Source organism: Artemia sp. Qi Xiang Cuo, chromosome 13, assembly GCF_049724085.1.
Source record: "Artemia sp. Qi Xiang Cuo chromosome 13, ASM4972408v1, whole genome shotgun sequence".
Taxonomy (NCBI): Eukaryota; Metazoa; Arthropoda; class Branchiopoda; order Anostraca; family Artemiidae; genus Artemia; species Artemia sp. Qi Xiang Cuo.
Genome location: NC_142806.1, coordinates 71,995,487 through 72,139,665, shown reverse-complemented (window position 1 = coordinate 72,139,665; position 144,179 = coordinate 71,995,487). Strand labels below are relative to the sequence as shown.

Below are 144,179 nucleotides of genomic sequence, written 5' to 3'. Positions count from 1 at the left end.
CACTGTCGAAGGCTATAGGCTCAGGTTTTATACTGCTCTTATTTTATAAATTTTGCCCGGCCAGTCAATTGTGGTACACGTAAAGTTTCTGTGCAAGCTGTCAAATGACTTCACAAATGGCATTAGGGCGGATCAGAAAACTACTCCAATATTTAAACAATCTAAGCAGAAAATATTTTGACATAAACTTTGTCTTAAAGAAAATTCGGTACTTGTCAGTTAGCTGGTACACACGCGAGAAGTCAAGTTTGGTTAATGCTAATGAAATAAAATAAAATATGATGAAAATATAATAGTTTGGAAACAAATTTGGGCTATATATTTCCACATTAAAGGGGTGGGGGTAAAGCATAGCATATATTAAATACGTAACCTAACGTAGATACCTTTTCCCCCTAAACCCCCCCCCAAAAAAAAAATAATATTGTAAACGCAATGACAAACCACGCTTTGCGATCCAATTCTCTATTGACTGATACCCGTTTGACTAGTTTCCTTTAGCATATATCTTGCGTGTGTACCAGCTAATTGACAAGTACCGAAAATTCTAATCACTTGCCTGTTTTTGTAAGTCCAACATTATCAAAACAGTTCCTCTTGAATACGGCTGTTTCAACACATACTTTATCAAGTTGGTTTGCGGAGCCTGAAATATAACAAATAAGTTTCAAAATGCAGTGCGTTATTCATTCTTTTAAAACAGAGAAAAACAAAATCCGAACACTAAAATGTATAAAAGTGCCTCCTCGTGGAGATATTTTTCCTCTCTAAGATCATGCTTCTGTGGATGGCATGCCCCTCTCGCTCGCATGTCCTTCGAAGCGCATTCTCCACCCTTTCCGGACAACTGGTGCTTTCTGGTGTCCACTGGAGAAGCATCTTGGGCCATCTGGATGTTGGCATGCAAATTACATGCCCTAGATACAGCCATCTTTATTGTATCAAACACATAAGATACGTCTGTCTGATATATACATTGGAAATTTCCATACTGACTCGTATTTCTGTTTTCTGTTCTATTATTGTTTTCTGTTGTAGGTCTTTTTTACAAGAATTGATTATTTTCAACCCTCGCCCCCTTGTACATTGAAAAGTATGGCTCTAAACCCAATTGCATAACAAATTAAGTAGTATTAACTATTATATTTCTTGACATTTTCACAGATCTTCTTCTTACAAGATTTTTATTCAAAGACATCTTCATGAATGTCTTTTTGCTATACTACTGAATAAGAAGGTAAACAAAACTTTTCCACATAGTACTGCAAAGAAAAAAAAACCAGAAAATTTAAACAGAAAGTTAGACAGAAAGTTCTAACAGAAGGTTAAAAATACTATGACTGAAAAGTTTTTGTTCTTTTTAGTTGCTAAAAATTTTATGAAAAAGAACCAAACAATTTTCCCGCTCTTTTTACTCGCTAAAAATTTCATAAGAGAAACAATCAGATTTTGTGTTCCTTTTACTGTCAAAGAATTTCATACAAAAAAAAACAATTATGTTTAGCTTTCTTTTTAATGACTGAAAATTTCATACAAAAGAACCAATCACCTTTTACGCTATTTATACTGGCTAAAATTTCATAAAAAAGAGCTTATTAGGTTTTGGGTTCGTTTTACTTGCTAAGACTCCATGCAAAAGAAACAATCAGGTTCTGTGTTCTTTTACCTGGCTAAGAATTTGACATAGTAAAAAAGACAAATACAAAAGTCTTTCTGACATACGGTTAACAAATGATGTGATTGACTAAAAAAAAGGGTCGATAGACGTCGCAGAAAAAAAGCAATAAAATAAAAGTCCATTTTTCTTAATACGGAAGTATGGGACAGTATTTTTCACTTTGGAACAATTTTTTATGTTTGTTGGAAAGTTCATTCATGACCTCTGAAAGAAATCTGACAAACTGGAAGGAAACTTCGCAAACGAATAATTTTGTCGCTCTAATTAAGTGTTTTTGCCGTGAATTTATCAGGTGAAAAAATGAGCAGGGTTTTTTTTTATATTTGCTTATGTGATTTAGATTAAAGAATTAATGTAGATATTTTATAATCTGTGGATGAACTAAAACGGCTTCTAAGAAAATCATTTAGTAACTGATGTCAATTATTTTATTTATTGGTATTAATCTTTATTTTTAGAAAAAAAAAATATTATATGTAGACTTAATCCTTCTGACACCTGAGAGGTTCTAGTAACTTTGGTCTTAACTTCAACCATTCAGCTACTATTTTTAAGGAATTTTGGCACATTATGCATTCACTGTGGACAACCTTTTGTGCCAGAAGTGTATGTGGCCTAATTAAACATTGAACATCGTAAAAAGAAAAGAAAAAAAAAGAGACCAAACTTACAGTATATTCTTTATCGTAAGGCAAATTCCCTTTCAGGCAGAATTTCATTGTTCCATGCTCCATTTTCCAAGCGTACTGACCAACTTGTAAAGAATGATCTATTATTGGTAAAAGGCTTGGTCGACCAATTACAGATAGCATTTGGGCCAAAGGACGGAAACTATCAATACTATTCATCAGAGCAGGAGCTAAAGACTAAAAGAAAACAAATAATGCAGTAAAAGCAATAATTTGGTGAGAGCAAAGAAAAAAAGCTGTTTTCCTACATTGGTAATTTGAACAGATTGGCACTTGAATGAGGTTTTGACCAGCCTACCCATCCCATACCCTATTCATGACCATATCCATCCCAAAACGTAGCGTAAAGAGCATAGCCAAATAAAGTCAATCAATACGAAGGCTCAATGAACATGGAATATTGCTAACAAATATCAGCCATCAGACACTCAAAAAAGGAACAAAAGACGCCTGAAATCAAACATATTCTTCCATGGTGAAATTTAAAAAAAAAAAAAAAAAATCCAATATTCCCATATACCATTTATTCATAAATAAATCCGACCTTGAAAATAGAAATCAATACAATTTAATAAAGTTCAACCAGACCACAGTGGCTAGACACAACGAGGAACAAAACTAGATAAGTAAACTATGGCTTTTCACAGCTAATTCGTAGGGACATCTCCAACCATTACAAAACCAGCTCAGCACTAAGTCACCTAAGCTGAAAGCATGGCAACACTCATACATTTGATCATGTTTAAAGCTTTGATTTTTGGTAACTGCGACGAAATTTGAATAGATTTTATCTATTACAATCTCACTCTAATCTATCTCTACAATGCCCGACATTTCTCTACCGTCACCAGACAGCTACTAGCCTTAGGCATCAAGATCACATACGAAGGCCATCTCATCTGCTCTTACATAGAATGGGCTTGAACCATTTCGATCAAGACTATTGATCTTTCTAAACCGCCAGGGGCACCAATTCACGAAAATGTGCTGAGGTAAGGATATTTTACATTCTTTTTAAAAAAGATGAAAGAAAATATTCTTCAAAATTCAAGGGGGGGGGACTCATGCCACTCGCTCAGAGGACGACCTTCCAAGAGCTGGCAAGAAAAGTTTTCCAACCACCTCTTCCCAGTACTGCTGAGGACTACAAGAAATAAGGAGTCAAACCGAAAATGATGTCATGAGGAGGACATCCGAGGAGAAGCCCTGAGTTGGCCAACCCGAATGAAAGGGAATTCAGTAGAAAGCAAGTACAAATTAAGGAGACTAGTGCTGCAAAATAGTTACATACAGTTTATATATGGTTAATTACAAGCCCATTGGAAGTACTCTATCTCTAATACCTTCAAATTAATTTTCCGTCCTTCAAAATAAAAGTTCTAGAAGTCGTTTTATGTGAAATATTTAAAAACGCTTCAACCGTCTCAAATCTGCCCTTCTTAATGTAGACCTGACCATAAAAAGTCAAATGGGGTCAGGTTAAATTATCAAGGCAGATGGACTAACACCGGGATGTCATATTAAACTGCGTCTTGGCAAGCAATTCAGTGTAAGCCGGCCTGTTCTCCTGATTAAGGTTCTGTTCCCCCGACTTTCAGACTCAAAGTTCAGATCTTTTCTTGATGATGTTAGGTCTGATCCTTTTTTTCACGGTATTCGGTAGGAATGTCCAGATATCAGAAATCATCAATCATTTAACATTAAGGAACCCAGTGAGGGATCATAGCCCAACTGATACCGAAAACCAATAATTATCACTGGTTTGAGTTTTGATTCTCTTATTTTAGCAACGTATGATATAATCGTTGCACCAGCCGAAAAAATTCGGTTGTAACAGCTACCCATCGTCATAGATTGGTATTAGATTTATTTGTTTATTTATTTTCAACCAATCAAACAGTACACACAGTACAGAAAGACAGAGTACAAATCCAACAAATAACAAAGATTCAAACAAATAATAAAGATTACGTGCTTAAACACTGATCAACGGCCATATACATCCACTTCAAACATCGTTGTCTAAGAAGGGGGGTGCAACTGTTGAAAACTGATTTCACGGTTAAGTTTCGAAATAAGTATTGACCAAGCTATTTCTGAGTCGGTTATTTTATATTTGTAGATTAATGCTGAATTTCAAGTGAAGTAAATATTTTGTGAGCTTGCAATGCACTGAACGGAGTTTACTTTTATCTGTCTGTGTGAAAATATTCCCAATTTGTACCAAAATTAACTTGCGGCACATTATTATAATTGTTATTATTATTATTATTAACCGGCTAAGTATCATAGTTGGTGGTGGTATGAATGTTTCCACAAAAGAAGAAAATAAAAATTACCCAATGTGGCCAATTCTTGTTTTCAGGATACATTTTCTCAATTTCGTTTACAACAAAATATGCTGGCAAAAGACACTCTTTCCTATCGCAGATTTTCTCCATGACTTTTTGCAAAGCTGAGACTTGTAAATGCAGACCAGGATCGTAAGCGTTAGGAAGCAGATGCGCTTTCTCTAGGCACACCTGAAAAAAAGATTTTATTGAAAAACTAGCATTACAAAAAAATCTCTACACAGACACACTCCCATTGGTTCCAAAAAAAAGCTGAATAAAATCTTTTCCTTCAACGTATTATGTCCAGACAACGTACAAGTTAAGAAGTTTAGGAAATACCAACAATTTCCACAGAAAGGCACACCCCCAAAATCTGAAAAGACTGAATCTGAAAAAAAAAACTTTCAAGATTTTGTTTTTATTATCCAATCGATAACCATTTAGCAGGCATGTAGCCACATGGAACTTGAAAAAACAACAAAATACCATAAAATAAAAATGTGTTCAACAAGACAAATAGACACAGAAAAAAGAAAAGAATAGGATAATTAAAACTGTCGCCAAAAAGCACTTTTTTAACTCTAGGCGTTACGAATTTAGGCATAAATGTTAAGAGGCAGGTGGGCCTTCTCTTGGCACACCTGAAAAAAAAGATAATGATTAAGGGCATTCAATCCTAGTGATGCACTATTTTAAGCAAAATCAGACTCTGAAACGGTTTGTGGGGTCCACCAGGAGACCGCAAATCTATGTCTATTCACTACTGTCTTAACTTCAATATTATCAAAAGCGGATCAGCTTAGAAAAATCTACTCTCTGCTTCTGATGTGGAAAGGGTTGGTATTTCCTAAATTTCTTAAATTGGACTTCGTCTAGACACTCCAAGTTGAATGAACGAAAGATTTTATTCAGCATTTTAAAGGATGGCTGGCACTGTATTTGTGCGGAGATTATTTTTTTTTAGGGGGGCGGGGGGATGAGGTCAAGTAAGTTAAACGTCTTCTTTCTTTCGTCCTTATTTTAATTGAGCTGTTTTTGTTAATTTTGTTCTTAGTCCTGTACAGGCTACAGCCTTTGGGCATTGTTGTTGATCTATGTTTTTTTTTTTTTTTTAATAAACCCAATTAATTAAAGAGATTAAACCCGTGGAGAGTATTTTACTATCTAATCTATGAAATACACCAGAACACCATAAAAGAAAAACACCAAATAGCACAAAGAATAAAACAAAGAAGAAACAGGCAAAATTCACTAAAAGGAGGTAAATAAAAGAGAAAAGAGCCTGGGGGAGAAGGGAAAAAAATATAAAATACTCAGTATCTTTGTTTTACTGCAACCTGACCAAACAAGTGGGCACATCTGCTTTTGATGATTTCCGAGGTCAAGAGCTTATTCAAAGTCGATATTAGTGCTAAATAAATAATAGAATATATTCATTGCTTGACTCCTCATAACTCTTGAGTTGATCTAAACGCTAGTGTTATGTCAGTAAAGTGCAATGTGTCTCCAAGTCTTAAGATGGTCAGAGAAAATTGGAAAGGAATTTTCTATCACCTTTTCAAGGATCAGAAGTGACTGCAATACAACTCAACCCCCATTACTGTCATTTTTGCCACCCCCCCCCCCCGGGCATCCCTGTTGCATCCGTGACGATACATCAAATTTTCCGATAGCAATTTCACTCAAAACAGTAGATAAGCTTAAAGAAGATACTTTTAGGGCGGATTTCATCCATGCGGCCTTAGATGAAAGGGCTGGAAATTGGCCAATGGCCATTCTTACCGAATATATTTTATTAGGAAAAGAATAGACATGGTGCACCTTGGTAAAACAGGAATAATGCGTAGAATTCAAATCTCAATGCTCAGAGGTTCAAACTGGGCCTGAGAACACCCCAGTCCCCTACCCCCACCACCCAAGTTACGGCACATAATAACATTTACTCCTCCTCTAAGAATTTCCGTGGAACTGTAGCTCAAATAGCGAAAGTTTTACTTTGAACGTGAAATAATTAATAGTCTACATCCAAATAAGTTTAGATCAATAAAATTTGATTGCCATCTTAAAACTTGCAACATCGAAAACCCATTTTTGAACATGGTAACATATTCAATGGATTGGAACACGTATCTTTCACAAATCGTGCAAAGCTTACCTTCCAATATTAATAATGATCCTATTTTATCAAATATTTAGCCTCTAACACCTCTCCTGACCAGGTTGAAAGGAAAACATAAAACCTAAAAAAAAATATCACTTGTCCATCAGATGTCAGTATTTTCTGCATAAAAATTTTCCAAAAAAAAAAAAATTTCTGCGTCATCGTCTAATATTCTTAATTTAATAAAAGAAGCTTAAATTAAATAAAAAGAAGCTGGCGAATGCCCATCAATCTTGAAACTAGGTTTAATAAAAACCTTCTAAAAAAGGGGGGATAACAACGACTTTGACGAAATTCGTCTTATCACTTTAATATCTCTGTTTTCAGCAATTTACAAGTCCTTTTTAAGGAATTGGTTCCAAGAAATTATTAAAAGACTGGCCGCTGCTACTACAAGAGACTGCAGCACCAAAATATTTGAAGGTAACGCAGCTGCGCAAGGACTTCCTCTACCCCAATCTGTACCAAGCTACACTCTTTACACCCTCTAGTTAAGTTTGGATTTCTTTTAAATCCTATCTTTGATCTCTTCCCACCCCAGCTGAGGGCATCACTTGGCCCCAGATGGGTGGCCAAAAAGTAAATGGCAGCATAGGAAATGCCTGCCAGATGACAGCATACCATCTTTTACCTATAAAACGAGATTTAGCCATCCTCATTTTTCTTTCATTATAAACTAAAAGTTGGATCTAACCACAGTTTCCGAACGACTTATTTTTTGACACACGTTTTGATATCATTTGACAAATGGTATTCACGCCAAGTCCAATTACAAAGTATCTTAAAACTGAATTCGATGAGGAATCTTACCTTCATTATTTCTCGAACTCCTTTATAATCTACATCAGAAATGATTTTATAGATTAGCTGGAAGGTTCCATTCCAATAGAACTCGTTGTGAGGCGACAATTTCTCATTTGCGAGAAGGATGTCGAACACTTTTCTATAAGAAAAAGCAAAATACATTCTATGCATCAACCTTACTTCGAGTATACTTGCTCCCCTGGCACTACACACTCACCGAAGCACAAACAGGAAAAATTTAAACAATGCACAAAGAAGTTTAAGAATAGTATACAGACAAGGTAGGCTCCCTTGCCACTTTCTCTGCAAAGTTTGATAGCCACTCTAGCTGGGAGGAGAAATGCTTTGTGTCGAGGGTTAGTGATTAAGGCCATTTCTTATTCTCGGGTTTTCGATATTCTTCTTCTTTCTCAAATTCCCATCTACACTAAAAATCACCATAAATACGTGGAGAAAAGTTCTATTCTTTGCCCTGTAGTTACTACCCATGGCAATGATAGGAAATTTCTTATACCCTGTTATAAAGTGGTACAACACAAACAGGTAGTATCAAAAAGACTGTTGTCTCTCTTTTTCTTTAATTAATTTCCCTTGGTGATGGCAATAAATTATTGTTGTTAAATGATTTTGCCTGAATATTAGACTCAGGAATGCACGATAGGACAGTATTTTATGGGTGTTATTCTTAGTCTTTCTATTCATTCGACTCGAACACAAATTCAGCCCTTTGAGCATGTGATTACTCATTCTGAAATAAACAATTGATACATACATCATAAGATCAAAAATATACATTAAAAGTACTGACTAGCTATTCAGCTATGCAAGAGCTGAAACCCTGCCTATATAAAATGGCAACAGTAATCAGTGTATCATGGTAATCATCACCCTCTTAAGTAACAGAACTTAAAGTATAACACTTTATTCCACCACCACCCTCTTAAGCTAAGGTAATTAATATAAATAGGCAGCCTTAGAAATAAAATACTAAAAAAGCAAGCTTCTAACACTTAATTAATGTCAATACCTTCTTAATAAGGTTTAATTAAATATGATGCGATTTTATTTGACCAGGAGCATTTACATTTGACGAGAACTAGACGCTGCTCCAACTCACGGATGCATCCATAATTTCACCAACAGAAGCTTTCCGTGCGGCAGCAGCACGGTCACATGCAACAGCTTTGACATGTTTCATTAGAGCCAGTCACTATCACAGAACCGACAAAGGAGCCGGAAGCCTCCATGCGGCTCTCCATTGTTCCCAACCATTGACCAGCAATCTTTCTTTGGGCCACCAGGTTGACATTTTCAACTTTCAATCGGTTGTGCTTTAGTATTGGACTTTGAGATGCATCGATGGTCTTCACGCCTTAGACAATGGCCCAGCCAAAAGAGCTGTCATCTCTTTAAAATTTCCGAGAATGGGTACTGTTGTTTACAGTGCTCACGAATCTCCTTATTGGATATTCGTTCATGGCGCTGGACGCGTAGTATGCAACGGAAACAATCGTGATGAAAGACATACAGTTTTCTGCATTTTTAAGCTTTGACACCCCATTTTTCATACCTGTATAGGAGAGTATTTTTGGCAATCGTCTCCTAGACTCTAATTTTCGTAGTGAGGCTTATGCGTCAATACTTCCATAGTAATTTAGCGAGCTGAGCAAAGGTGGCGGAGGCTATTCGAATATGCCTTCCTATTTCTTGGTCAGATTCCCCCTCCAATCCCACAAAGGATCCAAGGTAGACGAATTCTACAAGGAGCGTTTAGTCACCAGCAATACTTTTCTGGCAATTGGCAAGTATATGTCAGCCTGAATTGTTATCTAACATTTACTTAATTTTTACACCTCCTTAACAGGGTTACATTACATAAGATATGATTTTTATTTGACTAGGAACATGTAGTTACCCGCTTTGGCAATTGTGTTCTTTACTTTGGAAACTGCTAGATTCCCCTTAAAGTAAAGACAGCCACCTTCAAACTACATCAAATTCGAATCGGATCCCCCAAACGGAGCCTTTCTGGTAGGCCACACAAGCAAAGACCTTAGAACGCAGGATTTCCAGCACTCCTTTTTTAGGAAATCTTCATGAAAACTTCTTCACGCCTTCTCTTGCAAGTTTTTTTTCATGTGCAACAGGCCATAATAATGGCTGTGGGTATTGGAAGTGGAAAATTGCATAAACAATTTTCCTGCTTCTCTCTTATAATTACATCTCTAGGCTGCAAACAAAAACGTTTTTTCTTTGTTTTTTCTTAGTGTTGACAGCAGATTTCTATTTATAATAAATTCTCTATTGAGCAGAGAAAAAGGACACATGAAAAATTCGGAAATGTAATATTTCTATTTTGTAAGAAAAACCTGCAATGTAAATTAACAAATTTTACTAAAATAGTTGCAATGTGGGCTCTTTAGAGGTCTAGATCCAGAGGATTTTGCTTCTCTTCTCTCTCTCTCTTGGTTCTGTTCAACAACCACACTATTTCGTAGAAAAAACTATGACCTCTCTGATACTCACAATTGCTGGTGTATTTTGGATGTGTTATGAAATAGGTGAGATAGGGAAGGCTGAATTCATCAAATGAGTAAAACTGACACATTCTACATTAAGCATATAAATAAAAACGTTGCATTTCAAAAACGTAATTTATGTTTTTTTTTTCTATGAGAAGCAATGGCAAACACTATCAACTAGACACCTGAAACAGGAACAAATTAAAAGCATTACCTCGCTGGAACAATTCCTGATCTAATCAGCTCCTCAAGCAATAGAAAAAGCTTCCTTGCTCTTGTGTGCACAACTTGTGTTGATATGGCATGAGCTAGCTGTTTTAAACCTAAGTCAACAAATTCTGGTGGATTTCTTTGTATTGCAGCACCTAGATCACTCTGGAGAGACTCCCATCTGGCTGCATCTTCTTCTTGGTTTAAAATTAAAAATGGACTAAATCCTTCTTCAACAGTATTTATTTTCTGGAATATAAAAAGCATATTTAAGCTTATTTTATGCTGAAAATTGGCTCATCTCTTTATTACACTGAGTTTCAGATACAGTTGTCTACCAGTGTCCCTGATGTAGATATTGGTGTGTATTTGGGGTTCAGATCTGCTTCTTAGGCATACCCAATTGTGGGCTACCAGATTGAAGTTACAGATTATTTGGACAGGTAGGCTAGCATGGTTACAGACAGAGGTGGTTATCATCTTAAGATGTTTAGCAACTTGAGCAGAAAATAGCACTTGAAATGTAAGTGATACCAACAAAACCTCTAAATTTGACAGAACAGTTTTTCAGACAGATGTGATTCATTTACAAAATTGTGCAATTTTTTCTACCCTTAAGAGATAAAGACAGCAACAGACATCAAAAATAAAGATTTTACTACTTCAACATGCATAGAGTATTCTCCAAATGTTGTTGGGCCTTCAAACCATAGATGAAGCATTCAATATGCTGTCAGATGCTCCTTCAATGCTTCTATTCTTTTATGGTTGTTTTAAGAGCATTGAAGTACATTTGGAGAAAAGGGTGAATTTCTATTGAATGTCAGTTTTGTATTTTAAAAATATCTTGAATTTGATCTTTGAAGGATTTCCAATAAGTATTATGTTTGCAATTTGAAGACACTCTGCAAAGCTGCAGATCCCCCATTGCATCAAGCAAGAAGGACAAAGGTTCTTCTTAGTCTATGCTGTTCCAGTGTGCAACATTCTCTTCAAAGCCACTGTCCACTCCCAGACCCTAGAATCCTTCAAGAAAGGAGTTGGTCAATACTGGGCCAATGCTGAATGGAGGCAAAACTTAGAATGTTGATCATAACCTTGACACACGGCAAGTTTCTCTTCATGAGGCTCAACACCACCTTATCTTGCTGGACCTGTGATTTAAATTAATATCATATATGATCATGAACTCGATATGGTACAGAGACTGGTGATTTTGACTAAGAGTCAGCTTCTCTTTGACTATAAGTTATATATCATCAAGGTGCTATCCAGGATTCTACATATATTGTTTTTTTCATTTTGTTTAGCTTGGACCTATTTTATAGAATCTTTGAAGCCTTACAAATATGAAGCATATGGAGGTTAAAGGTCTTGAGAGCATCTTTATAAGCATATTGAGTTCTTGGTCCTTTTAGCAGTAGATTATACCCCAATAGATTATTCACCTAGCACAAAACCTTTGAAGACCTTTCATTTTGGGTCTCCAATTGCCTTCAAATGACTCATAGACTATTTGAATTGCCCTTATTCCATGACTATCTACCTTAGTTCTTCCCTAGGGTGGATGGATGATAGACTATCTATAAACAAGTGAAATGACATCATTTTTATACAGTTCTGAAAAAGGCTTCTTCCAGCATTGCCTCTCACTCATACTATCTGTCTTAGCCTTTTCTCCAATTAGCCATGGCTCTCAACCTTTTCATCACAGTTCAACAAGTTGATTTTAATTTTGTCAATCCTTTGAGAATTCAGTTTTCAGGAGGGGGAGAAGCTTGAAGATGCAAATTAAAAACGAAGTCCCAAATTTTAATTTGGGCTATAGGTCCATTTCCCAAAAATTATCATTCACAGAGTATACCAATCCAGAGGCAGTAAGAAGCCTCATTTCAGTACTTTTTTATAAACATTATAAGCATATTTTACCATTGTTGCACATCAGTTGAGGTTACACCAATATTGAATTTTTTATAGTCCCTGCTGTCAGGCTGTTTTTGAAGATCTCATTCTCTTGTACATGATTGATTTGGTAGAAACCAAGATTGGGGTTTCTTTTAAACTCAGTAATTCATTGGGCTAGGTGAACCAAACTTTCAAAAATGGAAATAGAGCCCAAACTAACAAATGAATATACTTTTTCAAGTTTTGGCCTCTTCCTTTTCTTTCTTTCAAAACATTTCTTTTCTAAGTTGACTTGAGAGTCTTTTTTTAAGACTAAAGTGGTAACAGTGATGTAAAGGACCTTTTCTGACTCAAACCCTATAATAACAAAATTCTTATTTGAATAAATTCAAAAAGTTTCTATTCATTGGACTTTCACAGATGAGTTTATTTTAACTGCCCCCCCTCCCTCCTAATGCCTGATTTTTTTTCAAATTGGAATTATGAGCAAACTGATAGTGAAAAGCAAATACAAAATTATACAAACTAGCATTTGCAAAGCTGTTCCCATCAGTTGAGCTGGTTTTATTAAAGTTAGGGGTAGCCTAGGAATGATTTCCTTAGTCTTATATACCTTATAAATTATGCAGGGCTGGAGTTTTGATGGAAACTCCTAAATATACCCTCAACTGGGGCAGCAGCAAAATCCAATTTGAAAAAAAAACAGCAGAGTTTAGTATGCAACCTAGGACTAGCCTATGTTTGGCCCCATAAGCAAAGATTGGGACGCAGGGATGCAATTGTACTGCCTAAAATTATCATATTAGAGACACCCTTGTTCAATTACTATCTTATTCTAGGCTATGTCATGTCTTCTAGTCTTAGGCTATGTAGTTTTTTTAAGCTTTAGAAGTAAAGATTGGAGCTCAAAAACACCAGCAACACTAGAGGATTATGGCTTCTCTGAAGGAAACATGTTAATCACATAAAAGCAGCACAATTAGATTCCTTATTTTATGCCATTTCTAAACATTATGGTTGATTTCTAATAATACACCCTACTCCTGCTAATGGTCCCATATATAGAAGATGTAACTAACATATTTCTCTGTTGTTTTTTTTTTTTTTTTTTTATTTGTCAATGCTTTGTTTTTTCTTAATGAGGTTTCTTGGCCTGTCAAAACCATTAGAGCTAAGCTATTTCTGGTTGAAATAGCCTTTCCCAATCTGTTGGACATTGTATTTTACCTATATTTAATAAGGTAAAATTCTAGTTTAGCTACTTTTCACTATCTTGGAAAGGGGTTAGGTTAGGAAAAGGAAACTTTCAGTAATGAATCCAGGGCCAAAAACATACTCTGGGAAGCAGGGCTTGCCCTAGACGTTTTTGTTAAGGTAAGCAAACTATTCTTTGGTGCTCTTCCCCCCCCCCCCTGGTAGACCAAAATATAATTACACACCCTTAAAGTAAGGTATGCACGGTTTTCTAGTAAAAAGTGTAACAATAAAAATAAATTAAATTTTATTGTGTTGTATAATTCTAACTTATAAATTAAAATGGAATATTTCAATAAACAACAAGATGATTTACTAAAAATGATTCACAATTTATTGGTTGAACATATTACTTATACAACAATTCATCATACAACTTTTTATAATGAAAAAAAATTCTTTCTAGCTTTCATATTTGAAAACTCATTGAGCAGCCTGTCTGTATTGAATAAACTTAGTTTGTCATTTTCAATAGCCATGGATGCAAGCCCACTCAGTCAATATTGACTCAATCTAGATCTTAAGTAAGTTTTTATTAACTTTAACTTGGAGAAATTCCTTTTGCTACTGGCAACTGATACTGGAAGTGTTAATAGATTCTCAGTGCAATAAAAACGTTTGGAAATGTGTCCATATAACCATATTTTGTTATATACAACAACGCTTGAGCTGGGGGACTCTTAGAGGACAGCACTTTTGTGAAAATTTGCAACTCCTCAAACAACTTGTTGCTGTTCACATTGCAGTCTTCTCCTTCACTCAAAACAATTTGAAGATGTTTACAGATTATATTCAATTCCTCTTTATCTGCAAAATCCAGCAAGCTTTGAATGTCATAGAGAAATTTGAAACTTTCACTATGGTTTTCCATTAGCTCAAATCTCTCTTTTAGTGAGGATATTCCAGCGTCTAGCACAACAAAGAAGAAAATGACCTTAAATGAATGTTCTACAGAATTTACAGCTTCATCTTCCCCCTCATAAGAAAATTGTTTTTTTATTTTCCTTTGGTAGCCTGTTGTTTCTTTTTCAAACTCAGGAACAATACCACTTTTTTCTGCAAGTTCCTTAGCATCAATGATCACATTGTTTACTCCTATATCAGATCTCATCTTGTTTAGAAATAATTACATACTTTTTATTAGATTTTTATTAGATGTTACTAAACAACACTGAAACTTGAAGCTTTGTAGTTTTTCAGCAAGTCTTAAGGCGGGGTTCCTACCAAATGAATTGAGTTTCTGATTTTGAGAAGCTTCATGTACTTCTTCAATATGGTACCTCAAAGGCAACAAGGCCTCAATTCTACTCTCCCACTTTGTGTTGCAGTGGTTTTACTGCAAGATTTGAAACATTATTAAGTAAAATACTAAATCTGTGAATAGAACTTGAATAAAAATTCTTGAATTGTGCTGAAACAGTCTAGCATACAGCAACATTACAAGAGAGAAGAGCATTGTTAATTTCAAGGTTCAGTGAGTGGCTTCCACATGGTATGTAAAAAGCCCAAGGATTTGAACCTCAGGTCCTTTTCTGAACTCCAACATGCTTTCCTTTCATTGTAGAACCCTTACCATACCCCTGGTCTCTTATGTTATTTAAGGGAATGCCTCAGGTTTGCAACTCTTTTAGTAATACTTCTGTGAGGCCTTCACCAGAAGAATTGACAATAGGAAGAAAGCCTAAAAAATGTTCCCTAATGAACACATCCTCATCTGCTTCAATTTTGAAAAATCTTACCATCAATATCATTTGCTCTGTGTGACTGACATCAGGAGTGCAATCTAATAACATAGAGTACTATGTTGCATGCTGCAGCTGCTCTAAAATGTGGTCTTAGATCTTTTTTGAAAGAAAATAAACAAATTTATTCTGTACATTTTTGCTCAAGTAGTGAATATTTGTTTATTTTGAAGAAATCCTTCTGACATGTCTGGGCATGTCATCAAACTTTGCAATGTGTTCTACAAGCTTTAAGAAGTTCCCATAATTACACTGGAAAAGAGCATAATTTTTCCCTTGAAATGCAAGCCTTTGAACTCCTAAAAACTGAATTATACATAATAAATGTTTGAGAACTTGGTTCCAATGTTTAGTTTCAGCACAAATAATTTTTTCCTTCTCTTCATCAATAGTTATGTTCAAATGTAAGCATAGGGATAATTCTTACCAAAACTGACAATTTTTTATATGAGCTGGGGACTTCTTGTGCTTGTTCAAAATCTTGGCCATGTTTTGCCAATCAGAATAACCTTGGCCACCAGCAAGAGAGGAGTAAAACAAAATACTGAATTTTTCAATGGTGAGTACAATAGTCAAATTCTGTGGAATTTTTCTCCATTGCTAAGCTTCCTTGAAAAATATGATCAGAAAAACTTTCCACCTTTAACATCTGGAGGAAAAACTTTGCCTTCCATTTACCCTAAACACTCCATCATATTCACTCAAACTAAAATGTTTCTTCTCAAACACAAGGACTGTTTAAGTGGCTTCTAAACTTATTATTTTTAACATTGGCATATTTTGTGACACATTGTACACAGCCTTTTTTTCAGAAAGGAAATAATATGTACAATGTGTGTATGTATTGATGTATAAACATGTATATAAAGGCATGAGGCATATTTAAGTGTTAAATTAACTGTCAAAAACTCATTTAAGTTGATAAGTATAAAATGGCATTATAGGTTAAAGACTGGTCTGGGTCCAGGCAGATTTTGCAATGTCAGACTGTCACAGTGAATTCCCTCCCACTTTCAGAGAAATCAAAACTAAACAATTTCATTGTGACCTCTTGTGCTTATGTAACTATTTCACATTTAAAGAGTCTCAATCAAACCATAGAGTAAAGAATTCTTTCCTCTATGATTAAACACTTTTAATACAAGTCTTGTATGATTAAACTATTTTCTTACAGTTAAATTACAATAAAAGCCTGGTCTACAAGAAAATGTATCTATACATGAAAATGTATACATAAAATGTATCTATGTATCTATATATATATATATATATATATATATCAATTCAGGGTATATATTTGCACATTAGGGGGGTGGGTGAAAGTTTAAACTTACCTCTCATTTGCATAAGAAATAAAATTTCCCCCCCCCCCCCTAATTTGCAAATATAGGTAAATTTTTTGTTGATCATATTATTGACCTATGAATAAAGTAAACATACCACATGATGCCTTTTTTTATGCTCTTTCCAAATATAATAATCAGTTTTGTTGGAAATAAATTTGACCCCTGCACCTATATATACCAAATATAATAGGCCTAATCAGTTTTGTTGGAAATGAATTTTACCCCCCACCCCTATATATACCAATTCAGGGCATATATTTGCACATTATGGGGGGGGGGGTTAAAATTACCTCTCATTTACATCAGAAATAAAATTTACCCCCTACCCCCCTAATGTGCAAATATATACCCTGAATTGGTATATAGGCTATAGGGATGGGGGGTAGAATTCATTGCTGACAAAAATGATCATTATATTTGGAAAGAGCATAAAAAAAGGCATCAAGAGGTATGTTTACTTTATTTTAGTCAATAGGGCCTAATATGAATAATGAAAAATTTACCTTTTAGGCTATTTTGTTTTACATCCTAGGGATACATCTGGGACCAAGAAAGGGGGTGGTGTATTGTCAAAAAAAGTGACCAGCACAACTGGAAAGAGTGTAAAATAAGGAATATGGTGACATTCTTGTAATTTTATTTTGTTTCTTTCAGAGCAGCCCTGACTTTCTAGTGCAACTAAAACACCTTCCCAGGGCATAATTTAGGGTAAATATTTACCAAATCATATTATTGACTTACAAATAAAGTGAATATACCATTTGACGCCACTAGATTTGTTTTTGAAAGTTTCTTTCTCTTATTTCCCCTCTCCTAGACTTTAAATGTTTAGTTTAGAAGAGATGATGCATGCAAAGTTATATTGCTTAATCTTATTGGTAATAGTATATTGTCTAAAAAGAGCACTGATTGAAGAATTAGGCTAAGCAGCATATTTCTTCATTTTATCTAGGCTAATTTCTGTCCTAGCCTATACCATAAATTAACAGCTTGATCTCCATCCTTGCATTCTTGATTTGACATATTCTACTGAAGAGGGCTTAATCTTAGAGGCTTTTAATTTTTAAATAAGGCATTACTGTCAAATCAGAGACAAGATTTGTGACTTCATTCTCTGTCATCTTTCACTTTTGAATTGTTTTGCTTTTTAAAGCGGGTTGCTGATCAGTGATGCCAAATGCCTGACTTTAGATTGTGCACCAAAGGAAGCGAAAATGCGCCATCGGCGCATTTTGGCTATGTATTTTTTGGGTGGAGTTCAAAATTCAGGGTAAATTAGATCTTGCAGGGATGAGTGCAAAAAAAAAAAAATCAGAGACAATATTACCAGATAGTGTAAATTTTTCTTTTCAGAATACTAAAACTCAAAATTGATAGGATTCAGTCTTCATTGACAGATTCCGGCACCATATTCCGAAATCTGAAACAGTGAAGCATTTTTGACTGATTACATGCGCTTTTGTGAGCGAAATTTTCTGTTCTCAGTCTCTAGCTTGACAAGAAAGATATTTTCCTTAGTTCTCTGGTATGTCAGAGAATTAAATAAAAAAGGGAATTAAAGAAGATCTAACAAAAAAATACTTGCAAATATCTAAAGTGGTATTTTACATTACTTTCTGGCTAATATGCTGAATTATTCCCTATCAACAATAGAAATTGTGATTAAAAAACTAAAAAAAGAAACAGGTAGTCAGTATACTGGTCTTGTAATATAGATAGTTATACAGAAAACGTGGAAGTTAAAGGCGCATTTGCTAAAGATAACTAATAGATAGGATTTTATATTGTAGAACTAAAGAGAAGCATGATCCTTGAAGGTCAAATCTCTCCAAAATGTCATTTAGGTAAGTGACATCAAAGTTTACTTCTTTATACAATGTTTTTATGACATTCCGATTCTAAGCTGCAAAAAGACATAAATTCTCAAACTTAGTTATGAGAACAAAATGTTTCGTAGCTTTCAAAATATAAATTAGAACGACCAAGTCAAAGGTAAGAAAATAGACCGGCCATTGTCAATGCGATAATCTATAAAATTATAGGTTAACGATACTGTCCTGAGATTTTTGTCACGAAACCAAATCCAAAGACATACATATGGAACAAAACTGTACCTGACAAGGTCCTTCAACAGTTCCGATGGTAATTTTATTTGTGTTTTCCTTATAATGAACTTCGAATTAGTTTTGTACATTTTTTAATCATATATTGTATTTATCTTCGACTAGTATTCAAGATCATTTTCAAAGTTAAACAGCAAACCCTCCTTCTATATCACCCAAACTTTCCTCAAGAGTTTCTTCTTTATTTCATTGTCATTGGATGGTTTTTTGATGCCATACATGTCAATGGTAAATCTATTCAGCATAGCGGGTTTAGAATCAAAGACCCTGCAGTACTTCCCTGGCAATTTAGCCTAAGTTGGATGGTCACAGTAGAGTTAAGCATTTTAGGGTGCATGCTGTTTCGAATTTTGTATTTGACAAGATTCATAAGAGAAAACACTCTCTCGACGAAAGGGTTGCTGATGGGTAAGCTTAAGATAGAAAGAGCTGCTTGAGCTATGTCGAACAAAGGTCAGCTTTTCCCACTCTTTTCTGTATTTTTTTTTTATCGAAATTTGACCACTTTCCTATTTGGTTTTTCACGCTAAGGATAATGCATGCTTTAATAATTTAAAATTTAGGTCGTCATGGAGCCTATTTTTTTGACATGTGCAAAATCGGCGCAATGCGTTAATTTGAAAAATTCAATGCGCAATCAACTCAAAAAAGCGCCCAAATGGCGCAACTGCGCGCCACCTGGCAACTATGCAGCTGATACGCCGTAAAGGACTGGGCACACGTAGCTGATTTCAGGAACTGATTTCCAAATCAGCGCCGATTTTAAAGGAACTCGCCGTCGATTTGAGGTTGAAAAATTTTCAACAGATTTACAAAATCAGCGCTGATTTTCAACATGATCATCACCAAAAAAATAGGGATACAAACAAATAGTCAACCAGAGGTATCTGTGGTGAAAGACCCGACAACTGAGCTTGAGAATTAAACTGAGAACTAAGCTAAGATTAATCAAGTAACTATTAATAGACTCCAGTTGACTATTTGTGTCCATGATTTTTGTTTTGAAAATTTTGCGCAATAAATTTTTCTTTCAACCAAATTTTTCTTACCGCTATCGTTTGTCCACTGATGCTGAAATCAGTTCCCGAAATCAGCTACGTGTGCCTAGCCCTTAGAACCGGAATGGATAATTCAGTGTTGCTGCCAAAGATTTTTAAGACCTGTAAAAAAGTGCAAACAACCTGTGAAATTCATAAAAAAAAACTGTGACCAGGGCCGTGGCCAGGATCTTATTCAGGGGGGGGGGAGGGGTTACAAAAACTTTGGAAAGTATTAAAAAAGTTTGTGTGTATTTTTTAGGGTTTTACGAGTTGGACAAAATTTTAAAGGGAACTAAACACTTTAAACTCCTCCCTTGGACACAGCCTCGATAGTGATTAGTTCAGAACCTATTACTGATCAAAAGTTAATTTTTTATGAATATAGGAAATTTTGGAATCGGCATGAGACGCCAATTCTTTGATTTATTGATTATTTTAAAATTTTCTTTCTTTAGAGTTTTGGTTAAAATTAGGTTAAATCTCTCCATACAATTAGACTCATATAGTGAACTGTTTGATTTTGCTATGCAGATGAGTAGATATTACTGATAATTAGGAGGGGCTACAAAACTTATTTTTCAGTGTCTACAGGGGACTGATTTGCCGCCCTTCAGTGGTTTCTATGAAAATACATAAACACTTTTTTCAATAAAAACACCCTACTTGAAAAAAGCTTTTTTCGGAGCCTAACATGGCAAAGGATCTAATGAGGACATTCTCCTCTCCTCGTTTATCTAATTGATTCCAACATATAGCCTTTATTAGAAACAACAGTTGACAGATTTGACTTGAGATTATATCTCAGCGTTATTACAGATGGGGGGGGGGGAGGGCTATTAAATAATTAAACTGGATGGGTTTCAGTAAGTCCAATAACAGATAAACTTGGAGAAAACTATTTTTTTTAATTTAAGGCAGTAATAACCTTATTAGTATAGTTTTTGCATCCAAGAAGATATAACAAACCTACTATCACGTAAATAGTAACTCAGTGCCCTTCTTATAACATTTTATTTTAAAATAAAACTTCAAATAATCTTTACCTATGTTTTGTATATCTTTGAAGTTATATATCTTCCTATCTTTAGTAAATTCCTTCTTCTTAGTTAATGTATGACTGAACAAAAATCAAAATTCCGCAAGATGTTTTGTTTTCTCGGTATAGCAAATGAAGATTTGGTAAACGAAAATAACCTTCTTATCTGAACAAAATGATGCAAAATGTATGTGTTTTCTTACAACTGAAAACTTTTTTGCTTTTTTATAATTGAAGATGCATTGGATTTTTAACCAAACCCAATGTCGGGTAGGCTAATTCTCATATAAACTAAGCCGAAAAAAGTTTGCTTTCCAAAGGAAAGCATGTTGCTATCCAGCAATTTGTGGATCTCTTAAAATATTTTTTTTAGGACTGAAGCATCAATATTTGTTTTCTTCTACAATGCTTGATCGGACAAAATGCCAAAAGTCCACTTTTCAGACCTAAAATTGTAACCCATGGTGAAAAATTGTCATAAAAGCACTAAATGTCTCTTTGTTGGAATCCCTGGAACTTTATATCCACAACTTGTGACTTTCTACCATTTAATGGCAAAAACTTGTGAACCTGTGGCCATGCAAATAACCTAAGAAAATTCACAGGAAACCTGTGATGGTGGCAACACTGCCACTTAAAGGGTCAGACACATATAACTCTTTTCAGTGCCGATTTCAGCAGCTTAGCGGGCAAACGATGCTCTTTACGCGAAATTTTCAAAACTAAACATAATAGACTTCAATCGTCAACTGCCGTTTATTTATAGTTAAATGATTGCTCTGAACTTGGTTTCTTTTGATTTTTCTACTGAATAGATGGAGACGATTAAGGATTAAAACAGCTCAGAAAGAACGTTTTGTTTTCTCCTTCTTTTTTTGATGATCGCGATGAATTTCAGTGCTGTTTTGTTAATCGGTACTGAAAAGTAAAAGAAAAATTAAGTTCGAATCACTGCCATTTTACTTGCGATTCAGTACCATTTTGGCAAATCGATGCCGAAAAAAGTTACGTTTGCTCAGCACAGGCGTAGTTGGTATGATGAATGATAATGTCAGAAAAGAGCCGAAGATCATTGGTAGGACATTAAAAGCTCAAGTACCCTCCCGAGTGAAAAGTCGACGAGGAACTGTTCATCAAAAGACTGTAGACTCTCTTTGTTTTGGCCTAAGGAACATTCAAAAGCAAGGAACTTTAAATTTTATCTCATCATTTTTTTTTAAGCCACCAAACGACCATTCCACAAAAACCTTGATTGGGCCGTTGCATTTTCGAACGAGCCATAATCTGTACAAAAATAACCTAGGAAATGCTTAGAAAATTCCAACTGGTATTATATTTTAATTAAATTGAATTCTATTCAAAGAACTTTTTCATTTTTTGTACCTTGATGGGATACGTCTAACGGCAAGTTATTTGGGTGTATCCGGCTTAGTTCCCCATTTCCTAGGAATCTTGCTTTCCTCGCTTGTAAAGTCAAATACCGACACTGCTTAATAAAATTGACTAAAGTCGAATATTTATTACACTTTCTCCGGCAAGGTTGGTTAAATGGTGTCAGGGCCGTACCGAGTCAATAAACACTTCAACAAGATGGGGTTAGATTCGTCTATTTAAATGCACTTGTTTTATGCTCATTTTCAAACAGTTCGTGGTAACGAACTGTAAGTAAGGAGCGACCCGGCTCAATGGTAACCGAAACTCTAGAAAACGGGTTTTTGATACCAATAGATATATCAAAAGAATCAGATTTCAATGCTGATTTCAAATATATAACTCTCATCAAGTTTAGTGCTACCCATCAAAAGTTACGAGCCTGAAAAAATTTGCCTGATTTTCAAAAAATGGGAGAAACACCCCTTAAAAGTTATAGAATCTTTATGAAAATCATACCATCATATCAAGCTTATCAGAAAACCTTCCTGTAGAGGTTTTAAGCTCCTATATGCAAAAATATGGAATTTTACAATTTTTGCCAGAGGAAAGATCACGGATGCGTGTTTATTTGTTTTTTTGTTGTTTTTTTTTTCCCAGATCATATCGACCCGGTGCTCCAAGACTATCTTGGATGGGCTCATTGGAACGGAGATTAAAATTTCTAGTGCCCTTTTTAAGTGACCAAAAAAAATGGAGGGCAACTAGGCCCCCTCCCACGCTTATTTTTTTCCCAAAGTCACCCGATCAAAATTTTGAGATAGCCATTTTGCTCAACATGGTCAAAAATATAATAAATATGTCTTTTAGGATGACTTAATCCCCCAAAGTACCCAGAGGGAGGGCTAAAAGTTATGAACTTTACCCAATGTTAACATATAGTATTGGTTATTCGGAAGTATACAGAAGTTTTCAGGAGGTTTTTTTTTCTGGTAGTGGGAGGGAAGGGTGGGTCGGGGGTTATGTTGGAGGATCTGTTAGTGAAGGAAGTTTTCATGGGGGAAGGGAAATTGCCATGAAGGGGGCGCCGGACTTGCCAGCATTATTTATTGGTTATTGGGAAGTATACAACCATTTTCAGGAAGGATTTTTTCTGGAGGGGAGGGCTAGAGGAGGGGGTTACTCTGGAGAATATTTCCGTAGAGGATGTTTCTTTGGGGTAAGGGACATTTCTATGAAGGGGGCGCCGGATTTCCAAGCATTATTTAAAAAACGATCAGAAATTAAATAAAAACAAAACAAGTTTTTTCAACTGAAATGTAAGAAGGAATATTAGAACTTAAAACGAACAGAAATTATAACGTATGTGAGGGGGTTCTCCCCCAAGTCAATACCTAGCTCTTTACGCTACAGTTTTTTTTAATGCTTTCAAAAGAGCTACCTATTCTAATTAAACGGCCTTTGTGATTCAGGGTTTTTTTCATAAAAATTTTTTTAACTTTTAACTTAAAGAGCGTGTTATTGACGAAGGGGAGAACTCCCTAATATACGTAATAACATATACTTAATAAAAAAAACAATAAAAAAACAAGCGATACGACTCAATACGACTCAATAGTAATCGAAACTTTTAAAAACGGAATTTTAATGTCAATAAATGTTTCAAAAGAATGTGTTCATAATGCTGATTCTAAATGTATAAATTTTATTAAGTTTAGTATTACTCATCAAATGCTACGAGCCTGAGAAAATATACTCGATTTTTTAAAGAGGGGGAAAACATCCCCTACAAGTGAAAGAATTTTTAATGAAACTCACACCGTCAGATTCAGAGTATCAGAAAACCCTATTACATAGGTTTCAAGCTCATATCTGCAAAAATCTGCAACTTTGTATTTTTTGCCAGAAGAAACATAGACGAATATAGAAGTTAGTTACGTAAGTTAATTTGTAAAGACATCCATTTAGCAAAAGAAAAGTAAAATTTTTATGCAAATAAAAGCTGCATTAACTAAAAAACGATCAGAAATTAAATAAAAAAAACAAGTTTTTTAAACTGAAAGTAAGGAGCGACATTAAAACTTAAAACGAACAGAAATTATCCCGTATATGAAAAGGACTGTCCCCTCCTCACCGCCGCGCTCTTTACGCTAAAGATTGTCTCTGTCTCACAGCTCTGTTTCTTAAAAAAATTAAAAAAATGTATCGTAAATAGCGAGGCGGTATGGAGGGGGCAGTTCCTTTCATATACAGAATAATTTCTGTTCGTTTTAAGTTTTAATGTCACTCCTTACTTTCAGTTTAAAAAACTTGTTTTTTTTTTATTTAATAACATCAAATGCTCAACTTAGTCTGAAGAGAGCAAATAAAGAAGTGAAAATTGGCATTTCACCAACAATACAAATTAACAAAGGCTCTTAAATAGTGTTCAACATTGTAGTTTAAACTGTGTATTGTAATGACACTCATTGTACTTTTGGCAATTTTTTTTTGAAATAAGATTCTGGTTTTGATTTCAGCACTCGTCCCTCATAATTTATCATATACCAGCGAGAATCTTAGATTACCAATAGGAAAGCTACTCTACTGGACTGCCATATAAAAGTACCTCTAAGAAAAACTGCTTCCTATACTTCTCTTATGTCCAGTGTCCTGGAGAATGGATTCCATGGAAAATTTTTGTCTGATCTCCTTCTTCTGTTTTCCATTTTCGATCAATATTCATATTAATCACAAGGTCTGTTAGAACCCGGTTTTTTTCAATCAGACTACAAAAAAGTTGGATGCTCAATGCAGTTGATTTTAGAAGACAGGAGAAAGGTTCCTTTATCAAAAAGTACTCTGGTATCCCTGAAATTCGTAAAAAAGGAAAACTTTATTCCCTTTTGTCTTTAAGCAGTCGTCTGGATAACCTAGAAAAATTACCAAATTAAAAATTTCTTTCTTGCAAATTAATTAGCCAAAAAACTAAAGTGCTGAAGATGAAGTGTCAGCTCATATGCTGTGGGATGAAAAGTGTCAATCAGATCATCCAAAAATATTTCATAAGAATACATAAATTTGAAATTGGCAAATTAGCTTAACACCTTAAGACACTAGGAGTAATTATATCAGCCTGGATCAAGGCCGTACCCCCGGGGGGGGGGGGGGGGGAGGGGGGTTTGACCCCCCCCCCCGAAATGTTTGTCTGACTCGTAAAAACATAAAAAATGGATATAAACAAATTTTGTGTGCGCTTTTCGAGTCTTTTTGTGTAAAGCCCCCCCCACCCGAAAAACTTTTTTTGAGAAAAACCCCCTTCGAAAAAAAATCCTAGGTATGGCCTCGGCCTGGATTGTTCTTGCATGATCATTAAGTCAATCAATCAATCGTTTATTACCCACAACTACAAGACAACAAGTAGTACAAGTGGAGTATAAACATAATAATAAAAAAGAAAAACAAGAAAGAACTCAACAAGCACTAGCAATTAAGTTAAACTAAAAAAAGAACTGTAAAAGACCGTTGTCAGGGCCAATATTACAAAATGCATCTGCAGAAAGCTTTTTGTGTAGGTCACCGAGCTTTTTAGTTACATCCGTAACATGGAAATTTTTAGCTAGATACCGATTTCTAGTCCATGGAGGCAGAGAAAGAAAAAATTTGCAAAATCTAAAATATGTAACTTTAATCTTTTTTAAATCCTTTAGCTTAAGAACAGAATGAAAACCCAAAAAATAAAGCACAGAATGATCAGAATAGGTCGAAAATAAGCACCCAAAAACTCTTCTGTCATGTTTTTTTTGGTTTGCTAGAATTTTTGATTTATTAACCATATGTTTAGATGCAGAATCAGTAACAATCTGTTTTTAAAAAAGAGATAGATAATTAGACGCAATAATATCAAGTTACCGACAGAAAGGAACAGAAAGTACAGAAAATTCATTTCAAATCAGAGGAGTAGACGAAGACAGATTATAAGATTCACACTTGTCAAGATTCAGGGATAGACCAATATTTAGGAAAGACTGAGAAACTAAGGAAACCATCGCAGAAAGAGCAGACTTAGTACGACTAATCAGCAGAATGTCATCAGCACAGGCAATGTAAGAAATATCAGTAGAATCAGAAAAATAAGTGCCTGAGATCTTTTCCAGAACAGAAGAAATACAAACTTTGAAAAGAGGTGGTGATAAAACATCTCCCTGCCTAACACCACGAAGCACTTTAATAGTTGTTTCTGGAGAAGATTTCAGGCGGAGATAAGAACTAGAATACCAAAACCGTAAAAGGTAAATAACTGAAAAATTAACACCAGAAGAATCCAAAGAAAAGAAAAGCTGGTTATGAACAACAGAATCAAAAGCCGTTGAAAGATCAAGTGTACAGAGATATACGCATTTACCCTTAGAAGAATTGGAAAGTAGAATAGAAGAAAGGACATGATGAGTATGTTGGCACCCCACACCAGTTCTGAACCCAAGTTGATTTTCACCAAAGAAAGAAATATTTCGAGTTAAATTAGGTAAAAGAATATACTCGAAGACCTTGCTAATATTGCAAGAAACAGAAACTGGACGGTAAGAAGAGCAATCTGTTGGCGGTTTACCTCTTTTTAAAATTGAAGTAACGCTGCCACACAAAAAGCTTTCCGGGAGACAGAAGATACCAAGCAAATTTGAAACAAAAGCGCAAGATCTGACACAAGTTCAGCACATTGGGGAGTTAGATGCATTTTAGAGATACCATCAGCATCTATAGATTTCGACTTAAGATGATTCAAAGCGTTCAAAACTTCACAACGCGATATAGGCAAAACAAAGCGCTGACTTAAAAATCTAGGGAAAATTTTAACAAACGCTTCACCAAACTTTCTATGAACAGAATAATTCAAAACGGAGAAAATCTTCGAATAATATGCATGCCAAGAACTTGGTGGAACAGCATTACTACTTACATCAGAATCGTCTGTTTTACTTGAATTATTTACATTCCTCCAATCTTTAGGTGAAGATGGAAAATCAAGCCCTCGGTATCGGACACTTTTTAGATACTTCTTAAATTCTAATTTAGTTTTCTGTTTAATAAGAAAAACATTACCAGACCTAGGCCGACCACAATCTGTCCAAATTTTTAGCCAAAATTTAGCATTATTTTTACAGGCCTTAAGGTTAGGGTCAAGTGACCAAAGAGGCTTTTGAGTATTCTTTCGGATTCGCTTTACTGGGACAGAAATTTTTTCAGCTTCTTTCATAGCAGAGAGGATAGAATGATAATATCGGTCTATTTCATATTTAGCATAAATAAAATTCTGACTACACTGCAAAACCCGATAAGGAACATAAATCGTACTTAGAAGTGAAGCCAATGTTATAAGAAACAGAAAAATTCGCATCATTCCAATCAGGCTTATAAAACCATTTAGAACGTACACCACGACTCTTATACATACTCCCAGAAAAAACAACAGACCTTGATAAACAAAAAAAAACAGGAAGGTAATCTCGTTCATTCTCATCACAATGAACCGTAACGGGCAAGCAGACAAGAACTACAGAACAAATTGCGTTGAAAATATGTGATTTACCACCAGAATGGTGACTATCCATTTAATAATGGGACTTGCAAGCAATTTGATATGCTGGGAGAGAATCAAAAAGCTGACCATTCCTTACATTATCAGAAACAAGATCGGTATTAAAATCACCAGCAACAACAAAATGCAACCCGTTATCCAATATCTTTTGAATTGAAGTTTTAAGTCCATTACAAGCACAAGAGAAATTCTGAAGTGAACGAATGGAACGATCATTATATGGCAGATACACATTAATTTACAATATTATCAAGGCGCACCGCAAGAAAAGTGTCATCTGATTGGAAAAGCACAGGACTCGCACCAGAAATATTTTTCTTAAAAACACAAGCTAAGCCGCCAGAAGGGCGGCCACGCGTAATTTTAGCTGGACGGGCAAAAACAACGTGATCACTGCTTCGTCTTAGAAAATTTTCGCTAAAGGCGGTCAGTAAATGTTCTTGGAGACAAACAACGTCGTAATTAACATACAGATCATCAATAAAAAAAAGTCCTTGCCTCTCGTTCCATTCATATTAAATGAGACTATACTTATGTCCGGATTCATTTCTGAGAATAGACCTTATCAATGATCTTCTTAATCACAGGGCATCGTAGGCTGTAAGAAGGATGAGATCCTCCACAATTGGCACATTTCGGAGATTCCGTACAACGATCGCTGTTCGTAGATAAATGCGGCTCAACACAACGAGCGCACTTAGGAGTGCTACCAGTACATACACTTTCCAAGTGCCCAGGGGAACGACACTTGAAGCAACACTTTGGCAATGGCTTGAACTCATAAACACGGAAGTTTTCATATCTAATCTTCACACCGTTTCGCAGAAATGATCCTTTAGTAATCGCGTCTGCAAATTCAAGCTTAGCCGATTTTCTTGTTCCAAATCGACTCGACCCGCTTATACCGAACTGGTTCCGTAGCATTTCAAGGTTAACATCAGACGGGACTTCTCGAATAACAATAGAGTGATTTTAAGATAAAATTTTCCCACTAGAAGCGGGTAAAGCTTCTTTTGCTGATTTGCAGAAATCTTCAGTTACAGATTTCTCAATATTCATCGTCCACCGCTTTTTAGTCGCTCGCACACTGGTCACCAGCTGATGACCAGAAATTGAGTCTATTACTAATTTTCCCTTTAGCGGGTCACGATGCTCAGGCGGAGGATCGGAGATCAAAATTGTAGTATGCGTATCACACGCAGCAGGCTGGCTAATCACAGATATTTGAGGAAAGTTCAGATTGCACGAATCCATCTTGGCAGAAACTAGCAAAATCGCTTGCTCAAGGCTCGTAAGCTTGGCTGTGACGTGCGTAAACGCTGTAGCAGAGATAACAGGGACTTCTGTCGGCCTTTTGATGACAAAACAAGGGAGCTGTTTTCCATCGGCATCACATTTCTTCATAAAGTCTATAATATCTTGCAGGGGACTGAGAATTGCATTAGTGCCCCTTCTGACAGGGGGATCATTTTCATTCACACAACTCCATAGCTTTGCTTTCTCTGAATTAACAGTTTCCAAATCTTTAAAAAAGTCCACTCCTTTCCGTAAAATAACGGCTTCATCAACACCACTTAAATTTTCAAAAACAAAGTTCAACAGCAGTGTATACAAAAGCTCAGAAACGCTCATCTCGTTATAAATTCACTTCAAAAATAATTTAAACCAACACAAGCGAAGAACACGTCATGGTCAGGTGACGAGCGCTGAATAATAGTAAATTAAGTTCATTAAAGATAAACTTGCCACACAAGTTTGTTTATAATCTAGGAGAAAGCTATTTTTTCGTCTGCATTGATATAATCCTTTGCAATAGGTTTGAATTCAAAACGGGTCTTTTCACCATGAACTTTTATAAGTTACTTATTATTATAAGTTTTATAAGTTAACTTATTATTATAAGTTACCTGAATTATTTCAGCTACTCTAATTTTTTATGCATGATTAATTTCTTCTTAGAAACTTAGTTACAAATTAATTGTATTTCGACAAGATTAGGAGTTTTGACAATGCTAAATGGACTGCAGTTCATAAATATAATGTAAATTTAATAGACGAATGCTCTCTATTTGACATAATTTTCTAAGTTTTTGGAGAAAATCCTTGCCGGTTAAGGCAATACAACTTATAAATAAAAGATATGAAGCTAAACTGAATAATCATCAGCTGGATAGCAATTATTTGTTATTGTTGCTCTTTTTCTTGTTTTATGTATTTAATGTTATCTCAATATTTTAGGTTCAGAAGATACGCAACATTGTTTTTTTTTTTTTTGTTAAAGATAATAGTTTGAGTATGATGTAACTGATCTGTACCATGCCATTGTGTCTGCGGTGTGGGAAACCGGCCACGTACCCCGTCAGTGGTGCAAGGCTGCCATTGTACCCATTCACAAAAAGGGGTCAAAGAAAGAGTGCGGAAACTACCGTCCGATCAGCCTCACGATCCATCAGTCATGTGTCCTGAGAAAAATCCTACTCCGACGCATACAAGCAACAACTGCCTTTGCCATTGAAGAATATCAGGCCGGCTTCTGCCCTGGAAGATCAACAATCAATCAGATATTTGTCGTTCGGCAACTCATGGAACGACATATCAAATTCAACCAAGAACTCTACCAACTATTCGTTGATTTCCGTCAGGCATTTGACCTGATATGGCGCGAAGGACTTCGGCATATCCTCCTTCACTACGGCATCCCTTATGAGATATTCCAAATAATCAAGAGTCTGTACGACCAGTTCCGAGGCCAAGTAATAACCGTTGATGGGTTGTCAGAAGAGTTTACAACTTCGTCAGGAGTACTCCAGGGTTGCATCTTATCACCACATCTCTTCAACCTCTTTCTAAATGCCGTTATGTCAATGATGCAGTCGGAATATGGCGCAACAATAGGAGGGGTGCTAATAGAGAATCTTGCCTACGCTGATGATATTGATGAGCTAGCCAACTCTACACAAGAATTGCAGGCACAAGCTGATAAACTCTTCGATACCCCAAAGCCGTTCGGGATGGAGATCAATGCCAGCAAGACCAAAGTCATGGTAACTACGAGACGTGAACTAGACAACCCGCCCATTATCACCATAGGCGGGAGACAGGTCGAAACGGTTGACCACTTCCTGTACCTTGGTAGCCTACTCTGCTCAGATAATTGCCATAGCTCTGACGTGAAACGTCGACTTGCACTTGCTAGCTCTAGATTCCGAAGACTAGCCAACCTCTGGAAAAGTAACCACCTATCCAACAAACTCAAAATGCGCTTATTCAACAGTTTAGTAAGCCCCATAGTTATTTATGGATGTGAAACATGGACTCTGAAAACCGAAGACAAAATAAAACTTCTAGCTTTTGAGGTGAGATGCCTCCGTCGCATTTCTAGAATCAAATACACTGACCGAATCACAAATGTGGAAGTACGTCAAAGGCTCTAGTCCTCTGAAACCATACTCAGTAAAATTAAGAAGCAACAACTGCGCTGGTTCGGCCACGTCAAGCGAATGGGGCCGAGCCGCCTTCCGAAAATCACCCTTGAAGGATCCCTCCATGGCCTTCGCCCACGAGGCAGACCACGAAAACGATGGATGGAGAACTTCCACTTCGACAACGTCAAGATAGCCCAGTTATCACGTATTGCACCAGATAGAGCAATGTACCGAGCACTTATGCATGAGCTAGCAAGAGGAGTGGCCCCAAAACGTCCCACGAGGATGGCCGGGAACTAAGCAAGTAAGTAAATAATAGTTTGAGTACTTTGTTACAACTAGATTCACACATTTAGTGCAAAAAAACAATTACCACTCGACTCTGCATGATAAAAACAAAAGAAAAAATTCTTAGCAGAGAAACTGGTCAGAAGACATTGACAAAGACAATAGAAATTACCGAGAACTCAAATTTTTTAGCTGTCGCCAGTGAGACAGGATATCTCCAGTGCAGATGAAAATAGAAAAAAAAACAGAAACAGGAAAAAAAAGTGAAGCAAAAAAGATAAGAAAAAAAATCAAGACGAGAAACACAAAACCAGAGTAATTTGAAAAGGCAATATGAAAATAACTAAGTTGCAAAAGTTAGAATAAACCAAATGTATAATAGTTGCTCTTACCAAATCCAAGTAGTATCAAAACAAAAGTAAAACCCGGTTAATTCAGGTAAAAACTATATGACAACAAAATATAAACTTATCAATTCTCTTGAGAAATCATTCTCTATCTTTACTTATCTACTTCTAGAAAAGAATGATATCGGTTAGATTTAGCCTGAAAAATTATGAAACTATGCTTTTAAAAGAGTAGCAAGCGTCTCTAAAGAAAGAATAGCCTCAAGCGCCAGTTTGTTTCACACCTCAAAAGGTAGAACAGCATTCCATATGTTATCATAAGGGAATATAAATAGAGTTTAAAACAACCATCACACTATGTACACAATTTTTATTGCTAGGTGGTTAAAATACGTTACCTAAAGTGTAACTTTCCACACTAGACTGGGGTGAAAATCCATAAAACCAGCAAAATCATCGTCTAAGATCATCAGAGTCATCATAGCCAAATTATTCAAAATTTAATAGCATCGGATAGAGACGGCGATCCAAATTTTAATCCAGCTAAAAAGTCTTTCAAGGAAGTATTTATCAATCTGTTTCAAAAATTTTTTAATCGTTCATCCAGAAATTCCATTTTTCTGGTGCTATGTTGAACTTTACCATTAAATAACAAAAGCCTACATGACCACAATTTCTAAACAAACATCGATTCTACTTAGCACTGTCTACGCTATGCAAAAAATCTCCTTCATAAGATTACATGACGCAACACAAAGACTTAGGTTAAGCTAGAGCGGAAGGTTTTATGGTGTTGTGTAAAAGAACCATAATACAGACTTTGGCGAGTCTACAATATGATATGCAGAACATAATACTACAGATCCGGTAGGCCCTTTGGCTAGTTAATAAATAGCTTCCATTGTGGCTTCTTTTCCAGGTATTGAATTAATTGATTCATTTGAGAATTTTGTATGACCATGTTACATGTTGCAAGATTAGATAAATTTTGTATACATTAACATGCCTTAAGTCAATATGCGAACCAATTTGCCAAATCTGAGGAGAACTGTTTTTTTAATGACTCCTGTGGACATCTTGTACTTCCCTAGTCCTTCGAAATAAATGAAGCGTCCTGAAAATCAAAAAAATAGCTGAAGTTGGCCATTTACTGCCTACGTGTCCAAGAATAATAATCTTGTTTTATGCAAGTGGGAAAAATGGCATCGTTTATTTTTGTCCTTGTAAATACTAACGAATGCCACATTGCCTTGTCTCAGAACATACATTGCATTTCGCTGAAGACGGCTACTGCTCTTACTCATATAGCCGCAATATTCGCTTAGATTAAATTTTCATCACTGTCATCAGAAAAACGTTTTCTTTGCTAGGATCAGAGTTAAATTTCGTAGACATTTTTTAGTCAATCTTTCTACACGTAGCTAGGATACAACCGTGGGTGTTGTCTCCTCTCGTTAATCATAGAACAAAAACCTACCACATTAGGCCAATACGAAATTGAGTAAATGTTTATTTAACTATCATTATTATGTCAGTTTTTATTTGTGGTAAATGTGTTATTATTTAACATCTTAGGATTTTTCTTCCAAACCTTGGGATTATTACGCAGGTAGACCACAAGTTTCGGTATAAATAATGGAAAAACATCAAACAAACAGAACCTTTCACTCAGCTCTTTTTTAAATTTAAATTTGCTGTTTTATTTACTACATAAGTCTCTTGCAAAAGGTTGCACGGAGAGAATGATGACTATTTCTTTCACTGGGATTTGGGTAGGGCGAGGAGTTCGTTGGCTTTGTCTTTTCACTTCATGGGGGGGGTCCTCCGGAACGTTTCCATCCTTGTAAGGTCGGGTCAAAGTCAAACACAACCCTTGCTGTGGAGTTATGTGGCATACGAAGGAGGTGCCCGCACCAGTGAACAGTGTGCTGAGCGAGCTGCACGGAGAAAGGAGTTCGTGAATTACGCGACAGGAAGGTCTGACTGCTAACAAAGTCAGTCCAGTGAAGACCACCGGTCCTTCGAAGATGTTTTGTCCAAGTGACATCGAGAGTGTTGAGAAAGGAACATTCAAGAAAGAAACAGAAAACAGCGGTTGGTTAGGTGTAGAATTAGGAATGCAGCAGGGTTATGTTTTCATATTCATTTGTATGGACTATCTTGATGGATTCGTGTCCAAACAAACACAGAAAAACCTGAGGGAGAACATGCTAATAAATAGGGCTATAATGCCTTCCAGGGGCTACATTATATAAATGACTAAAAGGTCTTGAACAAAAGTTTTCAGTAAAATCAAAGAATTATTTGAAATTTTGAAGGGTAGAGTGTGTTTCAGAACTAATTTAAAGAAGACTAAGTTGCTTAAGTCAACAGTAAATTGATCTATTAGATAACTCTCCTTGCCTAGGCGGTATTGTTAGTTTGAAAGGCGAATGCAACAGAAATTAAAACATAAAATAGGTACCGCACAGTTTTATTTTACAGGTTTATATATATATATATATATATATATATATATATATATATATAAGGTTGATGGATGATGTCATGCATGTTTCTGAAACACGAGCGCTGTGAAAAGCTGCGAAGATGTGCTAGACGCTTTCCAGAGAAACTCTGTAAGCAGTCCTAGGTACTTGTTGGAATGATGGTAAATGAAACAATGAGCTATGCGGAAAATCTGGTTTGATTTCTGGCTTATTTAGGGGTAAAACAGAAAAAAAGGGTAACGATGACTAGGTATGCTTTGGATAGGAGTCATCTTTTGGTAACTCGAAACGTTGATATTTACTGGCGAATTGATACTGCGTTGAGAAAAAAATCTGCAGTGGCAAAAATCTGAAAATTTAGTAGATTTCTTTTTTCCAGAGGAGTTGGTTTTTTCGTTACTTAGTTTTCCGTAGCAAATTAAACCCATCAATGTTTGCCTACCTTCAAAAATAACTTTTATATAAGCTGCTAATATTTAGTCTTTATTAATGGGGACGGTAAGGTATTCATTTTGATTAGAATTTAGCTTACCAATTTTTATTGCTCCGTTCTTCCTAGACGAGTACTAAACTTGACGACGAGTTCTTGAATGCTAAGCTTGACAGTTTAAAATTTGACAATGTGGAAGATGGATAGAATAATTTTAGAAAAATAATTTGTGAAGTTTCTGATGGTGTCTTTGGGAAGAAAGGACTGGAGACAGAAATATTAGTGAAAACACTTTATGTTTAAAAGAGAGGAGAAGGGGCTTGTACAATAATTATTAGAGTGATAGATGATATTAAAAAAAAAGGAATGTAAAGAAAGTGGAGAAAGCATTAAAATATGAACTAAGGAGATTTGAAGTGGAGGCCATGGATAAAATTGCCGAGAACCTGGAAGATGCAGCTAGACGGCATAATAATAAAATATTGCACTGATATGTTAAGAAATTGAGAGGGAGTAGTCAATCCCTACTTGTCCAGTCGGATCCACTGGGCTACAATTAGTGACAACGAAAGAGTTATAGAGATGGGCAGAACATTTTGAGAATGTACTAAACCGAGATAAGAGTTGCAGGAAAAGATATAGAGTAAAATGAAAAAGTTTGTGATACCTTGGATGTGAAGGAAGATCTATTTTAGTAAGAAGAATTAGCGACAGTACTAAAAGAATTAAAAAATAATAAGGCCCCGGGTGCTGATTCTTAAATATGGTTCTGAGTTTCTTAAGTATGGTGGTTCTGAGGTTAGAAATAAGTTACTGAAGATTACGAATATGATTTTTGAAAAAGGGGAAGTCCCTAACGATTTTAGGAAAACCTTAATTAAACCACTGTATAAGAAACACGTGATACTGTATAAGATAAGAGTGAGTGTGGTAATTATCGAGGCATTAGTCTGGTCTCTGTAGGTAGAAAATTGCTTAGTAATATGATACTTTTTAGACTGAGAGATGCTGTAGACAAAGTTTTAAGAGAAGAACAATGCGGTTTTAGAAAAGGTAGAGGACGTTTCGACCAAATTTTCACTCTTAGGTTAATAATTGAGAAGTGCCTGAGTTTTCAAACACCTTTGGTCCACAGCTTTATAGATTATGAGCAAGTGTTCGATTCTGTTGATAGAAGAGCTTTAGCAAAGGTTTTATCCTTGTATTGTATGGTATACTAGACAAATACATTAAAGTGATTAATGCTATTGTACGAGAATAACACTGCTGCGTTTAAGGTAGGAAATGAGGTTAGCAGCTGGTTTTGTAAAAAAAATCAGAAGTTAAGAAGGGTTGTGTTCTATCCCCCGTTATATGGATTATTTTGATGGACTTTGTCTTAAGGAGCACAGTAAAGGCAACGGGAGACCATGGAATCAAATGGGGAGAGAAAAAATCTCCTTGTCTTAGATTATGCTGATAATTTAAGCATCCTAGATGAAAGTGTGAGCAAAATGAATGAACTCTTAGAGGTTTTGCGGGTTAAGGGTGCTAGATTAGGTTTGAAAATTAATGTTAAGAAGACTAAGTCACTAAGGCTAGGAATAAGTGAAGATGAAAAGGTGATGTTGGATAACGAAAAGATTGATCAGGTGGACATATTCACTTACCTTGGTAGTATTATTAGTAAAGACGGTGAGAACAGTGAAGATGTTAAAAGTAGAATAGCCAAGGCCCAGGGTGTTCTTTCACAGTTTAAAAAAGTTTGGAAGAATACGAAGACAAGTCTGCAAAGCAAGATTAGGATATTGGAAGCCAAAGTGATGACAGTGGTCAAATATGGCTCTGAAGCGTTCGTAGAGGAGTAGGAGCGTGCGTAGCTGTGCTGACCACAGTCCGCTTGGTGTTGCAGTGAGTTGTTAGTAGTAGTAGTTCTTAGACGAGTGAGTCAGGTTTGAGTACCATGCTTATGCCTTCTAGGGATTGGAATTCTAGAGAGTCTTGTTGATTTCAATCATTCCACTCAACTTTAGGGGGTTGGGTTTAAAAATATACATTTAATTTTCTTCTAGATTGACGAGATATTAATATATTTTGGATTTTTGTTGTACCCTTAAAATTTTAGTGATTTTACCCAAACAAGGGGAATATTTAGCTCCTTTTCTTATGCTTAAATTTTAGGCGCATCAGATTACATTTTGCTTTACATTTATTTTAATTGATGGAGACAATATTTGCTCTAAACAATTCTGTCCAGGAAAACCGTCGCCCTTTTCGGTGATTCTGTTTTGGTTATTTATTTCTAAAATCTACTTTTCCTACCTTTTTTTTGTGCATGACGTGAAGTATTTTGGGACACCTTATTAACCAGCCATAAGCTTCTCTGACCTTTACCTTAATGCTTTTTTGTCACGTGAACATTGGGGGATAGTCAAATAGTCAGACACCCCCCCGCCATTGCATTAGAGGCTTCACTATTATTTCGACACTACAAATGAAATATCTTTCGTCAAGTGGCACGAGAATAATACTGTCCATCTTGAGCCAAACCTACTAAGACTAGAGCCTATCAAGTGTTGAAAGAATAATCAGAAGAGCAATATAACTGCTAGCAGCCTCATTCCCTGCGGCAGTGTCATCTGTATCAAACACTATTATTGACCAGTCACCTGTGATTGACTGAAGCTAAAGGACGTACGGTGCTGGATAAAGACCCTGGAATGCTGTAAGTGATTTCCCCTCATCTTTTCTTTGTAGGCGAAATATGCTTTTATATGTTTTAAACTTAAACAAGAGAACAGGAAATTGATTTAGAAAATCATGTACATTGCATAAACACAATATGCATAATCCCATATTTCTATATACGTTTTACCAACAGAAGAAGTCTAGCAACGTATGGTCTCTGCCACTGGACGTTGCAAGGATCCTTGATATGGAAGTTGTCAATGCATGCATATTTTAGAAATCAAAGATTTGGAAGAATGCTTAATCAAATTTGTTCGAGTCAAATATGCATGGTCACCGTGGGAGAGTATCCTCTAGAGCTGGGAAAAATCATCAATCATAGCTCATAGCCAGTAAGTTTCAAATATGACGGGATTGGACATTTTTGACTGTGCGTGAAAAGCAGCATCGGTTTCCTGGTGACTGCCACTCATCTTTTGTGAAAATATGGAATATTACACAATAGCGCACAGTAGATTGACGATTCAATTCTCTGCAACTTTAACATGTTCTTTCAGCATCAAAACAGTAGTTCTTAAAACCTTGCACTTCTTAATGCTCAAAGGCCCAATGTCCTTTAAATAGGGCAGTGCGTATCTAAGTGACCCGGGAAGCTAAATATACGAATTAAGGGAACGGAAACTCACTCTCCCAAAGCCTCACTACATAGCAGAGTGATTTCACTTCGTTTCTGAGCAAAGTAGTTTTTTTCCCTACAGGAAGACAGTCAGCTTCTTGGCATTATAGATACTCTTTGAACTTTCATAGCTCATTAATTATTCTTTCAATATAAGAGTAAGCTAGCCATTACAATGACAGAAGTGTGAATTATGCATTAAAGGAATGGAATTTCTTATAAATTACACTGGAAGTGCAAAACACCACAGAGGTTCAGATACAATCTGTAAGAAATTACTACAGAGATTCATCGAAAAGATACATTATTACTATCGTAAGAAATAAAAGAAAAATAAGGGATAGGTCCATATTACTTGTGCATAGCATCTGCAATTCCAACTACTTCAGACGTATCTCTTATAAGAATAGAAGTGTGTCTTATTGGTCCATCTTTCCTAAAAAGTTTTTTCCCAAACTATCTCTAAACCTCCACCGTGTCCACACATTTCATCTTTGACAATACTTTTCACCAAAATTTAAATAAATCTTTTTTTATTATAATGTCGAACTTACTCCTATACAGAAAAAGGAACTGATTCTTTGGAAAAGGTTAAGGAATATATATATATATACATATATATATATATATATATATATATATATATATATATATATATATATATATATATATATATATATATATATATATATATATATATATATATATATATATATATATATATATATATATATATATATATATATATATATATATATATATATATATATATATATATATATATATATATATATATATTACGGTAATATACTTGTTAATTAATACAAACAATTCTATTCGAGATTTATTTCCTAAATTGACACTCTTCGTCAACTCAATTCTTTAATTTTATAAAACCATAGGACAAATTCAAAAACAGAAAGCCTCTAGAACGGGCTTCCTATTCTTTATGGAATTCAAAAAAGAAAAACGAAAACAAAAGCTGCTTTGGAATTTATACAAAAACAGAAATAACAGCGCAGCAAAACCTATACAATGGCAATTAATTAACAAGAAAAACAATTGATGCAAAAATAATCAAATTTCCTCAAATACTAAGTCAATCAAAATAAATTCAATACAGACATTAAAAATATTCGATACAAACATTTGTATAAAATCATCACAAAACGAAAAATAAATAATTTGGAGTCGATAAGTAGTTATAAATTAACAAATAGGACATATTTGTACAATGAGTTTATCTTTCTTTCCAAGAACGAACATACAGCTCCCCAGGCACACCATTTCAGGGAAGCCTGAACAACAAAGGTGAGACCGGCCCCTTAAACCCATTAGAGTATTCCTCATCTTCGCATAACATCAAGGGTTTGGCAGATGCTTAAAATATTTTTTACTTCAAATCAGACTTTACCCATCATGCTTATTTTGACAATTCATGACTTTCTGTTGAAATAAAGACCATGGAGGACTTTTCTTAAGGCGATGCCGTACCTTGCAGATCTCGCAATCTCGTCCATTACAAACTTTTTCAGTTTCTGGGGCCAACCTATTTAGAATTGATTAGGAGATCTTGTCAAAACTTGCGGAGCTTAGATAAAAGGTCCAAATAAACGACAGAAAACTAAAAGTCGATACCTATTTCCTGAAGAAATTAGAACAGCTATTTAACTTCTTACGTTTTGAGCTGGAGATAGAGATTTTCAGTTTTAATGAAACTTGCATTAGAAAATATGAATTTGTTTTTTCGATTAAGTGAGGCAGAATTTTCTTTTTTGAAGTTCAAGGAAGGGCAGTCCCTAAAATATTTTAGCACACCTGCTAGGAAAACACTAAAAATCAGCTCAAAGGAATTATCATTTGAGGAAATTTGGGGGGAGTTCCCTGTGGTGTCACCAGCTTTGATTGACAAGCTCGCCGACCAAAGGGATGTAAGATTTCATAGTATTTTCAGTCAAATCACAAATTCTGGACAGCATTCGATAATGGTCAAACCCCCTGGAGGAATATACCAATGGGCCCTTTGTCTTTGTGACAGCCAACCAACGTTGAAGCTCGTAAAATGATTTTCAAGAACAAGGGATTTTAAAATTCAATAATGACGTCAAACTAGTGGTGAACATATGTATTAGTTTCCACAAAACCTCTTGTATTGTTTACAAGTACATAATTTTCAGTGGTGGATGTAAAATTTCAAGAATGTCTGACTCAGTTTTAGGGTGATAAGAAAAAGGACGGAAAAAGGTGCTTACATACTGGTTTCTGGAAAAGTCATTGCACACGTTCGTCCCTAGATTGTCCCTACGGATGAGTTGAAGTAGCCTTACTTACAGTTAGAAGGAGAGAAAAAAAGGAAGAAAAACGAAAAAGAACAATCCTTAGATTCTTGATCTTCTTTCTAAAACTTTTATTCTTCATCTATTTGAAAGAATTTAAAAATTAAATTCTACGTTTGGCGTCTAAGAATTAAACCGTACCCTATTTGCACAACTAAAAAACAATTTTAAATTCTTTCCACTATAACTAGTTCTTATAGGAAGTTCTGCAGTGAATTTGAATATGCAATCAAAACTGTTGAATGTGCCAGGATTCCGCTAAGTCATTTCTATTTTTTGCATTCCTGAAATTTGGATGTTAGGTATTTTTTTAGTAATATAAATTGCTGAAAAAAAAATGTTTAGTATGCTGAATTCAGAAATGTAGCCATACTGTACATACATTTGAGTTACATTTCAACTCAAATATACTGTAATTTTACTGGAAACACAAAAATACGAATTCAATGAAAAGATGGAAGAAACTATGGTCAATAAAGTTACTAGATTAAAATTTTTAACTCAATGAATAAAATTGCAGTAGAGTTTTTTTTTCAAAGTAATAAAAATACCCCCCCCCTCCCCTGCAAAAAGGAATACTTATGGTAATATTTAAATCTAGAGAAAGGACAAGGGGAATAAGACTGAACTAGTTTTGACCCCAAAGCAAACATTGATGCTCAGTGTATTCTATTAATTAGTGTATTCAACACTTAATATTTTTATACTTATTAATTAATATTATAACCTTAATAAAAAAATATTAGAGCATAATTCACTGATTTCAAACTTGTTATGAAATATTAAATAGGGTGTAAATAAAAAGGATTAGCGGATATTTATAATTAGTAAAATGTGTCTAAATTAGGATTTTATTCACTAAATTCGAAGGAAAAATAATAGACCTAAGTTACCCATAAGAACTAGAATAGTTCAGAAGAAGTTCAATTTCACTTTATCGGTAATTGGATTCAACTCAAAGTCTAAGCTCACTTATATCCATTCTGGAATTTTTAATTTATATATATATATATATATATATATATATATATATATATATATATATATATATATATATATATATATATATATATATAGTATATACATTTTTTTTATTAGAACTCAGAGACCTCCCCCCCAGAAAATTCCTTCCGCGTATGAACACCAATCATATTTTAAATTTGATAATATTTCAAAAAATTCCCCCCGCAGACATTTCTCGTCCCGCAGAATTCCCAGTCACGCTCATTTTATCTTCTGCTCAAGGTAAAGCAAAAGCAAAAAAAAAGATGATTTTACTGGAAAACACGAAATGGCACCGTTTTTTCTCTCAGAGACAGGCTTGGATTTCCTTTGGACAGTTCCTTGTAGCCTATTTGCTGACAGAAATTTTTATCAAAAAGCTTCCCTTGGCTTTCACTCACCATGCGAAATGTTCTCCCAGCAGGAGCAATCCCCAGAAAATTATCTAGAAATTCCTTTGAGAGATGTATCAGTTGTTTCAAAGAAAAAAACAATAATTAACGTAATAGCAGTATATCACCGTTGTTGCTGACAGAAATCTTGCTATGAATTGGATAAGAAAAAATAGGACTTGTCAAACTTGGTGATCATTAGATTATAGCTTACAGTCTGATCAATTCTAGTCATATCCTGCATCCTCTAAGATGGCGTCCCTGTTCTTGTCATTTACAACAAATAACACTAGTCATATATACAATGATAACTGCTGAAATTGTCAAAAGTCAATAGGTAAAAATCTAGCATAAATAGCACAAGAAATGGAATATATCAGACAGTTTGAATTTTTCTAAAAAAAATTCTATTCGGGAATGCAACTCTGAGATTAAAATATCTATCTGCATTTTCTTCACTGGATGTATAATCGTCCCAGCGTCCGTAGAAGTCCTCTTAACTGTGCTTACATTAACACAGTACTATGAACGGTCACACTGTTGAGACCTGGGCCCCATCATCTGAAAACAAAGACAGTTGTCACATAAGCAATACAGCCAAGAATAAGACGAAAATGGAGGAAAGCCATAAATGAAATTTCACAAAAAAGAAGAGATTTTACTACCTGAGATAACTAGAAACCCTACAAACCAGTTTTGTTTGTCTTCTTTATTTTCGATGGTGGGGGGGGGGTAGGTACAAAAAATCTGGATACCGAGGGCTCTAAAATTATTCAAGAATCGAAGACCGAACTGGGTCGAAGGTCCACTTCCATAAGGCACAATGATATAAAAGGGCTTATAATTGACAAATCTTATAATATAAAAACTGTAAAACACTTAATGAGCTACTGAAACCTCGTTACTTTTCGGTATATGAAAAACACGAGGAAAGGGGAAGATTAATTACACTGAAAATGAAAGAACGGATTGACTAATAACAAAAATGGCCCATTAAAGAAAAGTAAAACTACATAAGCAATGCACAGAGCGGTGGTGTGTTTTTAGCGATAGATGTCTTGTTTAACTAGGCCACGGCTTTTAAATACCACATGACTCGCCTTGGCATTCCCAAATTCCAAATATAATTTCTCTGTAGCCTATCATGTTATCTTTCTCACAAGCTTGACAAATAAAAAAATAATTATCAAGAAAAAGAACCAACAGAAAAATAGTACGCGACCCCAAGAGAGGAGAAAAAGGAAGATTCAAACAAAATTGCATCCTTATCGAGCTGAAGGGAATATAGCCCAAAAACAACAACAATTGAGAAAAAGGTGGCGAACTGCGAGCCAAGTAATGATTACCAAATGCGAAACCAGAATAAATTAAAAAATTAATGTGGTAATTATTTTTCATTTACATTTGATAAAAAGCGTGAAAACTGGGTAATAGATGAGACGTATTTCTTTGACTTTGAGCTTTTGGATTCTTTGACTTTTGAGCTTTTGCATTCTTTGACTTTGAGCTTTTGGATTCTTTGACTTTGAGCTTTTGGATTCTTTGACTTTGAGCTTTTGGATTCGTTGACTTTGAGCTTTTGGATTCTTTGACTTTGAGCTTTTGGATTCTTTCAGCTTTCCTTTGACTTAAGAAAGAAAACTTAGAAGGCCAACAATACCAGCAAAAAATCTTTCAGCCTTTCTTTGACGTTTGGAATTAGTCCCCACAAGTTAGGTTTTATTGGCCTCAGTTGTTAGGTATTGTTCTAGAAGTGGACAGATGTTCATATAACTATTCAGGCTTTCAGCCTTTACTGTTCATTTGTTCGTGGCCGCCATTTGAGTGTCAGGAACTGGATTTATGACTCTAGTATGATGTTCCATTTTGAATTAAATAATACCGTTTGAATACCAGTAAAAACAAAAATGGGGCGGGGGGGGACAACCTTCCCAGTTTTTAAAACACACCGCGTTCCAAAGTTACCCCACCACTGGTTTAAAATAGGTCAAGGTCATTCTTTTCTTGATCCTGTCTCAAATAGCGTATTTCTTTTCGCCCGCCTTAGAAACGAGAGACAATATCTGAGTTGTTTTCAAACTTGACCGATCCACCACATAATAAGACACTGGTTCAGAACTGAACGAATTACTAAAAACAAAACTTCCATATCACAATTCGAGGAAAACAAAAATAAACATTCTCGATAGAGCACACTCACTTGGTATTACTAATGTTCTTTATTACAAATATATGAGAAATAATGGAAGGAGAATAATTCATTTTGTTTTTCAAAATCGACACTTATCTCTAAGGTTTAGGATTCTTTAAACTTAAAATTTTAGGGACAAATAAAAAGTTAACATACAAAACAATAAAAACAATAGTATAGCCAAGTAAAAAGGTGACTAAGAATTTTTTCGACATTTTTAATTAAGCTTACAGCATACAAACACCACCAAGTGAAAAAAAAAAAAAAAAAAAAAAAACAAAGAATCAAAAAGTTGGGCACCAGGGCCCGTAAACAGACCGCTGGTTGACAATAAATTTAAATAATTAGCCCATTTCAACAAAGGTGCCAAAAACAGAAAAGTTTGATGCAAAAGATAGATTGTATCTATCCAGGGGAATCTCGAGTCTTTTCATTGGTGGGAGGAGGGGATACTCTTAATGGATTTTTCTGAATTGGTACCTTATTTTCACCAAAATTTAACAAAATGGGTTTTGGTAAAATAAGTGTAAAGGTTTTGTAATAGCTTTTTTCACCCTACAAAAACACGAAATTTCATGTTTTTCAATAGGTGAAAAAATGCAAGATTTATTTCTAATTTTCTTTTTATGGGTCTGGATTTTGTCAAAGAGCACCATCTTCAGGGTCCTGCATAAACAAGTTCATTCATTCTTTTGACTATTCCCGTCTCGAAACTTGCTCTGATACCCACTGATGCATTGATACAAAATTTACAATATTTTTAATAAATGTTTTTTTTTTTATAGTAATAAATAAAAATTGTTGTATTTCTTGTATTACAACATTTTTTTCTAGCATTTTATGACAAGCTAGAAGAAAAAAAAATACAACGACAAAGGGGCATCTATGCCCATAAGGGTTTCACGCCCCACAGCAAGAAGCTCAGGAAACTGATAAGAGAGGATTCTTTGAAACTTTAATGTGGATTCAGTGAGAATTGAATACTACTGGAACATCTGACACTGCAGCACTACACAGCAGAGCCATATGAATTGAAAAAAGACTTAATTCCTACTTGTAAAAAATAGCTTTCAAATAAAGGTCCAAAGTTAATTTAGATCCAACCTGAATTTCTCTGAAATTGGATTTTATTGCATTCAAATTATGCTTGTTGACTATAGAATATTTAGGGCAATTCAAGCGTGCAAATTGAAAAAAAAACTTCTTTTCAAAATGAACTAAAAAGTAGAAAATAATTTTTTTTTTTCGAAATTTTTGAATATAAATGAAAACGAGGGGCTCAAAAAAGATTAGGATTTACATAGCATAAATATCAAATTGTTATAAGTTATAAATGCATAAACGAAAAAGTCTGTGAGATGAGGAAAACAACTTAAAAAGACCAAGTTATGTTAAGCCCAATCCGTTTTGCACCCCCTTGTTTTCACTTATATTTATGGATTCTCGAGAAAAAAATTTTCCCACTTTTATATCCTTTTGAAAACGCGTTAAAAATGTTTTTCATATATATATACTACTTTTTACTCTTTAGTCTTGTCTAAGACTTGAAAAGTCTCTGGTCTTCTCTAGAAAATATTTATCATATCTGAGATTCGAACCTAAGTTACAAAAGGCTTTTACTACTGCGCTATCAAGTCTTATGTATTAATGTTTGTTTTATAAAATTTGCTGTGCCAAATCACCCGTTTATGATGATTTATTTATATAAGGGGGAGTATATATGAGGGACCTTTTTCTTAGACTCAGTGTAAAGCAAAACCAAAAGAAACAAGATGAAAAAATATGCAACTAGTTTTTACATAAATCTCCTTAATTAAGACTGACACTTTATAAAAAATAAAAAAAGTAAATCACTCACATATAAAAAAAAAAAAGGTTTGTTTTGAAGCTTCAAGTATTGCAGTTATATTGTGAATAAAATGTCACTGAAACGTCGGCCACAACTTCTAATGCATTGAAGCAAACGACGGCTCCTATTTTTAGTCACTCTTTCCAACATTATCCAAGTTATGTGTGCGATAACCTGACATGAATTCAATAATGTTCCAAAGTTTGTGGCTTGGCAGCATAGACCTGGGCGATTGGCAGCATAGGCCTGAACGTCTTGAGATGATTCGGTCACAAAACATTTCCCTCAACATGTAGAACATAGCATCAGCTATCTGGCACATATTATCCTCCTGCTCGAGCGACATGTCTTCAATACCTATAATCTCAAGTTTTGGCCACGAAAACCAGATGACATCGATTAGTAGCGGTTGCTATCAATAGTGACAGCTCTTCTCTTATCGTTACAAAAGGAATAATATCGAATGACACCATCACGCCATAGCCAACACTGCACTGTGAGATTTTTGGAATGCAACAGCACCTCACAGACTACTAGTGAGTTCTCTTTACTTTGAAAACGAAAATTTAGCGCATTGAGGAAGCTATTAAGACAAAAATGTCCCTCGTCTGAGAAGATGATATAGCCCATCAGATCATCATATAGCCCACCAGAAGATGATATAGCCCATCAGATAGCCCATTAGATCAATAGAAATCAGTCATCGTTTGCATCAGTGTATTCAAAGCTATGTTGGCTATTCGAACAATATTTTATTAGGAACACAACAACAATATAAGCCTCAAAATAAAGCACAATTTAGGTTGATAACTCGCAGGGGCGGATCCAAGATTTTTTAGGGGGGGGGGGGGGGAGCAAAATAGGTTGATCCGATAAACTTGCGTTAGGAGCAAGTTTAATTAACGCAACCTTGCGTTAATTAGGTAAATTACACTACTTTAGATTACGTTAGGGGGGGGGGTAGGGGCTTCCCCCTCACCCCCCTGAATCCGCGACTGATAAATCGATTGGTTTACTTTTTCTTTTCAAATTTTAAATGGTGTCTACAATCCTTTAATCGACACTATTATTTGCTTGGTCTAGATGGCACTGGTTGTCCTTTTTTTTCAGAGACGTAACGTAACATAACAAAAACGTAAACTGTAAGAACACAAAAAGCAGAAGTACTTTTCTTTAAAGCCATAAACACTTTTTTTGCTGAAAAGTACCGTCCTACCTTCATCGTCAGACTGAAACATTCCATCATGCGATCGGGAACGATTAATATGAGCCATGCGGGACATAGACGATGAAACAGCAACAGTATAATCGGGTGGCCGACGGGGGCGGACTATTACTGCAAAGAAAACTACACATTGATCAAATCACAACACAGAAAGCACATCCATGAAGCGAGGGCAATCCATGCACATTAAACACGACAACAATATAATTTGGAAAAATTAGAAATTTATTCTACAGTGTCACTAAAACAGAAAAATATTTCGCAGTACGGCGAAACAGGATATCCAAAAAGACAGAACCAATATAACGCGCCACCTCCACAATCACGAATGAGCCTTGCAATAGTAACGAGTGGCTGAATTTGGGAGAAATAAAGAAAGGGGAAGGATTGATAAATAAGAATAAAAAAGAGAGGTAGACTGAGAAAGAGAGAGAGATAGGAGAGGGGAGAGAGTGGAGTGGAGAGAGAGGAGGGAGGAGAGGAGAGAGATGAGACAAGGGATAGAAGAGAAGACTTAACTTGACTTTGACTTTCAGCGGGAACCAGACGATGAATTGTCCTGACCGGCACAAAAGGATCTTGGGATGACTTCCAACGACCACTTGGACCTGTCGGCTACAGCTTCTCCGACGATCTTCAGCCAGTCTTTGTCCCATCTCCGACCGTGTCTCCTGAATCCTCCCCACGGTTCCAGATCCTCCTTGAATGTCTGCCACAGGTTCTTCTTTTGTCCTCCTGGTTTACGTTTCCAGAAGGGGGCTGGTTCTCAGACAAGGACGTCTCGACATATCGTGCCTTCGGAACGGCACAATTTGCGGCCAAGGAGCTTCAGGCAACGTCTTTTAAGAGGGGAAGAGAGAGAGAGAGAGAGAGAGAGAGAGAGAGAGAGAAAGAGAGAGAGAGAGAGAGAGAGAGAGAGAGAGAGAGAGAGAGAGAGAGAGAGAGAGAGAGAGAGAGAGAGAGAGAGAGAGATCATAAGTATCTTCAGGGTTTGGGGGCACCTAGAGCCCCTCCTCCTTCTTTTTCCATACACACGTATTTGTGCTTGTTTACTTTAAGGTTAACCCTTGAAAGTACTCTCTTTTGAAGAACCCAAGGAAATTTAATGTTTATACACCAGAATGACTCAAAGGTCCTTAAACAATCAATCAGTCAGGTTATGCATAATAAAGCACTAATTGGCTTGAACACCAAATGGCTTGGACAGACACCAGTTGTGGTGCATTTTTCTAAAATTATGAGTAAGTTACCTTCATAGTTTCTGCCATGTAACGCAACATAAGGCAAACACACAGGCATTAACTTTAAAAGGGGCCCTAGTCTTTTGAAGGGGAGGAGGGGGGCGATGGAGGGCAAATATTAAAAAAATAAAAATAGGTGAATTTTGAAGAAATACAGAAAATATATGGGAATTTGAAAAAAAGCTGTTAGAGAGGGTCCTACTCTTTTGAAGGGAGCCAAATATTCGAAAAGAGCGAAAAAATAAGTGAATTAAGAAAAATAATATATATATACGAGAAATTAAAAAATAGGCTTCTTATGGGCAGGTTCCAACAACCCCACATTATGTATGTGTCTATCACTTATTTTAAGGTTCATTACTGTTACTTTTTTCTCAATAATATTTAAATATAATCATTCTCATGCAAAACTTTCTACTGTTACCTCATGCCAGTTTAAAAGACAAAATAAAAGCAAAGAAAATACATATGGCAGGTCTAGGAAAAAATTACTATGGGAAAAAATTACCTGGTATTTGCCGTTTGATGGTGGGTGATGGTGGTCCAGCGGGTATGTGACCCGCAAGGGAACTGCTCGACCGTGATTCAAATTGTGTGCAATAGCCTTGGTCACTATCGCCTCTGTAAGAGGAGGTACTTGGGTTGTGCATCATCATACCTCCTAAATGAGGAGGAATACCATTCCCATCATTTGGATTGCAAGCTCCTAAAATAACCAGAGTAGTAAAAAAAAAAAAAAAAAAAAAAAAAAAAAAAAAAAAACTGTTTTATGACGAGTTGAGTTGAACACAGTATTATAGATAAAGCAGCACAGTTCGGGAAGGCGAGGGGGAACAGGGGTGAAACTTTTGATGGCAACGGCAAAATCGTAAACTTGTACATAATATTTTAAGAGAAAAGAAAAGAGTCTCACCTGAAAGAAAAAAAAATTACATGTTTAGTTTGCAAAAAAAAGAAAACAATAAAAAAAATAATAAAATAAAAATAAAAAATTATCAGACCATGCAGCCTAAAAGTACTTAAACAACGATTAATAATTTACTTAAATAGTGATATATATATAATATCACTATTTAATTACCATTGATTTTGAATTGAAGTTATCAAGTATTTTACAGTAGGTTGCATAGATTGCATCAAGACATGGCTAATTTTAGACAGAGAAAAGGCAAGACAGATAGTCAAAGTTATTGAGAGGCAAATGTTTAAATGGCTGGGGCACGGGTAAATGGCGGGAGTATGCTTGACTCTCATATTGGACACATACTTGTCAGGTTAGTTTTTTGGAAAGGCATGCCTGCCTAGAGCCTCAGGCATGTTGACCAAGAATTTGAAATTGACATAAGACTGTTAGATTGCCTGTAATGAGAAGCAAATAAGGCACGCCCGCATATTATTTTAAGGAGGTTGACCAAAAATTTAGAATTGACGCAGGACCATTAATTTGCTTGAAATAACAGGAAAACAATCGTTTATATATATATATATATATATATATATATATATATATATATATATATATATATATATATATATATATATATATATATATATATATATATATATATATATATGTTAATAAAATGTATCAATACTTGTGTGTGTGTATATGTATATAGTTAGGTCGAATCATAAATAGCTTCGGTTTTTTTTTTCATACACTTAATTTTCAAGAAAAGAGAAACAGAAAAGATAATCTAAAAAAATCTCTTCTCTATTATGACTTGTTCCCTTCTGTTCTGACTTTGATATCCTCAAAAAATTTGGCCTGCTTTTACTGAAAAAAAAAGTCGAGGATATCCTCACTTACAGCCCATTATAAAGTGAAGCTTTTCTATTAAAGAAATTCTGCAAGGAACAGAAGAGGTTGAAGTCTCTTGAAGTAGGATCTAGAAAATACGGTGGATCAAACACAGCCGGATGAAGCAAATGTCGGGAAAACATAGCCGAGTTCAAAAGTTTTTTTATTGAGTCACTTTTGCATTATGTGGTCCTATGGAGCAGTGTCAGTGTGGTCCTAGGGTCCTATTGAGCAATGTCATGGAGCAGCATGACATTCTGCAGTGCAGGACGCTTTCCAACAGCTCATACTGAATGATGCTTTTGCGATCGCACAATTCATACAAAACAAAATTTTATTGCAATGAACGTTAAATTTGGGATCTGGTAGAAAAGACTGATCTTTAACCAACTAGCGTCTTTTACGGATGATGTTTTCATATGTGATCTATTTCTCATACAACCTTTCTTTTAAAAGTTTCATTTTTTTCTCGTGAGAAATGACTTGTGGCCATCGACATCTTATTAGTCTTGTTGCGTTCACTCAGACTATGTGGTACACTTACTCCCAATTTTTCCAGGTGGTGGCAAACATAATTGAATATGCAAATCAAGTTTGAATCGAATAAAAATAACTACAAACAAGAGTTTGGGTATCGCCTCACTGCAGAAGCCTAAAACCTACTGCGTCATTGGCGCTTTACTGAAAACGAATTATATTACAAATGTTTTCTTTTGTACTTAATATCAAAAATAAACATTAAAATTACAGTAAAATTTTGAACTGATGAGCTTTCACCAATTAATATCATTATACATCAAATATTCAGTTTAATTTATTAGTTCTTTCCAAGATTGGTCAAGACAAATATAGTTTCACTACAAATAAAATTTGGATACTGCCCCCTTCTTTAACTGAAAAAACCTAAAGCCTTCAGCGTCATTGGCGCTTCACTGAAAACGAATTACTCGTATATTACAAATTTGTTCTTTTCCACTTCTTACAGCATTGAAAATGAAAATAAAAATTACAGAGAAAAAAAAAATCTTGAACCGATGGATATTTAAACAATTAATATAATTATATATCTAGTATTCAATTTTATTTTGTTTATACTTTCCAATACTGTTCAAGACTCATATAGTTTTCAGTAAGGCAACAATGACGCAGTATGTTTTAGGTTTCTGCAGTGAGGCAATACCCAAACTCTTGTTTGTAGTTATTTTTATTCCATTCAAACTTGATTTGCACATTCAATTTAAGTTTCACTCGTTTTAAGTTTTATTTATTCATTTACATTAATATATATTGTATGTTTTTTCGCATTAATTTTTTATTTAATTTCTGTTCGTTTTAAGTTTCATTTATACTTTAATAACGAAATATTCTTTTTCGTTTTCAGCTTGATTTTCATATTCAATCTAAGCATTACTCGCTTTAAGATCTATTTATTCGTTTATATTATTACTTGTTGTATATTTTTTGCTATGATTGCCTATTTAATTTCTGGTCGTTTTGGGTTTCATTTATTCTTTAACAGCAATTTCTGGTCGTTTTGAGTTTGAATTTAAACAGGTATTTGTATCTCCTGATCTTAAGTTTAAAATGGCCTTTACTTTTCTTTGAAAAACTTATTTTTCGGAAAGTTTTTTTTAGTTAATTTATAAATAAAACGAAATGAAGATGTAGAAAAAGGATATGATATTTCAAATAAGACAGTATTTTAAATGATCTCAAAAGAAAAGCCCCACCCCCCCCCCCTTCTCCCCGTATTAGTGACAAACGTATTCTTAAATTTTAAAATATTTGAAATATTCCCCCAAAATTCCCGCCCCCCCCCGTGGAAAATTCCCCTAAAGACGCTGAAATAAAGCTGTTATTAATTTGTGCTAAATAATATGTGGTGACCTAATAGAATGAGCTTCAAGCCAAAAAAGAATAAGCTAAATAAACTGTACAGCTGATGCTGGGTTTAAAGGTAGAAAAGTAAGTGAAAGAGAAACACTGGTTCTTAAATTATATCATATTTGGTAATACTTGTACAATTTAAATGCATGTTAGGGGTGTTTTAGTCTGGAAAAGTTTAGCCACATTGAAACAGCTTTTTTACACTACTATATAAAATGACTCTTATTATATTCTTTTCTACTTCATTTTATTTAATTCAAACCACTTTAGAATCCAACTTTGTTTTATAATTTATAAAATAAATTAAATAAATAAGATAATTTATTTCTGAGTACACATAAATTCACGTAAGATATAACAGCATTTTAATGTTTAAAGTATGAAGAATCCCCCTGCCACGCAAAAATTGTATTTACGCTAACGTTTGAACATACTAACCTTTGTACACTTTTTTCATTGGTAAGTTTGTCAGACTGGTAACACTGCTACTTTCAGCACTCAGATGAACAGGTAACGTTGGTGTATCAGAATGTGAGCGTTCATGAGATCGTTGAAGTTCTCTACCTCGTCGATGAATGTTTGGAGAAGGGGAAGGGGATAGAGTGAGAGGATTGTGCGCCGCTGCTGCTTTCGGCGGCTGATATGGTCTTGTTTTGGAAGGCTCACTGCAAATAATAATAATAACAATAATATATTGAAAACCCGTCGTATACAGTAAATGTACAATGACAGAGCATACAAAAATGCAAAAAGAGGGAACAAAAAGAAAACATACTAAAAAAAAAATAACAAGAAAAGCAACAACTTCTTAAATAGTATACAAGATAGTACGAAAAGAGAAAACAGAAAGATAACATACTCAAAAATTACAACAGAAACAACAACTTCTTCTAAAATAGCAACAAGGACAACAAATTCTGAAAGGAAAAAAAAAGAGTATACAAAAATGCGAAAAGAGGAAACAAAAAGAAAACATACTAAAAAAAATAACAACAAAAGCAACAACTTCTTAAATAGTATACAAAATAGTACGAAAAGAGGAAACAGAAAGATAACATAACTTGCCCACTCGTGCTTTAGAATTGCTGATTTTATTTTTTGCCGGCTAAGAAGTGTCTCAACAGCTAGATTTGGGTCCGCTAGGTTGAAGCACCAAATCAGAAAATTATTTTTTGTCCAAGGTGGCAATTTTAGTAGGTACTTAGCAAAACGGAAAAATAAAGAGCGGATTTTAGACTTTTCACGGTTGGCCACTAATTTCCAGAAAGGGGTCACATATAATATATGTGGCAGAGCGGTAGCGTTGTAAATACTTGCCAGTAGTGGACGAATAAATCTCAGAGTGGATTTAACGATCAAAGCATAGGAGCTGGAAATTCGCCGTTCAAGATGTGAGATCAAGAGGGACCGGGTATGCTGTAATGTGGTGCCTATTGGCAGCCTCAGATATACTATTTTATCAACAGGTTTTACTGAGCAATCACAAAATAAATCATAAAAATAAATCTAAAAGTTTTTTTTTGTTATTTTTTACATATATTTCTTTTAGTCAAGAAAAATTTCGCATTCTAAAGCCATTTATGGGCTAAAAATGTTGCAAACAAGTGTATGCCCGGGTGGTTTGGAGGGTGAGGGGAGATGTTTGGGGCCCGTGCACTATAGTAGAGTGTTACTACCACACATTAGTAACTTTTGATGGGTAGACTAAATTTGATGAAACTTATATATTTGAAATCAGCATAATCCGATTTTTTTTATGTATCTACTGGTATCAAACTTTTTTAGAGTTTCGGTTACTATTGAGCCGGATCGCTCCTTACTTACAGTTAGTTACCACGAACTGTTCGATAAAAGTAAAAACATTTATATTTTTTTCAGTGAAGTGCAAATTATGCTCTGGCCCTGGGAAGCCATAGGGGTTTTGAGCCCTACTCATGTATGCTCATTTTGAGTTTGACTCGGTTATTTATTGTAATTTCTGTTCGTTTTGGGTTTCATTTATTTATCGATGCTGATTTGTGGTAGTTTCACGCTTGGTAGATTCTTTGATTTTATTTTTGCTGATTTTCGGTTTAATGGAGCTCTTTACTTTTCTTTGACAAACTTATTTTGTGGAAAAAGTTTTTTTTTTAATTAATCTTTCAGAGCCCACGTTGCAGAGCCATACTTGATCACTGTCATCACTATAGCTTCTATTATTTTAATTTTGGTTCGCAGGCTGATCTATACCTATCCTTCCAATTTGTTTCAAGTATGAAAATACACCATAGTCTTGGTGCATGGGGCCTTGGCTATTCTACTTTTAACATATTCACTGCATCCACCATCTTTCCTGATAATACTATCCAGGTAAGTAAAGTCACCCACTTGATTCACTTTCTCGTTACGCAACATCATCTCTCTCGTGGTTTGGAGTGTGAGGGGAGATGTTTGGGGCCCATGCACTGTAGTGCAGTGTTACTACAACACATTATTATGTTTTATGCCGGAAAAGGGAATGATCATTGGTCCTGTTCGACGAACTCTTAAGATCTTTAAGGGGCTCAACAGCCCCTAAATCGCCCATTTATCTTAGACCCATTTATAGCCAGATACGCCCCTTTAACTTAGACAGAATGATATCTCTAGGAAATTTTTAAATCTGGTACTGGGGAAGGGGGCCTGTGCATTTGGGATCATAATCCTACAACATGATATATTATTTTTCTTGGGAGGAGTAGAGGAGTTTCAGAGTGACGGTTATACTCTCTTAGGTTTTTGGTGATCCCTGGTCTGTAGCTTGGTATTGGTAAGAGACGAAAATTTGAAGATCTTCATGCTAAAACAACAATAAATTTCATTTCATGTAAAAAACACTTGTACAGAAAAAAAAAGAACAGAAAATGACAAAACAGAGTGGATTACATGAAAAATAAGAATAGAGGAAAATATAAAATAGAAAGCGCAATAATCTCATCGATACACACTCCTTAATACACGCAACAAAACCTACTACTACTACTAACAACTCACAACAGCAACACGCCACCTGAGGCCAACACAGCTGCACACGCTTCTTCTCCCTCCTAATCTACCCAAAACTTCCCTTGTTACATTCCCAAAAAATTTCCTATTTCCTTTAAATCCTTTCTTACGACATCTCCCACCCAATTCGGGAACGATCCGTTTTTCATTTGATCCTAGATAGTTGGTCGAAAAGGATGATCTTTGGTAAAGTGTCATCCTTCATCCGCAGAACGTGTCCTAGCCGTCTCAACATTTCTCTCATTATCAAACAGTTCGTGGTAATGAACTATAAAGTAAGGAGCGACCCGGCTCAATGGTAAGCGAAACTAGAAAACGGCATTTTGATACCAATAGATACATCAAAAGAATCAGATTTTAAGTCTGATTTCATATATATAACTGCTATCAAGTTTAATCCTACCCATCAAAAGTTAGCTGCCTGAGAAAATTTGGCTAATTTTCGAAAAAAGGAGGAAAACCCCCTAAAAGATGTAGAAACTTAATGAAAATCACACCATCATATTCCGTGTATTAGAGAACCCTACTGTAGAGGTTTCAAGCTCCCATCTGCAAAAATGTGGAATTTTGCATTTTTTGCCAGAAGAAAGATCACGGGTGCGTGTTTATTTGTTTGTTTTTTTTTCCCCAGGGGTGACCATGTTGAACAAGTTGTCCTAGAATATCGCGGGAGGGCTCATTGGAATATAAATTGAAATTTCTAGTGCCCTTTTTAAGTGACCAAAAAAATGGAGGGAAACTAGGCCCCCTCCCACGCTCATTTTTTTCCCAAAGTCACCTGATCAAAATTTTGAGATAGCCATATTGTTCAGCATGTTCGAAAATATTATAAGTATGTCTTTTAGGATGACTTAATCCCCCTAAGGTCCCGGGGGGAGGGCTGAAAGTTATGAGCTTTACCCAATGTTAACCTATAGTATTGGTTATTTGGAAGTATACAGACGTTTTCAGGGGAGATTTTTCCTGGTAGTGGGGGGGGAGGGTCAGGGGTTATGTGGGAGGATCTTTTCATGAAGGAAGTTTTCATGGGGGAAGGGACATTGCTATGAAGGGGACGCCGGACTTCCCAGCATTATTTAAAAAAAGATCATAAATTTAATATAAAAAAACAAGTATTTCAACTGCAACAGCAGCAACATCGAAACTTTAAACGAACAGAGAATATTACATATATAATTGGGTTCATCCCGTAGTCAATGCCTCGCTCTTTAAGCCAAAAATTTTTTTAGTACTTTCATAAGAGCTATTATTCTAATAGAAGTTCGTTACGTAAGTTAATTCGTAAGTTACGTATATTTATTACTAATAAAAACGTTCGTAAATAAAATTAAACGAGTTTCGAGAAAACCATTTAACTAAATAAAAGTTAATTAATATGGAAATTTTGTTTTAATTATTCATGTACGGTGAGCCAAGATCAAAACCTGCATTTATTCAAAAACGTTCAAAAATAAAATAAAAAAAAATAAGTTTTTTAAACTGACAGTAAGGAGCGACATTAAAACTTAAAACGAACAGAAATTATTCTGTATATGAAGGAGACTGTCCCCTCTTCAACGCCTCGCTCTTTACGCTAAAGTTTGACTCTGTCTCACAACTTTATTTTTTAAAATAATAAAAAACTTTAGCGTAAAGAGCGAGGCGTTGAGGAGGGGACAGTCTCTTTCATATACAGAATAATTTCTGTTCGTTTTAAGTTTTAATAACGCTCCTTACTTTCAGTTTAGAAAACTTGTTTTTTTTATTTAATAGCTTAAGAAAGTTGGATAGAAACACATTTTGCGTACAGCTTGCTAATTGAAATATGGCCAATCAGATGGGTACCCAAAAGAATCCGTAGACAATTCCTCTGGAAAACACCAAACAAATCCTCCTTCATCTTTCGAAGAGCTCACGTTTCAGAACCATACTTGACCACTGTCATCACTGAAGCTTCTATTATTCTAATTTTGGTTCGCAGACTTATCTACACCTATCCTTCCAATTTGTTTCAGGTATGAAAATACACCCTGGGCCTTGGCTATTCTACTTTTAACAAATTCACTGCATCCGCCATCTTTACTAATAATACTATCCAGGTAAGTAAAGCCATCCACTTGATTCACTTTCTCGTTACCCAACATCATAACTTCGCCTTCACTTATTCCCCGTCAAAACGACTTAGTCCATATCGACTTAGATATTAGCGGAACGCACATCTAATAAAGAAGGTTGTCAGATATAAAGAAACTTTGATGGAAAGTGACAGCACATTTCAACGTTATGGTTTTTGAGGTCAATTCAACTTTTGTAGGGAAAAGGGGAGGGGAAGGGTATATAAATTGTTGTCGTCAGGGCATTTACCTGCAGAGGCTGCTCAATCTCAATCAAACTTGATGAGGGGTAGCAACTAATGTCCTAGTCTCTCTTGTCACGGATCTGATACTATTCTCACCTTTGTTTGGGGGGGGGGGGGATACCCAAGTCACAGTCATGAGGGTATATATCAAAACATGTTTTTAACCAAAATTAGTCAAAGGTGAAGGTGAATTTCCTATTAACGCATTTTCAGGATTGACTGAGAGGGCGTGGGGGGAGGAAGGCGGGTCCCCAAATTCTTATCATAAGCAGATTTACCAGAAGTTGACGTCAAATACCAACCAAACTTGGTAATAACTAAAATCTAGGCTCATGGCTATGACTTTTTTTGTTCTGTAGTTAATTGGACCTTTATGGATGGGGGTGGATGTAAAAATCATTTTTTATAAGCATAATTATTAAACGGGTAGGCGAATTTCCAAGATCCTTCAGAAAAATTTATTCAACACCTATCGTTATAGTATCGAGAGTCTGTGCTAAATCAGAACCTCTGAGCAGGAAGGACTAAATGTTTGTTATCCATATGAATAGCCTATTTGATTTCAATTGTAGGGATTAGCACCTAAGATTTTGTTGTATTTTAGAGGGTTCGAACCCAAGGCTGTTCTCCAAGTGCAACCCATGCAATACTTTGCGGGGCCTTGGCGCCATATGTATTTTTAGACATGGGCTTCCTTAAAAACGTGTATGGTATATCCCACAGCCTGAGGTTTCAAATGCATTACCAACTATACAACCAAATATAACATTACCAAATATACAACCAAATGTAACATTACCAAATATAAAACCAAATATAACATTACCAAATATACAACTAACCAAATAACTGATCAAATTTACCTTAACGCAAGCATTTTCTTAACTGACTGTGGACTAGCTGCTCCAAATTTTGGACCTAAGGGGCCACCAGCTTTCCTCCCCTCACTATTAGCACTAGTGGAGCTAGTTGTACTTGCTGTGCTCAAAGTAGGAGAGGGATGTCGTTTCCTGTGTGTACTTGTCAAAATTCCTGTATGTCTTTCAATGGACGAAACCGTTGTATTATGTGCTGAGTTGTGACTCGAGCTACCGGTAGGGGGTTCAACTTCAAGTGACATCTGGCGTAATTGCTCCTCGTCAAAAATAACTTTCATTTTGGACAAATAGGCTTTGACTCGACGAACCATCTGCGCCTGAGAAAAAAAGAAGAAAAAATGAGATACTGTCACCAGCAAGGTCTCAAATCACTCACGTAAATTCAAAGGAAGTATTGTTAAAACATACAAAAGTGGAATTCTATGCCCAACTACTGAATAATATATATATATTTATTTGTGCCCGTTTACAGTAAAGATGAGAAAAAAAAGCGGAGTACCAAATGAAAAAAAAAAATAACAATATACCTAGCACTAAAACTTAATTACAAACAGTCAAATCGCAAAAACAATTGAGTCAGCGGTGAATTGTATAGTTTGCTAAGAGATCACGTTGAAGCTCTCTATTCTAGGTCGACCACCTTTGTCGATGCTCACCGCCCATCAACATTGATAATATTAACAGAACAACCTTAATCGGTAGGAAATCAATGAAAAACCATCTGAGCTACCGAGTAAAATGTAATCAAGAAGAAGCAGAAGATGAAAAAACTACCCTCAAATTTAATTTGAAAAAATACTGTCCCTAGCTCTTACCTCTTCAAACATTTTCTTCTGATTGGGAACAGTAGTTGACTTCTTCCGCCTTTTAACAGTGCCAGCTGAAAGACAATTTCCAGAATGTGATCCAACTGCTGCAGATAGTTGATTCATAGCCATCATAGCCTTGAAGAAGGAAAGGAAATTTCAGTGAACACATTCAGTGTTGTAAATATTCGTCGAAAGTAACACACTTAAAAAATGCTTCATTTTTAGGGATAAAAAAATCTGTTAGGATTATACTTTGTCATCAGGGTTCCTAGCCAATTATCCTAATATCAGAAAATGATAACGATCAAAGAAGGCTGAAAAGCAAAGCTAAAAAAAACACGTCCCAACCGATCCTAGAGGCCACCATTTGAAGCAGTGATAAATATTAAAAATACTAAATAAAATAGCAATGTGGTAAGAGACTAAAAGAGACCTTAGAAATATCTTAGTTTTACAAAATTTATGTGATTTTTATTTGACTTCTCTGTTTTGACAAACTTGTCAAAATTTATCAGACACGAAATAAACTATCTAGTTTTTTTTATCCTTATGACTGCCTTCAGAGGAAAGTGTGCGCTATTACGAATCCTAATTATTTCAATTATTAAAACTGAAAATCCAACACCTGATACAACCTACTAAGGGAACGATTACCTAAAAGCTGAACTGACCAACCGCGAAAAAAAATAATATAATTAAAAATGAAAATAAGAATAAATGTTTGGCAGTAGTTTATTAATTATTTATTTTGACTTTTTTCTTTGTTTTACTTTTGTTTTCCTTGAGTTCTTCGTTATAGTTGTTTTGCTTTTTTTTTCTCCATCTTTCTCGCTGAAACATGTCTCATCGTAAACTTTTTTTTAGCTGTTTTTCAGTTCTTTTAAGTTAGTCTTTCTTGCTCATGGCAAGGATACATGGTTGCTTATTAGATATAAAAAAAGGAAAACGACCAAATTTTCCCAAATTAAAGTAAAGGGCAATACTAAACCTTAAACGATCAGAGATTATCGTATCTCTAGGATAACGTCACCATGAACCACCCGTTTGTTAGAGGCAGTGGTAATGTTTGCATAATAATACTTTGCAAGTGAAGGGACTCGTTTACGTGTTTGCTTAACATAATTAAAATGGAATAAACCCAAAAGGTTTAAGGAGGCTACCATCCTTTGACCTCACATTCATTACCGCTCAAATTCAAATTTTATTTATCTCAATGTTTCCATATTTCCAAAGATATTGTTTTCCTAACAGCTATAGTTTTGCGCAGTTGCTATTAGTTGTTGTTAGCTATAAGGGTGAGGTGGAGGCCAACATATTATTTTATGGTGAGGAGGTGATCGAAGACCTCAAAAAACTTTTTTTAGCTCCATATTTTTCTAACTTTCTGTGAGAAGTGGCGCAGATGATTTTAATGAAAAATAATATGAATTGGAATTTAACCTCTAACGCTCCTCCATTTGGAAGAATGTATAAATGGACAAACACAACACAACAGAACACACAACAGAAACGATGATTTAGGGAATTTTGACTTTATTTAAAAAAAATAAATATTAGTACTTGTGTATTATAGCAACTACAGTGTTATTCTTAATCTGTTGTAAAACCGGTTTCTCTGTGTGCACTCGGAGATAATTAGCTTGATCTGAGTGATATAAACTACTATACAGGCATATTTCAATCAAATATTTAATACATAGTGTCGGTTTGGTTAGGTACTTAATATAATGCGCTCTGGACGGCCTGATTTCCATAGTTCGCTGTTGTAGTTTCCATAATTTTGTAAATAAGGTATAATATTTTCATGATATTTTGGTATGTTTCATAAGCTAATTATATCCGAATGCACACAGAGAAACCGGAATAAAACAGATTAAGAACAACAAAGTGATCGCTGTAATACACAAGTACCCAAATATTTAACATAACCCTAGATGCGGTTTTAAAACAAAGAAAAAAAAAACAATAGAAATAAGTTTTTATAAACGAAAGTAAAAAACGACTTTAAAACTATCCTGCTTTAAGCGACTTTAAATATAATCAACAACAATCATTCTGTACATAAGGAGGTGTGGGGAGGGGGGGGGGGTCTGCTGACAACTTCCAGCCCCTACTCTCTACTGTAAATTTTGACCAGCCCTTTTGTTGAAAACATTTGATCGTGCAATATTTATATCTAGCTGATAATTGTGTTATTTACTGAATTCTTGGAGCACTGATATATATAGGCCTACAAAAAAAGTCTATCTGCATATCTATAGTTCGACATAAAGAGTGTGAGGTAGATGGGCTGGAATAAGTTTTGGCTGTCTTCAGTTTTAATGGCGCTCTTTAATTCAATTAGGAAAATCTGTTTTTTTCTTAAATTTAATTGTCAAATGAAGCAGTTATAGTTTAAGTAAAGCAGTTTAAGTGAGGCTTTAAATACCTGTGAAGGTGTGTGTCCTCCGAGTTCAAGCATGGTGAAGAGGTCATATGGGACAGAGCACATTTGTGATAAAGTTCTGACCTCTTTTGCAAGCATTCGTAGTTTCTCAAAATTGACCAAACCATCAACGTGTGTTTCATTTCCTAAGTGAATAAATGTCAAATCCTTGTTCACTACAGGATAAAATGGGATCTGAAAAAAAAAAGAAACACAGGTTGCTCATGCGTCAAGAAATAAATAAAAATAACAAAACAACCAAGCGACATCACTATGCGACCAACTCCAAGAAAACAAAATTCTACCAAGACGTTCTAATTCCTCGAAAAAAAAAGAACCCAGTGAGTAACTATCTAAAAAAGAAGGCTAAAAATATTAGTAGCAAAAAAAAAAGTTTTACCACTGCATAAATAGGAATTTTGTATTTACATTCAAATATTTCATTAGTTTTGATCACACACCATACAAAATGCTAGAATTCGATCTGAAATTAATGTTTGTGCTAATACACGTTTTTTGAAGCCTATTTAGCCAATGAATTAATAGATCTAGATAAGATTATTCAGTGAGCTCTATTCAGTGCCATTATTCAATGATGACGTTAATCAGTTGTTTTGTCACTTTGCATTCTGTGGAAGCAGGGTATTGAAAGTATACATTTTGAAAATAAAATTCTAAGTACCATTGGATAGTGAAAATGAAATATCATTGTTTGAATTAGTTAAGGGGAAACTTACACAACCATATATATTTTATAAAACACAGAAAAAAAAGAAGTAATTTCATTATTAATGAAAAAGGCCTTCCTTTGCAGTTACGCAGCTTTGGTGGCAGTGACCATCAAATAAAAATAACGAAACGTGATTGAAATAATCAGCAAAAAATTGCTGATTATTAAGGCACCAAGCAGCTCAAGATGCACCAAACAGCTAACATATGGCACCAAATGGTAAAACATATGGCACCAAACAGCTCAAGGTTCACAAAACAGCTAACATATCGCACCAAATGGTAAAAAATATGGTACCAAACAGCTAACATATGGCACCAAATGGTAAAACATGGCACCAAACATCTGACATTTGGCACCAAATAGAAAAATATATGGCACCAAACAGCTCAAGGTTCACCAAACAGCTAACATATCGCACCAAATGGTAAAGCATATGGCACCAAACAGCTAACATATGGCACCAAATCGTAAAACATATGGCACCAAACACCTGACATATGGCACCAAATGGAAAAACATATGGCACCAAACAGCTCAAGGTGCATTAAACAGCTAATATATGGCACCAAATGGCAAAACACATGGCATCAAACAGCTCAAGTTGCACCAAATGGTAAAACATATGGCACCTAACAGATCAAGGTTCACCAAACAGCTAATATATGGCACCAAATGGTAAAACATATGGCACCAAACAGCTCAAGGTGCACCAAACAGCTAACATATGTCACCAAATGATTAAACCTATGACACCTAACAGCTCAAGGTGCAGATTTCCTTTGAAGGTGTAGTTACCTTTGGGAATAAACATATTGTTAATGTTGGGATTTTTACGGACAAAAAGGGCTATCAAATGTAACTAGTTAGTTTTGCTTCTTTTTTTTTACATGGTTCAACGTGGCAACTCTGACAAAAATGTGGTTCTGTCGTAAAAACTATAATTTTCAAAAAAAAAAACAACCAAAAAATCTTAGACAGCAGTTTTTAGGTTTGAATAGACCTAAGATAATTCCAGGGGAATTTTTTTTTTTTTGTTTTTACTTTTATGTTCTTAGTACTTCAAGTTACCTTATCTAGCACTATTGTGGGCACCTAAAGTGTAATTTAACAATTATGGTGTCAAATTTATATTAAGAATAATAGGATACATTCCCATTTAATCAAGTGTTAACCATCGACAGTTCCAGACGCCCAACGTTGGTCTCGGAACTCAAGGACTGGAACCCTTGAAGCAACGAACTCTCTCGACTGAGTCGACTTTAGCAAACTGCACGAATTCAACCAGACTAAGTGGCTAATTCACATAGAAGATTCAAAGCAGCCCACGCTCATTGAAAAGGGTATCTAATGATAGTGAAAAGGAAGAAAAACTGGAAAAGACTGAACATAAACTTGGATATACAAATAAAGAGTATGTTATATTAGCTGAAGCATAAAGAATTCTTTATGTAATTACAATTTTGTCATGGTATTTTTTTTTTTTTCAACACATTCATTCTCTTTTTTGTTTCGCAACAACCAGCAACTGTAAATTTGAAGTTCTAAAGGAAATTTAGGGCAAAGGTAATGTCTTATAAAATAGTCAATTGCAGTCAGAATAAACTTCCACAATAAAAGACAACTAAGAGACTAAAAAAGACAACTTACGATTGGAGGTTGAAGGTTATCTGAATTGACTAGATTCCTGTATTTGGACATGTTCCGACTTGGGTCCATTAGCTCTTGCATTTCCTTAAATAAATTCTGATACTTGGCAGGCAAGCGATCCCACGTAGCTCTTAGTCTGGAAATGAATTAGATAAGTCTACAAATTCTCGTCTCCTCTTCTGAAGAACAAAGGGGGGGGGGAGGGATCAGCGTTTCAACAAATATGGTTTTTCAGATATGGCTACAGGTTAAAAAATACAGCAAATATATATTAAACATTCAAACATGTAGACGTTTATGAGTAATATACTTAAACAAATTCCAATTTGCAATTGAACTTGACAGTTGCATTTGAAAAGGAGGAAAAAATGAGGAATTAAGAGCCTGCTTAAGAGCTTTGTATTAATATATGAAAAATCGTGCCAAAAAAGCTTCTAACCAAAGATAATAAGTTTATCAAACAGAGATAATCTCGCTAGTTATTGTTAAAATTCACTTGAATACTCGACTTTATTCTGAAAATGAATTAAATAAGCCTATAGTTTTTATTTTCGTGAAAAATAAAGGGTGGACAGAAAGCAGCGTTTCCACTTATATGGTTTTTCCGTCTTAACTGCAGGCTAAAAAATACAGCAAATATACGATTGACACTTTAACACTCAGATGTTTATTAACAGTATATTTAAAGAAATTCCAATTTACAATTAATCTTATCAAAGAAATTTATTATCAAACACATTTTGATAGTCTTTCTTGAGTTGGCTATTATTAGTTTAGTTGTTATGTTTTTTGTTTTGTTGTAACTGTTCTTGAACTTGAAAATAGAAATATAATATTATTAGCTTTTTTTCTAATAACCAGATTCATGGAGTCAGGCTACTAAAACTTAGGGTTTGATATGCCACTAGTTAGCCATATACCTAGGTTTTCCCTCTAGAGCTGTGTCTGCTGAATTTCCTTTCAAAGGAATCACCAGCTGGGTTTTCAGGAGTAACACCCCTTCCCCGGAAGTTCGCTTCAAATGGAGGTGCTGCGTTCTACAAAGCCGTTCTTCGAGTGCTAAGTGGGAGGTGTCTCCTCTTATGGGCAGGCCGACCGTATCCATGTTGCACCTTCTTTACAAAAGACCATTGAATTGAAAATTAGTTGAATAGGCTATTCTAGATTGATTGTGTCTTCCGTTAAAAGTAGTGTTGCAAAAGAGCTTACAGCTTCGATTCCGCCCCTCTCCTGGAGAAAACAACAACATAAGTGGAGTGAATCTTCAAACTCGTGTTCAGGCTCTTCTTCAAAATCTCAAGATTCCTTCGGCATTTATTTTATAATCCATATAATGCTCATTTTTTCTTTTCCCAGCTTTTAATATGGCGCAACTTATGTTGTTTTTCCCAAACTTAAAAGTTTTACAAAGGATCACAATACGAAAAAAGAACTTCGAGATCACAATTTCTCCAAAAGAGGCTATCCCCATGATCAACCCAATTCATGTTTTCCATAAAATCCATAAAAATTAATACAATTTTTGTTTTACTACAGAAAAAAAATACAATCTGTGAAGAAACTAATATTTGCACACGCATGTTTGCAAATATACGCGTGCGCACACAAAGACACACTTAAAACATATTGTATATTTATACCTTTTCACTTACAAGCAGAAAAAGTCTAAATTGCAGATACTCATCAGATACTTCCACTATTTTTGTTGGATTCTTACAATAGTTCCATTCGAAACAATAATAACACAGAAAAAGGCTTACCTAGACACAGCGCCGTGACCAAGTCCTGAAATAATTGCAAACATTGAGTTGAAATTTTTGCACTCCTTGCACTGCCTGGCAATTTTAATGAATTGTTTGATAATCTTCATTCGACGAATGGCATTCGGCTCAGCACAGACTTCAGTGACAACCCAAAACATTTCTCGATTCACCAACTAAAATATGATCAAGAAATTCAAGAACAAACACAAATTCGGCCAAAATATCAAATTGCAATTAAGTCTTGAGCCATGTAATATTTTAGTTGAAAAATAATTAGTTTCTAGTTGCAGAAACATCTGAGAACTTCGATGGTTTATTGATAGAGTTTAAAACTAAAACATCAGTGGAGACTTACAAAATAGAGGGTGCTGAAAAAAGAGGGTTCTCTTTAAGATAAACAGAGTGTCCACCAAGAGCCCTATAATTCAACAGAAGATGCCTAGAAGTCATGCACTTTAATTTGGGAGGGGGATAGGGAGAGGGCAATTGTCCTCTAAAGATTTTCACCCCCCCCCCCGATTTGAAAGTTCCTTTTTTTTATGAAAGTTAAATTTGATCAAGCTAAATATGATCGACTCAAACAACATATGCTTTTGAGTCGAAGCTAATTAACTGGTTATGTTTCTTTTTGAAATAAATAAATTTATTGATTAATTGAATTGACTGATTGCATAAATGATCGAGATGTTAAAGATACGAATTTTTTATATAGACCAAAAAGTAAAATATGATCAAAAAGTTGAAGAACAAAGGCTAATTAAGCAAAAATATTTAATTGCTATTAAGAAAAAAGATGCAAGAATTTTAGTTGATGAATGATTAATTTCTATTTGCATACAGATCTGAGGACTTGATGATTCATGAATAGAGTTTAGAAGACAAACATCAGTAGAGAGGTTTCCAAAATTGGGTGCTAAAGCTGAGGATACTCCAAATATTGAAAACAGTTAAGCTTTAACATTTTATTATCATTAAATATGGAGCCTTAAATTACTTTAATTGAAGAAAGACAACCTTTTCTTTCGTAGAAGAAAAACTTTCATCAGAACTTCCACGATTCATGAATAGAGTTTAGATTAAAACACAGTAGATAGATTTCCAAAATCGGATGCTAAAACTGAGGATCCCCTGAAGTCAAAAACAGGGTCTCTCTAGGGGTTCCCCGGAGCCCTACTATTTCACATAAGACCCCGTGAGGTCGTATAAGAAACGATGAAATGAACCCAAACTATAATGAACAAATATGTTAGAGGTATGGTATATATTGTGCTGTGCTGTTTAAGGAATTTACAAGGGTATAAATTTAGAGAAACACTTTTCTAAATCAAACAATCCGTTTTATATTGATTAATTGCAAATAAGATTAAACATAGTAAAAAATGTCAAATATATGTCAAATGTCAAAAATATTTTTCAAGAAAAATAAAACGCGTTTAACTTTGAAATAAAATATGGCCTCATGCAAGTATAAAGGAGGAGAGCCATCCCCTCCCCTAAAGTATTGCCATTTGTACATGTTTTGAATACAATTCACCTATATTTCGTGTTATTTTTCATAGTCACAACCGTGTCAGAAACAAATTCTTAGTTTAGACCCAGTTCATTGCATAGATTCTAGATATAATCTATATATAAGAGGTACTATCTTGCACAAACCGATGTTGTTGGTTAGATTTGCCTCAATGGTTGCCACCCTATAGGGAAAATACCTTATGACAGATTTGCACCATGACCCGCAGTTTCCATCCGCTACTTTATCCATTGAACTGTCACATCCATTTCATGGGTGGATCCGACCTATAATACGATCAGGTTGAAGAGCTCGGGATGGCAGTCTTTTTTTTATCAACGAAATCTTACCGCATCTTAACGCGGAGGTGGTCATTGCTGTTTTGCTTTTTTTTTTGATGACTTGGCCAAAATAAGTCGCATTGTCAATTCATTTTCATAATTTGCCTTCAATATTTTATTTTAAGCGTGTGCATTTCAACTCAGGTTAAATACAAGAAGGTAGGGGATAAAAATTGGTTTGAAGAATCCCCCCCCCCCCCACACCCAAAAACATTAAAAAGTGCCTTTAAAGCATTTCTTTGTTTCTTTCAAAGACGGCTTATCAGGAAGAATAAGGAACTTTATCGACATCCTTCTGAACAGGTCAAAATACGAGAAATCTTGGTCTAGTTATACTTCATAAACTTGACTTTTTCGCATGCTGATCAAAGGTCTGTGTTACGCAGGTACCGATCTCCTGGATCAATGCCTTTGGCGGGAAGTTCAATGTGTGGTTGGGGGCAAATCATTCGACGTTTAAATTTAAATTATCATATTTGAATGTAAATTGAATTTAAATTATCATATTTCATCATTTGGCAAATTTGTCATTTATCACCAAAGACTTTAAAAAATTTTTTAAGCTTGCAAAAGAATTAGAATAACTATAATTGCAACAAAGAATATACAACACACTTATTTAATTTGCCAGGTAAGAAGAGAAAAACAGCTGTCTGACTGTAGTTCTTTGGCATTAACACTATGCGAGTTATATCAACACTAAGTACTCACTGGTGTTGGAGTTTGCCAGGAATTTATGGTGTTGTACAAGGATAAATGTTCATCACATGTTAACTGACGCGTATTGCGATAAAAATTTCTATATTTAATAATAGGGCCGTTTTTAGCACTAAGATCTTATGTCTTTCTGCAAAGATTATCGTTTTTTAACTCATCTTTGTTCTAAGATCTTACAGCTCACTGATATTAGCAAAAAGTGTCAAGACCGCCACTATTTTGCCATATAGAACAATGATGAGAGAACTTTAATGATCTACTCATCATTGTTCTCAGACCGCTGATCAGAGCAGAATGATGAAAGACGTTTGCACAAAAACGACCAAAGATGTAAGATCTTTGTTCAAAGATTTCACTTTTAAGCGTTTTCTGACAAAAGATGTGGGATCTTAGCACATTGACGAGTGAAAAAACGCCCCTAATGTTTTGAAAAAAAAAAAATAGATTTTGATATCAAAGCACTAGATGGGCTCTCAACCTCGTATGTTCATAATTTACTCAAAAACAACCCAAACATATTTTGGACTTTGATGGCAATTTTTTTTCTTTTTTTTTTGAAATCTCATTGGACTATTTTTATACTAAAATGTGATTTAACGTGCACTCTATGCCCAAGTATTATTCTAAGGGAAAAGTTTTATAATAAATAAATAATAAATTATAATAAATTATAGATAAATGAATTATATTAAAAACTAACAGGACATCTTCTGTATTGTTTACCCATGGCCTATTCACGGAAAATTGGTTTTGGCCCCTGTCACCTTCTTGACAACATGAAGGTGACAAACCTTCATGAACAGAAATAATAGTAAACAAAAGAAAGAAGTACGTTTCATAGATTTGTTTTTTTGTTTTCACTTATTTGCCTCTTTTTTTTTTTTTTTTTTTTTTTTTTTTTTTTTTTTTTTCTCTCTTTTTTTTTTTACTCGTATCTGTTCTAATTTGAAATATAATGCAGACATTCGCAAAAACTGCGTACATTACAGACCATGTTGGTCTGCAATCCATAATTCGCCCTAGACAATTTACTAGTATATTATTCTGGTCCTCCCCCCCCCCTCAGTTGTCATCATCACTAGAAATAAAAAAAAATCTTGAAACATAATTTAAAAACTTTACAGCAAATAATGATAAGAAAATAAAACTTATTCTTAAAAAGCGGTCCATGGTTTATGTATTACACAAAGAGTTTGTCTGTGGTCACACGACCTAAGTTGTGGAGCCGGTGATGCTGCCAATGAGAAGAAGGGGCAGGGGGGGGGGGGTAATCTGCATCCTGGCGCAAAACTTGAATGTGGTCAATTGGTCAAGAACAAGTACCCAAACCACCAATTTAAGACATACCTCTGCAAACTGTGTTAGCATGGGTGTTCCATATTTACTTTTCAAATTGAACAGATCGTCAATGAACTCTGTCGACTCTACTTGGCGGAAAATTGAAAAGTCTTCTAAAGTAAGTTGGCTCCCTACTTCTACGGCTTGAAGCTGAAGAAAATTCACTTGGGAATCACGAACAATCTCCGTCACTAGATCATCATGTACTAAGGGTTCGGTAGAGTTGTTACTCTTTAAGTAATAGCTAGAAAGGAGAAATTCTAAAATAGCCATCGGAAAAAGTGCAACAGGGAAAAGCAAGATACTTTGAAAGAGAGAGAGAAAGAAAGATAGAGAGATAGAGTGAGATAGAGTGAGTGAGAGAGAGAGAGAGAGAGAGAGAGAGAGAGAGAGAGAGAGAGAGAGAGCGGGAGAGAGAGAGAGAGAGAGGAAGGTGACCATAAATCAGGCACCTACGTATGGAAGTTCCTACGTTCCATTCTATTCTTTTCTTCTTTTTCCTGTATATCCTTCCCCACTCACCTTTCTAAAATATTACCAACATAAATTTTTAAGGAAAATGTAAAATTAAATTTATTTAAAAAAGATGTTTCTATGGATTTTCCAACATAAGAAAAGTTTTCTACAACTAATATGATGCAACAATTTCTCCAGAGAGATTTAAGGGGGTGACAAGAGCATACAAATATTGAAGTGACAGGAATACGGAAATACTAAGGAATGTGAACCCAATTTTCTTGCATAAATAGTAGAGGAAGAAGTCCTCCCTCCCAAAAAAAAATATGGCTGATATCATTATCAGTGTGAAGGCGGACTAGCCCAGGAGAACTACAGGCCCTCTGAACTTTTAAACACCAGTCAACTCCTGAAAAGATGTGTTTTAAGTGATTCACTTATCGTAAGCCCGAAAAGAAGGTTCCAGTAAAGAGATGAGGGCTTAAGGTCCATTTTGGATGTGATTTCAAGCAATTTTGGCCAACTGAATTAACTACCGCAAGAATCGTATAGGATGTGTTAAGCTACAATAAAGATATTTTAATTCATACATTCTTCTAAAGAAAAAACAATTCAAATAATTCAGAAAACTGTGCTTTCAATTAGAACTACCCGTGACAATTCATATAGCAACGCCTCTAGGTCACTCATGAAAAAGACAAATTTGTCTCCTATGGTTCGAATTCAGCTTCAGTCATCTGGTCTCTCATATAGCAACGACTCTTGGTTGCTTACATAAAAGACAAAATCTGTCTCCTTTGGTCAGAACTCAGCTTCAGTCATCTGGTCTCTCATATAGCAACGGCTCTTAGTCCCTTACGCCAAAGACAAATTTGTCTTGGTCGGAACTCAGCTTTGGACATCTGGACTCTTCTTTTCAGTAACATATTCTAGTATCCTTTATTCTTTTTTATGAACAATTATTCTACTTCTAAGAAAAGCTTAACAGAAATATAAAACTTCTCCGTTAAGAGCTTGGCTTTCAACTTCAGACACTTAATATTCTTGCGTCAATCCTCTTATAGGTGATAAGATTACAGTAGCATAAATTTACATCTAATGTAGGGAGTTTTCTTTCATTGTTAATGTTATATCCCCTGAAAAAGTGAGAACCAAAGACAAAGGAGACAAGCAAGCTTATTGAAAATATATTCCAAACTAAAATAAATTGCATTATGTAGTAAAGTAAAATATTGTTTGAAGCGTATCATATATAGGAAAAGGCAAGGGCGAAAATTGTTCATTTGCATTGTCTCAGATTATTATCTCTGCCAGATATTATAAAACAAAAAAAACTTGATTTGATGCATTTAAACAAATTTGGCGGATTAGGCTATAATTTTATATCATATAATATTATTTATAAATATATTTACATATTTTGATTTTATTCCTATTTTACATACAATATATAATTTTATTCGATGAAAATTTTACTTGGTCTCTACACTCTTTCACATAAAAATAACCAGAAATCCACCCTGGAAAATGTAAATTTTTTCCCCAGAGGGAGGGGGGGGTGATTCCTAGCCCGACTCTTTTGATTTCACAAATACTTTTCAACTAAAAAGTAATTGAAGGAATAAGGAGGTGAGACTGTCCGGAGAGACTTACCGACTATCTAAGCCAATTCGCTCAGCCAGATTTTGCAACTGATCAGGGAGGCGACGTTGTTTAACAATCCCTCCTTCTGAAACACTTACTTCACACAGACTATAGATGTTACTCGGCTCTGTGATACCAAACTCACGAATGGCCAACATTACCACCTCATGAGCAGTTGTTTCCTAAAAAAAAGAAAAAAGGAGTACATTAGCAAGAATTTACATGGACACCCATGTGGCATCCATGACATCACATGGACACCCATGTGATTTTTGTTGAGGATATACATATACATATGGCATCCATATACATATGTATATGTATATACATATACATATACATATACATATACATATACCCATGTGGCATCCATGACATCACATGGACACCCATGTGATTTTTGTTGAGGATATACATATACATATGGCATCCATATACATATGTATATGTATATACATATACATATACATATACATATACCCATGTGGCATCCATGACATCACATGGACACCCATGTGATTTTTGTTGAGGATATACATATACATATGGCATCCATATACATATGTATATGTATATACATATACATATACATATACCCATGTGGCATCCATGACATCACATGGACACCCATGTGATTTTTGTTGAGGATATACATATACATATGGCATCCATATACATATGTATATGTATATACATATACATATACATATACCCATGTGGCATCCATGACATCACATGGACACCCATGTGATTTTTGTTGAGGATATACATATACATCAAATATATACAATGGTTATAAGTAAATCTGTGTAAATTAGTCCTAACAGGGTTTGGTATTCCTCCAAGAAGTTCTCTATGACTCATTCCCGCATCCCAAGAGCCAAGAACCCGTATTCATGCACTGAAAAAAAAAAAAAAAAAACAAACAATGTTCGTGTTTATCGACCCAGTGCATTATCGTGTTTTTCGATTTATGGACTCGGTTACAAAACACTCATTACTTATTATATTCACCGGCCATCTTTCATTAAATCTACACTATCCACACGCTTCCTTTTGCAACTTACTCAATTCGTCACATTTATACGTCATTCACTTATACATCGCCAGTGTTTTAAGAATATGCATCATCACTGTTTAATATTTTGGGATTTCTTTCAAACCTTAAGCTATTCGTAAGTGAACTTTGGCAGAACGGTTCAGGACAATTTAAAAAATTCGGGCTTAAGCAACGCAGCCAGGTATATAAGTAGGGAGAGTAAGATCCCATGGATTTAGTTTTAGTCAAATACTTTTCATAAAAATATTCTGCTGTCCCTCTTTTGGCACCTTTTTATGATTCATTAGGAAGACCACTCATAACATGTACACACAAAGAGGGGGGAGGGGGTCAATACATCAAAGATTGGTATGAAGAACACAACTTCTATTCAATCAGGGACATGATACTTTGAGTTCACTCCCCTTTTATGTTTTGACCATCTCCCAGAAAAACAATCTGGTCACACCATCAACCCCGGTGTCAAGCCTACCCAACCAGTCCATTTTCTTCGATTTACACTAAAAGAAATAAAAATAGAAAATTGTTTCTTATGCGTAAAGGTTTAGCAAGTTGTCTTGGCATGATTATGCAAGTTTAGCCAGCATCAAACCAGCTGGATGGGTGACTGGAGAAGTCCAGAAAAGGTAAACAGGAAGAGCGCGCAAAAGGACAAGATAGCTGCCCTTCCCCATTGCACTTCTGGGCTCAAGGGTCAAGAAACGGAGATCAGCACCGCCAGTTTGGGCTGGAGAGTCTGGTGTCACATTCTTTTCTTAAGTTGTCTTATCCACTTGTGTCAGGTTAGAAAATCATGAAGCAGTAATTCAGTTTGAAACAGTGTAGTAGAGTGAATATTGTTATATTCACCAGATGTGGTAAAGTTGATACCATATGACCCCTAAAGGGGTCTACGGGGTGACATAATAATTATGCTAGCATCCTAATGTATGGTTGGCCTGAACTACTTATGAGAGACGTTCCTACTGGTCGTATAAGAGAAGTCCTGGATAAATTATTGATCGCTTTTAATGATCTCGAACAACAACGGTACATTGTCGTAGTACCCAACAAAACTCGGTAAGAGAAATTTTGTCCCACAGATTTAAAAGAACACAAGACATAACGTAAAACTATAAGAAATTACAGAAACTTACAATACTCCAGCAATCCTACAGTATGACAAAAGGCCAGCGGTCAAACGTATATCAAAGAGACAAGAAGAAACAGTTGCAGTCAAAAGTTGCTTATATACGATAGACCTTATCACACATATCCGGGCCACATCTGATCCAAGCAAAAATGTGGGTATTTCTCAATTTCCTTTCAAAGCCAACACATATCCTGGAACCCAGGATATGTGGTTCTTTTACAGTTAATTTTCGAGCTCTTATCTTAGTACAAAGTGGTAATTGAAAACTTCGCAATTTATATTTTGCGTCTTACTATTTTATTTTACTAAAATCAATTTCTGACTTAATTGATCAGGTTACTATAACCCATATTTACCTTATTGACTAGCAGGTACTTGCACGATTGATCAGCTCTGTAAATTTTAAGCACGTGTTCCGGATAGTCTATTCCTCTTTCTTCAAAGTATATGGATGTTAAATCAGGATTTGAATGAGAATGGAACAGGGGAGTGTGACTGGAATTGCGATGAACATCAGGAAAGCTGGAATCGTCAGATGAATGATCGCTAGAAAACAGGAAAAAAATATAAAAAACACAGGACGACGAAAGAGCATGAACGAGAACCCTATAAGCTGATAAAAATCCCCTTGAATAAGAAATTTCTGATTCAAGTTGGAATTTCACATTTTTTTTTCTACAATCCAAGTGATTCATGGGCCTAGACTAAGTGATACTTTCTTTATTTCATTTAGCTTACTTCTTGAATTGCAGTCTGAGAGAGTTGGTTTAATAACTTGTGTTTCACCAAAGATTTATTCCACACAAGCCCAAACTGCTCGAAGTTGCTCGAGAATCTTTATAACGGTTTATTATTTACTTCTGGTATCACACCATAGCTTTAGTGCTTCATGGTATCTATCTACCCCAAACTCCCCCCCCCCCCCTTCCATACAAAAAAATCACCTTACCTTAACCTTCCCCTATCACTTTCTGCTGTTGCTTACCGCAAAAGCAGAAAGGTTAACAAAATCAAAAAGTGTTAACGTATAAAGGATGCGTGATAACCAATATGTTTGGAACCATGTGAGTATACCTTTATGTGTTATGTATTTCAGCTATTTTTTTAGTTTTTTTTCTTTGTTAAGTTTGTTAACTAAGCCATTTAATCTTAGAATTCAGACGTGAAAATTCAAAATTTGGCAATTTGTTGTACTTTTCGTAGCAGGATCAGAATAGCATATTTCTTCAACCTTGAGTTTTCGGCAACTTTTAAGTTTCAACAAACTAGAAAGACAACTCCACTCCGACGCAAAGATACCATAAAGATACTTACTAATTTGAGTTTTTCATTTTTACCAGTTTTTTACTTAATTTTTTTTTTTATTATTATTATTTTTTATTTAATTTGTTATTTTTACCAGTGGTTTATTACTTGGCATTTTTTTTGCATCCAAATTTACTTTGTGCCTAAATTATATTTAAATTAAATTTATTGTATCTGTTGATCATGATATAACATTTCCTATATCACATGTTTGTTGTACCTTTTTTATTTAATTAGAGCTAAAATTCAGCTGAATTCTACTATATGTGTGTTGCATTGGTTTAGTTTATTTACAGGTTTATTATTATAGATATATTGGTTTATTTTTGTGACCTATTTTTGTTTTGGCCAATTCAATTCTTCCTTCTGCTTTTGTCTGAAAGAGAGAGAGACAGAGAGAGATAACTAAAAAGAAAAAAAGGATAACCTAAACAGATATTCCTCGCTCACAACAAAAAAAGGAGGTTTATCAACAAGAATCCTTTTTCTGAGGTTGAGGATTCGAACACTTTAAGTATTGTTTTTTTTTAATAATATTCTTCAATTATTTTTTTTTTTTAACTAAAATTTTTTTTAAGTAATATTTAATTAAGTAATAATAATTTATAAATAATTAAGTAATAATAAGTTTTAAGTAATATTCATATAGTTGTTTAGTAACAGTTTAAAAAAGCGGGCTAAGGTGAGAAGAATTCTTTAGATAAATTTAAAGAAAAGATCCCACCATTCCCCCTTGTGCAATGATAAAAGTAGACAGAGTGCTGCCATTTATTTGCTTCGGAAGATCTTTTGAAACGTTAAATAACCAATGGAAAGAGAAAGCCTTAAGGATATTGTTCTAAAGTCGCCTGAGAAAATAAAAGGACAATCACTGTCTGGCCTGGGGAAATGACTTTCTCTTTTGGCAAAGTATCAAAGCTTCTCCAAGTCTTAGGCTTTAGGTGAAACATCTTGGAAAATATTTTTCAGCTATATATTACAGCGTTTAAGAATTGAGTGTAATAATTTTTAATTTGTATGAAAGAAAAAAACATGTAGTCCATCTATACACTTACATGATAGGGATTGTAAGTAAAACTTCAAACATACTGCTAATCTCAAGTGTGGATAGTTCAGGAAGAAGTATTCTGAAATTTACGGTTATTAGTTAGGCCAATAATGGATAGGCTTATTAGTCAATGGTAGTTGCTTCCAGTAGTTTTCAAACTCTCTCTCTCTCTCTCTCTCTCTCTCTCTCTCTCTCTCTCTCTCTCTCTCTCTCTCTCTCTCTCTCTCTCTCTCTCTCTCTTTCTCTCTCTCTGTCTCTCTCTCTCTCTATCTCTTTGTGTCTCTCTCTCTCTCTCTCTCTCTCTCTCTCTCTCTCTCTCACAAAAACATAAAACTTAAAAGTTTTATTAGCAAGTTTTTAGTTTTATAGTTCCAAGTTTTAGTTTTATAATGTCTGGATTTTGTGCTCAAAATCCAATAGCATTTCTTTTTTTTCAATTACGCTTAGAAATTTTTAGACGATTTCAATGACAATTGTTAGTAAAGATTTCTTTTCGCTCGCTTTAATTATTAATGAAGGTATTACTAAAAAATTCCTTTGGAATGACAGAAATAGGCTATTTTTTCTTCATAAAGCACGTTTCTGAATAAGGGTACAACAGTATTACCATAATCTATAGTATAATACCGCAATCTATAGTGCAATAAAGTGCTTTAAAAGTAGAATAAGTTTCGCAAAGTAGAATATAATTCTGGGATAATCCAAACTTCCAACTAGTTTTGTGTTTCAGTTTGGAGAGTCACGAACTTTAAAATATTCTGGAGGCTTTCACGAGATTATCCCTGTTTTTATCATTTTTCTTTTGCGATTTATGTAAAAACTAGTCCTAAGCACAATGTTGATTTTTGAGAAAGAAAAAAAGAAAATTATTAGACTCTTCACCTTCAAGAAAATTCTGAAAGAAACTCCTAGTTTTACATATTGTGTTTACAATACTACTTATAAACTTATTTTATTATTTGTTTATAAATTATTCCATTAATGAATTTATATATCATTTATTTAAATCTTATATATTACATATTGTTTATAAAAGTATTGTGTTTGATAATTTTTTTGAATATATATTTATTATTATCGTTATATATTACAGATATATTAATTGTATATTCAATGACTTCATTGCCATATTTTTTCCACACTATTTACAACAAAAAACGTTGTCTCTTGCTGAAATTTTGTTCAAAAGGTACAATAATTTTACTTCACAACTATTTTCTTATTTATTGTAGAATAACTTCATTATAGTTGTGTTGAGTCACTTTCTATAAATTCCGTTATACATCTTTCATGTTCTCCTTTTCAAGAATAGATCGGCCAAGGGATTTAATATTATACAATACATTATTCTCTGATCTGTCTTTTAGGAAAGACAGGGCCACTCCCCTGGGACTGACATTAAAACTGTTCTCATTATCTAAGAAAACGCTGTGTCAATATCCATAAATGTTACTCTCATCCCCGTTTATTTAATTCATACTTCGCCTGAGAAGTTATTCCACTTTCACGGGAGGAAGACTCAAAAAAGCTTTCAGAAGGTGGGCCCCCTATTGCCTAATCAATCAAGAGATTTCCTACTTATCAAAGGAATACAAGCTCTTTCTTCAACGAAGAGTAACTGATGTTCCATCAGAAAATGTGAATCAATCTTGGAGAAGAAAACAGAATGACACTAAATAGAGAATGCAAATAAAGAGTATTCTAGGAAAGACGATGGCACAGATGCGTAAGAATAAAAGGTTTGGGATAAGTTAAAAGTTAAGTAAGTGTGATTCTTTACTCATAAAACCGAGTGTGGTAGAAAAGAAAAGGGAAGGAGAGAACGAGAGAGGTCAATATCTTTAAGGAAATATGAGACACCAATAAAAATAAGACTAAATATGCTTCCCCCTCTACACCCGTTGTGACCTCCTCTAGTCAGATAAGGTTAAACATGTAAAGTTTCGGCCCAACTGCTCCACTTGTTTAGGAATAACTAAAAAAAAGGTTTCAAAAGTAAAACCTTCCGCTGAAACATATTTGAGGAACTCTCCCCTCTTACACCAATTTCTAGAAAAAAATTCTCAACATGTAATTTTGCGAAAACATATTCATTTTAAAGCGTCGGAGCTTCCAATATGTCTCCGTTTGAATTTAATTTATAACTTAAAATAGTTTTTAGACCTTCTTTAACAAAAGACAAGAAGCCCACGCATGCACACACGCGAGAGAGAGGGAAAGAGAAAGAGAGAGGAGAGAGAGAGGGGGGGGGGAGAGGGAGAGAGAGAATAGGACCCGCTAGCAGCTTGATAATTTTTAAGGCTTAATATGGAGCTCATGGAAGCGTGATGGTACTAGTAGCGCTTTGTTTTGTTAAAACTAATACAAAAAAGTCTTATTTATGTCCTACGACTCTCAATCATGTGAAATGTGTCTTGCGTACATTAAAATACCAAATCAGCTATTTTATATACTTAAGGATTATGTTCACTATGATTGAGTTTTAGGATATTATTTTTCTGCTTTCCTACTATTTTTGTATATCAAAGAAAAAAGACAATTTTGACATCATTCCATAAATTACATTCAATTCTATCCATCTGCCGAATTGTATTTTTGAAATTTGGTGTAGAAGGTTTTTTAGATTAAAAATGCGTTGGAAATTGATTAAAAATCGTTGAAAAAAGGGCCGATTCCCTATTTTTTAAGTAAGTTTAGAATTTCCCCAAAGAAAAATTCTAAGTAATATCATAATCCTGGCTCGGTGAATGGATAGATCTGCAACTAATGAGTCCAATGATATAAGCATTTTGTTCTTTTTGTGCAAGTTACAACTGCAAGATCGTCGTAAAACTGCGTTTTTCAGAGTGGACATAAACCTTAAGTTAAGGATAACAAAAGTTTGGAGCCTCAAAAAATTATTATGTTTCTTCTTGTCACATTGCTGGAGAACAATAGTTTTTAGAAAGCATATTTCTAAGGGTAAGTTACCTGACAGTCCCCTTGTTTTGGTACAAATATATCTTCTTGAGCACTTTCTTTAATTTAGTTTTATGACCCAGTGTCATAAAGCGAGTCTTTTGGGAGTCGTTACTGTCACGTTTTTTGTCTCGGACTGGGGATACTGAACAAGGAATTTGTTCCATAACTAAACGTGGAAAGGGCGAGCCTAAAAGAAAATAGCACTCATCATATATATAAAAAAGGGGAGAGACAGAAAGCTAGCACTAGGAAAATTTTGCAACTGCATCAAACTGGTTATGGGATTTTTTTTTTCTTTTTTTAATATAAGTTTATTTCATTACTAAGACGTGAGTACAAATTACAAAAACAGGATATCACTGATCTTTTTTGTTCAGCTAAATGAGTCGGTAAAAGTAGACACCATCCCCCAGTGTGGTCTATCATCGGCAGCGCAAAAGCACTGCCTAAGTAAAGAACGAAGTGGGCACCACGTTTTTTTTTCTCACACAGGCACTTGGTATGGAAGAAGTTATTGTAGAACTTAGGAAGGGGTTCATTCGTTAAAAATTCTAGTTATTTCTAATTCTAATTATTTAACTTTATTTCTGCTCATGTTTTTTTTTTATAAAAAACTTCTTTTGTGGATTTTTTTTTTTTTTTGTATTATAACATAAGTAAATAGAGGAGATGCCCAAAGGATGTGGGATAATCTGTCAGTTCCTTTTTAAAGAAACGTAAAGTGTAAAAACATTTGGACATTTAGGCCCAAAAACACAATGCTTTTTTTAACACTCCCCCTCCCCTTTTTCACATATATCTTTTAATACCATCCCGGAAATGTTGACTTTTTACAAAATGGCGTCACTGAAATGGATCAAAACGATGTTTTGTTGCTTTTTCTTGTTGTGAAAAGTTGAAAGAAGAGAAACAATCGAGTAAATTGAGCGCAGAGGAGAAAAGGCAATACTTTATTCAAAAATACTTCCCCATATCTTTTTCTTATAATGTATTTTTTTTAAATTAGATTTTCCCTTAAATAATTGCTAACGACAATTATCTCTTCAATGACTTCAATGCTTGAAAAAAGCTGATTTTATTTTCATTCTGGGTGATGACCCTGGCACCTGAATTCACCAAAAATTGGTAGCTAAATTACAGCAAAGGGCGGATTTCACTCCAGTATCAGCCTAAAATATAGTTTAATATATTTTCTCAGAGACAGGCAACCGATTTAACAATTTCTTTTACAAATTAAATAGGGTTATTATTTAGCCAAAATACCAACCGTCAACTTCATCACCAACAGAGCTCATTCTAGTGCGAGTGTCACTTCGTCCCCTTCCAGAGCTTTCCTTTTTGCCTCTTCGCAAGCATTCTTGTGGATGTGACATCATCTCTTTCAAACCAAGCAAATTTGATTTGACTGTAACATAAAGATGAGTAGTTCCTCTAAGGACCTCGAGGGCTTTGGTGCTAGTAATGTGCTCAAAACTCTGACCGTTTACTTCTAAAATTTGGTCTCCTCTTTTTAAACCCATTTCTTCTGCTTTGCTTCCTTTCTCAACCTAGAAAAAAAAGATAAAGAAAAATCGAACATCACTAAAAATTATTTCTAATTTTGAGCACAAACAAGTAATGTGCTCAAAACTCTGACCATTTACTTCTAAAATTTGGTCTCCTCTTTTTAGACCCATTTCTTCTGCTTTGCTTCCTTTCTCAACCTAGAAAAAAAAAGATACTGAGGCAAAACCTTCTGGGTTCCATCCATCCATGTTCACCATGTCATTAAAAAAATATGACACATATTAATAAAAAGTACGGGGGAGTGAGGCAAAATGTATTTCAAAATCTAACAATGTTAATTTTTTTTTTTGGGGGGGGGGGGGGGGGCGTCGGTTCATGAAGTGAGGACCAAGGGTCAACTCCCATGATTTTTGGCATAAAATACCGTAAATAACTTGCTGTTAGTTTATTGCCTTTTTTTCGGGGGGGGGGGGCATGGAGGGAAGGCTAGGGGTCAGCTCCCATGATTTGTGGTTCTAGGATCCGACCACCGTGTTCACCATATCGTTCAAAATTATGACACTCGTGGTAGTGGCGTCCATTCATGAAAGGTATGAGGGAGTGAGGCAAAATGTATTTCAAAATCTAGGGGGGGGGGGGGAAATTCGCTATTTTTCTTAATTTTTCAAAGAAAATACAAAAAAGACATTCTTCAACAAAATTATTAAATAAAAAAAGAAAAACGAGCAAAAATGGGGTTTTTAAAGGCCACATTAAAATACTGAAAAAAACAACAAAGCGAATATTTCGTGAGGACAAACGCCTCTCTTCTTTAGCCCGAAACGAAATAATGTATCCAAGGAAAGTGCCGAAGAAAAAAAAACAAAAACAAACGCGGAAAATTAATGTGAAAAGAACCAAAAAAACAAAGAAAAAAACAAAACTTAAAAGATGAATAAAACTCAATGAAAGCCAAAAATTATAAGAATTAAAACCAAATACCTAACAACCATAAAAGCAAGCTATTCACCAATATCCGTGATTTGCGCAAAATCCAAAAAAATTATGAACTGCCATTGACGGATACTAGCGAACAACTGAGAAATAAGAAAAGAAAAAAAACAAAACGACCCATCAAAAACAAAACGAAAATAAGTTGGAGAACTATGTCATCTGATTTCGGATTTTAATTATTGCATTTCTTGCCGACACCCTTTGAGACCTAAGGGGTTGTTCACGTGTTTGATTATATGACTGGGAAAGTGGTTCAATGTTTATTTCAGGGATTACTAAAGCATCGGCTTCTCTTTTGAGAAAACCGAAATATGACTCGTTTATTCTTAAATCACCGGAATCTCTGTTTAAAGCTAGACCTAAATGTTAGTATTTACGAATTTCAGCCGCTTCCCTGTAGTGCTGAACAATACCTATGTCATGCGAAATTAGGCTAGCTTGATTAAACAAAATAGTATGGTCTGGGTTTTCAAAACTGTGCTCTGCAACGGAAGAGTCAAAACTTTCTGTTTTTTTTCGCTTTTTATGTGTATTATTAATTGAACTAGAGTGCTGAGTTAATCTATCCTTGAGTCGCTGATCAGTTCTTCCGATATACCATGGACCACACGAACAAGGAATTCTGTAGACGCCGGATTTTTCACCTATCGGGATAGGGTCTTTACCTTGATAAATTTGGGACCTGATACTTTTTCTGGGTCCATAGTAAGTCTAAATGTTATTTTTTCTTAGATTTTTTGAAATGTGGTCTGAAACCCCTTTAACGTATGGGAGACCAAGATAAACTGAATTTTCCCTTTGATCTGTGTTTTCTGTGTAACTATCTGTTAATCTTTTAATGCGTTTTGGAATTGAAAAATTTATTAAAGTAGTTGGATAACCATTCCCAGATAAAATATATCTAAGGTGGTTGAGCTCTAAATCGAAGAAGCGTGTTGAACAAACTTTCAATGCTCTATCAACTAGAAAAGTGACAACTCCTCTTTTCACAGCAAGAGAATGATAAGAGGAATAATTTAAGTAACGGTCATTATGTGTGGGATTTCTATAGACACCAAACTCGAAGCAAGTATCATTTCGGTGAACCAGAACATATAAGAAAGCAAGACGCCCTCTACCTCTGATTCCTGAGTAAATTTGAGTTTTGGATCCAAGGAGTTGAGCAAGCGAAGAAAAGAACTCAGAGACTCATCAACATGCTCCCACAAATAAAACTTATTAAATGAAGGTATTTTTTAGATCTAGCAGAGGGGGGGGGGGGGTAGAGGGGCATAAAAATCTAGATAACAAACGCATCCCCCTAACACACATCTTCCCCCACATTTACACCCTGACACGTGGAGTTATTTAGAAAAAAAGAAACGAAACTAAACATAAACACAAAACTAAATGTCGATTAATAAAATAAGTAAATTAAATCTTGATGTGGCGGCAACCAGAAGAATGCTGATACTGGTGATGAATTTTCTGTTACATCAGAGATATCAAAATTATGAGCAATTCTACTGTTGCTATAACAAGGGGGGGGGAGTTTACAGTCTCTGAAATAAAACGAACGTGTTTTCTCAATATTATTCTATCTTGAAAAAGGACTGGAAATTTAGTTTATGTTTCCTTTAAATGAATTTATTTTATTTTTAATTGAATTTATTTTATGTTTCCTTTAGAGGAAACCACCAGTATCACAAAAAGAAGAGTCAAAACTGCAAACCTACATATAAAAATAATCGTCGCAAACTTCGTGTTTCTTAGAAACAGGACCTCAAGAATCTAAATCACAATCACGCAATCACAATCACACAAGGATCTAAATCACACAAACTCTTTCAGGTAATCATAACTGTTAATATCTTTTTTTATGTACAGCAAAAACACAATTCAGAGAATATTAGTTTTGACATTATAATGACTGTTTAGAATAAAAGTGGACATTTCTCTTTTTCAAAGCGGTGCCATCAGGCAACCCCTCCCTCCACCTGGATTTTTACCGTTTTTCTATAAGTTTTCTATGGCAACGTTATAGATTAGGGATATTAAGAGCAGTGAAATGGAGAAATCGAATGAACTTTCTACCGATGCTGCTTAAACCCGTACGAGAGTTTATAGTATTTAGTCCTAAATCCTTGCAATTATTTTTTAAATACTAGCCCTTCTAACAGCAGCTCTCCGATCAATTGTCATTGGTGAGTCTAAATCATCGGAGTTCATTTAACCCAAAAAGGGAAACATATTGGCAACACTTTGGGAATACACTGGTAACACATTTAAAACACTTTGTATAAATAACATCAGTAATATAAGGCCTAATGTTGCCAACCAGCTAATCAAGTTAAGTTGGAAATTTAATGGCCAAAAATCCCATACCGTGCGTACTTCCAGTACATTTACAGGTCCTATTCTAAAATTTGCTTGTCCCGTTTGACCCTATACTGAGGATCGTAGCTATATAATTGAGTCGATTCAAAAAAAAAGCCAAGAGAAGTATTTTTTAAGAATGGTCAGCTGGCGTACATTTATTTTCTCAAAAGAGCTGACATATATCTACCCTTAAAAACAGGCAGCTTACCGTATAACTGACTTCGGTCTTAAAGCGGCGACTAGCCAATACAAAGGGACTCTTTCTCTAACCTTCATAGCCCGCAAAGAATATGGCTTCTAAAAATTGAATCAAAACTGTTGCCGAAGTTTAGCTCTATCTACGGTAGGAAGTCCCAATATTCTAGAAACTTCATGTCAGACTTTACCAAAGCAATAATAATGCCCAATGACTCCACCACTTTCCTTAATTTCCTACCCCAGGTCCTGGGTTTATGTCTCTAACTTATAATTTTTTCCCCAGCTTTTAGTGTTTTAATTTTGCTGAAATCCTTTTTTTTTTATTGTTTTGACCGCACTTTTTATGACGCAATTTTATTGTTTCAATGATTCTTTATAGGATTTTTGATCTTTAATTTGAAGCTGGTGGTTTTTTCTGAACCTTGCAAATTTACGGTAAAAGTCGCTTTTGCAAATATATGTGTCTTTATCTTTATCTTTTTGATTATTCGATTTTTTATTTAGTATTTTTCAGATAGCTTCTCCTCTCCCTTGAAATAAGTGCCGGTGTATGAACCTCATATCATCTTCCTCTAAAATTGAAATATCTCTCTGAAAGACTTGTAGCATATTTCCCTCTTCTGTTTTCAATGGCTAGGTAAAAAGGTCAAGAAAACTAATAAGGGAGCAAAAACCAAGAGCATCTAGAGTTACCCAAAAAGAATAATCAATAACCAATTGTATTTATTGTCAATAGAAATTACCGGCAAAATAGTCAATTTTAGATTACACATAGATATATTAATTGTACATATAGTACATTCTTTTTTACTCTTGTCCGAAACTGGTCCGAAACTAAAAGAAACATTATTGTCAAAAAAAAAAAAAAAAAAAAAAAAAAAAAAAAAAAAAAAAAAAAAAAAAAAAACACAGTAGGTATACTTGCGTGAACTTTTGTTTGACAGGCTGTGGCTAGGCACACCGACCTAGCCCTATGTGTTTTTATCATTAACAAAAATAATAAAGACACAAAAGAGGCTGTCTTCTTTCAGAAGATTTCGAGATGGCTCTAAATGAACTTGGGTTTTTAACTGAATCCCCAAGTTTAGTAAATTAAATTTAAGCTCATTTTGAATGTTGAATCTTGCGTTACTGGGTAAGACTGCACTGTCCGTAGCACAGTACCAGCGTTACCAACACAGTACAATTGTACCGTTTTTGGTACAATTTAGAGGTTCTGGTATATTGCGGTACATTTGGAGATTTTGTGGTACAATCCAAAACTCATAGTACATTACGTTCGCATCGCCTGGTTAAGCTTTACTCTTAGAAATTTTTGAAACTCTTCTAATTAATCATTAGGAATGAAAGCCAAAGAAAAGGGATTTTTGGTGATCGCAGACGAGACACAAAAAGAAACCTCCGCAAATCCCAACACTATTCATCCACGAGAAAGCAGTACTCAAAATTTCCGAGACGTTTCTGGAAGAAGACGAAGATAAGAGCCAAAGAAAAAAGTTTGCCTGCTTTTCAGATTATTCTAGTATTTTTGTAAACTGTAAACAAGAACTTGATGCAGAAGGCTATGATTATACCATAATCAGTTTGGCTTAAGCGGCTTTCACACTGAATACCTAATTTTATATGCTAAGTGGTTAACGTTTTGGTTTTTCTTGAAAGATACAAGTTTCCGACGAATCTACAGTTGTAACTTTTTCTTAGAGAACGGTGCAAACTCACAAAAAAAAAGATCAGAAAATTCACCTATTTTCGCATGTTTTCAACGCATTTTTCAATCTTCAAAAGAAATCTAAAGCAAATTTCAAAAATTATATTCTGTAGATGGAAAAACTGACTGAATGATCGAATGATATCAAAATTGTCTTCTTACATCAAAACTTCAATGTCTCGGGACTTCAGAAAAATAACACACAAAACTTGCAGAGGAGATATAAACCTTAAGTTACGTTACGTTTATCCTTTCATACTTAGAGTAGTCCTTTCAGAAAAGGCTGACATATAAATCCATAAAACCATCATAATCATAATTTAAAATCATCACAATCATTACAAGCAAAGTATTCAAAAATTAAAACCATGGAATGGAGACAGAGATTGAAACTCTGACGAAGCGTAAAAAATGATATTAATTCTTTTCGAAATTTATTATTTGCTCACCCAGAAAGTCCACTTTGCTGCTGCTATGTTGACTTCTTCAAAACGGTACACAGACTTACCTAACTTAAAATTACAAGCACCGCTCGAGTCTGCTTAGCATCGCCTACGTTACGAACAATTTTGCTCCGTAAAATTATATAACATGCCATAAAGTCTTCAGCTATGTTAGTGTGAAAGGTTTATCGGCGTAGTGAGAAAGAATCATTACGCTTCTGTGCCTTACTTAGCTACAATCATCACTCTCCTTTTCCATATCCAGGTTTAGATCTTGTTCACAGCCTTTTACTCCCGAATGTTCCAAATTCAGGTAAAAGGCTCGGTTTTTTTTTTTACGTTTCTACCTTCCAGCTCTTCACTGTAGTCTCCGTTCTTAGTTATAGCAATGAAAATACTTAATAATCATATTTTAATACGTAAACTACTTAAATCTTATTGGAAATAACTAAACTTGTTATGAATAAATAGGTGGTAGTGATTTTTATTGTTTGGGTTTACTGGAAATTTTCGTTGCCAATAAAAAAAAAAAAAAACATACCTTCGATACAAATACAAAAGATCCTTTTTCAAAACCTCCCGCGATGCAAAATTGTAGAGATTCCTCTCGTGAAGATCGGGTAAGTGTTAAAGTCCTATTTCTGGCCTTGGCAGCGCAAGCAAAGTTTAACAACCTCAACTGTAAATATAAAATACTGTTAACCATAATTAAAAAAAAAAAAAAAACTAAAACTGAACAATAAAAGTAGTTAATAACTATTGACTGTGGCATTATCCCAATACCCAGAACACAAGGAAAACATTTCAAAATTATAATAACAATAATATATATGTTTGAAATCTGCTATTAGCAAAATTAAGAATAAAAATCAAAATGAAAACATTAAACTATATTACGAAATGAAAAACTTTTAATTCAGACAGAACATAAAATAAAAAAGCCAACAAATTCGGTTTCAGATCACCAGGATAGCAAAAAAGAAAATTCATTTTTTTCAGTTTAATAATTCAAAAGCTCTTTAACTTAATCTTATTTTAGTTTAATATAATTATATTTAATTGATTTTATGCGCAAGTTTTGTATGTATACAAACGACTGTATAGTATTAGATTTTCACGTTGGAAGAAATTATTCATTTGGTTGGGCGTGCGCATTGTTGTTGATTCAGCTTAATTGAATTATCCATTTGAGCCACACCTGTGTACAGCCAATCATCATTAGGAGACATGGGCAGTCCTCTTGACAAACGACGAGAAAACGTCACGGACGTGGGTTCCTCTGCTTTCTGTTAACGTCACGGACCAGGACTTCCTCTAAAACGTCACGGGCTTTCCGAGAAAACGTCACGGACTAGGGTTCCTCTGCCTTCTGTTGACCGTCACGAACTAGAAAACGTCAAGGACTATGACTTCCTCTAGAACGTCACGGACTTTATGAGAAAACGTCACGGACTAGGGTTCCTCTTCTTCCTGTTGGCCGTCCAGAGATCCAATAAGTACTTCAAGAAATTCAACAAAAAATTAAAACTAAGAACGCTAAGCAAGTGAGCCCTTCCCGGCAAAATCTTAGTGTGCAAGTGGGGATAATTAGTGATGTTAGACGTGAAAGTGACTTAGAAGTAGTTAATGATAACGGTGAAAAATTAGATACTCGGAAACTGGAAAGAGACTGTGCAAAGGCCGAGGAGATAATTCAGGGAATGCAAGAAAAAACAAAAGTAAAAAATTCTCAGCAAGTGAATGTCCTCTCGCCAACATTCAGCATAGAAGTGGGAATTATTTGTGATAAAAGAAGCGAAAGTGATGTGGAATCGTTTCCACATCACATACACAATGCATACACAAGAGTTGTATGCACAACTTTTGTGCACAAATTTGATTAAATACAATTAAATTAAAATCAGAGTAGTTTTAAGACCCTTTAGAATTGTTAAACTGGAAAAAAGAATGTTTTTTTTATTTAACATCCTGGTGATGTGAAACCGAATTTTTTTGCATTTTTATTTAATTTTCCGTCTCAATTAAAAGTAGGCAGTCCACGTTTGCACGATCGGCTTCGCTTATTAAGAAAGTAAGCTGATGTCTAGATGTTAGCTTTCTTGTTGTTTCTTTCTCTTTCATGTATACATGCATATACATATATACTTTTCTATATTTTTGTTGTTTATTCTAGCTTTCCTTTTTTCCGCCGATAAAAATCTACGGTGGAGAACCAAACTATTCGGGCTGTTTTTTACTGTGTCCATATTTTCATTTTATTTATAGATGGAAAGACAGCATGGTCCACAAAATAATAAAATTAATAACAATATAAGTTATCACACCATATAGTCTAATATTTACTAAAATCACTATTGTAAAAACAAAACTACCAAAACATACTAGATATTTGAAAGATAGTTTTGGGAAAAAAGGTAGTTGACCACCTCCCCCCAAATTAAAACAAAGAAATCCTTCTTTTGGACGAAAGTACTCCCGACGAATAGAAAAGTTGGCATAGGACCTTATCAACTGTCAATCCACATATATATCATAACGTATTAACTACCCCTTCAACTTTTTATCGTTTGTTTATTCATTAATTTCAATTCTTTTTCTCGGATTTTGTTTTTTTAATTCCAATATTTACTTATTTACGGTTTTCCTTTATTTTGATTTAATCATCTAAGTCATTTATAAATAATGAATTAGCTTATAAAAAAGGAAATACAAAAATCGCAGAAGAGAGGAAAGTCAAATGATTTAATTTCAAAACAGCAATGTCATCTATTCTTCGTCTGAAACTAATATCATCTCCTTCTCTTCTATTTCTTAATTTTTATTGACTTGACTTTTATTTAATGATGTTATATATGCTCAAGAGGTTGATATAATCCCAACAAGAGAGTACTTAAGTACTCTATCTAGAGAGTACTAATCTATCAAGAACAACAACCTTATATTACTAAATACCAAAAACGCTATTTTGAAAGACCTTTGTGCCTCTGCTCTTCATGAATGACAAGCAGAACACCCCATCACCGAAAATTTTTAGCATTATGCAAGAATTTTTTTTTCAGGACAAAGGCATTCAAAATTTACAAATGAAACTTAACTTGTCTTGGCTTTCACTATATAGTCTCGTAATATACGGAAGGTAGAGCTAAATACAAATTAATTTCGTGCGCATTTATATTGCACGCATTTACGTAATTTGGCTCCTCCTCCTCCTATGATGAACACAATTGGGGGAGGGTCACATGGTTCCTATATTTTTTTACCCCACCCCCTCTCCTATGTCCCGAAAAACTTTTTTTTAGTATTTTCATTCAAAAACACCTTTTTTTGTGTTTCCGTTAAAGAAATTTAAAAAGAAACAAATCAATCACCCTCCCCCCCCCCAAATATTTTGAAAAATATATAACTTGGAACTGTTCAAATATTTCACGTAGAACTGTATTTTGACTAAAATCAACAGTTTCAGATATATATATATATATATATATATATATATATATATATATATATATATATATATATATATATATATATATATATATATATATATATATATATATATATATATATATCAGCTTTACATCTACAGATTTACAATCCTTGTTGTAAATTTCACATTGACCTTACTTCTCAACAATTCATGATCTTATAGTTAAAGACTCTTCCCTTTGAAAAGCCTCCCGACCCTCAGGATTCAGAATTGGTTGAGCTTGTTTTAACTCGCCCCAGCTGTTTTGTAGACTTTGAGGACGCTTCAGCTATTGCGCATTTACACTGCGCCCTACAAATTAAAAGGGAGAAGCTGAAATCTGGTGACAAGTTTGCGCTTGCGCAGTTTAAAATTTTTCAATGGGAATGGATCAGGAAGAATAAAGTGTGATTGAACATATATTAGCCTGTTGATTCTCCTTTTTGGAACAGCTAAGCACAACATATGGTAATTATCTCATAAGTGTGGAAATGTGAGATACGATCTTTAGGCATGATAATGATGAAGTATGATTCTAGGAATTTGTAATTTAGCTCATTACCAACCAAAGCCGAATCCAGGGGAGGGAAGAAGGGAGGTTAGAGAGTTTGAACTCCAAAACAAATGTTTGTCAAATTTGTAAAAACGTAACAAAAATGCATATTAACAATTTTTTTAGTTGTTTTCTAAAGTTTCATTTTGTAAACCCACCCCAAAACAAAAATCCTGGATACGGCCTTGGTACCAACACAGTTTCGCCAACATCTAAAGTCTAGATATTTGACCAGGAACATAAAATTAATGGATTCACCAATGATTGGCTCAAATGCCCCAAACAAAAAAAAATTGATTTGTCATGAATATGAGCACAGTAAAAGACTAGGTGGCTTAACATTTAATATAATTTTGACAACACTGTCTATTGAACGTATGAGATGAAAAATTTTGTTTCCACAGAAAAATTTATGATGGTCACCAGATTTAATAAAAAAGAAAAGGACAAACACTCTCTTTCAAATACATTACAAAAATAAGATGCTGATTCTAATGTCATAATTGACTATAAAAATTATGTCAACAGCCGAAAGAAAATATTTAAACAAACTTATATTTTCATAGTTTTATATACTTGGTTACATAATTAATTTAGAAAGATCCACTAAATTAAAGCAACAGCGATCATACATTATTGGTCCAATCACATTGCATAACAAACAGCTAGAATATAATTCTCTGGTCACATGTTAAGAGTTTTTTATTAACATTACAAGCGTACGAAGATCACAAACTTAAAAATCAAACAGTCAGTGAAACGAAATAACTTTGAAAGGCAGATCAAGATAAAGCACTCAAAAATCCAAACAGTAATTTCGCAAGAGATAACCGTTTTGAATAGCTTCAGTTTACTCTAAGGACATTCCACCGGGGAACTTCAGTCAAACTAATCAAAGGGAATTCTCCTTTCCCCCAAACACAGAGGCATATTCTCCAACGGGGAATAGCCTTGTATTGATCGATTTTATGATTTTCAACAAGGTGATAAAAGAAGACTCTGAGCAGTAAAGACGATTCCAACCCAACAAGTTATGTAAAAAAAAAAAAAAAAAATATGTCATATGATACCATAAGGAGGCTAAACGATGAGTAGAACTTAAAAATAATGACGCAGAAGGGAGCGTTACGTCTCTCCTTAAGAGAGACAGTAGATAAATTGTGACACTAAGAGTCGTCCACTGAGGATCCCTCTCAGGTAGAAATTTCAAAACACCAAAGGTGACAATACCTACATATTTGTGTACAAAAATAGCTTTTGAAAATCCTCTAATACCTTCCTGTTCCAAAAAAAAAGAATCGGTTTATGTATGCGAGGGGTCTGAGATAAATTCATCCTTTATGTATGCGTGACAATTTACTATATTTTTTAAAAGTTTATTTTTTATTTTTTTATATATTTAATATTTTTTTTTTACTAAAGCAAATATTTTTATTTTACTTTCAAAGCTATGTTTCTACGTAACAGTAGCTGATATGTTAACTCAATCAGTCGTATAACGTAATAGAAATGAAAATCCACCTAAAATGAAAATACAAAAAAAACGAACATACAAAAAAACAAAAGCGACAACATAAAGCATGAGAGGCACAAGGGAGACAAATTCACAATATTATAATTCAAAACAAAATTATAGAAATAAAAATTATTGAACTGAAAAGTATGTATCATCAAGGGTATAATATATTCTTTAAACTTTTTCTTTAAAATAGATAGACTATTCAGGTTTTTTAAATTTATTATTAATTTAAGCCTATTCGCTGTAGAATAGATTCGAAATTTCCTTGAAAATGTAGCTCTTTCATAACTTACTGAAGGAGTGTATATGTATCAAGCTGAACCGAAATGGGAGCGAGTGAGTGAAAGGGGGCGGCAAGAATATATGAATAATAAAAATAATTTTCTGGCGACTGGATATCATAATGCCAAAGTGATAACTGCAAATCTTTAAGTTGACGGAAGACGGAAGACTTGTTATATTAAGAAATAAGAAGAGGAGTTTTGTTTCTGAAAGATTTTTAAGTCTTGCAGGGCGATGAAGGATGGTACCAAGAATTATTATAAGTATTATAATAATTCTTATAAATATGAATATTAAGGAAAATATTTTTTAAAGATACCATGGAGCGTTCAAAAGTTTAGTTCCTTCGACCTCTTGCAAAATACCTATGGCTAAGTTTTCAAATATATTAACCCTCTAAAAGCAACAAAAAAAAAACTTCCTACTGACCTTCCTTACGACATGCCCGTCACCTGATAAGAAAATGTTCAGAATTGTCAAAGAAGTGGATTGAGGTTAGTGTGTATAAACACATGAGCAACAAGTCAGTCAAATTGATTTTTTTTATATTTGCATATTGTATATAAAATGCTTTTGGGGGAGGAGGAATCAACCCAAATTTTAGAGAATTTTATTCTGAAAATATATGATTCAGTACTTGGACGCTTAAACATAAAAAGTGGAGTCTGTGGATTTGGTACAATTTTAGGACAGTCCACTCCAATTCCTTTAGTTAACATGTTATGATGGCACACACCACGTCTCCTAAATTGATGGTACCAAACTGTAAATCTACTTTTTAATATAAGTGTTTGATACTCCAAACATTTATCTAATGTGGTAATTAACCAATCGCAATGGTATTCAATCATTTAGAATTAGAATAAGTTTCTATGTTTACAGCGACTAGTAAGCATACTAAGTTCGAATCCCAATTCAGCCTCCAAAGACTTAACTTCTAGCTTTAAGCCAGTACCGATTTTTCAACTCCAGCTTCACAACCCTGCATATAATCTTGCTATAATAATATTAATAATTTATTTATATTCGTCTTTAGGGTGTTTTTTCACACTAAAAAAAGTTTGGAAGAATAGGAAGATAAGTCTGCAAACCAAGATTAGAATATTAGAAGCTACAGTGATGACAGTGGTCGAATATGGCCCTTAAGCATGGGCGCTCAGAAAAGCGGATGAAGATTTGCTAGATGTTTCCCAGAATAGTTGCTTAAGGATTGTTCTGGGTACCCGGCTGACTGGCCGTATTTCAAACAATAGGCTATACGAAAAATGTGGTTCAATATCGCTCTCTAGGGCTATAATTAAAGAAAGGGTGGGGTGGCGAGAGCATGCTGTTCGGATGAAGGACGACATGTTGCCAAACATTGATCTTTTCGGCCAACAGTCAAGGACTAAACGGAAAATAGGTCAGCCTCGTCTGGGGTTGGAGAACGTCATAAAGAAAGATTTAAAGGAAATAGGAACTTCGTGGGCGGGTGTAAAAAGGGAGGCTTTGAATAGATAGGATTGGAGGAGGAGCGTGCGTAGCTGTGTTGGCCTCAGGCGGCTAGGTGCTGCAGTGAGTTGTTAGTAGTAATAGTAGTAGTATCTGTTTTTACAATATTAAACGACATAGCGAAAAGAACAACAAATAGAATAGAATCCAGGAGGGACGCTGTACGCAGGGGGGAGGCCCTCAAGGTCGGATTCTCCTGAAATTCAAAATTTTTTAGAGCTTCTGGAAACTTTTTATTCAAGTTATCAAATACATTATGACTTTTTGTGATTACCACCCCCCTTAAAAAAATTCTTTACAGCACTCGGGGTACGATCGGAGAAAATGCAAAAAAAGCGTTTCTTGGCACTTTCAGCGCTAGGTTCAGTGCAGCGACCATGAAATCCGACAATTGGTGTGACAAAGAAATAGAAAACTTATTCTCCCATCGTGGCTATCTAAGCATCGCAGCCAAGAAATATGGAGCACAAATATAACTTATCCATTCAAGTTAATCAATCCCACAAATGAGATACATAAAATTCAGTTGGAAGAGCCACCGCACAGTTACTGAAGCAGCCATGATTGACGATCAAAAAAAGGGAACGAGTAACTTTCAACATTCAAGATATCAAAGCAACTAAATATCTCATCCTAATTTGGATTCTGTCCACCAGTCTCAAGAAAACTATGAGCTTTAGGAGAAATTTAGGAAGGAAATAGAATACAAATCGAGTTTAGTTCTTGCCCCGATGCACAATCTAAACCGGAAGACCTTTACAAGATTAATGTCTAAATGCAACACAGAAAAACACCATTAATCATGGGCTATAAAAGAGTTTTTATCTGGTAAGATATATTATATTTATTAGATTCACTAGAATAGAATTAATTTACATGAATTAGTAAAGCAGATTAATCTATTTGATCGAATTAAAGTTGATTTAAACGACATAATTTTAACCCCTGAATACTATAATTTTATATACCAATAAAACTTATTCCACATGATTTTATATTTGTCTTACACAGCACCTTATTCGGACAAGTTTTATGTTTATTCATATACGTTTTTGTGTTCATTACCGATCAGTTATGTATATTTAACATTAAACTATTTAAGTCCATTATTAAGTATGTCCAATTATTTATATATATGTTAGGGCTGACAGCATCGAGGTCGAAAAACACAATATAATACACTGTTCCCCGACAACCCTGCCAGAATAACACATGCCAGGATTACGCCAGTTAAAGTCCTGAAAGTAATAATTGAGCCCTTATAATTAACGTGGCTGCTAAATCGCTTTACCAAAAGCTTCTTTTCCAGAAATTTTTAGTTAGTTGTCAATTTGCTCTTGCAGTCTTGCCGTCAATTAAAGCACGAGTCTGTTCGATACGTGTCAATGAATACTTCTCCCAAGACGTGCAGAGAAGAACGTTTTGTCCGTCTGTACGACAACTGGAGGTTCTAGAGCAGTGGTTCCCTAACGATTTTAGGCCATGCCCCATCTAGGCATTACTAAAATCCTGATGCCCCCCTCCTAATATTTTAATTTTGTTATTCAATATTTTACGTCTACTCACCTGAAGGAAACTTAAAAGGCCAGGTATGGCCTTTTAAGTTTCTTTTTCTAAGTAAACTTAGTATCTTTTTTGGGTTGTCCTCTAAGAATATTTTACACTATAATGAAAAAATTTATCTGAACACAATACCTTTTAAACAATGTGTAATACATTGTATTACTATCATTATCTTTTTTGCTCTTCGAATGCATTTGAATGCGAGTCAGGCCTATGAACAACAAATGGCAGGAGTATGAATAACTCTCTTTTTGAACACATACGTGTCAGGTTAGTTTTTGGAAAGGGATGCCTGCCTCGAGCCTTAGGTAGGCTTATCAAGAATTTAAAAGAGGCAGACAAGGCACACCCACACATGGTCTTAAGAAGGTTGACCAAGAATTCAAAATTGACATAGGACCATAAATTTGCTTGAAATAACAGGAAAAACAATCGTTTAAAGCCATTTTTATCTTTCAAATAGTACCTATTCGTGACCCACCAATGGGGCCTGTGCCCCATGTTGGGAATCACGGTTCTAGAGGACATTCACCTCTGAGAATTGTTTTCTCCAGCTTAGAAAAACTTTGAAGCTTTATTACTGGAGACAAGGCTGGGGTGTATTACCCTAGTTTGACTTTCACCTGGTTTCATCAATTTTATCACCGTCTAATAATTGCACCAAGGGGCCCATAAGTACAATAAGAGGTGTCAAGCAATGGTTATATTCCCACATTAGGTATTAGTGGCTAACCAACAATTTATAGAATTATCAAAGTCAGTTAAAATGATCTTATAAGATCAAGATGATGGATAAACAAGCGAAGGCATGATAGATGTTAGCCAAAACAAAAGACAAGACATTAATGAAATAAATAAAAGTTCAAATAGGGATAAAATCCTTTTAATAGACAGTGTTTCACAAACATTGATAGAAGTTCACAAAAAATACATGATATTTCGGTCACATATGCAGTGACCGTCATCAGTAGTAAAACTACGTTTTATCTCTATTTGAACTTTTGTTTATCGTCATGGAAAGGCAGTGTGGTCTCCGAAATTATCTACGTCATATTAATGAAATAGAGTCACAAAGGATGCCAGAAGGGAGCCGGAAGAAGGGGGAAGGGAGCTCTGCAGAGAAGGGAGCCAGCATACATTTTTACACGGAGTAAGAAAAGGGTGGGAAAAAAGCCAAAAAATTGTCTTATCAAATATAGCAAAAATCTTTAGCTTGCGTATATTCATGGTCTACTGCCGATGGGGGGAGGGGGTACTGTGCTCCTCTACAGTTAAGAAAATAACCAGCTCACTTATGTCAAACTTTAAAAGAAAAAATTTGAGAGCTTCGCTCAAAGTTACAACTCAGAGCGGCAAGCAGTCAATTGATAGTCTTTTTCCTTTTTTTTCTTAAAGATAATGTTTTGTTGGAAGAGCCTCTTCCAACTAAATAGGTAATTTGTATGAATGTTTAAGCCAGTAAAAAAAGCAAAAAGTTTTAGAACCACGAGATTTTATACTAGTAGCATCTTTGTTTCTCTGGGGCTACTTACATATGGTTCTATAATCTTTAGTTGGTTCGAGTAGGTAATTGCTGTAATACAACTAGGCTTTGCTTATTTGACCAACAAAATGCTATAGGCTATCTGCAAATTTTTTGTAGAGGCATAGTCGGAAAAATTGAACTCGAATGTTTTATAATTATTCTAATGCAGCCTGCCTTCAATATTTTGCAGGAAGTATTCAGTTTTGCAAACTACTGCTTCCAAAAGTTTTTAGATTTCAATAAAGTTCACTCGGTTTTCCTTTTCAGTTGCTATTGTAAGCAATTTGAGTTGTTAATCGCGCAAAAATGATGTCATAGATGAATTCAGAGATTCGTCTCACAATTTTAGGAAAAGGTTGGTGAACCTTCCACTTATATTTTCCACTTTTTTTTCTTTTTTTTTTATCCTGCTCTTAGAAATGTTGATTATTAATAATTTGATTATTATTGAGAGGGTTTGATGTACTAAGTTCCAGGCATCAGGTGCTTGTTTACGAGACTTAAGTTACTAGTTTACTAGCTTAAGTTACTTCCTTCTATTACCTGGGCCGGATTTTAAGCTTTGACGCTTCTACGCCCAAGCGTTTTTGCCGCTTTGTTTTTTCGAGATTTTCGGGGAAATTCCCGAAAATTTGGGGATAGTGGGAACACTGAATAGAACGCAACTGATGAGCCAAAAGTAATGAGAGAGAGGTGATATCAAACTCTCAACTGCCATTCTTGGGAGACATCTGACAGTTCATGAGTGGGTACAGAGTTCATGTGTTAAATCCCTTTTCTGTGAAAAGGCAGCGCGGCGGCGGAGTGCACATGGCACTTTGCCGATACTCAAAGCAGTCCAGTCTTCGCAAAGAAAAAAAACTCAATGATATTTTATTGCGCCCCCTGGAAATATACACCCCTAGGCCTGGCCTAGTAAGCCTATTGGTAAATCCTGGCCATTCCATTATACGCAGAAACAGGACCCCTCAGGGTGACGTTTTTCGACCAAAAAAATTTCACGTTGGATGATAATTTGACGTTTCAGAGAAATGAGACTTCTCAGTAATTTTTCCTTCAGTGACTATAAAGCCTAGAAAATCACGTGTAGTTTGTATTTTCATTAAGGACTTAAATAGAAGAACAATAAATAGGAGACTTAAATAGGACTAAAATAGGAGAACAATGTATCTGCCTGTTAAAACATTGCTGACCTAAAATAAAAATTCTCACTTGCTATTTTCTTCAGTAAAAAGAGGTTTAACTAACTTTTCTTCCATCATTCTTCTACACTCATTTTAAACGTTTCTTCCTTGAAAAAAACGTTTCAAAAAATGGAGAAACGAACTGGAAGAGCTGCTGTAAACAATTCAAGGGTTAAAGCAAAACGAACCTGCTTTTTTTGCGCTATTCTGTTCAATTCTGTTCAAAGAATCAAAACAATATAGTGCACATTAACTATTGAATGAAGGGAAATCGGGACAAGCTGCTCCAAGCGTTGTGTCTAGAAGGGGTGCTGCGACCAAGATTTTGAAAAAAGGCGACTACTTAAACCATAATCTTGTTGTTCATATACCTTCTTCTTCTTTTTTTTGGGGGGGGGGGCAAGGATAATTTCATACCAGGTACCACCAACCCTAGGAAAGGCCCTGATAGATTGTATGCAACATAATGTTTGCATGACCATTATAACGACTGAGAGCTCGTTTCCCCAATGTGCCAGAGTTTATGGCACAATTTTCTCTAGTCCCGTCCCTGGTTACAATACAATAAAACAAAAAAATATCCACAAAGCATTAAATAGAAAGGAATAACTTGCCTGGCCCAACAGTTTGGTGTTTTCCAACCCTTGTTCGAATTTCTCCAAGAAATCTATCATTGCTGGGTCCGTTTCAAAATCTGTAAAATGGTTCGTGACCCAAAGTAACACTACCCTTGTCACTTTATCCCTAAGTGTAGGGTCCTGAAACCTGAAAATGTCAACTAAAGTTTACAATCAACTTATTCCAACTGAATGATAAAATAACGAAAAGGCGATTAAGGAGAAAAAAAAACTTAATTTCATTTGAAGAAAAAGCACTTCGAATATAAAACAAGTTTGCTGATGGGGACGTTCCATTCTTGAAAAGTTCTTAAGACAAATGTATACATTTGTGATGTGGATTTAGAAGAGCTTGCATAGAATCAGCTTTTCCAGTAGTTTTGAAATCAGGTCTTAAGCAGTTAAAGTCTAGAGCTTAAGTGAGCTTTACTTTTGTGTACATGTTAAAAAGAAAACTCGAAGGATATCAACTAACAATAATAAACACGTATCTACGTACTAATGATTGGGGTTTCTAATTCACAGAATCTTAGGATACAGACAAGTTTAATTTGCGTATTCATATTCCTTTAAGCTGTTATGGATCATCAAAACTAAGCGCAGTAGGAAAATGTATGGGAGCAATCTATATCTCTGGGCGCTGAATCTGATCCCTTAATCAGATGTTGTATTCATTCGACATACCCTCATGGCCAAGCGTTCATCACGCCTGAATAATGGGCACACGGTCTTAAGGGGGTTCTTTCTAATATTTCTCGGTAAAATATTTTATAAGATAAGATAAGTTTTATTCTTCATTAAATACACATATAATATTACATGTTATTAATCCCTCAAAGGCTCATTGGCCTGTACAAAGAGGGACGACATATGAATTACATGCACAGAGATAAAAAACAAAAGAAAATTTAAAATGATCACTTACTCACATATGAAGGAGAAGAAAAGAAAATATAGATAAACTGGAAACTATAGAAAAAATTAGAATAAATAAACTAAATTTATTAATTATATTAAATAGACTCAAAAAAAAAAATTATTATTACTATAAGCGAATCCCTATCGTCGAAACAGAATTATGTGTATATAAAAAAAGCTTCCAATGCTGGTATCAAATGATACCATATCTTAAAGTTTAGCTGCTCATAAAAGATAGATTTCCACCCAGGAACGTACATAGAGGAGAGATCTCCTCTGATCCTTGTATTTTTCTTAGAATTCTCGTATGTTTTCAGTAAAATTCACTCATTTTTTGAAGTTTCAGCCCCCCCCCCCCAAAAAAAAACAAAAAAACAACGACAATGAAATCGTGCATCCGTGCTGGATCTTACCAGTCCAAAATGTTTCCCAATTTTTTACACCTAATTAAGTAGCTTATCCACAAAACCACCCGAGTGAACGGAAAGAGTTTACGAAATATCATTGATAAATGATAAATATTAACTAAATGATTATTAAAACTGAAAATGACTAATGACTGATGTTCTTAATGATATTTAACTGCTTAAAGTTACTAGGAGCTTTAGAACGATACTGTTTTGCACAGGATTGCCAGCTCTAGCGATTTGCCGACAATTTTAGGCATGTGTTTTTCTCCTCACTGATGCTTTTTGCTGCACTGGAAAATTTGTTCCCGCCGACAATTTAGTTTTCCTCTGAAATTTCTAGTCATTAGCTGGACTTTATGGTTTTAATATAAAATTATTATTATATAATTTTGTTTCTACAATTTATTTATCTTTAAATATTAAAGGAACTGTATTTGAAACCGTTTAACAGAAGTAAAAAAAATCATAATAAAAAGATCACTGGAAAACAATCCCCACCTAAGTTCTGAATTTAAAAACCGCATATGTACGCTAATCCAACATTAAGATGAGTTCAGAAAATTGTTCCAGGGGGTAAGTGGATTAAAGTACGAAAAATTACATTTCAGACCATACATTTTTACGATGTCCAGTAGGGGAAGCCCCCCAAGCCCCTTTACATATACTCGTTTGAAACTCGCGGTTTTAGGTAATACCAGATTGATATTAAAGAATGAGATTATCATAAATCTTGAGGATAGATTAACATGTCAAAGATGCTGGGATTTTTGGCTTATTTTATTACGGGCGATTTCCTTATTAACTAGCAAGATCACCCTTACCACTTATCCTCTAAGTGTCCTTGAACCTACAAGTATCAATTATGGAACACAAGCAACTTATCTCCACGGACTAATACCTTAATGAAGATGCTAATTGAAGAAAGAAAATATAGCTTCGTTGGGGGAAGAAATCCTTCTCCAGGAAAGAACGACCATGATAATAGGAAAATTCATACAGAGAGGGGCAAGATGCATATCTTTATTTGAAGAGTTCATCAAAATACACGAAAATTAGATTATCCTTTCAAATTAAACGAAAGCAAAGATGAGGGTATGGTAAGACCATCGTAACACTACGTGTGTAATTTGAACTTCTCATAGACCAACTATGCTAGATTAAGTTAATATTTCTTATGTTTTTTTTTATATTTTAGCATTAAAGCACTTGCTTCCCCCTATTTATTCTTTCTCAGCGTATTCCCTAGAAACAAATATTGAAAAAAAACAAAAAAAAACTACTTAATAACAAATAAACGAAAAAAATTTTCTTCCCGCAAAAAAAAAATGGCTGGACTGGTAGATTAGGATGAAAAATCAGCTTATATATTTTTTTGAGTTTTCTTTCTAGTTATTTAAAATTGACTAATTTAACCTCTTTGGCTCATTTGCCCTTGCATTCGTTTTCTTCCAGTTTTTGATTTCTTTTAGGGCGTTTTATTTTGATCGTATTTGATAATTTTTCAGTAATATTTCGGTATAGTATACAGATAACTTTTCACGCTTAAAACAAGATTTAATAATAAATTGCTTCGCACCTGGATATAATTTTAATAATTGTACAGGCGTTCAGCTGTTATCGATAATCTAGCCTAAACAAAAACTTTATATTTCTAACTCGAAATTATGCCGATACACATTAGAATAGCGGAGACAAGTTAGATTTCTCGTGAATTGCGACTATAATATACGGCGAAATAATTGATAATTGGCAAGGGAAAATGACTTATGGATATAGCTTACAATAGCTATTTTTTTTAAACACGCTATTTTTCTTAAATGGTTTCACATTGAATTCTTTAAATAAGTGCATTATTGAAAATGAATTTATATTTACTTGAAATGAATTGAAATGAATTTCGTTTATATTTACATGAAATGAATTTATATTTACTCTATATATATATATATATATATATATATATATATATATATATATATATATATATATATATATATATATATATATATATATATATATATATATATATATATATATATATATATATATATATATATATACATATATATATACATACATATATACATACATATATATATATATATATATATATATATATATATATATATATACATATACACATATATATATATGTATATGTATATGTATATATATATATGTATATATATATATATATATATATATATATATATATATATATATATATATATATGTATATATATATATATATATATATATATATATATATATATATATATATATATACAAATTTTTAACTTCAACCATTTTCATTCAAAAAATGGTTTTTGCTTCTGTGGCTGCGCAGTTTTTATTGAAAACATCGTAATCAAAAAGTTTAGCCCTCTGACGATATTTTCTAACCAAGTCGTCTTTCTCTCTCTCTCTCTCTCTCTCTCTCTCTCTCTCTCTCTCTCTCTCTCTCTCTCTCTCTCTCTCTCTCTCTCTCTCTCTCTCTCTCTTACAATAGCAGAATTTATTGTCTAGTAAATTACCAAGTGCTGTTATTTTATTAGTCCTACCTCATTAAAACAATCAATTATTCTTCTTTTTCCAACTACACCAATTAATGAACATGAAAGCAGCAATGCAGCTATAAAAACAATAATGGAAGTGCAGCAACAGTAAGACAACAAATTAAAAAAGGCTTTTAATTATAAAGCTAAAAAATACACCAAGTGACTCAATGTACGTAATTTTTTTTAAAACAGCTTCTAAATTGATACTGTTATTGACAGTAGACTATTGTCAAACCACAGACCATCCATCTTATTGCAAATATGTCAGTATATGTATTATACAGCCTCTTGTCAGGGCCGTATCCTGGGGGGGAGGAGTTACCCGGTTTTACCCCCCCCCCCCCGAAATTTTTGACCGAGTCAAAAATTAGTCTAAAAAAATACCCGTAAAGACAAAACCTTACCAGAAAAAAAAAATATGCTCCCACACTAAATCCTATTGCATTTCTTGGGTAAACGGTTGTGCAATCGCTTACGCAATTACTAATTGCGTTCCTAATTTACTATCCCATTAATTATAATTTACTATGCAAGGTCAGGTGAACATGGGGTTACCTAATTGCCAATTGGGTAACCCCAAGTTCAGCTGAACTTGCATAGAAAATTAGGATTAAGGGGTGCTCGAGGTAAATGTTATAAGAGGAGGGTGCAAGATTGTCCGTTTAATTGAGTTCAATTTAGGACTTGAACAAGAGAAGATCAATTTTCAACATGAAGAGGAAGTGTGACATTACGTCGTTTTTCGCGCCCAAACGGACCAGGGATGTTTCTGACAGTGGCGTTAGCGGGACGTGCGGAGCATTCGTCTACACCTGTGGATCTGGAGGGCACTGGAGCCATCATTGAAGCTTCTGAATCAGGCACACTGGAACAACCACGACGCACCTGCACCAACCCAGTCTTTGTCGTCGTTTGCAAATGACATTGGTCGTTTTGTGAGCAAATCATCCAGTCTCGATTCAAATTCTAAACTGCGTTTGCTGAAGAGTCCTTGGACTCCAGATATCTCCTAAATCTTTTCAGTATCCGAAAAACGGAAGCTGAAGCTTCAGTTAACTTGGATCACTCGTTTCAGTTGGTTGTCCTACTCTCCGTCTGAGGACGCTACTTTTTGCAGATTTTGCGTTCTGTTCTCGTCAGACAGCTGGCAAAGGCTGCCACCAGCGCTTTGGGAATCTATCCAACAAACCATCTAGGGACTAGAAGGATGCGATAGAGGGCTTCACAGCTGAGCAACAAGCACAGTTTCATAGAAACTGCACCGTATCGGCTGAAAACTTCATTTCTGTCTCAGAGAAAAGGCAGGACAATATAGTGCACCAACTAGACGCAGCGAGGAAAGCGCAGGTTCAAGAAAATCGCCAGAAGTTGCGATCAATTGTTGAGACGGTGATATTTTGTGGGCGGCAACAGCTTGCCCTTCGTGGTACCAACGATTCCGGCCCCATTTCGGTCTCGGATCCAGAACCTTCTCACAATCATGGCAACTTCCGAGCCCTACTGTGGCTGAGGGCGAGACATGGTGACGATGTTCTCAAGAACCATCTCCTTTCTGCGGCCGGAAATGCCACATATCTTTTTTCCATCATCCAGAATGGTATTATCGCCGTATCCGGGGAGCTTCTTCAGCAGTCTATTTTGGAAAGAGTAAACGCAAGTCCATGCTTTCCGCTGCTTGCCGATGAAACAGCGGACGTTTCGAATACGAGCAGCTGTCTGTTTGCGTCCACTACACTTTCAAAGGTAACCTGCATGAGGACTTCCTTGGTTTTACCCCAGTTTCTGATTTGACTGGGCAAGGTCTGGCTTCATCAATTCTGCAATTTCTCGAAAGCCTTGGTCTTAATATGAACAAGATGGTTGGTCAGGGATATGATGGTGCAGCAGTGATGAGTATGCATCTTAGGGGCGTCCAGGCCGTTATACGTGAAGAGTATCCGAAGGCGCTTTACGTCCATTGTAGTGCGCAGAGTCTCCACTTGGTTATCTCTTCTGTATGCTCTATTCAGGCGTTTAAGCATTTCTTCGGTGTCTTGTCGCAAGTCTGCAGTTTTTACCATACTTCCCCACTCAGGACACAGAATTTAAAAGAGGAGATCAACGAAATAATACCGGATTCGAGGAAACATACTTTAACCGGACTCTGCGAAACAAAGCTCTTGAAGAGAACGGAAATGCAGAAACGTCTGCAAAAGTGGCGCAGTTGCTGGACATGATGAATCAGTCGCAATTTGTTGTGCGTCTCCATGTGGTCAAAGAGCTTTTTTATCTTACGTTTCCACTGTGCAAGAGTCTTCAGTCAGTTGACTGTGATTTGGCAGCTGCATGCAGGCACGTGGAAACTGTCATTTCAAAAATAAAGGAAATAAGAGGAAATGCTGCTACTGCTTTCACGTCTATTTTCAACGAAGCCCAGCATTTTGACAGCGACTTAGGACTGGAGATGACTCGTACAAGGACGAGAGGGGGTTGGAGTGTGCAAGCAGACGATCCAGACCTTCTCAACCACTATAAAGCCTCGCTCTTTATTCCTTTCCTGGACCACTTCACTTCCGAGCTGAAACAACAATTTGAGCTTCACCAGAAACTGCTGTCAAATCTCAGCGTCATTTCTCCTGCCAAAATTGTTTCTGTCGATCTCAAGGCATTAAACCTGGAGTCATTGGTCGAATTGTATTGTGATATTCTTCCTTGAACAGACTGTTTAAAGCAAGAGATTGAGCTATGGCGCATCAAGTAGGAGAATGTTCCGGTATCAGAAGCCTACTTGTGCTGTGTCTTCGCTTCAGGCATGCGACGCCACCTTTTTTCCAAATGTTTTTCATTTTCTGGCTGTTCTTGCAACGTTAACTGTTAGCACAGCTGCTCCGGAAAGAAGTTTCTCAACGCTCAGAAGGCTCAAAACCTGGCTGAGAAATTCAACAGGAGAAGAACGCCTGAGTGGTTTAGCCCTCCTTTCAGTCCATAGGGACGTTGACATCTGCCCTGACAACGTCATCAACATTTTTGCAGGGAAGAAAAATCGTTGCCTGGAGTTCGTTTGCTAGATAGTGGCTGTACTATTGGTTCGCTTCGCCATTACTTTTAGCTAAAAAAATAAAAAATATATAGACTACTTCTACTATTTGGCTTCTTTTTGCGTTAACTGTTTTTGCTGTCCCCCCCCCCAAAAAAAAAAAAAAAAAAATAGTTTGTAGTTTTAACTGTATGTAAATACTTGTCTTGTTTTTGCGTTACTAAAAAAAAAACCTTAAAGACACGAAAGTATGTCTAGTGGACGCGTCCTCGTTCGGAAGGGGCGGACTAACGGTCTCGAGCTAACGTCATGTTGCTCGAGGCTGTTAGACAAAGGCCACGGAAAAAAAATCGGGTATAACCCCCTCCGAACAAAAATCCTGGATACGGCCCTGCCTCTTGTCTTTGTTAAATGTCAGGACGTTTGATATACATTCGTTCTTGTGCTATCAATATATTTAAGAATGCCGTTCACGAACCTCCCTTGTACCAAGAGTCACAGACAGAAGCGCACAAAAGCTGCACTAGATTTAGTTGTCAAGAACGTATCCACGATTTTTTTTGGTGGGGGGAAGGCACAAAAAAAACTTAAAAAAAAACATCAAAAATTTGTTTATATTAATTTTTGTTTTGTTTTTACGAATCGGGCAAACATTTCGGGGGGAGGGGGAGTTCGAATCCATCTCCCCTCGGATACGGCCTTTTCAGTTGTGCTTAGATTTCAGCAAATATCTAATTACCAATGGAGAAACCTTTCAGTCTCAATAAACTCACTTCACACATTATTCGTCATATTACAAATTAGCTCAGTTATTGGCAATAATATGACTGGTACAGCTCGTCATTAAGACCCATAATAAATTTTTAGTTATATTTTTCTCACTTAATTTATTGCGACTACAAAAGGCAAAACCCGTTACAATAAAAAAAAAGTAAATGAAATCTGCAATGAAAAAAAAAACTCGGGGCTTACCACTCTAACAGCTGTTTACAAAGGGTCAAGGGACTGTCAATAAAACATCTATGAGTCAGTAAAAAATCTTCCACGTATGTGGGATCACACAATGACTCATCAAGAAGCCATTTCATTAGTTTTTCAACTGTACCCTGAAAATAATGTAGTTTGTCAAACATAAAAAAAAAGAACAGGAAGAGAAAGAGTAAATACTGTTTGTCCAATATATAACACAGCACATGTAATTATTGGGTAGCAAATATCAGTATTTATGGCCTTATTTTACTAGCAATTAATAAGTTGAAAATGTAAGCATAAAATGAGAATAAACAGAACTCAGCAAAATGTCAGGAAGAATGGATGAGATTAGCAGACGGATCCTAAAAAAAAAAAAAACTTAGACAGAAAGCCGCTTTTGGGGTTGCTTATTTTGATCCATCCCAAAAAGGGTTCTAATGCCCCTAAAATTTCAGCTATGTATACCATTGTTATTAAATATAAACTCGAAATACGAAGAAAACAAACATACAGAAAATACAAGCAAGAAGTAGACTGATTATTCACCAATAAAAAACAAGAAGCTTTCAATGACTAGAAGCTTTGTCAGTACAGCTGCTTCATTACTAACTTGAAAATATCACCGAAAATGTCTTTAAGTATACTTGTGCACAAAGATGGACTGCGAGAAATATCCCTTTTAACATTGGGCCGAGAGACTCCCCCCAGAGACATTAGACATAAGAGTGCACTTAAAAACCTTTCTGATTCTTCTCTTTCACCAATTGTAATTGGGACCACTAATATTTATACAAGTTTATAAGTGTCACCTTATGATATTTACGATTAATGTCTGAATATTTTTGTAAACATAAAAATTAAAACATAAAGAAAATATAAATCAAAAGAGAAGAACCTTTCAGAAGAACTATTTTTATGTTTAGAAGAAATATCAGAAGAACCTTTCTGATACTTTTCTTTCGAAAATAGTAATTGATACCACTAGTATTTATATAAGTTTATAAGTATTACCTTATGATATTTACGATTAATGTCTTTGAATATTTTTGTAAACATAAAAATTAAAACATAAAGAAAATATAAATCAAAAGAAAGACAAAGAAACAACCATAATGCTGCTTGTCCAACATATGGCAAGGTGCGTATAGTGACTAGTATTTTTGTTAGTACCGTTACATTTTTAGTGACTCTAAAAGATAAACAAATTTTATGGTTATAAAGTCATATTTTGAAATGTGCCTATAATGCTTGCATAAAAAATTACTACAGCTACTGTTGGAACCCTTGGTCCCAGTTTGTTCATATAAATGTCCCTCCCAGATTCCTTTCTTTTGGCCCCTTAATTATTTTCCTTCCCCGAGTAATAATTATTAATTTTCCTTTTATTTTGTGGCGCCATTTTATGTCCTCCTAATTGCGTAGTTGGCTAATAGACCGCAAGGAATTAAATTGCGCAGTTAAGGAGGTTTGACCAGTAACTTAGTAAGTCCTCGGATTGGCTGGAGATATTCATTACCACCCCGTACCCCGTCGCAGACACGCGGCTAGCGGAGCGGGCTGGAAGAAAGAGTTCCTTTTTTAAGTCAGTTCTTTTGTAGCGTGTCTTGAATACAGTAAGATTTTTTTATACTCTTTTAACTTTTCAGCCTAGGTCGAGTCTAAAGAGATAGTTAGAAATATTACCGGTAACCCTTGGCCTTAAAGTGGCCCTGGGACCATTCGATCACGCTAGTAGATACGGAACCGTTGGAGTAAACGCGGAAATCCCACTACTTTGGGCCGACAAGGGGTTCTCCCCCTCCAGTAAGTGGCATAGCAACCTCTTTGCGCCATTTACGCCTCCAATAAGTGGTGCCAGCGGTACTTACACTCCAATAAGTGGTGGCAGCTAGAAAAGAAGCTAGCAACAGCACTGACAACAAAAGAATTTTGCGTTTTCGAAGAGACGGGTTAATTTGGCCTAGAAAGTAGCCTATTGTGAGTACATATAAAAAGACAAAAATACGCAATCAATTAATAGAATTATGAAGGTCTATAATGGGCTGTGTGCCTTGTTAGACAAATATACAAAAGAATAACGTGAAACTAATGAGTTGAGTTCAAAGTGTGGGAATCTCCGCATTTAAAAGTATTACTGGGTTTAAGGATAGATAAGAAAACGTTGAAAGTTGGGTTATTATTTGAGTGAATTGGCGGACTTAGATATAATCTTCAGTGACGAAGGTTATAAGATTATTGAAGATGGCAAATTAGGAAGATTTGTCAGTGTGTGCATACATTTGATAAGGAAGGTGGGAGGCACCTTTCCTATTGAGTAATCTGCCCAAGAGGAGATTATATTTGGAGTACGAGTATCCAGGGAGGATTCGTGATTTGTTTTACAGGGTAGTTCTCCTGTTTTAGCTTTAGTCCAGCTAATTCACTAGTTGAATATTCGTGCTGTTTTTTAGTTTATTTTCTTGTCCAACCCCTATTAATTCGTTTTTCGGAGATATATTTCACTCGTGTAAAATTGATTGCTGTGAAAGAAGTCGCTAATCTCTAATGAAGTCTAGATATTCAGATTATTTGAAAAATTGTTGAACTTGCTAAGATTGACTAATTGAATAAGAGATAATATAATCGAAAAGAAGTATACGCGCTAAAATGAGGAGGTACGAAAAAAACTTAGGAAGGATATGTGAAAAAACAAAACAAACTAACCCCTCAGAGGCTGTGCCAAATGAAGGGAAGTTACGAATGAAAGAAAATACGGATAGGAACCAGCAGACTCAGAAAAAGAATAAAGAGAATATAAAGACAGTGAGAGTCATAGTAGGCTAAGTATAAGGAGTAATAGAAGCTCAATTTCCAGCATGAGCTCGCGAAAAAGTACCCGAATAAATATGACACAACAACTATTAAATTTCATTAAGAAAGAAAGAGAGAAAGATAGACAAGAAAGAGAGAAAAAGGAGAAGGCAGACAGAGAGGAAAGAAAATAATAATGAAAATGATTGCAGGGAGAAATTCCCATGAGCCTCAAAAATCGTTTACAGTAGAGGAAATGCAGGCAATAAACCTTCAACCAATGAAAGAAAATGAAGGTGTACATTTATACATATACAATTTTGAAAAAACGGCGGAATTAAGCGGATTACCGAGAGAAAATTGGGTGACAAGAATACGGCCACTCCTTAACTACAAAGCACAAATTGCATATAAAGCATTACCAATGGAATACTCAAAAGATTTTGAAAGACTAAAACAAGCCATTTTTGAAAAGTTTCAACTATCTCCCGGGCACTTCCGAAGAAAGTTTAGGATCCAAAGAAAACGAGACAACGAAAGGTACAAAGGATAGCCTACGGGTGCAAATTGAAAGATATTTGTTTAAAATGGATGGAGCTAGAGAATTATAGAATGGTAGAAGACCCGGAAGAAATAAAAGAAAAGATAAAGGAAATAATGGATAAAACAGTAATGGAACAATTTTTAGAAAATACCCACAGAGAATTGAAAATATATTTGAAAGAAAAGAACCCATAAACAAGCGAAGAAATGGCGAAAATGGCAAATAGGTGGACCGAAATAAGAGAAGAAATGGACGAGACAGACATATTTCAAAATAAAGAGTTTAACAAAAATAGGCATTATAACACAGCATAAGGAGAATTAACTTGCTATAACTGTGGTACCACGGGGCTTTTTGCAAGAAACTGCCCCAATGTGACCAAAAACCACATAAAACGACAGCCTGGGCCATGACCCATAATAGGGGAAAAAAATACGCATTTGCAGAGTCGCATAAGATATACGGAAAATAGAACGGGGAATTAGTTGAAATGGCAATTGATTCTTGCAGTGATCAAACTTATGTGCAAACTGACCTAATTAATACAACAGAAATAGACCATAAAAATAAAATTACAGCATTATGTTATTATGGAGACAAGCACCTATGCCCGTCTGCTTGGGTAAGAACAGAAATTGCAAAGAAGGACGGTACGGTCCAGAGAAAAATGATAAAAATAGGCTTAGTACCCACTCTAGCAGTGGATGTTTTAGTAGGAGGAGACTTCGGAGATATCGGAAATCTCCTATCGTTAAAAGCGACTTCTTTAACAGTGGGAAAATTACAAAATTACACTACGACGGAAATATATAATACTCCGTTAACTACGGGGGGAGGTGGACCGGCCCATAAAACAAACTGGGAGGCTGTACCACCCTGTCGGAAAAACGAAATACTTGATACACGTGTTCAAAATGTTGATATTCCACAAAAATTGGATGCGGAAGTAAAGAGGCCACATAATATTGAAAATAAGACGCGCCAAATTGATTTTTCGGTAAAATTTCCAGAAAATGGAAAACTTGAAAACACTTTTAATGAATATGAGACGCTAACAAGTACAGGCCAAAATGAAGCGCTGATTGCACCAGAGAATAAGGAGACGAAATTTATTGTACGCGCTTTCCCTCGAAAAGTTAGAGAAATTTTAGTAGAATATGAAAAACCAAATGTCGGAGTTCAGTTCCCATTTCATGACGAAATGTCTGTTGCTGCGGTAAGAATAAAAAAGACTAAGAGAGAGAAAAGAGATATTAAACGGAGCTACAGTGAAGTAATGCAGTCAAAGATGGTGGACATTGGAGTCCAAATCAGATTTAACGATGATTTATTATTCTGTGCAAATAACAAAATTGAGGAAAGTAGAGATGAAAAGAGGAGTGTAAAAAGAGGCAGAATTTGGAGATTCAGCCAGTAGTAGTGAAAAATAAAATGTTGGATGGGTTGTGCCTTGATAACATAAATAATAGGGGGAAAAATAGGTCAAAGACCCATGGGGAATAAAGCAAGATGGTTACAAGATAAAAATGAATGACCTACAACGGGTTGGGGGAAAGTTGGGAGATATTGAATGTCGAGTCAGATTGGAAAAACTTGAAAAGGAATCTGAGATTGGTATTATCAACTCAAAAGATATGTCGATCCTTTATGAGGAGGAGGAATCCCTTGGGGAAGATCCCCTGGAGGACGTCACGAGAGATAGTCCTTTTCCTAAATGCACAACTGGCGGACAAGTTGTGATCCTTTCACCGAGGTTGTGCCTCTCTGATCTGGACTCCTTGGGGGAAATTCTCTCCCAGTCACTTTATACTTCTCCCAAACCTTTGTCCAGTAACCCTATTCATAGTTGTTATTCTTCTTGGGAACCGACAATTATTTCCGGCAAATTGTATTCAGCGGGAGATGCATCCAAATTTCATTTGCAATTAGCATCAATGCATATTCTGCATTTGATTATCCCAGGGGAGGGAACCCAGAAAAAAGGCGATTCATGGTTCGCTCAAAATTTTACTTCATTCCCAGTACCCTTATCGTTTCCACATGCCAGTGTATTTTTGGCCTTGGATTGTTTGAAATTGAGCCAAGGGGCAATTTATTTTTTTTATTGAGATGTGGGGTTGTTTCCACAGATGGAAATTAAGAGGCTAGTGAAGCCAATTTTTCATGATAGCTGGCATCATCAAATATGCCAGAAAGTAATTCTCTGATCATCTCAAATGTAAACTCGTGAGAGCGAGAAAATTTTTTTTTTTTGATTCTGCTACGCACAATCATTTTCTATGAATCTTGGGGACTTCAACTTTGAATACCAAATTCGGATGTTAGACAAGCTAGACCATGGTGGTTCTACAATAGAGACGTGGGGATGACGACGAATCCTGAGCCAAGCGGTGGAACTACAGACACTGGTGGAAGAGAGAAGATACAAGTTTAGTGATTTTGAGATTAATGTTATTAATTTTATGTCTGAGTTTCCAGCCAATCCACCGGGGATGCGGGCCATTTATCTTAGGAGGGAGATGTTGGAACCTTTGGCCCCAGTTTGTTCAGATAAATGTCCCTCCCAGATTCCTTTCTTTTGGCCCCTTAATTATTTTCCTTCCCCGAGTAATAATTATTAATTTTGCTTTTATTTTGTGACGCCATTTTAAGTCCTCTTAATTGAGTAGTTAGTCAATAGACCACGAGGTATTAAATTGCGCAGTTAGGGAGGTTTGACCAGTAACTTAGTAAGCCCTCGGATTGGCTGGAAAAATTAATTACCACCCCGTACCCCGTCGCAGACACGCGGCTAGCGGAGCGGGCTGGAAGAAATAGTTCCTTTTTTAAGTTAGTTCTTTTGTAGCGTGTCTTGAATACAGTAAGATTTTTTTATACTATATACTCTTTTAACTTTTCAGCCTAGGTCGAGTCTAAAGAGATAGTTAGAAATATTACCGGTAACCCTTGGCCTTAACGGTGGCCCTGGGACTATTCAATCATGCTAGTACACGGAACCGTTGGATTAACCGTGAGAATCTCAATATTTTGGGCCGACAAGGGATTCCCCCAATCCATTAAGTGGCATATCAGCCTCTTTGCGCCATTTGTCCCTCAAAAAGTGGTGACCCCCGTACGTTACACCTCCAATAGCTACTTCTTATGGGCCTTAAAAATGAAGGCTCAAAATGTATTGTAAATATAGTCGATATCTTAAAATATATTTTTTTTTATGAGTTACAAATACTAAAAAAAAGGACAGAAAAACTCTAATTTATACGATTTTCGACAAAAAAGGGGGAGGGTGCATACCCCTATAACATACGAAAGTATACGCAGTTTCTCATTTGTATATAAGAAACATAATGAAACAGTTTAATATTGTTTGTTAGACTCATTATTTTTTGAGTCAGAAATATTAAAAAAAAGGGCGAAAAAAATTCTAGTTTTCACGATTTTTTTAAAGGGGGGGGGGGAGGGTACATACCCCTAAAACATAAAAAAGTATACGTTGTTTCTCATTTGTATATGAGATAAATAATAAACAAGTTTAATGTTGTTTTTTAGACTCACAGCAATTTCTACCCATTGATGCGTATACTACTACTGCTGCTACTAAAACTCACTACAGCACCAAGCCGCCTGAGGCCAACACAGCTACGCACACTCCTCCTTCATCATGATCTATCGAAAACCTCCCTCTTTACACCTACCCTGGAAGTTTCCATTTTCCTAAAATCTTCCTTTACGATATCCTCCCACCCCAACCGCGGACGACCTGCTTTCCGTTGAGCCATAGACGGCTCGCCGAAAAGGAAAAAATTTGGCAACTTGTTATCCTTCCTCCGCAGAACGTGCCCTAGCCATCTCAACCTGTCTCTCATTATAGCCCTAGAAAGCGGGATTGAACCACACTTTTTGTACCAACAATCTTTTGAAAATTGAAGTTATCGTGTATTTTCCAGTAGGTTGCATCAAGACATGGCTACTTGTAGACAGAGAAAAGCCAAGACAAATAGTCCAAGTAATTGAGAAGCAAATGTTTAAATGGCTGGGGCACGGGTAAATGGCGGGAGTATGCATGACTCTCTTATTGGACAAATACTTTTTTGTGAGTTTTTGGAAGTCATACCTGCCTAGAGTCTCAGGCATGTTGACCAAGAATTTAAAATTGACATAAGTCCGTTAGATTGCCTGTAATGAGAGGCAAACAAGGCACGCCCGCCTATTATCTTGAGAAGGTTGACCAAGAATTTAGAATTGACATAGGACCATTAATTCGCTTGAAATCATAGGCAAACAATCGTTTAAAGCTGTCTTTATCTTTCAAATAGTAGGCCTACCTTATTGTTGCCTAAGCTCAGCTCCACATTCTGAGAAAATTTCAATTTTTCAAAAATGTTTCCAATTTTTGGGTCACTTGCCCAAGACTCTGGGCAGGTGGGCGCCCCCAAATATAGTCCCAAGTTTCTCTACCAATTTAGCACCTTTTCACGGAAGCCCAGCGTCTCCAGTAAAAAAAAATAAAAAAAAAAAAAAAAAAAAAAAAAAAAAACTCCCTCACCAAGAGCCAAATCTTGGGTATGAATTTAATCTACTCGATCTATTCAATGCCAGATTTATTTATCTCTTTTTTATTTATTTTTAAGAACAATAAATATACCAAGAGTTTACTTAAAGTTTCCGAGGTTCTTAAAAGTTGCCCAAGAGCAGTCGGTCTTGTTTTGAAATCAACGATCACCAACGTCGCCTCTGGAGTTGATGCAACCCCAGATACTGGAGTTACTGTTCCCAATATTTTCTACCAACTGGTATAACAATTTTTGTCAGTAAAAAAAGAAATAAAAATCCGTAAAAGACATCGAAAAAACAAGTAAAAAACATGGAAACATCGAATCTCACGTACGTGGTAAAATTTTAAAAGGCTTCACATTACAAATCTTAAATCGATAAAACCAATGTATAAATTTTTAAGTTTTTTAAGAGTTCCTCAAGAATAGAGCATTCCCATCATCCACTTGTTTTATCTTTGAATAGCCTTTTCTCCCTGAAATGAAAAACTATTTTCCTTTTCTTCATTAATTTACTTTTTATTTTTCTATTAGTCACTGGGAATAAACTGATTATAAACCATAGTTTAGCATTTGTAGCTTTCTGGACTCTACACTTAGGGCAAAAGTGTTGAGGGTGGTCTTCCTCTGGGTTACGAAGCACTTTAAAGATTTTGGAACGGATCAAGCAGTGATTGATTTCTTGGGGAAACTTGAACAAGGCTTGAAGTTTTAGCTTTTAGGAAGAGAAGAAGAGAAAATGAAGAGAAGAAGAGAAGAAGTAGAAGAGAAGAAGAAAAATGATAGCCTTTTTAAAATTCTTAGGCTGAGAAATTGTCCTTATCCTCTTCGAGAAAGCACTCTATGATATACAGATGTGACTAAAATGGAAAAGCTGTTTCCTTGGATTTATATGCCCCGTATCACAGTTTATATAATTATCCAGTATGATCATTCCCTATCTCGCCCATTATAAAAACCCGGACCGGGGTGCGAGTGCTCCGGAGAACGTTTTTGCAGATAGAAACATAAGCGGCATCAGATCTTTTCACGGGTAGACAAGTCAGACGCGAAACAATCGGAAACAAGTGGAAACCCGCTATTACGAATAATGCACTTTGTAACCATTTCTCATTGATAGACGCAAACATACTGATCCATAAGTGAAAAAGAAGTGGGAGGAGCTTTTTGTTCGCACCGAGAACGAAGACCAGAAATGATCTGCGATAAGCTTACTGGACAATTATATAAACTGTGCCCCGTATACACTGGGCGGCATCCCAAAAGTACTATCATGGTTGCCCTCTGGAAGGCAGCCTAGTAAAGAACGAACCATAGCCCTTACTATTGGAACGTTTTAACACATTTTGAAAAAAAGTGTCAAATGAGGAAAACTCGCCGATTGAAGCTGATTTACGAATAATGCTACTACTACTAACAGCTAACCGCAGCACCAGGCTGCCTGAGATCAACACAGCTATACACGCTCTTCCTCCATCCTAATCTATTCAAAGCTTCACTCTTTACATCCTCTCAGGAGGCTCCCATTTCCATTATATTCGCGGACGAAATGCTTTCCGTTTAGCCCTAGAGGATTGGCCGAAAGGACAATCTTTGGCATCTGTCATCCTTCATCTGCAGAACGTGCCTTAGCTATCTCAACCTTTCTTTCATTATAGTCCTAGAAATTGGGATTGAACCACACTTTTCGTACCGCTTGCTGTTTGAAATACGGTCAGTCAGCCGGGTACCCAAAACAATCCGCAGGCAGTTTCCCTGGAAAACATCTAGCAAATCTTCCTCTATCTTTTGGAGCGCCCATTCTTTAGAACCGTATTTCACCACAGTCATCACTGTAGCTTCCAATATTCTAATCATGGTTCGCAGACTTGTCTTTCTATCCTTCCAAACTTTTTTCAACTGTGAAAAAACACCCTGAGCCTTGGCTATTTTACTTTTAACATCTTCACTGCTCCCACCGTCTTTACTAACATTACTACCAAGGTAAGTGAAGCTGTCCACTGGATCAATCTTTAATAATATAACATTAAAACGGTTTTATTTTCAAACGCCTTACACGGTCACGCCGAAATAATGGATCGTTTCATCCAACATTGATAATCCAACGTTACTTTTTTCATTTTCTGCTATTCCTAGCCTCAGGAATAAACAAAATTTGATTTACGAATGGTAACTTTTATTTCGGTTACTATTAATGGTAGCAATTTGCTGCCAAAATAAATCCATGGGAATTCCAAAACATAGCCAAGAACAACCGATGGGAATCTCCGTAACCAAATTTCCCACTGCCTCCCACCCCTGTCCTTAGTTGGTGCCCGGATGGGTATGATATACCACACACTTGCATCTATATTGAATTGAATTTTGCATCTATATTGAGTGATTATTGAATTTTGAATTGAATTTTGGACTGAAAGTGGAATTAAGATTTTAGGATTCGTTCGTTAAATGCTGTTTTTATAGCCGAGCGAAATTTAGGCTGGGTTGTGCCTTGCAAGTTTGGCCGGTTACGGAAGTACCCGTGGGGCACAGCCCTCACGTAAAGATAAGTTTTTTTCATCTCTGATCTTCATTTCTGATTTAAAATTGAAGATAATATTAATGCATTATTAACGCAAATTCAAGCAATTAATTTGAAGTTGGATATTATTGACCCGATGTCAAGGCAGGTCATTTCAATGACGTCGGATGTGGCTGAGTTTGGAAATAAATTTGAAAATGTTGCGTCGTTAATCCAGAATATTCAAAGGGAATCGCAGTCGGTTCGCAGAGATGTGTCAAATGTACGGGAAGAAGTTGGATTAGCACTGAGAAAAATTCAGTATTTAGAAACTGACATGAAGCGAGGAAGCGTAGTGCTTTATAACTTTTCGCCGCAGCATAGGGGGCGCTCACTTCTGGAAGATGTTGTCAGTGCTTTGAATGCGGGAATTCCAAATTTAAATCTCCGTCCTTTTGATGTGCGTGATGCTTTTAGACTTAAGAGTTCAATGAGCGTCCGTCCTGTAGTGATCAAATTCGCAAGTGTTGCAGGGCGGGACCGTGAATTAAAATCAGGTTTTCTTTTGCGAAGGTTGCGATTATCAATTAGTCCTGATTGCAAGGAACGTGAGTTGATTGCCAGAAAAAAACTTAAAGAGACTTTAGAAGATACAAAGACTGAGGGTTTTGTTGATGTGAAATTCCGAGGACTTAAGTTGTTCATCGGTAACCACGTTTTCATGTATAATTACACAAGCGGCCTTGTTGAAGAACAAAAACGTAACACCGCTCATGACAGTGTAAACCCTCCTAGTAGAAACCAAGCTGCACCCCCTTCCCCCCAGAATAGTTCACACTCGGCGCCACCGCCAGATACGGGCATGGTCGGTCGGGAAATCTATAGCAACATGCCCCCTGAAGACGACGGTAGAGTGGCATATCCGTCTAGTGCTAGGACTAGATCTGAATCTTCGGCAACGGTTGTATCTTTTAGTTTCGCAACCACTGGAATGGGGGACGAAGATCTTAATTTGGTGATGTCTTTAACAAAAACCCCAGCTGCAGGGGGATCGCAAGCTATCCCAGCACTAAAGCAGCGTAATCCCGCGAAACGCTCGAATGCGGAAATTATTAGTCCTGATAACAACGAACCAATGAGGGTAAACCGCCCAAGACCCGCAGAGTAGAGTGTCAGAGTAAACTCGGGTGATGATGACGCTAAGAGGGCGATAGTACCAAAAAAACTTTTCCGCCCAAGACAGCAAGAACCGACGATGGGAAATGAGGCGGTATAGGGAAATTTGGGCCATGGTGAAAATTCTCTAGTAAATGTATCACATTGGAACATACAAGGGTTCACGCAAAATAAGTTTAAGGACCTGGTTGAAGCTTGTAGTCCTCAAGTTATTTCTCTTGTTGAAACATGGTCTGGAGAAAATATTATAGTTAAGCATTATAGTTGTTTTAGCGCAAATCGTAAAATGCCGAGAAATGGTCGTTATTATGGAGGTGTATCGTTGTTTGTTTCAGATGTTTTTTTGTCATCTAATGATGTGATCCGGCTAAAAAGTGAGTCTTGTAACTTAGTTTGGGTAAGAATTTCACGGGGGAAAAGAAGTCTTGTGTTTTGTTCTGTGTATATCCCTCCAGAAAGTAGTTCTTTTTCAGAAGAGGATACATGGGAGATATTTCAAAAAGAGTTGCATATTTTTTTGACGAATTTTCCTGTCGATGGCTTTATTCTTTTAGGAGATTTCAATGCATACACTGGGGAGTTGTAAGAGCCATGGTCTTGCCAATTTGAAGACCATGCCCACTCGGAATCTCGTCGTGATGGAATGGGTGATGAAGAAATGGATGAGATCCCTCCAAGGACTAGTAAGGACCATTGCCAAAAAAATAGGTGGGGAAGTAAGCTTTTGGAAATTTTGGGTAAGGAAAATTTAATTATAGTTAACAGGAGGATTGGAGAGGATAAAGAGCGGGGAGAGTTTACTTGCTTTTTTGGGAAGTATCCAAGTGTAGTAGATTATATTGCTGTAAATTAGTCTCTTTGGCCGGATTGTGCTTGTTTAGGGGTGGTCTCGGTTTTGGGTTCTGATCACCTGCCGATTATGTTGTCTTTGAATGTGTTAAAAAAGAGGGCATTAAAAAGGTCATTGGGGGGTTTTAGGAGCAAGGTATTAGAAGAAGGATTAGAAGTTACAGATCCATTGAGGCTAGAATCACAGGAAAAAGAGAAGGATAAGGTTCAGCTGTTGAGAGATGAATTTCAGGCAGGACTAGAGAAGGGAGAAATATTGAAAAATGAAGGAAAAATAGAAGAGTCATTAAAGGTATTAATTGATAGTTTGTATGAAGTAGGTGTTACTACAGCTCAGAAACAACCAGGGAAGTTAAATGGTTTTTTTTATGGTGAATGCGTAGAGAAAAATCAGAGTTAGTGCAAACATTGGAGCTACTGAGACAATGTTCATATGAGGAGAGGGAATATCTTTATAATACGTATAAAAGCCGAAGAAAAGAGTATAAGAAACTGTTAAAAGTGAAGAAGTATACATTTCAAGAGGAGGAAGCAGAGAGAATGAAAAGGGAATTTAGGAATAGTAACAAGAATGAGTTTTGGAAAATAATAAAAAATCAGTTACAAACGCTTCTGACAAGACGAGTATCCCGCCGGCGGAAAGTTGGCCAGAATTCATCGAAAGCAAGATGACAGAAAGAGAGGAAACGGATAGCCTGAGTCGGTGGGTGGTCGGCGAAAACCTTGCGGAACTCCCTCTAAAGGAAGAAGATTACAAACTACTGCAGCCTTTCACAGGTGAGGAAATATGGAATTCGCTAAAGAAGATGAGAGGGACCTCAGCACCAGGAGTTGATGGCATCCCAACAAGGCTCTGGAAGGGGTCTAGGGTATATTTGTTGCCTTTGTTATCAACGTTATTTTCAAGTGTCCTTAGCAACTTGGTTTGGCCTCAACAGTGGAATATTTCAATAGTTTTACCACTTTTTAAAAAGGGAGACCGAGCATTACATAAGAATTACATAGGGATTCGTTTAGGAAATAGCCTTAGTAAATTATTTTATAAAGTGATAGTGGCTAGATTAGATAGTTGGCTTAAAGAATCAAATAAGTTAATAGAAATTCAGGCAGGGCTTCGAGAGGATTATAGTGGGGTAGATCAGATATTTATTTTGTATGGGCTTATTAGGAAGTATATGAGGAAAAGGGATGGTAGGCTATACGCAGCTTTTTTGGACCTGCGAGGTGCGTTCGATGAAGTTTCACGAGATTTGTTAGTAGAACGACTTATAAAGTTAGGGCTGCCGAGACGTTTTGTAGGATTGGTTGTTAAAATGTATTTGGTTGTTAGAATGGTATTTAAGGTAGGAAAGTCTTACTCTAGGGCAATTGTCAGTAGGTTAGGGATTAAAAAAGGTTGTACAATTTCACCTAGGTTGTTTTCCCTGTATCTTAATGATATAGAAGAATATATGGTAGGGCCCAACTCTAAATCTGTCTGCAATGCAGGTGTTCGCTCTGTTATTTGCGGATGATATAGTATTGGTGGCTAAAGATGGGCCTGACCTTCAAAAACTGCTAGGAATGGTGTCCTCATACCTAGATGAGAAGCCTTTGGTTCTAAATGTCACAAAGTCAGTAGTTATGGTATTTCGACAACATGGAAATATAGAGGAAAGGTTTAGTGTAGGAGAAGAAGTGCTTAAAGTAGTTGAAGATTTTGTTTATTTAGGATGCAAGTTTACTTCAAATGGTAGGTGGAAAGGGCAAATTAATTGTGTAGCTAGTAAAGGTCTTAGGGCTATATGGCTAGTTTTAAAGAGTAGTGTTTTGAAAGTAGGCCTGACAGACCTTAGGCTTCAAAAAAGGATATTCCAGACTAAGCTAGCTTCCGTAATGTCTTTTGCAGCAGAGGTGTGGGATATGGAGAATGCTGATAAGGTAGACAGGTTACAGTTGATGTATTTTAAGCGGTTAATGGGGGTTAGTGATAAGTTTAATCATGTAGTATTAAAAGGTGATTTAGGCTTGTTATCATTAAGGGTGGGAAGGTTAGTGCGGATAGTAAATTATTGGGAAAGGATTATAAATCTGCCTAGTAGGAGGCTAGTAAAGAATGCATATAAGGAGATGCTAGTAGATGGCAGGAAAAGTTCTTGGTCAAACCGGGTTAAAGAGACTATTGATAGATGTGGTTTTAGTTAGTATTGGAATGAGGGGAAAGGGCTAGGTGTGGAAGTGGGGCTAGTTGCTAAAAAAGTAAAGGATAGACTAATAGAGCAGGAAATTCAAAGGTGGCAGAATCAGAAATCATCCTCGGCGTCCCTGGGGCTGTATGGGCTGGTAAAGGAGGTTTGGGGGGAGGAAGATTACTTTAAAGCGGGGATGAGTAGTGAGGATTTAAGATGGGTAATTTCGGTTCGTGGTAATTGTTTGGGTATTGGAGAAAGGAGGAAATATATTGGGAATTATAGGATTAAAAATGGTCCTTACCAGTGTCCTATGTGTGGAGAGGAGGAAGATCTTATCCATTTTATGGGTACATGCCAAGAGTTAAGAAATTTCTGGAGGGAAGTGTTTTCAACAAATTTTGGAGGGGTGGATTGGTTTGAAAAAATTTTAAAAAGTAGAAATTTTGATGATTTTAGAAGGTTGGGTAAATTTGTAAGAGTGGGTATGGCACATAGAGAAACTTTTTTGATGAATTGTGAGTAATTTAATGTGTGTTTTTTTTGTATTTATTTTGTTTTGTTATTTTGCCATGGCCCGAAAAGGCTTTTGTTGCAATAAATATCTATCTATCTATCTATCTATTCTAGTTCAACATACGAAACTAATATATATTTTTTGAAAGATACACTTTTTGCATTAAAATACGAACTAGAATCTGAATCCCGGCGGCTGTCTTTTTTATGCAAAAAGCAATGTTTTTTTTTTTTTTTTTTTTTTTTTTACTGATATTTGTCTTATTAATCATTGACTTTCAATGTTAACAACCTTTAAGAGGTTATTGTTCCTGATCTTTTTTAGATAAAACTTCTGAAGAACACTAACCTTGATAACAATCCTTGCTTTTGTAGATGGCTGGCCAACAATTGGTCGAAGTTCAACAACTTGTACAATTCTCCCATCCTCTTCCAAACGAACAATATTTTCTTCACCCTACAAAACAAAGATATATATATATATATATATATATATATATATATATATATATATATATATATATATATATATATATATATATATATATATATATATATATATATATATATATACTAATTAAATGCCATGCCATAGAGGAGGACTTCGTGTCACTTTGATGAGAAGAGGAGGCAAATCTAGAAACAAAAATTTGACTCCGGTCTTCCCTTTCAAGAGTTTCAAGTAAAAACAGTTTGAAACTGCATTCTCCAATAATATTAGTGTTCATTAAACCAAAAAAGGAAAAAAACTTTTGAAAACTACTTACTATAATTATAGAGCAATGGTCTTTAGAACTTGCCCCAAAAATATAATTCACAACAATAAGTGTCTTTGCTTGTTATGCATAACCTTCATGAATAAAATAGCGTTAGTCACGAATATAGCGTCATCTTAGTTTACAATGCTGCAATAACCACACAAGAAATTTGTTTATCAAGCCTATAGAACTAGAACACTCTGTATCTGTACCATTCTTTAATTTTGTTCTAAGCAATAATTTTTTTTTTCTCAATGCTAAGATACAGATGAAGGCTTAATCGGGTCATGAAAAAAAAGGAATCACGAAACCAAGGATTGACCCTCTCCTTAGTATAGACAAAGGCTAAAACTATTTTTTACTAGAATTGAACACAAGGAAATAGCGACGGCCCAGGGCGTTTTTTCGCAGTTGAAAAAATTTTGGAAGAATAGCAAGATAAGTCTACGAACCAAGATTAGCTGTAGTGATGACAGTGGTCAAGTATGGTTATGAAGTGTGGGCGCTTCAGAAGACGGGAGAGGAGTAGCTAGATATTTTCTAGAGAAATTCTTGGGGTGCTACAATTTCGTCTAACCGTCTCAAGCACTAAACGACATAAAATCTAACCGTCAGGACATCGACAGAAAATTTTATAGTTTATATAAGTTTATTTAATAGTAACAAGTATATAGTAGTTTATAAATAAATTTCGGCTATATATTTGCACATCAGGGGGTGGGGGTAAAGCATAGCATATATTAAATACGTAACCTAACCTAACCGAGGTACCTTTTCCCCCCTAAACCCCAAAACACTAAAAGTTCTTATATTTCCGATGTTATGACGGTTAGTGGTTCTGACGGATTTTTGTGTCGATTTATGACGGATTTTGTCAATGTCCTGACGTTAGTGGTCCTGACGGTTAGATGTTATGACGCCTTCCCGAAATTGCTTACGCACTGTTTAGGGACTGACAGACCGTAACTCAAATCGTACGATGTACAAAAATGTGGTTCAATGCTTTCTAGGGCTGTGATGAGATTGCTAGGACACGTTCTGCTGATGAAGGATGACATATTATCAAAGATTGTCCTTGCCATCCAACCATCTAGGGTCAAACGAAAAGCAGGTCGTCCCCGAATAGAGTGGGAAGATGTCGTAAAGAAAGATTTAAAGGAATTTGGAACTTCTTGGAAGGGAGTTAGAGGGAAGGTTTGAACAGATTGGGATGGATGAGGAGCGTGCGAAGCTCTATTGGCCTCGGGCGGCTTGGTCCTGCAGTGAGTAATTAGTAGCAGTAGTATTAAACATACATGAAAAGCTTTATTATGTGGGGTCTAGCAAATAAATTTAATTACAAATGCTGATAAGGAATATTTTCATAGAAGAAGATCAGTAATTACAGACATTAATAATGCACTAAAACATTACGACACAGACAAAAACTTAATTAAGATTTTGCACTAAGAAATATATGAACTAAGAAATAATTTTTTAATTTTTTTTAATATAATTTTTGAACTAAGAAATATATGATTACATTATTTAATTCAGAAGTTAAGGTTGCATTACTCGAGATAATAGGATTTAATTTCTTCTTTAATTAAGTCGAAGCAGAGTTTCGAAAGAAAAGCACAAAAAACTAAGGATAATGGGGAACACATGATTGATTTCTCAACTTCAGTGTGAACTGGTAAATCAGGAATACAATTAAAATCTCCTGGCATAAAGCTGCGGTTATCACTGTACAGTGTCAAAGATATTAAATAAAAACACTTTTTACCCCCCCCCCCATATCCATCTTAGGTTTATTCATGAATAAAAAACACGATTTCCTATGATTTTTTGTTTTTTCGGCTGTTTCAAAATTACGAAATTTTAGGACAGAGCCACATTTCCGCCAAATTTGCCATGATGAACCGTCAAAATAAATAAGCGAAATTAATTAACCTAACTTGGCAACGCTGCACATCCATAAAAGTTCAAACACATAACGATCAGTTGGTTGCCAAAGAAAACTACAACTTCAAAGAAAAGCTATGCCTTCTTAAGGTGTTTGATGCCACACGGTTTTTTTGCTGGTTTTTTACTGTTTTTTAGCTCCTTTTTGCTGATTTTTTTTTTTTATTTAAAATTTGGCATCCGCTACTGCCAAAAACTACATAACTGCACATGGAAATCTTTTTCATTAAAAACAAGATTCCAGATTTCCCCATTTCTTTTTTTTTTACTTATATACGATTATATAAGCTTTCCCTTCAATTCAAGTAATCAAAATCTATTTTCACTTTTCATCGTACTTTAAAATGTTTGTCTTTGACAAGATTCGTTCTAAGCTTTCTACCACCTATATTACTGACTTCAGTCTTCTCAGCCTGCTGGCTGATGATTCCACCGGTAGGCACGTATAATATTATCTAAAGAAAATATTAAGGATACAGTAATTAAATTATTTTATCTCTTCGTGAGAAGGACGAAGGCTAAATTGAGATTCTATAAATGAGTAACAAGAGGGAACCATTGACCCAAGGGTTAAATTTTTCTTTAAAATATGCATAGCTTGAAACTGTTTTATACTGTCGTTAAACACTCGCCAAAGAAATAAACATAAAAAGTATTAGCAGGTTTTCTTTTGTAACTTGTTCGTATCGTTGTAGTCTATGGGCTCATCAGGAGGAAACAGTATGATAACAAAAGATTGGTGCCATTAGATGTCCCAGTCAATACCCTTTCCAATTATAATGGCCACTGTCACGGCAATTGTGGCAACTGTAATGGCAAGAATCGGAGAATGTTTTTCTGTTTTGTAAAACACGTTTTTTTAAAATGCTTTGCATTTTACTTCAATAAAGAATTGTGAATAGACAATGACTGGAGTACTCTGGTATCTGAAGTATCAAAAGTTACCTATGGACATCTAACTATTCAAGTTCTTCATTTAAGTAAAATGCGAAGCATTTGTGATTCAAATGCGAAGCATGTCATTTAAATGAAGAACTTGAATAGTTAGATGTCCATAAGTAGTTGTTTAACTGTTTTAACTGTTTTTTGTTTTGTAAAACGCGATTTTTTTAAAATGCTTTGCATTTTACTTCAATAAAGAATTGTGAATAGACAATGACTGGAGTACTCTGGTATCTGAAGTATCAAAAGTTACCTATGGACATCTAACTATTAACAGTTCATCATTTAAGTAAAATGCGAAGCATTTGTGAACCAAATGCGAAGCATCTTATTTAAATGAAGAACTTGAATAGTTAGATGTCCATAAGTAGTTGTTTAACTGTTTTTTGTTTTGTAAAACGCGATTTTTTTAAAATGCTTTGCATTTTACTTCAATAAAGAATTGTGAATAGACAATGACTGGAGTACTCTGGTATCTGAAGTATCAAAAGTTACCTATGGACATCTAACTATTCAAGTTCTTCATTTAAGTAAAATGGACATCTAACTATTCAAGTTCTTCATTTAAGTAAAATAAGAAGCATTTGTGAAGCAAATGCGAAGCATCTCATTTAAATGAAGAACTTGAATAGTTAGATGTCCATAGGTAGTTGTTTAACTGTTTTAACTGTTTTTATTTTGTAAAACGCGTTTTTTTAAAATGCTTTGCATTTTACTTCAATAAAGAATTGTGAATAGACAATGACTGGAGTACTCTGGTATCTGAAGTATCAAAAGTTACCAATGGACACCTAACTATTTAAGTTCTTCATTTAAGTAAAATGCGAAGCATTTGTGAACCAAATGCGAAGCATCTTATTTAAATGAAGAACTTGAATAGTTAGATGTCCATAAGTAGTTGTTTAACTGTTTTTTGTTTTGTAAAACGCGTTTTTTTAAAATGCTTTGCATTTTACTTCAATAAAGAATTGTGAATAGACGATGACTGGAGTACTCTGGTATCTGAAGTATCAAAAGTTACCTATGGACATCTAACTATTCAAGTTCTTCATTTAAGTAAAATGGACATCTAACTATTCAAGTTCTTCATTTAAGTAAAATGCGAAGCATTTGTGAAGCAAATGCGAAGCATCTCATTTAAATGAAGAACTTGAATAGTTAGATGTCCATAGGTAGTTGTTTAACTGTTTTAACTGTTTTTATTTTGTAAAACGCGTTTTTTTAAAATGCTTTGCATTTTACTTCAATAAAGAATTGTGAATAGACAATGACTGGAGTACTCTGGTATCTGAAGTATCATAAGTTACCAATGGACACCTAACTATTCAAGTTCTTCATTTAAGTAAAATGCGAAGCATTTGTGAAGCAAATACGAAGAATCTTATTTAAATGAAGAACTTGAATAGTTAGATGTCCATAGGTAGTTGTTTAACTGTTTTAACTGTTTTTTGTTTTGTAAATCGCGTTTTTTTTTAATGCGTTGCATTTTACTTCAGTAAAGAATTGTGAATAGACAATGACTGGAGTACTCTGGTATCTGAAGCATTAAAAGTTACATATGGACATCTAACTATTCAAGTTCTTCATTTATGTAAAATGCGAAGCATTTGTGAAGCAAATGCGAAGTATCTTATTTAAATGAAGAACTTGAAGAGTTAGATGTCCATAGGTAGTTGTTTAACTGTTTTTTGTTTTGTAAAACGCGTTTTTTTTAAATGCTTTGCATTTTACTTCAATAAAGAATTGTGAATAGACAATGACTGGAGTACTCTGGTAGCTGAAGTATCAAAAGTTACCTATGGACCTTTAACTATTCAAGTTCTTTATTTAAAATAAAAAGCTTCGCATTTGCGATTTCATTCTTAACTCAGTCAACAACATCAAGTCATTGCGAAAGACTGAGAACAGTTGGATAAATATATTATTATTTAACCAAATGCATTTATATTTTTTTTATTAAAAAGTGAAGTAAAAGCGTGGATACAAATAGAAGAAAACATGACAATCTGATTTATAGAAACTTTTTGCATGTTATAAGTAAGAATTTTATTAATGTTGTGTTTTCTAGTAATTTTTGTATATATCCTAGGGCTATATCTGACCTTATTAGGGGGAGGGGGAAATGGGATGCATTTTCACGATGGAAAGTGTTGATTGGGGAATCAAATGGTACTACTAGCTTGTTATTAGAATGTTAGCATTACATGAGTCCCATAAACTGCAATATTACCATTTGCTCATTTAGTAATGCAAATCAAAACAGTTATCAACGTAATCCAAAGCGCTCTAATGAATAGTAATAATGTGATAATCCTCACGTCTATACCTCGCCAGCATAGTGTCAAAGAAAAGGGGGAAACACTTAATTTAACACTCTTCCTGTTAATTGTGAACATCAATGCCGAGTCATGGACTCTTCAAGATTCTGAGGAGTATGTGTCAGAATCATCAAGACAAGAACGTAAATTAACGTTTGACTTGCTGTGACTTACCCTCAGATGTGAAATGGTAAGTCGATTAATAGCGTGTCAACAAGTCCTCATGTTATTTAGCGATGCGAGCGATAATACAAAATAGTAGATAAATTTTAATAGATGTAAAGAAGCTTGTAAATGTACCCATTTTATATAAATCAAACACTTCGTGGTAACGAACTGTAAGTAAGGAGCGACCCGGCTTTATAGTAACCGAAACTCTAAAAAACGGATTTTAATACCAATAGATACATCAAAAGAATCGGATTTTTATGTTGATTTCAAATTTATAAGTTTTATCGAATTTAGTTCTTATCCATCAAAAGTTAAGAGTCTGAAAAAATTTGCCTTATTTTCGAAAAAAAGGGGAAAGAGGTTTCAACCTCCTATCTGCAAAAATGAAGAATTTTGTATTTTTTGCCAGAAGAAAGATCACGGATGCGCGTTTATTTGTTGTTGTTGTTTTTTTCCTTTTCCCAGGGGTGATCTTATCGACCCAGTGTCCTAGGATATCGCGAAAGAGCTCATTCGAACGGAAATTCAAAGTTCTAGTGCCCTTTCTAAGTGAACAAAAACATTCGACGGCAACTAGGTTCCCCCCCACGCTCATTTTTTCCCAAAGTCACCCGATCAAAATTTTGGGATAGTCATTTTGTTCAGCATAGTCAAAAATCTAATAAATATGTCTTTGAGGATGACTCAATTCCCCAGAGTCCCCTGGGGAAGGGCTGCAAGTTATGAATTTATGCCCATCGTTTACATATAGTATTGGTTATTGGGAAGTATAAAAGTTTTCAGGAGGGATTTTTTCTGGTGGAGGGGGGGGGGCGGGGATTACGTGGAAATATTTTTCCATGGAGGATGTTTTCATGGGGGAAGGGACATTTCTATGAAGAGAGCGCTAGATTTCCCGGCATTATTTAAAAAACGATCAGAAATTAAATAAAAAATCAAGTTTTTTCAACTGAAAGTAAAGAGCAACATTAAAACTTGAAACGAACAGAAATTATTACGTATATGAGGGGGTTCGCCCCCTAGTCAGTACCCCGCTCTTTACGCTAATTTTTTATTTTAGTACTTTCAAAAGAGCTGTCTATTCTAATTAAACGGACTTTGTGATTCAGGGGTCATTCTTAAAGAATTGGAACAAAATTCGAACTTTAGCGTAAAGAGCGAGGTATTGACTAGGGGGCAAACCCACTCATATACGCAATAATTTCTGTTCGTTTTAAGTCTTAATGTTGCTCCTTACTTTCGGTTGAAAAAACTTGTCCTTTTATATATTTAATTTTGAAATAAAACCGTCAAAATAAAAACATTAATATAATAAAGAATTGGATTCATGGACACAGAGCTGTAAAGATTGTCGCTAGGCTTACGCAAGTTCGACATCAGTGTATTTCACGTATTTAGTGTTTTATTACTTTAAGAGTATATTTTTGGTATTTAGTGCATGTTCCACCCCAAGGGTATATTTCAGTATGTGCTGTTTTAGTACTTGTTTCTGTCTTCTTTTCTATTCAAGGTAGTGGGTCACCATGACCAAAACCTGCCAGCCAATGAGAGGCTACTTTGGGGTCATGGAACAGGAATTCTATGCTTGGGCCTTGGAAGATAAGAAGGGGGAAAAGACAACTTGTGAACAGTTCAGCTTTGGAGCCAACAGTGAGTATAAGTGGTTAGGGGAACTCCGTTGGAGAATAGGAGCAACATACATTCATCTATCGTAGACGGAGAGCTTGGAGCGTGTAACAGCCACTTCCAAATCAACTGTGCCAGCCGGTGCACGTTGTCTATAGCTCGGACACCACCTGGAGCATATGGCAGCCACCTCCAAATCAACTTTGCCAGCCGGTTCACGTTGACTATAGCACGGGTTCTCTACAGCTTCAAGAACACTGTTCACGAGTGTGCATAGTATTGTGTTTTGTTTATTTGTTTATTAAAGTAGTTTTAGCAACATCTTGAGTAGATACAAATTCTGCCTACCACGCTACCCAATGTCTTGTCCTCGCGGAGGCTTGATCAACCCCCACTGGGGACCAATAAGACGGTATTTTCTTAGAGAAATATACCACACTTCACAGAGCAATACATCTTCCAGAGAAAAAGAGCAAACACTGGTGGTGTTGAAAAAAAAATCTTGTGGCATAGGAAGTGGCAAAAAAATTATTTTTTTTGGGGGGGGGGAGACGCTTTAACTAAGTTTTGCTATTATTCAGGAGCAATCTATGCATACAACGACCACTATAATGACATTAAAGAAGATATAACTTTTATAACTTTAATATAACTTTTCTTTTCATTCGAAAAAGTTTCTTCTACCTCTTTTAGAAGCTCGGCAGCTTTCTCGCGGGGATTTTTTAAAGTGGGGATTTGAGATTGGCAATATTGACTCGCGGTTATTTTTTAGTACTAATGAGAGGGGAATATGTAAAGGGAATTATAGGATTCAAAATGGTCTTATTAGGTTCCTATATGTGGAGAAAAGCATCTTCTCCAAAGGACTTATACGGGTACATGTAAGGAGTTTAAGTTTTTGTGAAGGAAGGTGTTTTTTACATATCTTAGAGAGATGAATAAGTTTGAAAAACAAATTTGAATTGACATAATGATGATTTTAAAAAAGGTTAAGTAAATTTGCCGAAGTGAGAATAGAACAGAGATTTTTTTTAAATAGATTATGGAAATCTGATTCACAAGCCTATGTACTTGAAAAAAACCCTGAAAATCACTTAAGCATTACGATTTCGCAGTTTCGACATTATTTTCCGTCTTGTCTGTTGCGTGATTTTTTGCCCAAAAATATCAGCAAAGAAAAACGAATATAGCAAATCCCAATGAAGATTTCTACTAATATTGTCACAGCTAATATTGATACAACACTGGCCTCTCGTACAGTACCGTACTGTTATAGTCACAAAAATACTTCTTTTACTTTATACTTTACTTTATACTAATACTTCTTATACTTTACTTAGTAAGCTTTACTTAGTACTTTACGAAGTTTACTAACGAAGTTCAATACTTACTACGTTTACTTAATAAATAATAAGTAATAAATAATATATCTTTCACTTCTTTTACTTAGCGCGAATCGAAATATATTAAGAGTCGCAAGTATACAAAGCCTCGTGACTTAGGAGGCAAAACCATTTTACTGCCTTGATGAATGAACATAGTTTATTGTATAATATAGCTCAGCGGGTAAAAAATGACGAAAAAGTCGTCTATACCCAGAAAGGGGAACAAGTCCAGATACAAAACACCGAGCAGGGGTGTATTTTTTTTGGGGGGGGGGCAGCAGTTGCCTTCTCCCCAATGATTTGGAGAAAAAATTATTATATAGCCCATTCCCGTTGAGTATCCGGATATGCACCCTTCTTGCCCCCCTCCTTCCCAATAAAAACGCCCCTGACTTTGAGGAAAGATCACACAGATGAAAGACAATCTGCTTACCCATTCTGTTAAAAGTACAAGATGTACATGTAAAGTCGAAACCCCGTTAATAAACAGATTGTTAGAGCGTTTTCATATTACTTTCATCTTAGTCATTTATTTCAAAAAGAGAGCATATCCACAACTAAACGTGTAAAATTTTAATACTTTATAATATTTTGAAAACGGTTTTTATCATACATTGAAAAGTCTACAGTTACCCAATAGATACAGAAAGATTTACTGGACTTAGAAATTTTAATTATCCACAATGGATTTTTGTTCATCTGAAAATCTTGGATTTCAGGTCGAATTTCCAAGTTTTAGAATAATTTTGATCGTAGGATAGGACCCGTTGCCGTGAAAACCATTATTCCAAAAGGTTTCGCAACCTTTCTCATAATAACCAAGGCAACTAAAAGAAAAACTAGGCTTAATATTGAATTGGGCCTGACAAAAAAAAAAACTACGTTAAATCGTGTTAGGTTAAAAAAATGTTTTTTTTTGTTCATCTGAAAATCTTGGATTTCAGGTCGAATTTCCAAGTGTTAAAATGGTTTTGATTATAGGATAAAACCTGTTGCCGTGAAAACCAATATTCCAAAAGGTTTCGCAACTTTTTTTCATGATAACCAAGGCAACAAATAGAAAAACTAGGCTTAATATTGCATTAGGCCTGAAAAGAAAAGCTACGTTAAATCGCGGTAGATGTCTAGTCAATTTGTTCATTTTCCAAACACCTTACATGAAGCAAGATTATGCTTAGAGCTAATGTATATGTAATCCAAATACTTTCCTAAGCAGACAAAGAAAAATACACCATCTAAAAGAAATCACCACATGGTTTTTTATTCAATAATTAAAATAAAAAAATACTAAAATAAAAACAAATAATGAAAACTCTCTAACAAAAATAGATATTCAGTATTCATTATATTTATACAACTCCAGGCTATGCCAATGCGAGTTCGGAGTGTATTCCCCCCCCCCCCCCTAAAGTATCAATAGTGACATAAAAGAAGGTATATTTAGGTTATGAAATGGCAAATACACGATAAACTACAGTTTTAATAGTTTATCGATACCCTGATTTTATTGATTGCTTGATTTTAAAGTATTCAAAGTTTGAAAAAAAATTGTACAAAATACACTTTTATTACAAATCTAGTTTACATACCTGCACATCTCAATTTAATGATAGGATTATTTGGTATTTTTAATACTTAACGTTACATTAGTTAAGAAGACTAAAGTCACAAATTGGGGATAAATGAAGATAAAGAGGTGATGAAGAAAAACTTGGCCAAATGAATAGCTACACATACCAGGCAATATTATTAATGAGGGATTATAGGTTGACGAACGTAATACTTTCAAGGGAGGGAGTAAAGAGTGAAGCTTTAAGGTGGAAGAGACATGGTATTGCGGTAAGCTGGTAGTAGTATAGGAGTACTGACGCATCGTTTCTCAAACATTTTAGCAAAATAGGTCAAAACTAAAGTCAATAAGATAATGATTCCACTTACACGTAATAATAGGTGAATGATAACTATCCGAGTCATAAGTGGAGCTTAATTTTCTTAATTATAAGATTTGCACTTACACAAAATTGAGCAAATGCCCGAATTCGGCATTCCCTGCTGATGATTTCTGTCTCTAAATAAATGTATCGTACATTGTCTTAAAGCTGATTAAAATCTATAAAATAATGAATAAATATTTTTTTTGCATGCATGCGTTTATCTTGTGCTGAATAACTGTAGCCCATTGCCTATGGGGTTGTGACCCACCTTGGGGTTGTAGCTCCAAGGTTGTTAAACGATGCCCAGCACTAATATTCGCATATCACAAAATAATTACTGGTACAAAAAAAATCAAGACACTTTGTGAAGCCTAATTGCTTTGGAAAATAGATGAGTAATTCTGATCAGTTTGTGGAATATCATTCTGATTGATGAACTTTACCAATCATTAGTATATTTTCCCGAATATGATTTTGATGATTAAATTGATGGGAAACAAAATTAATAAAATTATTTAAATTACGAGTATTATTATTTTCTATTTTAATATTGATTGATGAGTTTTAAGGAGTTGAGCGTTGGGTATCAAATTAATAGCAGCAGGGTACACAGGAGCGTCGTTTGGGTATGGCAAGGGGGGAAATTTGCCCCCCCCCCCATTAATGTGAGGAAAAAAATTATTATACATCCCTTGCCCTTTGACTATCCGGATATGGACCTCTCTTGCCCCCCCCCCCCAATAAAAATGCTGGAGATTCGCTCCTGAGGGTACATGATATTGCAGTTATATATTTTTTTACCCCTTTTGAGGCTAAAGTAAATTTAATTTTTTTTTTAATTCCATGGATTTATTCGATTGTCCTTCCTCTATATCATGCCCTGGCATTTGGAGAGGATGTGGTTGTTTTAGTTTTTTTTTTAATAATTGATACTCAATAAATCAAACTGTAATCTTTGTGAGGAGGAAGAACGACAAAAATTATTTATTTTTTCAATCCATCAACTCCTATGCAAATATCCTAAGACAAGTGCTCGTGAAAACCAGGTCTTAATAATAATAGAAAAATAATAGAATAATAATAATAGAATATATATATAAATATATATATAAATATATATATAAATATATATATATATATATATATATATATATATATATATATATATATATATATATATATATATAATATATATATATATATATATATATATATATATATATATATATATATATATATATATATATATATATATATATATATATATATATATATATATATATATATATATATATATATATATATATATATATATATATATATATATATATATATATATATATATATATATATATATATATATATATATATATATGTATGTATAATGGGTGTGGGCAATAATAATAGCCCGACAAGGAAAGACACCGCTATTTCTGAATTATTCCCAAGATGAAAGAGAAACCGCACTGATGACAAAACTTAATTTCAGATGTAGAGTCTATTTGACTTCGGTGAATTAAAAATACAATGCTGTTTCTCTGTTTTTTATTCTTACCTGATGCAAAATTCTGTAGTAATCTTGTTGAGTTATACATACGAACTGGCAGTCGCTACACTTGGTTCTCATCACACCTTTATGATAAAGCTTATCCATCGTTGGTGTTATGCCAAAGCTAAAATAAATAAACACGATCATTATATATACAAGTATATATAATATATATATATATATATATATATATATATATATATATATATATATATATATATATATATATATATATTCAATTTCTAATCATATTAAAATAAAATTGCTTCAAGGTATAAATATAAGAACTATTTATTTTATTTTTCTGTAAAAATAAATTTTCAATAATATTTTTTATGTGCATATGAATAAAATTTCTGTACATATGAATGCATATATATATATATATATATATATATATATATATATATATATATATATATATATATATATATATATATATACATATATATATATATATATATATATATATATATATATATATATATATATATATATATATATATATATATATATATATATACATATACATATATATATATATATATATATATATATATATATATATATATATATATATATATATATATATATATATATATATATATATATATATATATATATATAAGTCAATTTGCCATATTTTGTTATCTGTGAGCCTGACGAGGTTTCTGTCATTCCTAGAGATATCTGAGTAACACTGACCAGGAAAGTGAATGAGCTAAGCGCTAGGCTTGACAGATTTGTGGGATCTGTGAGTCAGTCCGGACCGGCAGCCTCCTCTGTTCCCCTTCAAATTGCAACAGTGTCGACTTATGCAGTCGTGCTAAAGAATCCCCCGAAAGGACTGGACGATCCCGTTTCACGAAAGGATTATCTCGAAAAAAGTTTTTGGAAGGAACTGTGGAAATATTGTGGAGCTGAAAACTGGCAAAACTGACTGGAAAGTTGTTCTGAACGATCAAGAGGCTGCGAAATCAGTTGCACAGGCTATTGCTAAGTCCGACTCAAGTATTAAAGCAAAAGTATCCAGTCCTGCGTTCTTTGGCATAATCAGGCGCGTACCTACCAGCGTTAGTGAGGAGGATCTTTGTGGTCTTGTGAATAATTTTTCTGAGGCCTCTCAGATCGGTAAAACGAGATCGTACAAACTGAAATTTGTGACCAAGCATCATCTAGCCTCCGCGGTGAAATCTTCGCTTATTATAGGCTACGAACGAATTCCAGTTGAGGACTTTCATTTTCTCCCGAGGTGTTGCTATAAGTGTCAGGCCTATGGGCATATTGCAAAGGACTGCTCTAATAAAGCAAGATGCTCAAACTACGGAGGAGGCCATACCAATTCTAAAGACACCCCGTGCCAGAACCAGATGAAGTGCGCCCTCTGTGGCTCCAATAAGCACCCCTGCTACAGTTTATGTTGTCCAGAAGCCAAAAAGGCCCTATCTAAGCGATGAATAGCTCCAGCACTCTGAAAATAGAGCCGTGGAACATTAATAACGGAGTACTATCTAAATTACCCCTATTAGAAAACCTTGCTAACAAATTTGACATTGTGTGCGTGCAGGAACATTTCCTGTCGGCTGAGGGACTCCAGCTCTTACAACTAAACGAAAACGTAAATGTGTTTGGCATTCCTTCTAGGAGGTCGGGAAAAGGTCGTCCCTCTGGTGGTGTTGCTATTATTGTCTGTATCTCGACGTTTAAAGAAGCGGACTTTTATATTGCAGTGAAAATTGAAAATACTGTTGTGCTCTCAGTCTATATGCCAACGAACTACAAGAATGTTCAATCTGACAACAAGTTTAACATTAAGCTTGTGGAAAGCAGTTGCCAAGCTGCTGCTACATCATGCGCGGCGGAAAAACTTTCATGTATTATTGCCGGAGATATGAACTCTAACCTCTCTGGTGCTTCAACGAGTCCGAGAGTGGTCAAATCCTGCTCGATGCCTGCCCAAGTCCGCGAGTATTGAGAAACAGAGTAGACTTCACGTATGTGCATAATTCCAGTTCCACTTCCTCGCTCGACTTTCTGCTTTGCTCTCTCGACTTTAGGACTCACGGTGACTGTGAGATTGATATCGGCTTCTGTGTTTTTGATCACCTTCCAGTGGCTAATACCTTCATTATTAATGACCTCCTGAATAATGCCCCAAATGATGCTCCAAAGGAGAAAAAGTGGTTCCAGAAGACTGAATGGCAAAAAGCTAATTTAGCCATGTTCAGGTCTGTGTGTGACGGAATCCTGGAAAAGATTAAGGTCCCTTTCCAGCTACTACTCCAAAGCTCACCGATTGCATGTGATGAGAAACAAATACTTCTAAATATCTACTGTAGTGAAATAACTCACGCCTTGCGCTGTGCAGAAAAAACCGCGGTTCCTATTCGTAAAGTGAAAATTGGGTCAGAAGTTCCAGGATGGTCGGAAAATTCAGCTTTGGTTAATGTGTTTCGACAAGCTAAAATGTGGTATAGTGTATGGATTGATTCGGGTCGTCCTAAACATGGCGTTGTAAACAGTATTTGATTGTATACAAAGCGGCAGTTCTCCAAATGTCTCGCCGTGCATCGCTCTCGTGTGATTTATATATATACATATATATATATATATATATATATATATATATATATATATATATATATATATATATATATATATATATATATATATATATATATATATATATATATATATATATATATATATATATATATATATATATATATTATATTCAATTTCTAACCATATTAAAATAAAATTGCTTCAAGGTATAAATATAAGAACTATTTATTTTTATTTTTCTGTAAAAATAAATTTTCAATAATATTTAATATTTTTTATGTGCATATGAATGAAATTACTCCAAAAGCGTTCTCTTCTTGAAAATATGTAATAAAGTGCTATTCTTGAATACCAAATTGAGCAGTTGTTATGACAATAATTTTCTTTTCTATAGTCTAGATTATTGTTAAGAGACTCTCCCCTCCCCCCTTCTGACAGCACAATGGTGCCCAGGAAAACCTACTAAGTTTAAATCGAGCTTAATTTCGATTTGTCGAAATCGGGACCATAATTAAATATTTGGATTCAGCCTGACACTTTTTGAAAGTAGGTAGATTCTTTTCCCTTAAAACTTACTGATCATAAAAAAATCGACCATAAAATTGACATTACTTGATCATTTATAGGGAATACTGACCCATGTACCATATATAGGATAAACAGGGAACACTGAGCCAAACTCACTAATTTATCATAAAGCCTCATTGAAGGCACCTTAGGTACCCTGTGATGGCACACTGTGGTGGTTTCTACTTGTTAATACGGAGCACAGGGTTCAATTCCAGCTGCTGCATGGCCAACGCAAGGACCTTTATAGTCAAGAAGTTTTGTTAATCCACAGATTAGAGACAAGGTATTTTGAGTCTTATCACAATAAGATGATAGCCATGTTTTTGCACATATCTGTTAAAATATAGCAAAATCGAAATTATATAATAACCAAAGTTGAAATATCAAATAAATTAAAATAAAAAAAAGCCAAAAGCTTTCACGCGAAAATCTATCTCCGTGGACAGCGCCATTTTAAAAGTGAGCACAAACGATATAACGGGATAATATTAATGCTAGCAAACACGCGTAATTTCAAACTATAAACAGTTTCAAGTAGCAAAATATTATATTAAAATTTAAAGAAAACTTAAATTTTAATCTCAAGCACTGAATCTACAACCCAATAGACAAAAAAAATGACTTCATTAGGCGTAGATATCCTAGACGTATTATTATTGAATGGTAAAAATTATAGGTTATAAAGCAATGGTAAATACGCGCAAATAGACAATTCGTAATTCTAAGAACGAAAAAATTAGACTAACTAAATACTATGAATCTTGTATTGGTATCTTAGCAACATATGGGGAAACAAGTTAGAAAGAATTCACTCCAAGAAAATTGTTATAAATTCCAAGAAGATATCAGTAATTAGTCCCAATAAGACAGTAAAGAAGAGGAATTTGATCTTAACAAAGTCAATATTTAGGAAGATAACATAGGAATTGCGAAAGCATAAAACTAAGAGACGAACTAATTTTTGTTATTAAATATTATGGTACTGATACGTTATATGGGCCTTTACAAGGAAACCAGTCACGAAAAACCCACCAAACGGATTAATACAATAGAAACCGCTGTAGAGTAATGGAATGCAAAGCGTGGTTTTCATTGGGTTTACGTTTTGTAAATTTTTGTTTTTTGGGGTCTAGGGGGGGGGGGAGGTACCGAGACTAGTTTACGTGTTTAATATCTGGTATGTTTTACCCCTCCCCCACCCCCCTAATGTGCAAATGTATAGCCCATGTTTGTTTATAAACTATTATATATTCATACTGTTTTATTTTATTTCATTAGCATTAACCAGACTTGACTTTTTAGAAATGCCCATATAATGCACCAGTACCAATATTATTAATCAAAAATACTTAAGTTTTAAGTTTGGCCACCTATGAGTTGTACAGAGGCTAAGAGACGAACATATTTTTGTTATTAAATATTATTAATCAAAAACAATACAGTTTTAAGTTTAAGTTTATGAGTTGTACAGAGGCTAAGTAAGTTCGCAAAACAAATAACGCAAAAAATTTAACAGGTAAAGATTAAGTATAGTTCTACTCAGGAAATAATTCTTGCGCGGGGCTATTCCAAGATATCGTGCCTTCTTAAAGCATTTTAAATCTTTGATTGTAAGTAAATAAAGGTGTCCAACCTAGGTCGTATAAACCTCCAAACAGAATCCGACTGAAATTCTACTGAGTTTCAACACAAAAATTAGGGATACGTTTTAGAAATTTTGTGCCTAAATGATATTGTAACCGGAATTGGCATTTTGGAGCTATAAGCCCGTCAAAACATCATTTTTTTAATCCTATGTTGAGCAAAAATTATTTTAAGATTCTAAACTTAACTAAATCCACTGAAAAGTAGCAGTCTTTAACTAAGATAGGTAAAATCGCAGCTTACGGATGCGTATCACCCTGAAAGTTTGGTAGAGATGACGAGAATTATTCAGAATCAAAATGAAAATGCCCCGTTTACATGTTGGCAACCACATTCCTGTCTACAACTCGCTTCACGGCCATTTAATGGATACATACAATTAAGGAATTACCCAGAAGAAAGTTGGAGAAACCCTTAGTGTATTGTGTAAAGAGGTTGTGTAAAAAGTGACTGTTAGGGACATTGTGATTTGTGTAAAGATTAATTTCACCCAATCTAAGGGGGACTGTCATCCCCAAAGACATAATTACAAGGTCTCTCACATATGCTGAACAAAATGGCTATCTCAAAACTTTGATTAGATGAGTTTTGGGGAAATGATGAGCGGGGGGAGGGGGGCTGGTTGCCCTCCAATCACTTTCGACTATTAAAAGGGGCACTAAAACTTTCAATTCCTAATCGAATGAGCCCCTTTCAAAGTTTCTACGACAATTTCTTCTATACGAAGTGCTTTGGTCAGAAAAAAAAAATACATTGTACCCACATCGTCCTTTACTTTGGCCGTGCTATTGCGCTGTCTATGATACATACAATGAAGAAATTGCTCAGCAGAAAGCTAGGAAACCCTTAGTGTTTTGTGTAAAGAGGTCGTGTAAAAAGTGACTGTTAGGGACCAAAAGATTAATTCCAACCTCATACACTTACCTATCACCAAGTCCGAGAATTTGAACTGTTCCATCTCCACGGTCAATTTCTACTTGTCCGTTGACAATAACACTCCAAGAATCTAATTCTTCATTATCATTCATTACGACAGTTCCTGGATGTTCAACAACGGCAAAAACCTGTAAAATGGAGTATATTTAAGCAAAAACAAAGATCTTTTTCCAGGGGGAGGGGGATCAAAACACGACGATTATGTTTAAACCTCAATTTAGTGCGGTTTCTTCGGACCGACTTCTGAGAGGAATTCACCCAATAATAATGATAGCTAAAGGTAATTAGCTCAAGAAGCAGGCAACTGTGCCTGTTTTTAAACAAAAAAAAAGAAGAACTAAAAACAGAAAAATCATGAAGAAAGCAGAGACAATAGCCTTGGACAGTTTTGTCTGAACAGATTCACAAAATGGAAGTGTTAAAGTGCACCCACGTCAGGAAAGATGGGGAAGTTCGCCCCCTCTCCCACTGGACCTTGTACTACCTGGCTTAAACAAGGAATTTTATTTTTGAAATTGTGCCGACATTCAAAGACTAGTCTTGATAATGTAAATAGGCTTGGCCTGGGTCCTATTTTATAAGGGTCAAACACAGTTCAAACGAGGAACCGTCCCAGTAAAGATGAAACTATTTCCACTGCATTCAAAAAAAGGAACGAGATGTAAATGCGTGTCTACATTTGTTAACACTAACGGGAAGAGTCGAGACACAAAACTCGGAGCCTCCCTCTGACATTACCACTGATAATATAGAATCAAGTAAAGTGCTCTTGATAATACATAATACGAGGGACTTTGTAATGTCAGTCACCGAAGTGTAAGGTTATATTGCATCGGCCTTGTTTCCTGTACCCCTAAGCCGGTATCCATATTTACATATGTTCCTCCAATTGGACTTGTCCCCAATGTCGACAGTCCTATTCTATAACACAGTCTCTGCAAGGATAATGCATAATATCCGTATTACGAAACAGGATAGCACAACTTTCTGATATATTCGACCCCTTTCCTTAAGAGAGAGACAGAGCCAAGGTCCACCTTTTGTTTATATGAAACAGCATATTACGCTTTCCTTGATGCTATGGTCCATACGCGTCCGTTGCTACTGCACATTCTTTTCAGGTGCTGCACTAAAAATTCAGGTACTAAGACCTTAGCCTTAAAATGCCATAAAATATATTATCACCATATACCGTACAAAGGTCTTATCCAGGGGGGGGGATTACCAGGCTTGATCTCCCCCCGAAAATTTTTTTTTTTTTACTCATAAAAAGGTAACAAAATTGTATATAAAACTTTTTTGATGCGTTTTGTAAAGTCCCCCCCCCCGAACAAAATGCCCCAATACGCTCTTGGTACCAGCAACTATCCATTTAAATTAATATTTTATACCTCTTGACAAGGAAAAATACTTGGATGTTCGAACCGCTTTTATCGTTTTAACCACACATGAAAAATAAAAAAATCCAGACACTATTAAGGATAGATAAATAAATCGGACAATTTTTACAGAAATTTATGGACATAAAATCTGAAGAAAAAAGAAAAACAAGAACTGAACAGTGAATCTAAGTGTCTTTTCCTTGAAGAGATGGAGTCACAAATTCATAGGAAAGCAAGGATCGAAAAATAAAAATAAGAAAAAAGTAATTGTAGATAACATATACACACAGGCAGATAGAAAAAGTTCCCAAATTGGTACAAAGTACCCCCCCCCCCCCACTTTCCTTGGATTTCAAAAATTTTTCGCCTAAGGCCACAATTTTGCGCTCTATTTTTGTCCCCCCCCCCCCACCAGAAAAATAACCTGATTGTTCCTCCACTAAAAACATGTTCGGTATATGTACCTTTAATGTGACGGAGATTACTAAACATGAACCAGGAACTAGTTCTAATTACAAATTATGGAATGTTAAAATTATTGTAATTGTTAATATTTATTAGCAGAGAGATATTAAATATTTTCAATTAGTCGCTAAATTATTAGGCACTGTGATATATCTATTAAATTAAATTAAACCCTTTTTCTAGAAGAATTGAGAAATTAAGGAGCTAATAGTCAATTGAGAACTAAAAAAAAACGCTTAATATCTTTTACGTCGGTGGTTACGATAGAGGAAGAGAATATAAAATATTTTCATTGAAATATGCCTTTCTTGGTATTTTTATTGAAAAAAAACTGAATGGAACGACAGATTTGCCTTCCCCCCCCCCTTCTATATTTTAAAAAGTACATTTTTACAGTCTCAAATTTTTGAATTGGCACCACTGTTTATATTCATTTCCCTTTATCTGTTGATACAGGCAGTTTAACTCGTAATTAAGTATAGTTAAAAAGTAGAATATAATTATTATTTATTAGTCTATTGTTGCGATGATGGATAAACAAGCGGTCAATAATATAGTCACAGTGTTCTGGTTATGGAAGTGACACACTTTCTTCTCTTATTTTCAACTGGTTTAATTTTTTTTCGTAACCAAAAAATCTACTCATTGGTACTATATTCCAACCTTTTACTTTCCATTTTTTCTTTCTCTTTTCTTTCGTTTAACCATCGTTTTATCATATTATACTTGTTCTTCTTCCTTTATGCTACGATTGCAGGCAAGTTCATGAAGAGTCAGAGAAATTAAAGGTCCACTAACACTTTCCACACTAATATTTATTCAAATTGAATGTATATATGGTTACAATATTAACTAATAATTAAAACCATTTAAATGGTTTTACCACTAATAAAACGGATTGCATCTCTCCTCTTACATATTTTCCAGTACTTGTGCATTATACCCACTCTTTTATATATTTCAAATGAGACGCAACAGTTACCGGGACAGATGCGGACACAGTTTATATAATTATCCAGTAAGTTTACCGCAGATGATTTCTGGCTCTTCATTCTCGGTGCGAACAAAAAGCTCCTCCCACTTATTTCTGCACTTATTGTCCACTTATTGGTTGAGCAGGCCACGTGGTTATGTCAGTACTTGTTCCGTAGGTGATTATTCTTTGTCTACCCGTGAAAAGATCTAATGCCGCTTATGTTTATATCTGCAAAAACGTTCTCTGGAGCACTCGCACCGCGGTCCGGGTTTTTATAATGGGTGAGATAGGGAAAGATCATACTGGATAATTATATAAACTGTGGATGCGGGAGATACCCGACCAATGTAAAACAGTTGTTAGAGTCGAGTTGTGTAAAACGGGTGAAACGCGGGAGAGATTTTTATGTGAAGTTCCAGACCGAAGTGCAAAAACTTTACTAGAACAAATGAAGCTACACCTAGAGCCTGGGACAACAATAATATCTGATTGTTGGAAGGGGTACAAAACCAGTGACTTGGAAAAAGCAGGTTTTATTTATAAAACCCTAAATCACAAGGAACATTTTGTCGACCCAATAACGGGCGCAAATACACAAAATTAGAGCGAATGTGGGGCTCAGCCAAATGGCAAAATAAACGGCACCGAGGTACTCACCGCCAACATTTATCAACTTACTTAGCCGAGCACATGTGGCGTGCGAAAGTGAAGTGTGAAGATAGAGATAATTTTACAGCGATTCTCGAAGACAAAATAGCGTTCTGGGCGCATATTTGTAACATGTAAATATTGTAATTTTGTTAATAAACCATTATAAACGAGTATCTGTCTTTTTTATCTGTTTTTTTTTTCCAGTTTTTTCGTTAGTTTCTTCGATACTTTATAAATAAATTTGGGCTATAGATTTGTATATTAGGGGGGGGGGGTAAATTATAGCGGGTCTGCATGCAAAATGTGTGTGATAAAATTATTCTGCATATTAGATATATAGATAGAGAAGTATACCACCCCACTTATGTGCACATATATAGCCCAAATTATATATTTCCCATATATTCTGTCACTTGTCTTTGTCGTGTCTCGTCTCGCGCTAAGCTGAAAAAAACTAACGAAGAAACCAGTTTCTCCTTAAGTTTTACACAGCGTAAACTTGAGTGAGCGGCCCATAATACACAAGTACCAAAACTTCTTTCCCCTGCGAAAATAAAAAATTAAATTCAAATAAAATTCTCAAATTTGGAAAGAAAATCCGTCAAAAATTTTTCTTGGCTTAAACTAGCGCTAGCTAAATCTCGGTATTAGTAGACTCCCATTATGAATTGATTTTTAGGACCGCCTGACAAAAATTGTTAAGTGTAGGATATGCTAAAAGGGATTAGTTTTTTTTTGTGTGTAACAATTAAATTTGTTTGTTTTTAAAGGGGGAAACTATGTATCGCGACAGTAAGTAAAAAACCAAATTTTAAAGAACCGTTTT

The 144,179-nt window shown here is 35.1% G+C and overlaps 2 protein-coding genes across 4 annotated transcripts in view; both read right to left on the bottom strand.

Annotated features, from left to right (window-relative positions):
* Positions 1 to 17,806, bottom strand: part of MED23 (mediator complex subunit 23) — a 156,068-nt gene extending 138,262 nt beyond the window's left edge. Inside the window, exons 1-6 of one of the 2 annotated variants that reach the window (XM_089099507.1) lie at positions 17,724 to 17,806; positions 10,402 to 10,646; positions 7,672 to 7,804; positions 4,707 to 4,889; positions 2,350 to 2,544; positions 560 to 646 (exon numbers count right to left, since the gene is read on the bottom strand). In XM_089099507.1, the coding sequence (XP_088955633.1) occupies positions 560 to 646; positions 2,350 to 2,544; positions 4,707 to 4,889; positions 7,672 to 7,804; positions 10,402 to 10,646; positions 17,724 to 17,765 (885 nt within the window). In that variant the 5' untranslated portion in view covers positions 17,766 to 17,806. The remainder of the gene's footprint in view (positions 1 to 559; positions 647 to 2,349; positions 2,545 to 4,706; positions 4,890 to 7,671; positions 7,805 to 10,401; positions 10,647 to 17,723) is intronic. The other variant, XM_089099508.1, reaches the window with a different exon arrangement.
* A 23,747-nt stretch (positions 17,807 to 41,553) lies between these two features.
* PDZ-GEF (PDZ domain-containing guanine nucleotide exchange factor) lies at positions 41,554 to 140,002 on the bottom strand. Of its 2 annotated transcripts, XM_089098734.1 has the most exons (20): positions 139,868 to 140,002; positions 134,171 to 134,288; positions 121,887 to 121,994; positions 106,445 to 106,578; positions 98,568 to 98,718; positions 86,912 to 87,049; positions 80,432 to 80,711; positions 79,174 to 79,351; positions 74,207 to 74,396; positions 71,668 to 71,840; positions 69,568 to 69,802; positions 65,650 to 65,825; positions 63,890 to 64,025; positions 61,513 to 61,704; positions 59,091 to 59,219; positions 58,261 to 58,592; positions 52,474 to 52,700; positions 48,856 to 49,053; positions 47,098 to 47,217; positions 41,554 to 42,402 (listed from the first exon to the last, which is right to left on the bottom strand). In XM_089098734.1, the coding sequence occupies exons 1-20, from the start codon at positions 139,969 to 139,971 to the stop codon at positions 42,374 to 42,376; spliced, it is 3,348 nt and encodes a 1,115-aa protein (XP_088954860.1). In that variant the 5' UTR covers positions 139,972 to 140,002; the 3' UTR covers positions 41,554 to 42,373. The 2 variants fall into 2 exon arrangements, with proteins under 2 accessions (XP_088954860.1, XP_088954861.1); XM_089098735.1 differs by lacking the exon at positions 47,098 to 47,217.
* Between the last annotated feature and the right edge of the window lie 4,177 nt (positions 140,003 to 144,179).

Coding starts and splice junctions, on each gene's coding strand:
- PDZ-GEF (XM_089098734.1), bottom strand. CDS start 139,971: ATGAATGATAATGAAGAATTAGATTCTTGGAGTGTTATTGTCAACGGA. Junction 74,397..79,173: donor CAAAACAAGGGGACTGTCAG/GTAACTTACCCT, acceptor CCTGTTTTCTAG/CGATCATTCATCTGACGATT. Junction 42,403..47,097: donor GTTTCAGTCTGACGATGAAG/GTAGGACGGTAC, acceptor CTTTGTTTTCAG/ATGATGGGGCCCAGGTCTCA.